This window comes from Metopolophium dirhodum, chromosome 1 (assembly GCF_019925205.1).
Source record: "Metopolophium dirhodum isolate CAU chromosome 1, ASM1992520v1, whole genome shotgun sequence".
In the NCBI taxonomy this organism is placed as follows: domain Eukaryota; kingdom Metazoa; phylum Arthropoda; class Insecta; order Hemiptera; family Aphididae; genus Metopolophium; species Metopolophium dirhodum.
In genome coordinates, this window is record NC_083560.1 from 108566993 (window position 1) to 108711171 (window position 144179).

The 144179-nt window shown below is 28.2% G+C and overlaps 6 protein-coding genes, 2 long non-coding RNA genes, 1 other non-coding gene and 1 pseudogene across 11 annotated transcripts; 3 read left to right on the forward strand and 7 right to left on the reverse strand.

Moving 5' to 3' along the window:
• The first annotated feature begins 12678 nt into the window (after window positions 1–12678).
• LOC132935369 (uncharacterized) lies at window positions 12679–18494 on the forward strand (annotated as a pseudogene).
• A 5241-nt stretch (window positions 18495–23735) lies between these two features.
• On the reverse strand, window positions 23736–26558 carry LOC132935806 (uncharacterized). The gene is made up of 3 exons (XR_009663345.1): window positions 26377–26558; window positions 26188–26294; window positions 23736–25391 (listed from the first exon to the last, which is right to left on the reverse strand). It is a non-coding gene; the product is annotated as an uncharacterized LOC132935806 (long non-coding RNA).
• A 5796-nt stretch (window positions 26559–32354) lies between these two features.
• Window positions 32355–39639, forward strand: LOC132934651 (uncharacterized). 2 transcript variants are annotated; one of them, XR_009663053.1, is made up of 12 exons: window positions 32455–32494; window positions 32565–32797; window positions 32852–32935; window positions 33014–33179; window positions 33252–34904; window positions 34990–35090; window positions 35164–35876; window positions 36466–36649; window positions 37373–37441; window positions 37703–37859; window positions 38809–38964; window positions 39059–39639. It is a non-coding gene; the product is annotated as an uncharacterized LOC132934651 (long non-coding RNA). The 2 variants fall into 2 exon arrangements; XR_009663052.1 differs by having other exon boundaries at window positions 32355–32476; window positions 33252–35090.
• A 159-nt stretch (window positions 39640–39798) lies between these two features.
• On the reverse strand, window positions 39799–40533 carry LOC132949521 (U6 snRNA-associated Sm-like protein LSm3). The gene is made up of 3 exons (XM_061020463.1): window positions 40410–40533; window positions 40216–40326; window positions 39799–39975 (listed from the first exon to the last, which is right to left on the reverse strand). Exons 1-3 carry the CDS (start codon window positions 40428–40430, stop codon window positions 39799–39801), a joined length of 309 nt encoding a protein of 102 aa, XP_060876446.1. The 5' UTR covers window positions 40431–40533.
• Window positions 40534–59360: 18827 nt separating this feature from the next.
• LOC132936135 (uncharacterized) lies at window positions 59361–62395 on the reverse strand. The gene is made up of 3 exons (XM_061002820.1): window positions 62329–62395; window positions 62054–62257; window positions 59361–59731 (listed from the first exon to the last, which is right to left on the reverse strand). The coding sequence occupies exons 1-3, from the start codon at window positions 62393–62395 to the stop codon at window positions 59361–59363; spliced, it is 642 nt and encodes a 213-aa protein (XP_060858803.1).
• A 4985-nt stretch (window positions 62396–67380) lies between these two features.
• On the reverse strand, window positions 67381–83362 carry LOC132936134 (cytokine receptor-like). The gene is made up of 13 exons (XM_061002819.1): window positions 83322–83362; window positions 74649–74865; window positions 73558–74022; window positions 72895–73033; window positions 72655–72827; window positions 72409–72566; window positions 72115–72343; window positions 71735–71912; window positions 71520–71668; window positions 71291–71457; window positions 69375–69579; window positions 69131–69286; window positions 67381–67965 (listed from the first exon to the last, which is right to left on the reverse strand). The coding sequence occupies exons 2-13, from the start codon at window positions 74806–74808 to the stop codon at window positions 67721–67723; spliced, it is 2424 nt and encodes an 807-aa protein (XP_060858802.1). The 5' UTR covers window positions 74809–74865; window positions 83322–83362; the 3' UTR covers window positions 67381–67720.
• Window positions 83363–92616: 9254 nt separating this feature from the next.
• On the reverse strand, window positions 92617–112016 carry LOC132936978 (cytokine receptor-like). Of its 2 annotated transcripts, XM_061003801.1 has the most exons (13): window positions 111654–112016; window positions 102263–102437; window positions 101305–101748; window positions 100000–100138; window positions 99731–99903; window positions 99482–99639; window positions 99179–99386; window positions 98772–98949; window positions 98101–98249; window positions 97811–97977; window positions 96811–96979; window positions 96523–96681; window positions 92617–93561 (listed from the first exon to the last, which is right to left on the reverse strand). In XM_061003801.1, exons 2-13 carry the CDS (start codon window positions 102411–102413, stop codon window positions 93380–93382), a joined length of 2277 nt encoding a protein of 758 aa, XP_060859784.1. In that variant the 5' UTR covers window positions 102414–102437; window positions 111654–112016; the 3' UTR covers window positions 92617–93379. The 2 variants fall into 2 exon arrangements, with proteins under 2 accessions (XP_060859784.1, XP_060859785.1); XM_061003802.1 differs by lacking the exon at window positions 96523–96681 and having other exon boundaries at window positions 93421–93561.
• On the reverse strand, window positions 104575–104695 carry LOC132937681 (5S ribosomal RNA). Its single transcript, XR_009663781.1, has one exon. It is a non-coding gene; the product is annotated as a 5S ribosomal RNA (ribosomal RNA).
• Window positions 112017–126168: 14152 nt separating the features above from the next.
• LOC132935298 (uncharacterized) lies at window positions 126169–140216 on the reverse strand. The gene is made up of 4 exons (XM_061001792.1): window positions 140056–140216; window positions 133554–133704; window positions 131076–131255; window positions 126169–127424 (listed from the first exon to the last, which is right to left on the reverse strand). The coding sequence occupies exons 2-4, from the start codon at window positions 133702–133704 to the stop codon at window positions 127042–127044; spliced, it is 714 nt and encodes a 237-aa protein (XP_060857775.1). The 5' UTR covers window positions 140056–140216; the 3' UTR covers window positions 126169–127041.
• LOC132935299 (cation channel sperm-associated protein 2-like) lies at window positions 131299–132948 on the forward strand. The gene has a single exon (XM_061001793.1). It carries the CDS (start codon window positions 132230–132232, stop codon window positions 132875–132877), a length of 648 nt encoding a protein of 215 aa, XP_060857776.1. The 5' UTR covers window positions 131299–132229; the 3' UTR covers window positions 132878–132948.
• Window positions 140217–144179: the final 3963 nt, after the last annotated feature.

The following is a 144179-nucleotide window of genomic DNA, read 5'->3' on the forward strand; positions in this document are numbered from 1 at the left end:
TATACATAAAGTATTTTGTGAATAGATGTTAAAGCTATTCGTTCGATATGAGAATTCGGCATCTGAAAATAAATGAATGAATTTAAGTATCTTGCACTTAAATAAATCTATTAATTTTCGGATGTCAATAAGAATTTTGTTTATTTTTGGTTTAAAACGTGTTCGAAGGACCTTCATAATGATGTGGTTTTTATTCATTAATTTATTTATGGTCAAAACTTTCAAATGAAAGGAAATCCGTAAAAAGTTTTCAGTCTGCCGTTTCTCAATCGATTGGAAATACAACATTAGAAACTCCCCACGGGGAGCCAACAGTGAACACAAGACCAAAGTTTACTATACAACTTTACAAAACGTCAAAATATAGTATTACATGCTAAGACTTACAAACAATATGGACCCTGCATAAAAATGTGTTACTTGTTGTTTTTAAGGAAATGTCGAGAAAAAACAAAAACGAAATTCGTTAAATTGCATAATAGTATTAGTAAACAAGTTGTAACAGAAAGACTTGACGAAAAAAAATGATGCTACTTAAACGTATGACAAAAATTGTTAAAATTATATGAATGGTAAATAATTTAAGAAATACTCATGTCATGTTAGATACAATTTTTCGGTATTTTCGAAAACTTATAACGTGAAAATATTCCAGTATTTTCATAATTTATTAATGATTTTACAATGATATGGGTTTATTGTTGGGTCTGTCTTCAACTTTTAGTACAGTAAAATGCTTCAATTTGCTTTGACAGCATCTTTTCTGGTAAGAAAGCGAATCTAGATGGTAATTTGGGAGGGAGGGGGGGGGGGTCAAAAGTTCCCAATAGTTTTCAAATACGTCAAGAAAAACAAACATCTCGGTCAAAAAACTTGAAAATTTATTACAAAGTTCCTCGTAGGTTATCTACCAGATAACCATTCTATAAAAACCGAAGATGCCAACTTAAATTTCTTACCAAATATTTTTATTATCATTTTCTATACATTATGATAATTGAAAAATATTTTCGGGTTATTTTTAGATTATTTTCAATTTTTTTAGTTTTTTTCTTTTCAATAAATGTCAATACAATTTTATTCGAACGTTTAATACGAGGTTCCTCATAAGAAATATTAATAACTTTATAGGCACGATCTTTGTTTATACAGGATGTATCTTATGTCATTGTGCGCGGGGTTTTTTAACGATTATGGATCGATGACATAGAATTTTGCTAGAAGTAGCGCTTTAGTAGAAGGGGAGGAATTTGACTGGGTCGTAGACGGCGGGGGACCGCCGGCCTGGCGCCAGGGCGCCCTGACGTAACCCGTCGGAGGGACGCGACCGCGTCATTAAGGCGTGAAGTAGCCGCCCTCGAGAAAAATGGCTAAAGGTGTAACAACCCCCGGGGGAATGGTCTTATACTCCCCGTCACACAGTGGTTTACAATAGAATTTTGCTAAGGCCCCTGCAAATGTGTCATTATTAAGGAGTTGTGTTTAGGCAATTATTTCGTTCCTGCGATTCCTGATCGTCTTTGTGTGTGTAGTAAATTACTATTAGCGTGTGTATTCTCCCCTACCATCACCTGCGACCCGCATCAATTTACAATACATTGTTATTTCTTATCTGGTTTGTGGTTACACGCACGCACATGCACAATTCATTTAAAGTCATTAGAAAACCAATTTATGGACGTGAAATAGCCGTCGCACTGACAAAAATTAAAGTACTTCTTTTTGTTGACCAATTAAAACATCTTTAAATTTTTTAAATCGAACCACTAGAAGTAGGTACTTTAATTTTTTCAGTCGCTAAGGTCGTTTTGATGAAAAATTTATAGGGTTTGCAGGGGCCATAAAACGAAAAAGACGTGTTTCTTTATTTTTAACAGGCAATTTTTTTATAATAAATTAAACATTTTAAACACGCACGTGTATCAATAGCTAAACCAACTTTATTTGTTTAAATGGTAACTACTATATTTTTAATGGATTCCGGTAAAGATTTTTTTCTCAAAATGTTGATAGTCAAATCATCAATTTTGGTTCGCTAGTTTATTAACTATGGTCCTCTAAAGTTTAGTAAAATATGCATTAATACTTTTAATTCAAATAATTGGTACCTATAGGTTTAATTCACAAGAGCTAAATAATTTTTTCTATCTAAATATTTTCCTTGTTCATCAAAAACACGAACATTTGCATATAATTTTATAAGTAGGTAGTAAAAAGTTAAATTTGTATAACTTTGGATTGAAAATTTAAAGTAAAGTTTTGCATCATTTGTTCATCATGTAGGTAACCAAAATATTTCCACGGAAGTAATGCGAAAACTGTTCTCCCACGGCGTCGTTGGTTAAAATAGAAAAAAAATCTAACCAAAATATCTAAAAAAATACTTATATCTATACTTACAATTTTTTTATAGAAATTTTAAGTTTAAATTCGGATTAAATTAGATATTTAAACGAATTTTAGTGATTTTATTGTAACTTAAAAATATTTTTCGTGAATAGGTAAAAATATCAATTATTTGAATACCTAATGTTATTGTTACTATGGCCATTAGCGGTTTGTGAGGGTGTGTGTGTGTGGGGGGGGGGGGGGGGGTAAGTTTAGATTGGAACACGTGTATGCGTGGCAAGGATTTTTCACTAAAAACTCGAGTGGTCACCAATCTGGGAACTAGTGACACCGGCTGGTACTTGCACTCGGAACACGTTTCATGACTGAATGCAACCACTACCTCACACCAAGCCACGGGACGTTATTGTAATACCACTTTATGCCTCTGTCTTATCTGAGACTAAAATGTACAAGCATATAATATAAATATGGTGAAAATCCTGATAATATAAATACAAATAATACATTTTCCCTATAATAAATTTTACTCGCTACATAGTCGCGACACTTTTTCTATTTAAACATTTTACAGTTGGATGCGTAGGTTTAGTTTTAAACCTTCCTAATAGTGGCGGACGAAGGAAATATAGGTCAAACCCGGTCAATCGCACACACATACACACATACAGTAAGGACCAGAAAAATAGTATATAAATAGTATGTTTATTATTTCCTATTACATTTATGTACTATTATATTTAGGGTTGAATGTGATAATAATAGGTATATGATTAAAATCATTTATTTTACTATTAAGCATTAGTACAATAGGTATAGGAGGTTAAATTTATTTTAGCCTAAAAATGCATTTTCAAATGTCACTGTGTGTATAAAATATAATAAGAATCTCTAAAAGTTTCAATTAACCAAGAATAATAATATTATAATAATAAAATATTATTTTTAAATTACAACAAAATAACTAAAATTGTTATTCTTGGATTTAATATGTAATTTTGTCCAAATTTAAACTTAAAATGTCTGTAAAAATAAACTGTGTTTACCTATATATTTTTTAGATTTTTTTTGGTTACAGTATAAACTAGGTACTTGTGCGAATAGGCACTTGTTTCAAAATTTCAATCTTTAGCTATAAAAGTTGAACATTTTATTATTTTTAATTACAAAAATGTTTGAAAATGTTGTCAAAACTTTAAATATTTATATACGTTTATATACAGGGTGTGTCTTCAGGTCGGGAACACTTTTATTTAAATGTAAAACAAACATAAATAAAACACTAATTCGAAACTCTTAGCCCGTATACTTCGATCGTCGTTTCACACGAACAATCGTCGTACCTTCGTTCTCACCGAATCACTCAGTGACAACGGGTCCGCCACTCCGCCCGTGTTTGCGTTACGGAATTATAAAGCAAAATATTATTGTCACCTCAGCACATCTTTCTTCGGTAGCCTGAGCAATATCATGATATTTATTTATATTTTATTGCAATAATTAACATCTTACAATATGTCCACCTATATTACATATTATGTCATAACTCATAATATATATTAAATAATTTTATATTTACGACTGTCTACAATATACGACAATCCTATAGTTGTATAAAAAAAAATGGCCTTAAAAAATGATTTTAAGACTTTTTTTAAAATAGAATTTCAAATTGTTTCATTAAATACTAACTTATTTTATCACTCAGTGCTGTAACCAGGAGATACATTGGGGCACGCCCCCCCCCCCTTCCAGAAATTTTTTTAAAAATTTTTTTTTTGCTTTCTTATATTATATTATAATTTTATGTTTGATAAGAATTAAAAGTTAAGGCAATTGAAAGCAAACCATTTTGAGTAGTGTAGTGACTGATCATTATTCTGCGTGATTTCCATAAACACTTTATGTAATTAAACTATTAAAGATAAACTACGGCTAAGATTCTTAGAAATCCAAAATGTACATCAAACATTCTCAACTTATTTGTACCACGAAAAAAAATTCCTCCAGTACCAAAAGTCCAATTTAAATTTTGAAAACATATTTGAATTCTTTAATCTCTTTTGTAGGTTATGTAAAGTATCAAATTAATTTAAATTTTTTTCAAAATCCACTTTTACTTTAGTATTAAAAAAAAAAATATCACTTTTTATAAAACACAGACAAAAAGCGAAGATATTCTAATAGCTTTTCAAAATTAAAATTTGAGTTCTGGAAGAAATTTTTTTCCGCTTTAGTCTAAATATACAAAAAAACGACCAGCTTTCAACAACATATTATAGTCTTGTATTGTTGTTAATAAATGGTAATACCTGATATTCGAACGACAAATAAAATATTTTATTTACAACACATGATATAATGATATATTAATACATAAAAAATGTTAATATATTGTTCTATTAAACGTAGGCAAAGGTGAGCAAGTCAATGGAAATTATTAACTGTGGAAAGTTAAGTTAATTCAATTAAATTGTCTTCAATTAAGTTAAAAGTTACAAAAAAAAGTAACTAGATAAGGTTAAAGTTAAGATAGAAAATAAAATTACCATAACTTAGTTGAAAAAAAGTAGGTAAGTGGATGTCGCTCTGCTGAACAGTAGGTTACTGTAATGGATGGTGTTAAATTTGAATTCAATGATATAATATCATTGTATAAGAAAAACGATTCTGAGCGAAAACGGTCAGTCAACCTATATGGTATTACTAATATATTTGATGATATTATTGTGAATAAAGTAATTAATACATAACCTATTTACGTGGAACCTTGTTTTAAATGTTTAATCCTTAGATATAAAATTTGAACATTTTATAAATTTTTAACTACAAAAAAATTATTAAATTTTAAATTTAATACATCTTGTCAAAATTTGAACTTTAAATCCTTATAAAAAAAAAATTGTGCTTTTGTATTTTTAATATTTTTTAACTGCTATTGTAAAAATTTATCAGGAGCCTTGCATTATATTTTCACGCTTTTTTACCTACCAAATAAAATGTTATTGATATTTATAGGAAAAAAACAAAAAAAATTAAAAACTGACAATGTCCATTAAAAGCTCAAAAAAGTCAAAAAATTTTAAAAATTTTTATGGTGTATAGCAAATGAAAATATAAACATTCAGTAAAATTTTCATGTATCTACAGTTATTCGTTTTTGAATAACAATAAAATAAAAAAACCGCTACATTAGAAATCGAGTTAATCTCCATTGTGAAAATATGAACTTCAAACGCTCGTAAAAATTTAATTTGACTTTCTTATAGACATTTTTTTTTTTTGATAAAGGTAGATAATCTTATAAGGAATCTTGTATTACATTTTAAATACTTAGATTTAAAAAGAAATTTTTTTATGAATTCTTAACTTAAAATAATTTGGTAATTTTCGTGATTTGTCCATATTTTGTCAATTTTTGAACTTTAAATGTTTAGAAAAAAAAACTGTGACTAAGGATTTTTAATATTTTTCAAATGTCATTGTCACAATATAATAGGAGCCTTGTATTAAATTTTCAAACTTTTTTTACCCAACAAATAAAGTTTTATCGGCATCCATAGAAAGAAAGACTAATAAAATTGAAAACTGAAAATGTTCCTAATTAGTTCAAAACAAATCAAAATATTTTGAAAATGCTAATATAAATGACCAGTGAAAATTTCATGTGTATACGTGTTAGAGTTACACCAATAACCAAAATCGATTTTGTGGAAAACCGATTTTACGTAAAAATTTCCGTTTTTCTTTAATTTTTATGTGGTTTTGCCCGGCGCTTTTGAAAACTATTGGAAATTTTAAATATTGACCTCCCCAATGCACCAACGATATTCACTTTCCCATCGAACAAGATACTGAAGTTGAAAATCCAATAATTATTTCGACTACTTATCGTGTATACAGACACAAAAAAAATAAAAAAAAAAAATAAATATAAAATAAAAAAAAAAAAACACACATTGTAAAATCAATATATTGAGTATACATTCATTGTTTCACTCAGAATCTAAAAGTTTTTTTTCAATTTACGATATTTTTAAGTCATAAACTGCCCTACTATTTTTGTCATACATAAACATTTACCAAGACGTTAACACTGTGTAAAAAATTACATTATTATAATACATTATTCAAAAATAAATTACTAATCGAAAAAGTGTCAACGAATCAATATTGTCTAGTTGATTACGCATTTACGCATGACACGATAAGAAAATCAACTTAACTGCACGACAATAATAATTAACTATAAAAAATTAAGTTACAATAATAACAATAATTTTAACTGAATAAGTTAATAAGTTAATAACAAAAATAATTAACTAGTTAAATTTAAAGTTAAAAAAATTTAACTTTTTAACAAGTTAATTCCCCCACCTTTGAACATAAGTAGGTAGGTACCATAGTTGTTAACATACATATATAAGAAGTCATACAAAGAAATATATAATAAATACACTTTATGAACAAGGGATCATAATATTAAATAATCTAAAATTTCCAAAACTAGAAGAAAAAATAAAGCCCCCCCCCCAAAAAAAAAAAAAAAAAATGTTCTGGCTACGGCCACTAGACTCATAACTAGACACTAGGTTACTGTCTCAGTTTATTCGCTTCGTAGACTATAAAATTATGATTAAAGACAACTACCTAATTTCAATCCTACTACTTTAATAATTAATTATTTAATGCGTGCCTATATAATTTAAATATGAATATAAAGTTATAAAAATCTATTGATTGGTCCTTGTTTGTAGTAAAATTAGTCTTCTTAGAGATTGTTTTCAGTTTGAAGTATACCTATAATATTTTTATTTCAACAAATAGCAGTAAAAGTTCGTTGTTCTTCCCCTGTGGACAATTTGTGGTACTTATTATTTAGTTTTGTAGTAGTTTATTCTTCTTCTCATTTGTTTTATTTCATAAGGTTATTATTGACAAAATGATAGGGCACATACTACGTCATGATTGCAATTTTATAGAAGGTGACATAGAAGGTTATATTGGAAGAGGAAGGCCGAGGATGGAATATATGAAACAAATCATAGTTGACATGGGAAAGGATAGCTACTAGGAACTAAAGGAACTAAGTTACATAATAGGGAAGCATAGAGAACTGCAGCAAACCAGTCAAACGAATGAAGACGCAAAGAAGAAGGTTAGTATTGGTATCTTGCTTGGTTTAGTTTTCTTGAATTTTATTTTGTATTTTTGATTCTTATGTCTATAATATGTTTGCTTTTCAAATTAATGCTTGGTGTGTTTTTCGTGTCTTTGTATGAATTTTTTGTTGTTTGTTTTTATAATGATTAGGTAGTTAATGCTTGTTGTCTACTTTGAAAATATTAAATTCGCCTCTCGTCTCTGAAGATTGTCGTGACTTGGTGAATCGTAAATTTTGTTGAATATGCTAAAAATACAGTATGCTGTTCTTTTTAATTTCTGTAATATTGTTTTTAATATTTAATTATGTATTTTTGATATAATGGAGTTAATTAACATACATGTGACATATATAATATTATATTTTATTATTTTTACTTAAATTAAATTGTTATATTATACTATTTCAGTGGTCTTGTTAGTATATGTTTATTGTTCCTAATACAATTTTTGCTTGTGTCTTTATTAGTGGTCTTGCTGATCTGATGCTAAATTATATAATTATTTTTAAAAAAAATTTTATTAGATACATATAAAATCTGGGAGAAAAATTGAAATTAAACAGTTACAATAAATGTATTTATTGATGTAGAGAATGGTTATATATTGTGTGATGAAATTGTAATTGTGAACAGATTTTTTTTAAGGATATCTTAAAAAGATCATTAATGTGTATTGTAAATTATGTGTATTTAACTACTCGTATTTCTAGATACCCATATAATATAGTGTCATAGACCTTAATTTTTTTTCGATATTAATATTATGGGTTAATTTTATACAGTATAAAGTATTTACGGTGGTTGAAATATTGATTTGTCTGTTTTTAATTTAATTTCACACGGTTCTGCGTTTGCGCACCCTAACTTTAACGGGTGGGACGTAAATAAATGCTTAATTTTTTTTTTAATTTTGACGTCTTTATATACCTACGTTTTAATTATTTTATTTTGTTCATTGGAAATCTTTATTTTTGTACCTTGGTTTTCGATTATTTCGTACCTACTCATTAGTGATAGATTCATTATTTAAGTTAATATTGTTTTTAAATTCTTGTCTATTCTTATACTGTGTGTTTAATATTTTGTTAATACCTACCTAGTTCCTATTGTCATTCCTATTGGTTCGTCGGTATTGTCTTCTGTCAGAGTTTTTTTGTGTCAAATGTTTATCACTGCGTAAGCTTTTGATTGGATTTATTTTATACTATTTTTGTATATCATATTTTGTTATATACCTATATTTTAGATTTTATATAAGTGGACAACGACTGTGTAATCGCCCCGTGATGTGTAATACGTTAAAATCAGTGTCTTGTGAGTGGAACATTGCCATTTAAATATTGTGTAATTACCGTGGAGAAAAAAACTAACTTTTAGGTAAAATATTTATTATTGTTATTGTACATTTTTCATATTAATAAATAATAACAATATTTATGATATGATAGTATTAAACTGTTAATTGTTATACCTGCATAAAAGTTTGATTAATATAATACCTTTATAAAATACAGAGTTTACGGTTATTATGGATTCAAGAGTGACCTAATAAATTATTCAAAATTGTCGTTATTATGATTTTTAAATAATATGACTTATAGGTACATTCGTGCATTTTTGTGGCGTAATAATAATATACTTATCATTAAAAAACAAAATTTCCATTAACTTTCAAAATAAAACTTGTGTAGTTGGATGAGTCCCAATGAGGGGCGGATTAGGAAGAGATTTCGGCCCGGAAAATACAAAAGTATACCGTCCAACTTACTAATTTACTAAATATTGAATTTCAGCCAACATGATATTATAATTTTAACTTAACTGCAATTTTTTTATCATTTGATGAAATATGCAGTTTATAATACTTTATCAAACTTTATTAGTAATACCTATATACATCGGTATAATATTTATTTTTATTTTAACAGGTTATGTTTACACATTTATAATAGTCTAAGTACCTATATATAACACAATAAAAGTGAATAATTTAAATTACCTACTATAATGTTACGGTTATTGTATTAATCAGAAAGCTTATACCTATGCAATAATATTTAATAATGTGCTTTTAGACTTAAGTATTTTAAGAATTCAATCATTATCTATTTCATATATGTAGAACATATTTTTCAATCGTGACACCTTCTAATTTATTTTCACATCATTCATTTTTTTAAGAAATTAGTTTTGTCCATAATGTGGAAACACACCGAAAGAGTTATATTTTAATATACTAAGCTAAATTCAACACAATATAGTGACAGTATGGCTTACAATATTGCCACAAAGACAAAGTTAACTGAAGTCTGAAATCTATAATTATATAAAATTGCCGATGCCCGAACGATTGTTGTTTTTAAAATTTGTATTCATTTTTGATTTTAGAAATAAAATTATATGGATTATGATAATATTAATTATTAATATTGTTGTACATATATTTCTTTGCCCCCATAAAACACACACAACACTTTCATGCACGTCCCCGCATGCGTCTAAATATAAATATATTCCATTATTCCAACTATTAATTATTAATCATCAAAAATAACTAATTCATCATTGTGACAATAATTTCTTATTTTTTCAAAATCTTATAAAAGTGGGTACCTATGTATTTGAGCTAGTAAAAAATAATGATGGTTAAACGGAAATCTACAAATTTGCTATGCTTTCTCAAGAAATTTTTTTGGTGAATCGTGTTGCTTATTGTACTTTTGTACTATTATACTCGTTAAGTTGTTGAGTGTTGTATTGCCTATGTGTGCATTTAAAGGCACTCTTTTATTTTTATAGTTAGCGTGACACTGCCGAGTTGTTGGATAAACATAATTTAATTTAGATGTAAAAATTATCACTTATTTTGTCTGTTTATTGCAGGATTTCAAAGACTTGATACTTATATACTTTATATAATGAGTATGAACAAATATTTTTCTACATTGTTTAATGTTAAGAATCTTTTCAAATCTCCTTCTTCCAATGTTTTTTAATAAATAAACAATAATAGTATTTGCATTTCAATTGGTAATTCAATTTTAATAGGTTATACCAATTTAAAAATCAATCAATGATATATATTATTAATGTTACCAATATTTTGGTTGTTAATTAATTGTTAATATGTTATTCCTAAAATAGTACCTAAACATCACAATTCCTAATTTCTTAATAATTATTGTGTGTACCTATTAAAAATAGGTTATCTTGAAAACTTTCAGAGCCCAAGAAAGAAAAGATCGTTAGACAGGACAATAAGGACACCAATGGGTCAATTTTTGTAGATAATCAATTGAAATATTATGTGAAACGCAGTGGTTTTACATTCTGAATAATATTTAGTGTCATTGACCTTTGATATATTTGCTACTGTCGGAGAAGATTCAAAAACCATAAAATCTTCTTTATCTTTAAGAGTATCTAAAGGAGTAGCACAACATTCTTTAAATGTCTCAATACTATTATAGGAATTATTTGAAGTCAAGTCTGATGAACTTAATGCAGTTACTGTCGCTGACCATTCTGCACCAAACGTTTTTTCTTCAGCTTCTCGTAAGACTTGGTGGTCTAAAAACAACAAAAAATTATAATTAAAAATATATTCAACTATTAGGTAACTGTATTAGATGTTTTTATAATTTAATACACCTTTTTAAAATGTATATTAAAAAATATGATCATACATACTTAACATATTAAAAACACATACAAGTCAAGTTATAAAAAACTTGTTATTGCTTCAAAATCTAAGCCTTAAAAATTGGTTTGGTAGATATATTATTAGTAGATAAATTCTCAGTTTTAAAAAATTACTTACCAATATCTTAATTAGAACTATCCATTATTTATTCAATGTAACAGCTTAACCTAAAAATGATATGGATTATTATAAAATATATATTATATTATTTTTAGTTAAGAAAGGGGGGAAAGTGGGTAACGCCAGTGGGTTAAATTTGTCTGCATTCTCCTTTTGCATCATCCTTGATGTACCTGTTATATGCATAGACCTATAACCTAAGTTAGTTTATAGGTGTATGGTTTAAAGTATAGGTGAATTTAAATTTGAAAGCAATGATGAATTAATAATTGTTAAAATGTAATTTAAGTCTCTAGGTAGCACAATTATTTTTGGAGTTGCAACTAAATAGTAAATAATTAAAATCAATTTCAAACAAGTTAAACATAATATTTACTATTTTTTGGCAGTTTATCCCAAATTTTGGAAAAACTATTGAGAATTTCGGAAAATGACCTCTAAAGAACCTAGCAAACCTCAAATAAGCTCAAATTATTCAATCGAAGATTCAGTATTTATAAATGCACTGTCTTAGTAGGTATTTTGAAACTCGAAAGTTGAAATTACTTTTCAAATTGTTATATAGTGACGTGTATTTTATTTACCTTGTACTGTTACCTCCCTATGAACAATAATATGTTTTTTAAATGTTTTTTTTTAATTACAATGTTGTGAATGTAATGATTTTAACAAAAACATTTTGAATATATTTTTAAAACATTTTTTTTTTACATTAAAAAAAAAATATGAAAAAAACCTTTTTAATTTTTTTTAAAAACATTTTTCATATGTATTTTTTATGTGCTTATAATTATATATATATTAATGTACATGATTGTAATTATCTTTAAAAAAACATATTAAAGATGTTTTTAAAACATTTTTTTAAATTAAAAAAAATATGAAAATTATATTTTTTTATTTTTTTAAAAACATTTTTTATATGTATTTTCCGTGTGTTATTTATAATTACATATATATAAATAATGTATATAATAATAATAATAATTATGTATATAATGTATATTATGTATATAATAATTATAATGATGTAATATTATGATCTACACTATTGATAAAATTACACCTAATAAAATATTATGGGTTTTCTTAACGGTGTCGTGATATTAATATCCGCAGACCTAGTACTGATGATAAGCGCCTAAAGCGCGGACCAAGCGCTGTGATTGGCCCTAGCGCGTAACAGAGTAACAGACATTGTCATCTATCGATAGACGCTGTCGATCGACGCCACAGCGTTGTTTATAATTTATATGATGTAACTGATGTAAGTTTTATAATTAATGTGCGTCGTTGTTGTTTTTGTTCCACCGCCATTTGCGACATACGGATATCCTTATTTCTTTTATACGGTGTGTATAATCGGTTGGTGCGTTCGCCGTTTCGGTATACTTATTGTAACTCGTAAGTTTTGGTTTTACAAACAATCGGTCCGTGGTCGTGTGTATTGTGCTGAAACGCGTGTGCCAACGTCTTACCTCATCAGAACAGCGACATTCCGTTGTGCGTGCAGTGGTGTCGATACTCAATTATTGAACAAGTACCTAGTCGGAACTTGGACAGCGAATGCGAGGGCTTCGACTGCTTCGAGACAGGTCAGTCATAATTAAAGTCATTTAACAAGTGTTTGTTAACACATGCCTCGTGCAGTCGTGCCTACCCCGTGTCTTTGTACAGTCCTGTCAAACTTAAGGCTTAACTTTAGTATTCATCTGCCGTAAAAATGTGCCTACAACTATGTATAATATAGCATAATATATACTTAAGTACCTACATACATACTAACAATTATAACTTACGTGTCTTTTCATATTATATGTATGCAAGCTGGGCAAGTTACTAATTTCTTTCAAATAACTAGTTAAAGTTTAACAAAAAAGAAATAAATTTAGAATTTAAGTTAGTTTTTGAAATTTTCCAAACTTCTATCTATTATAGTTAGTTTAGTTAAAACAGTAGACAACTTAAATTAGAGTAGGTAGATGTACCTAAAGAGTTAGTTTTTTTATTTATAGTTTAAAAATCCGTTGGTTCAAATGTAATGTAAACCTATAACATTAAATTAAAAATTTGGTGATTTAATATATTGTAGTTTAGGTAATTGATAATTTTATCAAATAGTTTGAGTAGGTACTTAATAAATAATGACTTTAATTTTTTAAAAACAAATTAGGTAGTATAATATAATTTATTTTTAGCAAAACAAACAATTTAGGTTCTGATTTAGGTTATTAGAATACATATAACATAAAAGAAATGCCAAGGAAACGGGAACATTTTAAGAACCTCTCCAAAAGAAGTCAACGTAGGCGCATAAATGAGGATTGTCATAAATTCAATGAGGCACCAGAAAGTCATGATGAGTCTGAAGAACCAATGACAAATCTTTTAAATAATGCAAAATGTTCTAATCGAGGTTCTAATTCATTTAATGTTTCCTCAATTGATTTTGAAGCCTTACCTTCTGAGGAATGCAAAAAATCTTCTGATGAAATTTTAAGTGATGAGGTTGAGTTCATTTTGAGTAATATAACTTCTGATTCAGAGTGTTCTTCGGCTGAAAGCACATTTTCTGATGTTCCATTAATAATAGATGCAAATTCTGAACAACCACAAGAATCTCCTTACGTCTTACAAAAGTTTCTTCAAAGATGGTCTATTCAACATAATGTAACTCATAATTGTCTATCTGATTTACTACGGAGATTGAAAGATACAGTTCCTGGTTTAACCTCTGCTTTACCAAGTGATGCTAGGACATTATTGAAAACTTCCAAGACTAAATTTTGTTCAAAAATTGTTTCTCCTGGAAAATATATTCACATAGGACTTGAGAAACAACTTCAAAGAATTATTTCTGGTCCTTTTCAAGATTCAATTCATAGTTTCAAACTAATAATTAATATAGATGGTATTCCAATTTTTAAAAGTTCAAACATACAAGTCATACCAATTTTATTTGGGATATTATCAGATATAAATGAACTACAAAATAAAGTGTTTCCAATTGGTTTATACTGTGGTAAAGGTAAACCTCATGATATGGATTCTTACCTAGAAGAATTTGTTAATGAAGTGAATAATTTATCAGAGAAAGGTATTTTACATCAAAGTGGAAAAACAATACCAGTGAAAGTTGTTGCTTTCTGTTGTGATGCTCCTGCAAAGGCAGACATTCTTGGTATAAAGTCTTTTAGTGGGTACAACTCGTGTACAAGATGTGTTGTTAAAGGTGAAACGAGTAACAACCGTAGAATATTTACAGATCTTGATTGTGTACTAAGAACAAATGAAGATTTTCATAATTGGTCAGATACAGAATTTCGTAAAACTAAAACGTTACTTACAAAAATCCGAGGACTGCATTTTAACAACTCATTTGTTTTAGATATAATGCACCTTGTTTATTTAGGAGTAACTCGAACTATGATTTTAACATGGAGTACAGGAAATATTCCTCACAAATTGTCTAGTAAACTATGTCTTAGATTATCATCATTATTAGTTGAATATCGTTCATGTGTACCTATTGAGATTAATAGGAAACCAAGAGAGCTGAAACTTATACTTCGTTGGAAAGCTACTGAATTTAGAACATTTTTGCTATATTTAGGACCGGTTGTCTTAAAATCTGTTCTAACTAGTAAAAAATATGAGAACTTTCTAACTCTTCATTTTGCAGTGACTATTTTATTGTCACCTAAAATGTGTAAAGATAGTGAGATGCGCAATTATGCAAGATCGTTACTACAGCGTTTTGTTGAAGACTTTATTCTTCTGTATAGTAAAGACTTTATCACTCATAATTTTCACGGTTTAATTCATTTAGTTGATGACTCTGATTATTATTCAGGAATAACATCAAATTTTACTTTAGAAACAATATCTGCATTTCAGTTTGAAAATTATTTGCAAAAAATTAAATCAATGGTGCGAGGATATAATAAACCAGCTGAACAAATCTGTAATCGATTAGGTGAATGTTTTTTATTAGAAAGCTATTTTGAAACTCCTCGACAATCATCATTGCCAAAAATATCACGTATTCACTGTGATGGTCCTCTTCTATCAGATTGTTGTGGACCACAATACAAGATTCATATGTTTCACCATTTTCAATTAAGAATAACAAAACCTGATAATTGCTGTGGGCCAAAGAATGGTGATATTATAATGGTGCACAACTTTGCTTATTCAAAATCACTAAAAACTGAAGTTGTCATTGGTAAAAAATTTGTATCACAAGAAGATTACTATTCAGTGCCGTGTAATAGCTCATCACTTGGAATTTATGTCGTTCAACATTTTTCCACCTTAAAAATGTGGCCAGTTTCAGAAATTTGCTTAAAATATATATATTTTCCATACAAAAATCAGTCATATATTGTCTTACCTTTAATTCATCTATGTTAAATACCTATTGTAAATGTAAAGATTATTTATTAGGATAAGTTATTTTTTGTACTTTTAATATTAGGTTATAATATAAGAGTTAGATTTATGAACAATAAGATGAAGAATATTATTCCTAAAACATGTAAAATATTTGTTCATTTAATTTAAAACTTTAATGCTGAATGATGTAAATTTAATGATTATGTATTTAGTTACCTAAGTATTTTGAATTTTAAGTATAAGGTTGTTTATGTTTATTTATGAATTATTTAAGGGAGAGAATAAAATAGAAAATATATATGTCTATAGGTATGGTATATGTGTAGGTACAAAACAATATATTTTTTTAAACTTATTTTTTCCAACTTAGTTTCAGATAATACGTAACAATGTGGTCATTAATCAAAATTATTGATACGGATGAGGTAACATACTATGATGTAGTACCAAATAAGTGGATAGTGAATGATAAACACTGCTTATACCCCGTTGCTCGAGTAAGCACTATAAAAAAGTTGGCAAAAGAAAACACAGATTGCAAAGATGATTGGGAAGTTTTCAATATGGTCATTATTGAACAAGATATTAGTAAGTTTAATTTTAATAATTAATTTAGTAAGAAATTTGTTTTGTTATTAATCAATTTACTTTGTTCTCATAACTACAATATTCAATTAATTACAAAATAAGCATTGAAGCTGGCTACTTTTTATAGTGAGATTTTTAAAATACTTATGTCAAAATTGATTTATTTTTATAGGTGATTATGAGAGAGGATATAAAATGATGATAAAAGCAAATAAAAAACAAAGTGAGTCTAATTTAGATTCTGAGTTTGAAATTAGAGGTAAAGGTTGCCGAAAAAAAACAACTTCTTCAAAGCAACTTTTTGGAATAAGTAGTAGCGATGAGGATATTGCTGTAGATAATAATGATCCACATCCTTCGACCAGTTCTATTGAAAACTTAGGACTACAAGCCAGATTACCAGTAAACATTGAACGTCAGTTTCCTACTCCTCCACCTGTATTGTTGAAATCTGCTACAAAGAGAACATTTAATTCAATATCAACTTTGTCACCTTCTACATCAAGCTCTAGAGCTGTTATGAGTACTCTAGTTGAAGGTGATAAGTCTTCTAAACCTGTATGTCCTTTAATTGGTACACGTTACAGTAAAAACGAACACCGATGCTCTTCATCAGACCTGTGTTTCATTTCTGGTGAGTTAAAAATCTTAAATTATTTTTTTTAAAGTTCTTAATTTTAATTGCACCATTATTGCAGCCGATTTAATGAAACTAAGGAATACTGTTTCTTATATTAAACATCATCTCATTGATAATAAGGATACAACTGATGATAAAAAAACTGTAGTAGTATCTAATTATGAAATGGACAATATATTTCCAATAAAAAGTGAAGATGGTCTTAAGATGTTAGAAAACAAACTTGAAGATATTGAATATTTTCATAAACTGGTAATTATGAAGTGTTAAAGTAGATAGCTAGTTTACTACTTTATATTATTTTCTATTCATAATATGTATTAGTTAAATTATATAATACATTTTGTTTTAATATTTTAGTGCATATATTCTTTTAAATTAATAAGCCAAGGTTAGTGTAATATTATTAGAAACCAATTTCTAAGTTGAAACAATATATATATTGTATAAGTATAAATAAAATAATACCTAAATAAAAATTTTCTCTTAAATAATATAATTTCATTATACCTATATTAAAGGGCATCACCACACTAAATATATATTTTAATATATATTAAATTTTAAATCAATAGCTCGTCTTAAGCACATAGATATACTTTGGCTTATGAAAAACAAAATTCTGAAATACTGTGTTGTAAGTTATTAAAACCATTGTGTAAATCAAAATACATAAACATGTAACACATTGGCGGCTACTCACCCGTCGGTTCTATATATAGCGCCACGCGGCATTTATCGACTCATTATCTTGATAAATAATCATTTTTTTCAACTTTGGATTTTTACTAAAACGTTTTCAATAATTTTGGCTACAATAATACACCAACAGACTCAAAATTAAAAAAAGTTAGTGGTGTGATATTCTTTAATAAAAATATATTTTTTGTATTTTAAAATATGTTAGACCATGCATTAATAATGTACAATTAACTTAATAGGTGTCCACAATTGCATTTACAATTGGTGGGATAAAGAGTTTATCCAAAATGACAACATCAACAATGAGGATAATGTTTTCAGATGAATTTATTGCAGATTATAGTTGGAAGGGGCAAAAAAAAAAAAAAGTCTTGAAGCAAGTCCAATTCACAAAGTCATAATAAGTAGGCAATATTCATATCAATTATTTTTTATTATTTACAATTTTAATATTTATGAACAAGTTTCGCATCCTTGAATTACAAACAATATTGTTAATTCTCTAAGGTTAGTTCTTATAAGAATACAATATCCAGTTAAAGTTGGCAGACTCTTATAACCGCCAGAATTCTGCCTGTAATAAAATCTATTATCAGTCAGTTAGTATTAACTGAAACTTTACTGGACATTGCGTAGGAACGACTCTAACAGTAATAAACAGTAATTTTGAATAGAGTTATTAATGTTATCATATAACTTGTAGTATTTCTAACACTTTTATATTATAATATTCAAAATTGTAGAGAAGCTTGTTTCCAAATTAAATGTTTATTGCTCGTATTTTGTAGGTATTAGGTACATAATTTTATAGTATATATAATATTGTTTTATATTTTATTATTAGGTGCAATACAACACAAATTTCCTACCACTACAAAAGCTAGTATTATAGAATTTATAAGCCCATGGATGGCTCAGAGCGTAACCAGAATTAAAAGGCATACCTACATTTTCAGTTATTTTACATTATTATAAGATTTATTTTTTAATATGATTGTATTTATTAATTATAGAAATGCCATTAAAGTATCTTCTTTGACTACTTCAGCAATAATAGATGATGATGATCCTGCCACATGTTCTGACCAGCCTATCTGACTTATAACCAGTTATTTGTTACATCTAAGTGTGGTTATTGTTTTTATTTTATTATACTTATAAGTTGTTATTTTCTTTTATAAATAAGTATTAATTCCAAGTGTGGTTATTGTTTTTATTTTATTATACTTATAAGTTATTATTTTCTTTTATAAATAAGTATTAATTTCAAGTGTGGTTATTGTTTTTATTTTATTATACTTATAAGTGTTATTTTCTTTTAAAAATAAGTATTCAAGTATAGCTATAATTATATACATTAATATATACACACTAAATATACATATTTTATTAGGTGTATATATTATTATTTTATTTTGTATTCATTTTATAAATATTATTACCTATGCCTAACTATCAAGGTTCTTTATTATTTTATTTAAAATTAATTTTTTTTTTTATGATATTGAATTATAAATTAATACATGTTTTTTTTTTAATAAACAAATTCTTGCAATTCTATAACGGCCTATGTGTGTATATGAAAAATTAACATAATGTACCTATAACAATTATTTTAAATGTTCTTTTTAGCTGAAAACACTGCATTTTTAACATTTATGCATATGTTTAAAAAAACATTTAGGAAGCTTTTACAAAATATATAAAAAATCTTTTTTGTTTATTTAAAAACAGCAAAAAAATAATTTAAATAGATTTTAAAGACTATCAAAAAATATTTTTAATAAATTTTAAAAATGTTAATTTAATATATTTTTTTTAATGAAAAAGTGGCCATCAAAACATTGCTGCATGTGTTTTAAAAACTTTTTTTTATTCTTTTTTTTATATTTTTAAAAACATTTTTTAAATATTTTATTGCTCATAGGGCTAGGTGGTAACTTAAAACATTTACTACATTTGTCGTAATCTTAGTACTATACTTGATAAAATACAATTGAGAATAATTTATATTTCACTGGTTCAATGAATTATTACTTATGGTATTGAGAGTTGCTTATGATTTTCACTTAACATAACTAAAAGTAACTATAAATTAATTAATTTAATTTCTATTAAAGTTACTAAACTGTGCAAGTATTCTGATATTATGTGTATAATTTTGAAAAGCTATTTAAAAAATTATTACTTGTATCTAAACATAGAAATATTGTAACAATATGTAACCATAATGTCAATACTAGATTTAGAAAAATGTAAATATAAATATCATTTAAAATATGCCTAGATGTTGTAAATCTTTTGGTCTCGAAAACTCGTTAAATAGGATATACTGCTATTATTAAAGAAAGGACTTATACTGAATAATAAGAAATTGAAAAACATATTAAAAAATTTAAATCTTTCAATAAAAGTCCTATAAAAGTCTATAAAAGTCTTTTTTTTAAACAAATTAATATACTTAGGGTATGGATTTGTAAAAAGCAAAACAACAAAATATGATGGTAATTATTATTTGTATTTGAATAAATATTCAATTATATATTTTTTTTCAAGGATTTTTACTTAATCTAAACCTCTACTTTACAATACTTTTGGTTTTTAAAGTAGGTTTGTAATTATCAATTAACATATTATAGTTTAGTAGGTTTTTTTAATGAATTAATTCATTTGATTCATTCTTAAAGTCCATCTACAATATAAATATTTAATTATGTACAATAACATATCATCAAATGACTAATTGATATTTCTCTTAAACTCACTTAAGTAATTCACACATAAAAAGTAAACAAGTAAACTCTATAAGAATGAGGAAATAGCAAAAAATTGTACTAAATATTGTTTTTTATATTTATATAGCACATCAGAAAATGAGAAGTCTTTGAACCAACAACGTTATAAACTGTTTACAAAATGTGCTACAAAAAACAAAATTAATCTTGCGTCACTTCCTCTAACAGAAGAAGCTGTCAGACAACATTCTTATAGAGTTTACTTGCAAGTGCAGCTGTGGCTAGGTCATATAAAAAACCCGGAGGATTGTGAAAACGGAAAATTCTAACGTTTTCACGTCGTTTGCTGATTACAGTTAACGATTACAAACCACATAATACTATAATCAACTGACAATGATGATAATATGAGAAAAAGCGTCTTTTTCCGACGGTAGGTACTAAATACTTTAGGTAGGTACTTGTAGGGGAAGGAACTGTATGTGTAACACGTGTGTGTAGTTTTTGACCCTTTGTCGAGAACTCGCATTTTTTTAACACTCGGCATTTGTCGAGTACTCGAATTTTTTTAATACTCAAATTTTTTTTATACTCGATTTTTTTTAAATACTCGAAATTTGTCGAGTACTCGAATTTTGAACTCGACTCGACTCCAAATAATTAAAACTCGACTCGACTCGACTCGAAATTAAAAAAAAATACTCGTCCAACACTACAGTAATCAGCCTGTAAAAATAAAAAAAAAACACACATCATTGTAAAATCAATACATTCATCACTTCGTTCAGTTAAAATATATATCCTGTAAGTAACTTTAAAAAAAAATATTATAAAATATGAATTCAAAATTCAGTCTTCTACCTATAAAAAAATATACATATATTAATAGTGCAAAATGCATTAGTATGGAATAATAAAACTTTAAAAATAAATAATTGTTATTCATATCAACAAATAATTTAAATTAAAATGTTGTACTACTGTCAAGTCTGTGAAAATAAAAAAAAAAAAAAAATTTATAATCGTTAAAATATTTATCCTGTGAGTACCTTAAAAAAAAATATTATAAAATACGAATTAAAAATTTAAGTCTTCTACCTATAAAAAAATATACATATATTAAAAATGTAAAATGTATATTGAATATTAAAACTTTGAAAAGGTCCATGACTTTTAGCATTTGTTTGGTTTAAGTTTATGACATCAGTATTTTTGGAGTCAGGTCATAACACCACTTGAACCTCGTAATTATAAGCTGTAACAGTAAAAGCAACAAAAAGTAACATAATATAATATTTTAATATTATTATATTATAACATAAAGACTACAGTTTCCCTGATGGATGTACACCATTAAATGAGTCCCCAGCTGAGTTCTTGCTGAAATGTACATTATAATTTATAAATGAACACTACATACATATAAATTATGTTTTGGTCACCTTCCCAGTTGACAATTAAAGACTATCTAAATTCAAAGTATGTCAAATTAATGAACATATCTGCATAAACACATATAATATAAATATATATTATATTTATATAAACATGTAATAACACAACAAATCACCAACTCCAATAAAATTCCTAAAACACGAATAAAAACATTCAATATACCAGCCAAATATATACATCTATATATATATATTGCTTATACTACCTTTATAAATGGATCTTTTTTTTTAACAGGTTAAAATCAATCAGGTTTTTTAAAATTACTATGTTGACATACAATTTTTTTACTAAATAAAAATATTAATTTATTTTAATAGGTACTTATTATAATATATTTTTTTTTTATTTATTGATCGTGAAGCCCGGCAACTATGGCCATTAGCTGTTTGTTTTTGTTTGTAGGGGAGGGAACTGTAAGTGTAACACGTGTGTGTAGTTTTTGGCAGATTTTTTAGTGGGCACCTAAAAAATCCCTGCTATACCCCTGCTGTGGGTATCTGCCATGCCCGGGTGGGGGATGGTGGCACTTATCTCCGGACACCGTGACTTGCCCGAAGAAAAGTGCCGCCCATGAACCGAGGTTTGAACCAGCGTCGGTGTGCGTCACAACCGACGCCTTAGTCCGCTCGGCCACTCCATCCCCCTATTATAATATTTGTTATTTATAATAACTGTAAAAGACCTTACGAGCAAACAATTCGTTGGCCATTCGGAATACTGGAGCAATAGTTCCAATGACTAAAATTCAACTCCCCAAATTCAGAAACCCAATTATTGATATCTTCCATACATGATAAGTTTGATCTTATGTTAACGGTATGGCCCAATTTCTACAACCATTTAATTTGTATATTTTTTTGGAAATATCATTTTGTCAAATTTTTTCAAATCAAGTTTAAAGTTTAAAAGTTAAAAGTATTAAAAGTTCAAAACATCTTTAAAATATTCAAAGTTCAGAACAGAATTTGATAACTGATAACAGATAATTGATAGCGAAATCGTTATCTAATTGGGATTAGAGCCAATCGTAAGACAGTGTTTACTTTGGGTTCTCTAACAATGTACACTATGCTTATATGCTGTCCGGTAAAGTGTCGGTTTACAATAATAATTTAATTTGACTTGAATTTGAGTTGGCGCTCACTGATGACGTATTAAACATATAAATTGTATGGGGCTAGGACAGTTTTCCCGATTTTGATAACAGCGAGATATCATCAAAATCAAATTTCGGGAGATCGGTTATGCCAACCTTAGAAACATAAATTTCCCGTATAAAAATATTTTTAGTTTTACCTAACCAGCGTTTCCAACATAAAAATACAAAAATCTTAATTTAAAATAGCTAAAAACCTAACTACCACTTATCAATTATAACTACAGGTTATCAATATCCAAATTTAAAAAAAACAAATATTGGAGCTACCCATTACCCACCAAAGTTACACATTTAAACCTTGAATGCTCAAAAAATTAAAATAGTTTGTTTATGACACATCTAGTGAATCTTTGTAACACAGAATTCATAATAATTTTGATTATTCTTGATTAACTTTTGATAAAATAATACATGATTGAGTTACTTACATTTCCAATAACAATACGATGCGACATATGTTGAAGAATATTGGTGTATTGCTATTAATTGTATGTTCCACAACAGTTATTTGTTTTAAATGCAGTTTCAAAAACTTACATATGTCCATACATACATAAGCTCCTCAAACATTTCCTAAATTTAGTTTTAAGCTTATTCAATATTATCAAAGTAAGGCGTCAGCCACCCCAAATGCTATTTGCGCCCATGCATACATATTAGTATCAATTGTAAATTCATCATAATATATACACAGTATAAGACTTAAAAATTGCATTTACTCGTCTAAATTCTATATATATTTTATGTATAAGGTACATAGTTACATAAGATACAAACATAAGTAATGTGTAAATTATAAAACTAAGATTTTATATATGTACTAAAAAAAATTATATAGCTGAAATTTAAAATATAAATATAATATTCGTCTAAGTTTATCAATAAATAGAAACAAAAAAAAAAATACATTCAAATATACATTAAATAGACAAATATAACTTAAGAAGTATGAAGTGAAGAATACACTGTTGAGTACTGTAGAGATGTGACAAGTTGTCTTTAATTAACTGATTCGTTTTTTTCAAATAAATGAACTGGTTCAGACAGTACAGTGAATCATTTTATCATAAGAATCATAATTTATTTGTTCGTGACCACCACTGACGAGTTTATTTAATTGAATCATTAGTCTAATGCGAGTTGTTTCTTATCATAATTATACAAAATTAATTAAATGAATACAAAATAATTTATTATAAGAATCTAAATAATAAATAGTATACAAGAAGTCACTATTTCTATTTTTTGGTTTTTATACATCATATTTGACTTAAATAATATAAAATTAGTTTGTTGACACATTAAAAACACAGTAAATAAAAATCATCTACATCTTATATGGAGTTAAGTAAAAAGAAATAATAATTAATATTAGTCCCAATTATCTACACACCAAGTATCTATTTAGTTTAATTTTTTATTTATTTTAAACTAACAAACCATGTTTAGTAATCAAAGGTCAGGTATTTATCAATAGAGTAATATGGTTTGAAACTTGCTGGACAGTGATGTACTGATGTGATATGATATTTAATCTTTTAGTCGGGTAAATATTTAAACATAAATTCAATCAACCAACCAGGCAAATTTTATTTTAGCACATTGAAAATGAAAATTTGTTTCTTAAATTACATTTTAACCGTTTCTTATTCTATTTTATTGTATCTTTTAATAAGAAAAATTTCAATCCCCTAAAGAAGAATTCAATTACAGTAAAAATATTAACTTCAAAAAATACAAAATTGTTTGTTTGTTTTTTCAATATTTTATTTGTAATATCTATTTATTAGATTTTGTAATTTGTAATTTAGTTTTATAATATAGGAATTTTTTGTATATCAAGTGTCAGAAACAGCGTGGATTTTTGTGAACGAGACATCTAGAACCTACATATATTCTATTATAATTATAATCTATTTTTCATTTTTTATATATATAATATATAATATTAGGGCCTTGTCCTTGAGTATAGGTAGGTGCAACGTTTTAATGTCATTAATTATTATTAAGGTGTTAATATTAATAAGGCAGAATTTAAATCCCTACTCATGGCACCCAATTTATTTAGTTGTGCCTTAACCACAGTGGCACAGTATGGCACTTGTCACGGATTACAGAATAACATAATATTATTATATATAAATAAATACACCGGCATATATCCGGAAACGGTATTTACAACTCTATGTGGTATAGCTTAATGACGTTCTTTCAAGGGTGAACACAGAAGTTGAAGCTAGATGCCTATTTTGGTCATTACTCGTAAACCGCCATCTGGAACTGTTAGTGGAAACAGTTTTTTCAGAAGAAGTTTTTCCAAACAGAATAATCTCCTACATGGCTTGGGTACATGCATACACCAGTTACTGTATCTTGCTTACTAAAATTAGAAAAAAAAACAACTATATTAATTAAATTATTTTGAAAATAGTATTCATTTAATGGCTCAATATCATATAAAAAATCAATGAAGGTAAAATAGTAACCAATCAACATTATTCATAGTCCCAACACATAGTGTATCCCAATATATAATATAGCAAACATCCTTGTGTTATAGTTGTGAACCTATAGTGTATACTTGTATTGTGTTATAGTTGTGAACCTATAGTGTATACTTGTATTATTTATTATTATCTATGCCTTATGGAGAAAAATAAAAAATAACAATATAGGTAAACATGTAAACTTTTTAATATTATGAATAATTAGTAACTCCATCATCATTAACCATTACTATAAAATTTAACACTAAGGACCATAGTCAATGCTTAAGAATAAGTATTGCTTAAGTAAATGTTGGTAATTTAAAAACTAAAAAAGTTGTGATATAAAAAAACAGGTTAGGTTAGTAGCTATAGTAACTAAAAGCTATGCTTGATGCAGGTCTCGACGATCCTTAGTTTAAGTAACACTATTTCTTTTCTTAGGCTAAAGTCTCGTGTATGTATCTCGTTTGAGTCATAAGTAGGTACAGCTTAAGCAATACTTATTTATAAGCATCAGCTATGATAATGGCCCTAAACATTTACAAAATATCAGATATTAAATCCACATCTGACTGCAACTTTGTAAGATAAATAATTATCATTTTAATGTATCTGTTAAGTTGTTTCAGATGTATCACCACCAATAAGTAATACATTATAGGAATTTTAATACTATACAGAACATACATGATTTGAGTTATGAAGGTTTGAATGTGATTGTTGTAACTTGTAAATGGCATATTAAGTTTAACTTGGATTTGCGATGATTTTAATTCTTTGTAGATACATTTGACCTAGAAATAATACACTGTCGTATAACATAAAATTTAAAGAATAGGCAAGCAGATTAGTAGCCAAAATGTATGTACGACTTACGAAAATTTAAGGTGAACTGTTTAAATTTGTAATTTGTAACTGCACAGTGCACACGATAGTGAATAATAAACATATTGTATATAAGGTAAAAAAATGTAAAAAAAATGTAAAAAAATTAAATAATTAATAAATTAAATAAAAATTAACAAAATATTAACGAATAATTATTATTTACATTTGAATTGAACATAACATCAATTATTGTTTGCTGACATTTGAAGTGGCAACCATCTACAACCTGAACAATGGTTACACATGTTAATAATTCATTATCATAATTTAAAATCTATGATTATTTGATAAAGCAAATTTAGTATGGTTTTTTGGTTTTTTTTATAGTTTTTGTAAGCTCTCTATTTAACAACTGGAAAATTCGTTACACCAACCATTTAAATGGAATCTCCATAATATTCTCCATCGACAAACTTTAGATTTCACCATTTCTCGTTCTCCTATGTGGGATTAATCTCATCCACAAACAGACGACCACAATAGTTCTGAATAGAGTACATTAGTACATACCTAATGGCTAATATTATATTATATATCTGTCATTTACTAATTCACAATACGTTTATACCTATTGTCCAGCGTTAGTAAATTTCAGGACATGTCATATTAAAGTATTATAATTTATGACAAAATACATTTAGTTATAATCATTTTCGAGACGTATAATACGTCATAAACTTTGATGATTGAGTTCATCAATTATATAAACAATTGTTCATGTTTAACACTAAATGACTAAATAGATTTATTATCGATGTGATTATATGAATAGGTAACTACTTCTAGGAAAACTACTGACATAGAAAGTTGTATGTTACTGGCGTAATTACCAAATGCGAACTAACGTATAAATATGTTATAGTTTTTAAAGTTCAATAAATCTATAAGTTGTAGCTGATGACGTTTTCATAAGCTAATATTATACTTTTAAGTTCCCAAACGTTTCGGTTTAGGCCCTTCTAAAACGTAATCCCGGAGTCCCCCCGCCTAGTTGTATTTTGGAAAAGATTTAGTTTTTGTACGACGTTTCTGAAACTCGAGATTTGTATAGTTTGGAGGTCGGTGATCAAATTCGGTTTCAGGTGTCGAGACCATAGGAGCCGTTTTTCTCCGTCTTTTGGGGCTTCGGAAATTTAAAATTTGCGTTTTTCGGGGTTTCCGGTACGGACACTTAGATTTTGAGAGCGGTGAGCCTTTTTTTGTAGTCGGACGTTATGGAAGACTTTGCGCCGTATCGATGGATACCAAGATCGAGGTTATCCCATTTTTGGTTCGGGAGTTATGATTTTTCAAGTGTTTTTTGTACTTAAAAAATTACGTAGTTACGTGTATTTTGGATTTTAGGTTTTCGTTTGATCAGTAAGAAACTCGAGATTCCTGTCTTTTGGTGTACGAGGATTTAAAAAGGCTCTATGGTTGAAATACGTGCGACCATTATTTCGCCCGTAATCGGAGAAGCAAAAAGTTGAAAAACGCAATATGTGATTACTCGTATAATCAGACGTTTCCTTATGGTATACGTATGTATGACGTTTTAAGTAATAATTGTTTTGAACTTTTTTTTCACATTTATTCTAGTAGGCAATTATTTATTAATGTAAATCGATAGGCATATAAGAATAAAATATTAAAACCTATAAAATAATAGGTCAATTAACTCTAATATAATATTTGAGGTAACAAGTAACAACACAAAATTGGATGTACATTTTCAAAAATTAGCTCCTTTAATATGGGTCGTATCGTTTTGAAATCTTTAAGGTGCAATGCAGTGACATCTCTAGATCAAATTTCTGTTCTCGAAAAAGCCAAGTCTCGTATTTAAGTTTGAGAAATTGGTAAAACTAAATTTCCCGCTAATTTTTTTTTTAAAAAATTCAAATTTTGATCACAACATTTACCCCCTTAATAGTAGAGTTAATAAACTTTTAAAAACTGGTAACTGGTCTAGAGACGTTTCTGCTTCGATCCTCGAAAGTTTCAAAAAGATCGTACTTTTTTTGAAGGATTTGGTTTTTTCAAAATCGTAATATATTGAGAAAACCTAAAACCTACAATATTGATCGTATCGTCTTGAAATCTTCGAGGTTCAATGCAGTGACCCCTCTATATCCAATATCTGTTCTTAAAAAAATCACGTATCGACCCTAAGGCTGGATAATTGACAAAAGAAAATTTCCCGCCAATTTTTTTTTTGAACAATTCAAAATTTTGAACCTTAATTTACCCCCTTAATATTTGAGTTAAAAAAACTTTTACCAGATGACAAATGAACTACGCATGCTTCTGCTTCGATCCTCGTAGGTTTAATTAAGATAGGACTTTTATTGAAGGATTTAGGTTTTTAAATAGGTTTTTCAAATTCGTATTTTATTGAAAACCTAAATCATTCAATATAAGTGCTATCGTTATGAAACCTTCAAGGATCGAAGCAGTCAACCCTCGAGATCAAATTTCTATTCTCAAAAAAGTCGCGTACCGACCTTAAGTTTGAAAAATTAACAAAAGAAAATTTCCCGCCAATTTCATTTTTGAATAATTCAAATTTTGAACATGTAATTTACCCCCTTAATAATTGAGTTAATAACCTTTTAAAAACTGGAAACTGGTCTAATGTCGTTTCTGCTTCGAACCTTGAAGGTTTCATAAAGATAGGAATTTTATTGAAGGATTTGGTTTTTTCAAAATCGTAATATATCAAGAAAACCTAAAAACTTCAATATTGATCGTATCGTCTTGAAATCTCCGAGGTTCAATGCAGTGATACCTCTAGATCAAATTTCTGTTCTAAAAATAGCTGCGTCTCGTATTTAAGTTTGAGAAATTGGCAAAACAAAATTTCTCGCCATTTTTTTTTCTTGAAAATTCAAATTTCGATCACAACATTTACCCCATTAACAATTGAGTTAATACACTTTTAAAAACTGGAAACTAGTCTAGGGACGCTTCTGCTTCGAACCTTGAAGGTTTCATAAAGATAGGACTTTTATTGAAGAATTTAAATTTTTTAATATGTTTTTCAAATTCTTATTATATATATATTCAATATAAGTCCTTTCTTTAATAATAGCAGTATTTCCTATTTAACAAGTTTTTGAGACCAAAAGATTTACAACATCTAGGCATATTTTAAATGATACTTATATTTACATTTTTCTAAATCTTGTATTAACAATATTTTTATGTTTAGATACAAGTAATAATAAACATTATTTAAATAGCTTTTCAAAATTATACACATAATATCAGAATACTTGCACAGTTTAGTAACTTTAATAGAAATTAAATTAATTAATTTATAGTTACTTTTAGTTATGTAAGTGAACATCATAAGCAAACCCCCAACTCTCAAAACCATAAGTAATAATTCATTGAACCAGTGAAATATAAATTATTCTCAATTGTATTTTATCAAGTATAGTACTAAGATTACGAAAAATGTAGTAAATGTTTTTAGTTACCACCTAGGTAACAGTAAAAGTGTTTTTTTAAAATATTTTTAAACAAAATATGATGTAATATAAAATAATAAAAAAAACATAATAGGTACTTCATTTTTAAAACCACCCTAGGTAACAGTACAAGGAAAATAAAATACACGTCACTAGATAACAATTAGAAAAGTAATTTCAATTTTCAAGTTTCAAAGTACCTACTAAGGCACAGTGCATTTATAAAAACTGAATCTTCGATTGAATAATTTGAGCTTATTTGAAGTTGGTTAGGTTCTCTAGAGGTCATTTTCCGAAATTCTCAATAGTTTTTCCAAAACTTGTTTGAAATTGATTTTAATTATTTACTATTTAGTTGCAACTCCAAAAATAATTGTGCTACCTAGAGACTTAACTTACATTTTAACAATTATTAATTCATCATTGCTTTCAAATTTAAATTCATCTATACTTTAAACCATACGCCTATAAACTAACTATGCATAGAACAGGTACATCAAGGATGATGCAAAAGGAGAATGCAGACATGCATTTAGCTACAGGTATAACATTGAAGGGTAACAAAAGTCAATAATATTTTTTAATATAAAAAGTAATATAATATTAAGTTTGATAAATAATAAATATGTCATAGTATTATTGTAATTTGTCAAAATATCATAATTATATAAATATATATTTATTCATCATGGTGTTGAAATGAAGTTAACAATAAAAAATGAATTAACAGGGGTCAGCCATTGTCCATATTTCTTACAAACACAAATATTACTGAAAAAGTGACAGTAAATTTATGTTTGCTCACATAATATAGGTACTTATATACATTGTCCCTTAATATGGACTATATTGTATATGTGTTATACAGCATTATCTTTATAAGGAGAAAAGAATACCCATTTTGTTATGTACTAGAAAATCCCTATGTAGTACCTTCTATTAATTGTGTATTTATTTGAGTGAATAAAGTAGTCTGTTTGGTCTATTGATAGTCACCAAACGTGGAAGTGTGTTTAAATAGTATAGTCTGGAGTACATGTTTAACATCCAATAAAGGTATCGAAATTATGGGGTTAAATATTTTATACACTTATCATTCTTTATGTTATAACACCTAATTATTGCAAATTGCATTAAACTTAAATTTATTTTTTCTAAATATACCAATAAATTATAAATACTTAATAGATTGATACAGTTAATACATTTTAAAAACAAGAAATTGTCACACAACAAAATTAAACCTTAAACAACTAAAAACTATGAATAATTTGAAAGGTTAGGAATTAAAATAAATTTAAAGTACTTATTTTATTTTTTTAGTAAAAAAAAAAAACCAAAATTAAAAACATTCATTGCCATTTAAATCATTTTAATAATGTAAAGAAAAATATCTTGTTGAAATAATACTGTCGATTTTGTACTACAATCCAGGCTGAAACAGAAATAAAATTGAATGATTCAGTGGCCTAATATGTTTAATCATATATTTAATACAGTAAGAATATGTACATAAATATAATTAGAATGAAGATTTAATAAAACTGTGAAGAAACTGCCTATTGCATGTAGCGATCTGCCATTTAGTTACATAATACCTATAACAAGTTTAGTTTATCTTCAATAAAAACAGAAGTGTTAGTAATAATCATTGAATATACCTATTACTTACTGAAATACTTGTCCCAAAAAATAATTATGTTTACAAAGTATTTAAAAAACTATAAACATATAGATATAAGTAATAACTAATAAGTAACAACAAATATGAATTCTTATTTTTGTTTCTAAATATTATATAAATAAATAGATTAGTTTCTTGCGCCAATATGAATTGTGGAATTGTAAAGTTAAAAATAATCAAATTAAATTTATTTTATGAATATCTACTAAAAATTTACTACAATAATATCCAAAGTAGTATTTAAATCTGAGAATAATTATAGGCATCATACATTCATACCTTTTCATTAAATATAGTTAGGTTTGTTTGGCCCATTTAACATATTATTATATATTAAATTTATTTCTTATAGCACAGTAAGTATACTTTCACTAATATTAAAGCTGCATTTAACTCCAAAAATTTAAATAATAATACTAGTAATCGTGAGTATGTACCTACTGTGAAAGTGTGAAGTATAAAGCATAGAATAGAGGTTAAAGTATTGGTATAAAGTATAAAGTTAAAAGTATTAAAATTTAAATTTAAAATATGAATATTATATATTATGATTAATGATCATTGATCAATAAATGATAAAAACCGAACTTCACCGATTAAAAGCTAACTAAACAGGGTTTTATTTTATAGAAGGCAAAATTTCTCGCTATACATTTTTTCAATCATATGAAAAAGATTTTTATATTTTTGATTTATTCGCTGGTCAACGCCGCGGGAATTGGGATTTTTTCTAACTTTTGTAGGTTGGCATAAGCATTATTTTTTTTTTCTCATCAAGTTCGCTGTTATCAATTGTTATCAAAATCGGGAAAACTGTACCCGTCCCTAAATTGTATTATACTTTGTGACCGTGATCATGATTGGTTATATGATAATGGTACTGAGATAAGGGGAACTCCTATACTTATTTTAATAAATTAAATTGAACTTCTTCACAATGCATATTAAATGGGTACGCACTATGGGTTAGGTACTATTTATTCTGTATAAGGAGATTAATATGTATAAATCAAAAATAATAACTTAATTTTGAATATTAGGGTTCAATTCATTGAAGAATTTATTTCAAAAATTAATCATTAAAAATGGTAAAACTACTCAACAGCAATGTCAAGCCACGTCTGTGGCTACTCAAGAAACACCTGATAGTGGTCCAGTATTTGATCCAAGTAATGTTTATAAAATACTACCGGCTTTTGAAGAAGGACGCCAAGAAGATGCTGAAGAGTTTATGTGTTATCTTCTTAATAGAATTAACAATGAAATGATTGATGTAAGTCAGAAATTCTTGCTACCATGTATCTGTTAATAAACATACTATTTCCAGCTAATTGAAATGAGCAAATCTAACATAAACAATGATGAAACGCAAGCTGAAGTAGATGTTATCAATAATAATAACAAAAGGAAGGTTAGTACTTTTCATTTTTTTTTAAAATTATGTTAGTGTAAGTTTGCAAATTTGTATTTAACTATTATTATATTTTAGGAAGTTAACGGTAAACATAAAATGGTGACCAGAAGAACAGTTACGGAAAAAGACTCCATTGTCTGAGATATTCCGTGGCCAGCTACGTACTCACACAGTGATAAATGGTGAAAATAAACCGACTAAAAATATTGAACCTTTCTTCACACTTAAGCTAGATATTGTGGTATTGTGAAATTGTGAAACAAATGAATGATTATATCAATCATTTTTTATACATAACGTATATTAATTTTAGAAAGCAAAATCTATTCTGGAAGTGCTAGGACATGCTAGTCAATAAAGACACACTCAAAGGATTAACTTGTCCGAAAACCGACCGTGAACTATATGCGTACCAACGAGTTACTATTGATGAGTTACCTAAGGTCTTATTATTGCATCTTAAATGTTTTGAATACAAGTAACAAAAACTGACTAAAATTGTAAAAAGCGTGGAGTTCTTTGTTGATCTCAAAATTGAACCTAGTAAGTGCTCATCATATTACTTAAGACACAAATTCTATATTTCTATTTTCTTCAAATCTATTTGTACATTATAAGATTTGTTTTTGAAATTTGGGTACATGAATTTGACTCTTGAGACTAGCATTTGAGGAAATGTATATTCAAAAGCTTAGTGTAGTGTCATACAAATAACGTTAGTTTCATAATTATTATTACATTAAGTATGAAGTGCCCTGCCCCTGTCCACTTTTAGTTTTATATTGATACTTAACTAGTGCACTAAAATGGAAATAATAATTTTAACACCGACTTCCTTAATTTATGCGCACATTTTACATAATTATCTTAAAAAATAAAAATACGACATTTTTAACTAACTATTATTATAGATGTAAATAGCATTTTTAAGAATTTTGGCCATTAAAATTGTATATTCCGACAATGTTAAACACATGGATTCATAAAACTGGAGGGCTAAATAATTTTTTTTTATAATAATACAATCTGTAAAAAATACATTCAGTACCTATTTGATTAGATAGGTAGTATCGAATAGGTAATTAATTTACTTTCTGTATTATCTAGAGTAGCCTGATTTATCTGATATATTATCATAGGACGCAAACCCTTTATAAATTAAATGTACCTACGTATTAAACTAAATAGTTTGTTGATTTAAATCAACTTTGAACTTATTATAGGAGTATTATTGAAGTTATTTTATTGATGGATTTTAAAACTTATAGCAAATTAAAATGAATCAAATGTATATAATATACATATTATATTCCGTCATTGTTTTAAACATTTAATTTTGTAGTTCTTATAACTTCTGTTCAAGTTGAACATTTTTAATCAAGGTTTGGAGGGAAGGAAGACATCGTTTTTAAAATGTGGGATATATTTTTACACATAAACATAATAGTAGTCAAAAGTTACATGAAATATGATTAGAAAATAGATTGTAAATTATTATACAGTACAAAATACAACATTATTGAATTAAAATTAGCTGTTAAAATAATAAATATTATATTTATACCTTTGCTTTATTATATTTTTATTAGCTACAACTATATGTGGTTATTTGATTTTAAGTAATATTTTAGTTACATTTTATAGGTATTTTTAAAGCGGAAATGTTTTGTCTTACGTTTTATTTTAAGATTTGTATATAATTTACTAGAAGAAAATCCTTATCTTTCTAATCCTAGGCTTTCAATACAAATCAATTATGTAAAATTTGTTGTACAACCAGTTAGGTTAGGTTTAATTAAGATGTAACCACATGGAAACAATATTTATATCTGTAGTTGATAAGTATGGTCGTGATTTTTATCCAGACAACTTACGAAAACTTATCTAATCCGAAACTTTTATAATTGATATCCTATAAGACTTATTTTACCATTCAAACCGTGCAGTCTGCAATGCCGCATTAGAGGTAATATAAGTTATTGAAATAATAATTACATAGACTTTAGAATATTCAGCAACCTATTAGTAATTATAATTTGACGTTTGATTAGATTTATGTAAGACGTAATTGCATATATGGTTTTACATGTTTGCAACATTTGGAATTGTCTGAAGAAATACCATTTCTTTTGCCTTCTTCTCATCCAAACCAGTAAGCTTATAATAGTATTTTACTAAAACTATTCTAATAAATATAATTTTATATCTATTCTTATTGTGTATAGTCAACAAAATAAGATCAACTCTAGAGCTGATGGTTCTGAAATATTGAATTGCTAACCAAAACTCCATTGCCGTATGTCCCAACTTATCAAAGAACAGGTTGTATGGCAGCATTTGAATCATTTACTCTTATCTATACTTCTCCTGTATATGTTTCACCGAGAATTTAAAAATGCCCTCAAAAGTGAAAGTGAATGTAGACTAAGCTCATCCTTTAATGTAAGCTTGTCTCTTAGAGACCAATGTTCCCCAGACTAAGAGAACGTTGAGGTAATTTAGTATAGTGTCATACAAATAATGTTAGTTTAATAATTATTATTACATTAAGTATGAAGTACCCTGCCCCTGTCCACTTTTAGTCTACTTATAATTTTTTATTCATACTCAACTAGTGTACTTAAGTGGAAAATCAAAACTATTATCTGACAGTTTGCATATACTAAACAACAATATTATATGGTCAGAATAACGAAAATTACATCTTTCAGTATGTGTGTTTATATTGTATTTAAATAATAATAAACATTAACATTTACACAGTAAAAAATTTAAATAATGAAACTTAATAGATATAATCTTTATTTCAAGTATAATATATTATAGCAACATTAACTAATTTAATTAAACATTTGATTAAAAATGTTTTTTAATGCAGGGCTCATATCAAAAAATTCCAAGATTGACATGAAGACTAGACAGTATAAACTCTTTGCAGGTAAACACATCTTTAACGTAATTATACATGTCCAATTGAAACCCCATTTCATTTAAGCCGGCTCATATAATTACATATTGTTGTACCGGTGTGCTAAGGACAGGTATATTATCTTCGGTTTGTGTGTATAGAATATTTCTATCTATGAATTTTTCTAAAGAAATAGCTGAAATAGTAACTAAAGCTAGTTTTTATATTTCATTCCCAGCCAAATTATATTTTTACCCGGTTTCATTTAAGCCCATATGACTATTTTGTTGTATCAATGTGCCTAAGATAATCTTTGGTTTTATGTATAGAATTTTTCTATAAAACTAACAAATCGTAACTAGTATTTTTAACTATTGACATGATTCCCGACTACTATTTTTCCCATTTTATTTAAGTGTTTGTAAAATTGTATTCTTTGAATGAGTGTATTAAGATTAGCTGATATAATATTTCAAGTTTGTGTGTTTTAGAATTAAATTTATTCATACATCATAATTCTAAATAAGTATGGTTGATGCTTAAATATTTTATAAAAACAAACAAGTACGATTTTACATATCCAATATTAACTAACAATATTTTTTGTTTGTATTTCAAGTTGTTTATCATGATGGTTACGGTTTGATGACGCGTCAGTATGTTTTGTCACCAACAAAGAAGTATGTCAGCCAAAACCCCCGTGTATGCCGTATTTGCTGTACTACAGAAGAAATGACACAATTGCTGCACTCTCTGCGTTAGATAATAAAGGCAGATAGTTTGTTATTTTTACAGACATTTTGGTACGTATTTTGCTACGCCTGGGCCACATGTATGAATTTTCATGAATATTTTTTTAAATTCATAATTTTTTTTTATTTCTATTATTTAATATTTATTATTTTTTAGATGTATAATTATTAAAATGAAAACCCCTTAGTGAGATATAGATATTTATAGTTTATACTTAGTTGGCCTTTATAGACACTGGGGGTTTTTTTCTTTTTTCTCTACGTTGAAGCATATTAACACAGGGTTACTTTAAACAAAATAATCTTCTTATTATTATTTATTAAAATAAAAATAATAATAGTTGTTGTATTGTCTGCCATCAATTTTGTTAGTTTTTTTTAAAAAAAATATTTTTGTAAAGTATTAAATTACCTATGTTTGTACATAAAAATTAATTGTTATGTAAAGTATCTTAGACATTATTGAGTCTTGGTTGATTTTTTTAATAATTAAAGAGAAATTAATTTGTATAATGATAATAACTAAGTGAACACTGAAACCCAATGGAAATGATGAATATATTTTTCAAAAATCATTGGCCTATTTTATACACAACTAAATTCACTCTTGCAAAAAATGGTACTTAAATGTGTAATCGTAGATACAATAACAAATAACAATCATCAATATTTTTGATAAGTATCTAGTGTTTACTTAATAACAATAATTACTAGTTAATACTATCAGATTTTTTTTTTAAAATTGTAACAACTCATGTTTTTTTAATTTTGTAGCTATTATGTCCAATAAGAACTTGGCAATCAATAAAAAACCCATACCTTACCAATATAAAAAGAAAGCGGGTAAGTGGATGTCGCTCTGCTGTACAGTAGGTTACAAGTGGGACAATGTAAAATTAATTTTACTAAACAAATTAAAAGATATAAAATATCATTGTTTAAGAAAAAACGATTCTTAGTGGAAACGGTTTCTTAATTTGGATATTTTAAATTGTTATTATTTATTATAGCCTGTAAGTTGAATTTGACCCACTGGCCACTTGCAACCTACTGTAGTACAGCACAGTGACATCCACTTACCCAACTTTTTTTTATTCATTTCAGATTGAACTATAATACCTATCTAATGCATGACACTATTATTGCTATTTAAGACACTGGAAGATGAAACTGGTAAGATACATGGAGAATTTTGTCAACAATCTATACAACCTCTACAGAAAGTATCAATCTGGAGAATCTCTTTCTTGATTTTGAAGAAGTAAATCTTACAAGTTAAATCTATATTTTAACCATCAAATTATTTTTATAATATCAATGGTGACAATGCTACAGGGCATAAGCGACATTTTCGAAATTATTCAGGAAAGCCAAAAAGCTATTTTTTAACAATAATTACATTTTTAGATTATATTTTAATTTAGAAAAATATGATAATTATAAAAAAAGATAACTTGTACTTTATTTAAGACAATTTTTGTTCCATTTTGTTATTAAAACATTTATATCAGTTAGAATTGGGTGTTATTATATAATTTGGTTCTTATGTTTCATTTATTTCCTTACCTATAATTTTAGTACTGGTATTTTGGTGCTTATGTCCTATTAATTTTATTCTTATTGTGTGAATATTCGTGCCAAAATGTATAATGTTTTTAAAAAACAAATAGTTTATCATAGTTAATTTTCATTGATAATAGTATTATATAAATTAATGACAATATGACATGTTATTTTTAATAGAAACGTAGATAAATATTCTCTTTGGAATAAAATGATAGTAACTTCATACAATATTGCATTTTGAAGATTACAACATATTATTTTTATTATTTTTTTATTATTATTATTTTTATTGTGAACTGAACCGATAACAGATAATAGTGTTTTAATTTAAATTCTGTTATTAACTATGATAATGATGTTGTCGCTTAGGCCCCATAAAGTAAAGTCTTATGGCGCTTATGCTAACATTTAAATCTCAATGTCACTTATTCCCTATTTATACACATACCTGTTAATTATTTTTACACTTTTTGGCGCTTATGTCTAAATCTAAATTTTCGTTCTATATTGTATTATAATAAAAATAAATGTAAGTTTATCTAAATAATTTTAAACACAAAAATACAATTAATACTTCTAATATTAGTCCTATTAGAAATATTGTTTATGGTGTTTGATAATATATTATATTTTGTTTTTTACAGTCTTATCTGTGGGATAACAACCAAGCTGTAGTACAATGGTTGACGAGTCAATTAGATGAATTCGATGACATAGTTGTAGCTGATTTGTTGATTGGTGACAACATTTAGAGTGTTAGGAAAGATGCAGTTATAAATCAAGTCAAATCTACAATAAATGTAAGTATGGTTCAAATAAACTTAAACAACTATTTAATTTAAAAACTAAGTATATTTTGTTCTAATTATAACATGTGTAATTTCTTGTTGACAGGACATACCTGGAGTTACATCAGACATAAACATGGGTATGTTCCAAAGCCTTTCGGAAATGCAACGTTTCTACTTGATTTATAACTAACCCAGGCAACAAGCATTGGAAATGTGAAATTAAAGATTTGATTACCTTTTACTATAAGCATTTATTGTTGTTTATTATTAAACAAAAATATAAATAATTGTACTCTGGGACATTTACGTACAAATTATGTTTACAATACTACATTGTACTATACATAATGAATATGACGTCTGTGTGTTTGTGTTACTTTAAAATAAATATTTTAGTTATTTCTGTATTGTACAATTGATGAAAAACAAAATTAATATTGTTAACTTTCAGATTTCATACATTGCTCATAATTTTAATTTTATTATAAACAAATAATTACTGTCAACAGTTATATTATATAGTTTGCAAACAAATAATAACCATATTAATACGACACTTGTTGAGGTGTAGTTTGGAACTAATTGCACCATTATCGTTCTTATTATTATTTAGTTAAAAATACTCAATTTTAATGTTGACTTACATGACAAATTCATGAATGGGGACATTGTAATTTAAATTTAAAAAATAAACATACATTAATTGATATTAATATTTATATATTTTCAATATTATTAGAACTTAATCAATTTAATATTAAATATTTGTTATAACCACAATTTGATAAAATTGTTATATAAACAAGTTGGTTTATGTAATATTAAATGATAAATGAAAATACATTATGATGTAGTAGAAGAAAGAGACAAAACCATAACACCAAATCCTTTAATAATCAGCCTAGGTATAGGACGTATAGTAGTCTTATATACTTCTTCAAATGTTTCTTCATCAACTTCAACTTTCGTAATAGTCTCTTCAGCTTCTCCTAACACCATGCTTAAAAACGGATCAAAAGCCTAAAAAATTAACATATTTTTTTATTTTGTTTAAAAGTACACATTTTCAATTAATTAGTTGATAGTTTAGTAAGATAAATTAAAGATAAACACAAAGCCAAAAATTGTATAGTAGTATTGGTACAATTGAATCATTATTCTAGATTTTCTAGAACTATATGTTGATTACTGAATTATTTAAAGTAATATCTTTGGATAATTATTTTACCGAATACAGTCTAAAAAAATATTAATACTTACATAAAGCCGACCACGTATTTCTCGGCCATTGTGCATCTTAACATAGATTCTTTGACCTACAGAATGACGAATGAAATCAAGTTGCTCTTGGAATGTCGCAAGAAATTCTTGCTAAAATAAGTAAAAACATTACATTAAGTGCTTATAAAAAAAAATTTAAAATACAAATACTAATTCAGTTAACATAACAATACCTCTGTTTCTCCTTCTGGCATTTTAGTTAATATAATTATAACTTTCTTAAAATTACCGTAATAGATGTAAGCTCGGCCTTAGATTAAAGGGAAGTAACAAATAAATTAATGATGGACAAATAATTTTTACTTTTACAGGTGAATAGTGATGATTGACGATTGTTGTTAAAAATTGAATATAAATGATAAATTTATAGAAAACAACATAACCTCAATGATTAAATATATTTTGTTGTAGTTTAATAAATAAGTACTAGAGTGCGCTGCAGATAAGAAAACCCGGGCAACATACGGCATAGAACAAAGAGTGAATAATATATCTATATGTCTATCTATCTAATACTATAAATTCACAAGAAAAACAGCTGTTCTATAAGGAATTCATAGTGGAAAAAATTAAACACCGCTCCGTTTCCCCAGTCCGCCGGATAAATCCCGTCGATTCCCTATAGCGCGACCAATCGCGTACGTTCGCGGCGGCGGTGGTCGGTTTTAAAACATTTTCAAAAAATGTTACGCTTTTCACGCTGTTTTTCGCCTTTTAGACATTTTCTCATTTTACATATAGTTCGTTTGTTTTAAAAGCCGAGTGGTTTGTACGCGATATCGGTCCATAGCCATCACAATCGACGCCAGCGTAGGTCGTTATTATTGCTTTTTTCGTGTTTCTCCTCGATTCGTTTCGTCTTTTCAACCGCCGTTTGTGCTCGATTTGTTAAGTTTATTTCTTTTAAACCCCTCGTGGACCTGCGGTTTGTACGCAAATTCGGTTTGTACACTTAAAAATTCGCGTTCACGAAATGTCAGTCGGTCTTCGTTCAACGCACAAGTGCTTAATATTAATATATTATACTGTTTGTTTTGTTTTGTTTTTGATTCAATAAATATTGCATTATGTGATTGTAGACATATTGTTTGGTCCTTAATAACGTAGCTGGTATATTGCTTAACGTAAACACAATTAAATGTATTATTCAAGCATACATAATAATGTAATAATAATAATAACGGTCAGATAAGTGAATAAAATACAATTAAAGTTTAAACAGTGTGTAGAATTATGATACATAGAACTATATACGATTACATCGATGTATATCGAATATATTGGTTTACGTTGCTACGTAGACACACAGTTTAACTGCTGAAGTTTTGACCGTAATTTGCATCACAATCTGTGGCTCGATAGGTTAGGTGTAGGTACCCCAAACGTAGGAAGTTACGTAGGTCCGAGTTCGAATCCGTTGTAGCGCTCTTCGGGCGGATACCGACTATGCAGCCGTATTTTTTTAACAAGACCAATTTTTTTTCGCTTTATATTTCATAAATAATACAATATACATGTTAATATTACATTATATGACTGTATATTATTTATTATTATTATTATTTTTTTTTTTTATTTCATTTAATATCGGTAAAGATTACTAGGCCTCACTGAGTAAAACTCGTGTGGAGGCCTAAAATTATGTACCTATATGTTATTTTAATTATTAGGAATTTAACACATATTATTTTATTTAAATTTTCATTGTTATTATATTATATTGTTTTATTTTTCGTAAATCATTTCGAATGTTGTGTGATTGGGGTTTTGGAAAATACTATTTTATCTCTTCACTTATAGCAGCTAGACATACTAGACTGATTTGCTGTTGCACATTGTCCGCTATCTGACGAAGTCGGATTGCCTACCTATAGATGGCTAATTGGATGTTAATCGATTTTTACATGAGATGACTGACTTGCTAGACACTCCAACACGGTTTTTGACTTTACACTTTTTACATAAGAAAGAACACCGGACATGCAACGGCACATACCACTCTATCCGCTACAGGTGGATTGCTTATTTTTGTTTTGTCTTAGACGGGTAATGACTGATTTACTGGACACTCTAACATGCAGGTTTTCGAATTAACATTGTCTTACACATACAAAAAAGCACCGGACATACGCTGGGGGATAGTATCATCATTGAATTGCCGGTTTTCATTGGCTATGGGAGTTTTCTAGACACTGAAACTCGACTTTCAAACGTTCCTGTCTTCGAAACGAGACCACCAAAGAGCCAGGCCATATCAGAAATTTTTATCACAAAATCACCTTCTATATAAGTGCGACATTTATAATTCGAAGGTGTCTCCAAAATCGGTACTCACAATTAACACGGTCAAGGAGTCCAACTATTTTTTACTCTCACCGTTCGTGATTTTAAATTATAATAATATTTTATTTTTTTTTTGTCATATTTGTTTTTTATTTGTACAATCTGTATAAAAATATAATTACAATAAGCACAATGGAGGGGTAATACAATTATAGGGCATTGGTCATGGTTGGCTTGAAGAAGAAGCTATTCATTAATAGCTCTTCATAACAGGATGGTATAGTAATATTTAAATTTTAAATTTTGAGCGGAGTGATTATATTTGTATTGATTTTACAATGATGTGTGTGTGTTTTTTTTAAATTAAATTTATTTTAATTTGTTGTGTCTGTGTACTAAAGTAATCGATATAATGAAGTATACCTCCAGTATATCATTTCCGGTAGGAAAGTGAATCTATAGTTGGTGCATTGGGGAAGTCAACATTTATAATTCCCAGTAGGTAGTTTTCAAAAGCGCATGAAAAGCAAATAAATAATATAGGAACAAAGGGAATTTTTAAGCAAAATGATTTTGGTTTGTGGTGTAATTGTGTATAACTCTTTAAAAAAATAGGTACATCAAATGTTCACTGTTCTAACATGTTTCACAATTCTTTTCGAGCTATTTATAAGCATAATAAAATTTCGTGTTTTATTAATTTTGAACGGAATGATGAATGTATTGATTTAAATTTTATGTGTGTCTGCCATCACCTTTTGGGACAGTTTGTCAATAAACATGCTTCAATTTTCTTCAACAGCATATTTTCTGGAAGGAAAGTGAATCTAGTTGGTACTTTGTGGTTCAAAAGTAAAAAATTCCCAATAGCTTTCAAAAGCGTCAGGAAAAACAAATAAAAAAATAAGAAAAACCGAGATTTTTACGCAAAACTAAATTTTGAAAAAATTGATATTGTTCTTTTTAGGTAACTCTAAATAAATTACTCAATATGGATAACATTTTCACCTAATGTTTATAAAGTAAATTTCTATACACCATAACATTTTCAAAATATTGTGAGTCTTTTTAAGCTTTTTATATGCATAAGAAAATTTTGATTTTTATTAGTTTTTTTTTTAACTATTGTCATATTTTGTCGATACATAATTTTTCGGTCGGTCAAAAAACTTGAAAATGTAATACAACGTTCCTTTTTTTTATTTATATCTAAGCTTTGAAAATTTAATATAAAATTCCCCTTAAGTTTTACTACATTCAACAAAAAAAAAAAAATTGGGCAAGTGGATGTCGGTCTGCTGTACAGTAGGTTACAAGTGGGTCACTGTATAATAGATGGTATTAAATTTGAATTCAATGATATAATATCATTGTATAAGAAAAACGATTCTGAGCGGAGACGGTTTGTCAGTCTAGGTTTAAGACATATTATATACTTATCTATGGTATTAAAAAAATAATTGACCTTTAATAGGTACCTATAATAAATTCCAAATTAATCATATCACAATATCCATTAGGTACTTATAACGCGTTATACATCAACAACAAACCGTGATACTATTATAGATATATAATAGTATACTGAAGAAGTTTCAAGTACCCACGAATAATATTATACAACCACAACAAAATAGATAAAAAAAATATTCTAGGTTTTTTAATAGGTAATTTCGTCCAAATTTGAACAAATTTGGACTATAAAAATAAACTGTGTTCATGTATTTTTTAGATTTTTGGTAACATAATTAACTACTTACGTGGAATCTTGTTTTAAATTCTCAATCTTTAGATATAAAAATTGAACATTTTATACATTTTTAACTACAAAATAATTATTCAATTTTAAATTTGATAAATTTTGTCAAAATTCGATCTTTCAATGCTTATAAAAAAAAATGTTCCTATGTATTTTTAATATTTTTCAACTGCTATTGTAACAACATATCAGCATTGTATTACATTTTTACACTTTTTAGCCCAACAGATAAAACTTTATTAAAAAATTGTCCGCAAACAGGTCAAAACAAGTCAAAATATTTTTAAAATGTTATTAAGTATGAGAATTGATAAAATAAACATACAGTAAAATGTTCATGTATCTACAGTTATTCGTTTTTAAATTATAACAAAATAAGAAAATCGCTACATGAGAAATCAAGTAAATATCCAATGCTGTAAAAATTTGAATTTCAAACGCTCATAAAGATTTAATTTGGCTTTCTTAAAGACATTTTTTTTTTTTGATAAAGGTAGATAATCTTATAAGAAATCTTGTATTACATTTTCAAATCTTAGATTTAAAATGAAATTTTTTTATGAATTTCTAACTAAAAATAATTTGCAAAATTTCGTGTTTTTTCCGTATTTTGTCAATATTTGAACTTTAAATGCTTATAAATAAAAAATATGACTAAGGATTTTTAATATTTTTCAAACGTAATTGTAACAACATAGTAGGAGCTTTGTATTAAATTTTTAAGCTTTTTTACCTAACAAATAATCAGTGTTGAGCCCAGATAACAAAAATAATATCTAGATAAGATAAAGATAATTTCGTTAACAATTATCTAGATTTAGATTCAGATGATCATTTTTACTTTTATCTAGATAAAGATAAAGATACATATTTTTTTTATCTAGATATCATAATATATATTTTTATTTTTTATTTAAAATACGCAAAAAATAAATATATTGCTTAATTATTTTATACAAATCCTTTTAGTATTTTACTATTTTATGACCATTAATTTTAATAAACAAATTTTTCTATGAAATTCCTTATTTTAATTGTTAAACAATGATTTATTTCTGTGTACCTACTTTTTTACTTCAACTCAAACTGAATATGGAAATACTGTAAGACTTATTAATTTTTTTCAATCAACACTAATTGGTAACTTATATTATATTTTTTAAGAAGTCAAAACTCCAAACGCTATACCTACAATTATTATCCTAATTTAATAAATAATAATTGCATGCAAGTATCATTAGGATGACATCCACTTCAAAATAGAATTACATGTAATAAATTGTAAAAAAACAATTGGTAAAAACATTCCTAAATTGTTTACAGCTAATATGGAAGTATATATAAATACGTTCAAGGTTAAAGGTTCAACGTTGAGCGACGACTGCGAGTGAACGTTAGCAATTGAATAAGAATATAATATTATTGTTTTCGAGATATACCAAATATTATTATGTTGTGAGCTATTTTGTTCGATTTACTCTCCAGACACCGCCTCACTATCCAAAAATCAAGATAATATTATTATTATAACGTGAAGTTGTGAACGTCTAGCGGGACAGTGCCGAATTCCGAAGACTATTCTATACTATAATTATATAGAGTATAGAATATTTCTATTACGAGTTCACGAAATAATGTGCGCTGCTGGACGAGGGTTTTACACTTTTACGTAATAACAATATTATTTAGCTTTATATAAATAGAGAAGAACGATATTATTTCATTGAAAGCTAGTGCTGAGCATTATTTTGACCAATCCGGATTACGGATTACAATTATTTAATCCGGATTCACGGATCCAATCCGGATCAATCCGTTTTATCTGGATTCACGGATCCAATACGTTGATTCGGATTTCGGATCTAATCCGTTTATTCGGATTTCGGATCCAATCCGGCATCATTTTTTTTGAGATATTCAGCTATTTTTTCATTATTATCAACCTAATTAATACGAATTACGATCTCAGATCTATGGAAAATCGACTCAATGTTTTAAGACTCCTAATAGCAAATACACCCGGGTTTTCAAGTTTTTCACAATTTATTATTACTACTACCTATGCAGTAGGAGCTAGGATTTAGAAAGTAGCAAGTTGGTATTTAGTATTTACTATTTTTATTAATAAAAAAGGAATTTTTATGTGCGTATATGTATGCGATTCATAGCCAAGTCTAACGCTATGTAGTTTTGAAATAAAAAGTCAAAGGTGTTTAAGTTTATTTTATTGATTTTTCTAATCAATTAATATTTTTTTTCATTTTTCAATAGTTATTTTTAAAAAGTATATGTACGTCTCATCTTGTAATATAGATAATATGTAACATGGGTTTTTAATCAATATTATTAGGGGTCCCAAACCCAACTTCCAAGTTGTATCCTACAACATGTAACAAAATTAAAAAAAAAAAAATTGTAATGAAATAAAAAAAAGCAAATTAATATGTAGTATGTTGTATGTACACCAAGACTAAATTGTGATACCAAATTTAGGTTTAAAACTTTTAAACTATAAACATCAAATATGTATAAAAGTATGAAGTTGAAAACTTGTTCGTTGTCACGTTTGATAGAAGGTTGTTTATTAAATCTTAGTATATTTAAAGAACTGAAGAAATTCAGGCTAATGAGCACATAAGATTAAATACTTGCAATTTTCACCAAATGTTTATATTAGTGTTATTTATATTCAGTTAAATTTTAAATTTAATTTTTATATAATAAACCGGATTTATATCATAATCTGGATTGAGTATTTTAATCTGGATTAAACGGATTGTTGCTTTTGTTTCAATCCGGATCAATCCGGATCGGTAATCCGGATATGGATTTATCCGGATTTAGCTCAGCACTAATTGAAACCATTTCTATAAAATACTAATAAACATTACACGAGAAACGTAATAATAAATAACAAAACACATTCGTATGAATATTATATTATTATAAATTATAATATTGTGATTTTATAGTATTAGATTGTTATTATTAATACAATTACTGCTATGAAAAAAATAAATATATTCACGTTTAATTCAGAAATAGTGTAATAATATTTTGTTTGATCAATGATAAGATAAAATTAAAAATTAAAAGTACCAAACTACCAACAAATCAATCGAAACTAAAAATTATTTATTTATCTAGATATATTTATCTAGATAGGTATACAGTTTATCTTAGATGACAATCAGATACCTAATATTTTATTTATCTAGATGAGATAAAGATGCTGTAGTTTTATCTAGATACATTATCTAGATTCTAGATACATTTATCTAGATACTGCTCAACACTGCAAATAATGTGTCAAACACCGTTCGGGAAAGCTATAAATGAAAATATATAATATAATTTACACTTAAAAAGACATTGCTTCCACAGCGTGCTACCCCCAAAAGGAGTTGTAGAATCACATAAACCTAGCAATAGCAACACATTTTCGTGTCAGCTAGTTATAAAAATATTTAATAATATATACAAATTACCATTAAATAATGTAACAAATAATGAATGTGTCTGTGGATTGCATACCTGGTGATATACACTTCGTATATAGTCCGAGATCCGACGCAGTCGGATCGCCTTTCTATGTGATTTTTATATATATATATATAGCTAGACAATCAAATAAACCTATCGATTCTACACTTTTTAACAATTTTAACAACCTAAAGCAGCGGACAAACAAAAACATTCTAGCAACTTTCATCGAATATACATAAAATGTATTAAAGCATGAATATTGTTAAAAAAAATTGTCAAAATATAATATTGCTGTGTGGGTTACAACGTTCGTAACGAATTGCTAGACTCTCAAACTTTTAAACATTCCCGCCAAAGCGCCAAGCCTTATCTCCAATCCATATCACTAATCCTTATCACAAATCCTAAACTTTCGTCTTACAGCCTTTGCGACTTTTATAATTCCAACGACATTGTCTCTAAAATCGGGACCCACTCTCAGCGAGTCCAACCCTCCCCGAGTTTCACTTAGAGCTAGTAAAATTATAAAACCTAATAATTATTATAATACCTACATAATAAACACTAATCACCAGCAGTGTTCGGATTAGATAAGTATTTTTTTATCTAGATAAAAATAAAGATAATGGAACTCAAATATATCTAGATAGATATAAAAGATAACTTAACCTATATTTATCTAGATAAAGATAAAGATGAATACTTATTTATTTAGATAAAAAACAGATACAATTTTTTTTTAAATGGGTTTTAAATTTGGGTATATTTTAGTTGGGCACTAGGAACATAATAATAATAATGATGTAAATAAAAATAATTACATTATTTATAAACTTGGTTTGAAATTTTTATAAATATTTAAAATGCGTTTGTACAATTTCGCGATTTTTATCAATAAAAAATGTATCTAGATGAATTTATTTAGATTAGTAAAAAAATTATCTAAGATGAACGTTTAGATACCTTATAACTAGGGCTCGGATTTATATGTATTTATACAACAAAAATATGTACATAAATATTGCTAAAGAATTCAAAATATGTATTATCAAAAAAAAGAAAATAATAATAAAAATTAATAATATGTCTAATAAAATGTAATAAAAATTTATATTTATCTAATTGTATTGATTACAATTAATAATATTCATTTTTAAATTTTTGAATCCAAAAGATCGCCGTTATTGTCGTGAAATTTTTATAATAATTAATAATAAAATAAAATGTCATAATAAAAAATTTTTTATTTATTTAGTTATCTAATTATCTTGATTACAGTTATAATAAAAACATGCACTTTAAAATTTTCGAATTCAAAAGATCGTCGATATAATATAAAGTCATGATAACCTTTCAATAATTCTGAACCCTGAAGAAAAGACATTAAAACAGTATAATTGTCTAAATATGTGAGAAAAAATTAAATAGTTGTGAAATATGTAATAACATGTATTTATGACAAAATATGTAAAAATATGTAAAATCAAATATAGCTCATTTTATCAAAAATCTTGTGAAACAAATTTTTTCACTTGCTGAAATTAGTTTATCATGTCGCAGATAAAATATATATTTACATATAAATTCGAGCCCTACTTATAACTATTTATCTAGATAAGATGAAAGATGAACAAATAATTATCTAGATAAATTTATCTAGATAAGTCCGAACACTGGTCACCAGAGTGCGAGACTTTGGTTCGTACTGTTCGTAGGGTAAACTCCACTACTCCCCGAAAGTATAAACTACCATAAATAGTAAATGGTCGTACACTCATACGCAGTGGCGGATCCAGGACTTAATTTTGAGAGGGGCAAAAGTACAAAAAGTTCTAAAATTGGCTAAACACAGTGTAAAACAAAGGATACCTACGGCCCTTATACCTTATACCTTATACCTTATACCTTTGCCCTCCCCCTGGATCCGCCACTGAACATACGATCGCCTCAAAAATATTTATAATTATCATTATTATTATTATTATTATTGTTATTATAATTAATACTATTTATAAATAAATAATAATTTTTTCAATTTTTTTTTTAAACAAATATGTTTATACTGATATTTTTATTTTTTAACCGATTTTACTTAACGCTTTGTTTATTACCATATAATATAGAAACGAATAAAATGTGAAAATTACCCAATTCCCACTAGCTATGTATACAATTAATGGTTACTTACAGTGTTGGGGAGTAACTTAACTTAAGTTACAAGTTACTGTAACGAAATTACTTTTTAAGTAATTTGATGGTAATTTAATTACATTTTATTGTAAGTAATTTATATGTAATTTAAGTTACTTTTTTGTAGTAATTTTTACTAAATTACTCGTTACTTTTTTTTTGGATTAATACATTTTTAGAACGTAGCCCGTAGGTATTGATAAAGAGTGTAAATATTAAAATATAACATATACCTAATTATTATAATTTATAAGTAGAATTTTCTAAACTTGTGATACTAAAATACTTTTGTTATTATAGCTATTTACTATTTGACAATAAACTGTTATTTTTAGAATGGAAAGTTATCTTTACTCTGTGTTGTGTCACCGCGCCGCAGCAGGCTCACGACGTCGACGTCTGCTTGTACAACAGTGTTGTTGGAACTCAATAATAATAATAAATAATTTAATAATACTAAAAATAATAATAATTATTATTATTATTATTATTTATTGCTTATTGTAATTACCCACAAATTCGTTTCTTGTAATCGGTGACTATTGTCTGTCGTCGTCCGTCGACGATCTAATCTTATGAATTTCTGATACGTCTATTACTTATTAGTTATGGCTCGTTAGTTCATTACGATTTAAGTTTTAGATTATTCGACAATTCGACATTCGTGAATCACTGGATTTTATAATTTTGAAGTGCATTTTTGTGTATAAAATGGAATTAGACTGTGAAAGTGAAATACGTGATTTAAGTTCAAAGGTATGTCAGTATTGGAAAAAGAAGAAGCCACTGACATCCTTCAAAGTGAAATAGAATATTTCAAACCTGTTAATGATAATAGTTTAGAGCAAAATCAACTTGAGGAAGTCAATGATAACATTATTTTTGATGAAGATATAGAGCATTCTAATGCTTAACTTGAACGTTTTTTATTTACTCCTTTTAATGGTGATTTAACTATTTTAAAAAACATGCCAATAATGAGATTAATTTTTTTGAAATATAATACTGCTTTACCCTCAAGTGCTTCTGTTGAACGTTTGTTTAGCATAGCATGAGATATATGCACTAAAAAGCGATCCAAAATTAGTGACGATAATTTTGAAAACGCATTGTTGTTTAAAATAAATTTGAAAAATAAAGATTGATATTTAATGGGTATATTAGTATTAATTGTTAATAATTTCATATTGTTGATAGTCATTATTTAGTTTGTGTATTGTCATATAGGAAAAATAGTTATTAAGCTCCAGTGATATTAAAAAAAAAAAAAGTAACTTCTATTGTAATTGAGTTACTTTTAAAACTCAAAAGTAATGTAACTTGACAAAATGAAAAAAAAGTAACTTAAAAATAATTTAGTTACAATTTTGATTAGTAATTAGTAATGTAATTTAATTACCCAAAATAAGTAACTTCCCCAACACTGGTTACTTATTAGTTATTAATACATATACTTATGAATCATAAATTCATAGATTTCTTTGAAGTGGAAAAAATTAAGTAGCATGCTACGTTTATGTTAAACGATCACCACATCTTATTTTATTATTGAAAAATTAAAACATATTTTTATAAAGACGCGTTTATTGAAAAGGTTAAAAGATATAAATCACAATTTGACAATTCTCGTCATATAATTAAGCCGTAAACATCAGTAAATTTAAAAATAAGGTACCTATTACAAATTACAAGGTTTTTTGTAAATAAATATTAGGTAGGTATATTATGCATTTTATATAGAATAATATAGGTAGTGTATTGGTTAAATGTATAAATGTACCTCTTATACTCAAGCCCGGATTAAGACATTTTGAAACACAGGGGCCAAAGTTTTAAATGAGGCCCCTGTACGAAAAAAAAATGTATATTATACATAGGCTACCATAGATCGGGGGGGGGGGGCTTACAAGGGCTTAGCACCCCCAAAAGTCTATCAAGTCCCCTCCACTCACATTATGTTAATAATGTTAGCTTCCCTCTGGAATCACAATTGGTTTTCCACCCATAATAGCTATACCTATAGGTACCATCAAAGGACATCAATATTGATAAAAAAAAAATGCATGAGCATACACTCATTTCGTACAACATTGAAAACGTTGATGTGGGGACTTGACTTGGTGGGTGATGGTGGTTAGATAAAATACATTTTTGTAGAATGGTTTGGTTATTGCATAGATCCCTACAATACCTTTGCCGTGATCGATGAACGCAGAGGCGTGACAAAAAATAGTATGTGTGGCTAGTGCGGGAAGACAATTTCAGTCTTGGGCAAAATGCAGCCATCGCCTGTGACTGAAATAGCTCACTTCCCGCCCTTGCCAGTTGCCATACAATATACTATAAAGAATAACATTTTAGTTATTTTAGAGGTTAGACCTCAGCGTAATTTACATATTATAGGAACTAGGAACTGTACTATTTTTAGCAGGCCTGTATCCAAAGAGATGAAGCAAGCAAGGGACACAGTAATAAAAATGTAAATATTATATGTTTTATTTGTATGAACTAGCTAAGTACTAGGTAGTGTTGTAATAATGATAAATGATTACCTATAAACTGTTATAGTGTATATTATTTAGGATAAATGTAATCCGTTTTGTATTGCAGAAAACCGAAAGGGCGAGAAATTAAAATAATAATATATACTTGTTGATTTATAAAGCTATTTGGAAATAACTGTAGGAACGTACTATACGTATAACGTATTTACATACCCATATATTATCTACATGTACAGTAAAAATTTTAAATTACTTCTTTTTAGTATCAACTAGAAGAAAATTCCAATTTAATTTATTATCTACCTTTGATGTATTATAGGTACATAAAATATTTTGAGTGCCTACACTGATTAATAATGATCATTATAGCGACGAGTGAATAGTGATTAACAACTGCATGCACATACATCATAAATATGACAGTCAACCTTAAAACACTTGGCTTTATAAAAAGGGTCTCCTTGGAATTTAATTTGATAACAACACTTAAAGCGTTATTCTGTGCACTTGTCAGGTCTAGAGTATGGCGTTGTTATTTGGGACCCGTCTACTGCGAGCGGTATGAACCAGTTAGAAAGGGTACAACGTAAATGTTTAATTATATAGTACTTCACAACGACCACTTACCACATGAGTATAATCCAGTACTTAAGTGGTTAGGATTAAAAATCCCTGCTGATAGACGTGCATCTGCAAACCAAGTGTTCCTATACGTAACCTCATAAATGGCTCTATAGACTGTCCTGTATTATTAAGTCAGCTTAATTTTAAAATCCCTAGCTTCCACTACCGAGTGACTTACCCATTTTTCATTTCTCTTTGCACCACAAATTACTCTCGTAATAAACCGATGTTCAGAATGATGTGTATTGCTAATGCGGTACCTAAAACCCGTCGTTTTATTTTTCGTAATCATAACAATGTCCTTATGTTAATGTAATTCATATGTATTTTCCTGTTATTATTATTATGTACTTATTTTTCTGTACTTTAGGCCACGGTCCGTTTTGTAATAAAAATAAATATATATTATATATGTTATATGTATAATATGTAAAACTTTAATGCATTCCTTCGTGTAGAATTTAAAAATACATTACCGACTGACTGAGAGTGCAAAGATAATCAAATTGACGTTTTTCTGTTTTCAGAGTTCAACCGATAACCAGTGTAAGTTGTACACATGTACGTCTCTGAATCGACTTATTGAATTACATGATTGTATCTGTATGATTGTATTGTTTTGTTCTTATATAAAAACATTATATTATACAATACACAAGTCCTCATCCCTATATTTTTAGGCCGAAAATTAACTCAAAGTTACGCCACTGAATATAGTCATGCATAAGTCATCTAGACTTTTTAGATCTTAAGATTATTGAAAATACGGATTAAGGAATATATTATAAAGGTCTTGTGGGAAAGGAGTACTTTCTGAACTCATCGGAGTTAACCTGTATACCAGAGCCGGACGTGGGTTGTACAAAATAATTATTAAATTATAAATTTCAGTCACAATTTTTTTTTATAAGCAGTTCAAATATTGACAAAATACGTAAAAATGACGAAAATTTGCAAATTATTTCGAGTTAGAAATTCATAAAAATTTTTCTTTTTAAATCTTTAAATGCAAGGCTCCTGATATTTTGTTACAATAGCAGTTAAAAAATATTAAAAATACAGTTTTTTTTTATAAGCATCTAAAGTTCAAATTTTGACAAAATTTATCAAATTTATAATTTAATAATTATTTTGTAGTTAAATATTTATAAAATATTCAACTTTTATAGCTAAGGATTGAAAATTGAAAACAAGGCTTCACGTAAATAGGTTATATATAAATTACTTTATTCACAATAATATCATCAAATATACTTGGTAATATCATAGGCTGACTGGCCGTTTTCGCTAAGAATCGTTCTTCTTATACAATGATATTATATCATTGAATTCAAATTTAACACCATCCATTAAATTGACCTACTTGTAACCTACTGTACAACAGAGCGACATCCACTTCCCCCTTTTATTATTATTATTATAATTATGATTATTGACTGCTTGCGCATTACTTCGACAGCGTTTATTATGCACTAAAAAATAATAAATAATTACAAACATGAATACATTATTATCAGATACTATAGTCTTTGTTGAGCCGCCGAGCCGGTTTCTCGGGCCAACCGGAGTCCGCCGCCCTTGACATCGCGTTCCAGTTTGCCCCGCTGTCAGCGGTCCTCCTTCATAGCCTGTCCGCTAGGCTTCATCCGCCTGTCTGGCCCTCTCTTCCTCTTATTTGAGAGTCAGGATCTCTTCAACCAACTTGTAAAAGATCCTGAACGTCTCCTCCGCGTTGTAAAGAACATCGGCCCTCACTGAGTGATCCAGCGGCAAGTCCTCGAAGGCAGGGCCGCAGAGAATGGCCGACATGTCCTCGACAGCTGGGGGTTGGCCTAGGCGCCCGTCAAGATCCTCCCTTAGACCGCTCCAATACTGACACTCAAAAAGGGTGTGGTTAACGGTGTCTCCGTCACTGTTGCAGTGATGACAGCACGCGCTGTCAGCCCTACCCATCCAGTGTAGGTAATACTGGAAGCAACCGTGGCCCGTCAGTGCCTGGGTCATGTGATACGACAGAGGCACCCCGGGACCGTTCTCCCCAGCCACCTACCGATGTCCGGGATCGCTAGCCGTGTCCACAATGCCTTAGTCGAGGAAGACCATCTAACTTGCAACTGAGCGACCGTTATCCTCCTTTCTTCCCTCTTGATAGCATCCTTGGAAAGGTGGGGTGGATCCCCGGGAAGTACTAGAGCGTGCGTTCGGACCCTAATTCTTAGTCATTATTATTTTACCTATACGTGACCACGTCTATACTTGATGAGGTTTTGATACCGGAACCACGACTTGCTATATGTCGTTTTTATTTTAAGACCTATTGTAAATAAAATATTAATTGAAAATTAAATAATTTAGTATTTAAGATGCCGCGCTGTGTCAATAATATAATTAACATGGTGGCCAGTGCAAAATTGTTTGTTACTTGTTTCCGTCTAATAATTAATAGGTACGTAGGTAGGTTTATGGTATATTTATGTAAAAGTATGATTGTCACCGACTCAACGTCGTCCGTCACAACTCACAATCATAAATTATTATTCTATACCCATTTCTCATTTTCTGACTGTAAATCTAGCCAGTACAAAAAAAAATTTAGACTTGAATTCCGCTTTTAACAATTACAAAATGTATTGAATCTATTTATCTATTAGTAAAAACGGAACATTTCATGACTTACGGGGTGGGGGGATTGCCCCATCGCCCCCCCATCTCTGAGGGACGCGCCTGCCTACTGTAAAGTTACTGTTCATCATTAATGCTTTATAATACTTCAACTTACTATACTTCATAGTTATTACATAAATAACTTAATTATTAAGACCTTTTAAGGTACATAATGTCATTCACCGATGTGCATTAGAAAAAAATGTCTCAATTAATGTTTAGTGAATAATGATCGTTAAAATCAATCAACACAAATGAGTAATCTCTGTATACAGCACAAAATAATATTGGTTGATAAGTAATTTAAAACATGTTTTTACATGTTAGGATTAGATAAAACTTGTTTTTGTGATTTAAAGCCTTAAACTATTTTATTATGTAAAAAAAAACACAAATGCTTATAACGCTGGTCATGATAAATAACTATAAATTAAGTAATTTTAATCAAAACAAAATTAAAATAGGTATGTTACTCGTTTTTCCAAACAATTTATTGTTATTCTGTTATTTTATAATTTGTATTTTTGATTACTTTTTTACTGTATATGTATGTAATAATTACCTCTATTCATAATCACTAATCAGCATATACTTGTAAATGATCAGTATAATATGATCAATATATCGATATAGGAGCTGACAAATATTTTAAGTAGGAACTCCTGTACGGCTGTACATACACCTAAAAATGTGTTATAAAAAAATACTTACTTTCATGACGTTTGTTTAGACTCACTCACCTTGGCGCAATCCAGTATGCTGTACTTATTATTATACATTTTAGATATACATCTTCTACGAAGAAGTACGATGGCGGTCATATCGGTGACTCTCCTGCGTGGTTTCGTTTGTTTGCATACAGAATTCGCGCAGGGGTTTAGACCTATTATAATATTATGCCACGGGTCGTTTGCCAAGCGTCCCACTGCTAGCCACTTTCCCACGTGTCACCGGGAACGAGTGGTGCAGTGGTGTAATTACGGGGGGGGGGGGGGAAATTGGGTGCGTATCCTCCCCCCATGACTTTTTTTTAACTGGTGAACCATATATATTTACGTACCTACTTATTTATAGGTACTATTATACCTACTGATGTAGTATAGGTATTTATAGAAACAAGTAACAACAAATCAAAACCCAAATTCCCTATGGTAGCTGTAGCCTGTAATTAAGATATTACTTGGTAATAAACACTAACCACTATTGCAATATTGAACAAATGTATTGATATAATGCAGTTTAACTTGATTTTTAGGAATTTTATTTCGGGAACCTATATAGGTATATTTCAACAAGCTAAGCAAAATGGTGCAATCAGAATTTGTCAGCCGGCCTTAGTTCCAAGGTTATTGCATTTTGAATTTCGGGATTTTGTGTATATTATTTCACGAATCTGACGTAGAAAATGCAGTTTACCTTTAATGCGATTTTTAGAAATTTTTTTGAATATCTATATATTTAAACGAGTTAAGTACAATGCCACAACGGTGTAATCAGAATTTATCGGTCGGACTTAATTCCAGAGTTATAACCTTTTGAATTTTCCAAATTTTGAGTACTTAAAGTCTACGCAGATGATTCCATATTTTTATGAATCTACTCGAAAAAGTACATAAAACTTTATTAAATAGTATGTAACTAATTATTTGGTATGTATGCATGCATTTATACATGTACCTACTTATATTATACAGATTACAGATCAGAGAGGTTTATACTGTGAGGTTTATATTATGATATAAACTGAAATATTTTTATTTTTTTGGCGGCGGCGGGGGGAGGGGTAAAAGTTTCAATTCCCCCCTACAATAATGATCAAATTACGTCACTGGAGCGGTGAGTGTACTCTGTGTTTCTGCGGTGGTTCTTGTGTCGGTAGTGGCCGGTAATCCTAGTAACCGGTAGCCGTGACCGGGCGGTTCGTTATGTCCAACCATTGTCAGTTTACGAATGGTAGCATGGGTTCAGATGTTAGCCTAGAGGTGCCTCGCCAACGTAAGCTGACCGCTTGGGTTGGTTTCTTGTAGGTTGTCGTTTTTTTATCAGTGAGCTGGTGACACCGTAAGCAACGGGTCACGTGATAGTATGGTATGTACGCGGGAAACGGCCACCGGCCACCGCTGTGTTCACCGTCCGTCCGACGCCCATCGGTCGTCCGTCAGAAGTGCAAATGGCTATATCAACGATAGTTTAAAGCGAACGAGCGAGAGCCAACACTGTGCAGCAGATATAGTAATAATATTAAAGCAGCACAATGCAAATGGTATCCCGCTGTGCTTAATGGCAGACGGGAGTACCAATAACTGTTTCAATCATATGGGTACAACTGTCCAAGGAACAACTTACCGTTGGTGGAGTATTCTAAACGATTGTTGAGCACTTGATCGGACATGATGGTCCGAGCATAGTGGTAGACGAGGAGTAATCGATGTCACGTATACCTAAGGACCACGACATAGACTTAAATCGACAGCGCATAGAGAGAGAAATCACCAGACGGGATTGTTAAGAGAGAAAAGAGAGGTTTTGGGCCGTTACATTGTGCAAAAACATGTTTTATCTCTCTCATATGTTCTCATATGAAATGTTTTCTTTCTCAGTTATGTCGTCTGGATTAACCAAGGGCAGGGCTGTGTGGGAAGCGTTGGCCATTTGTTTATAGGTCTATGAACCATGGTTGTAGATATACTGGTTACACAACTCCTAGATTAAATTGCTTATAAGTTATAACACATGTACCATTTAACATGTCGTGCGATAGGGCACAGAACAATGTAATAAGGCTCCCCGTAGAACTAGATTGTAGTAAACCCTAGATGCAAACTGTTGTACAGACTATTATGGTTAATAATTCAGGCCTTGCATTTGAAAAAAAATTCCATTTTATGTTATTTACAATTATAACATTACACAATTTTTAGGAAACTAAATCATCCTGGGAACCACTCAAACACAATGTTAGTTACACTTTTTATAACTCAAAAACGGCTGAACCGATTTGGCTAATTCTTTTTTTGTTGTGTTTGTTATTGTCAGGAGAAGAATAATATGAAAGAAAAAATTGAGAAATTTACGGGGTTAGAGGAAAATTACAATGATAATATTGGTTACTATTTGTTAATCGGGCATATTTGTTGATTTGTATTATTATTTTTTGTCAATATATATATATGAATGTTTGTGTGTAGATTAGACCTCTGGGAAGAAGATAGGCTAATTTAAAAAGGGTTAAATTTCGTTTTTTTTATTCATTGGATTAAAGTACGGTTATGTTAGGATTTTGTATAAATTGATTATATTAATCCACCGTAGGTGGAATTAAGTAAAAACGACAAACTTGGTATAACTTTGATACTTTAGAGTTAAACCATACACTTACGTACAAACCATATATACCTAACATAATATTATATAAATGTTATACATTAATATGTACGATATAATATAGGGTAATATTTCTTAGTACCTGATCATTATTATAAAAAACTTGAGTTTTAAAAATTGTTGCTTTAAATTCTAAAAAATATTTGGTAAAAAAATTATGAAAAAATGTATTTATGTTGATATTTAAAATCCTCTAAATTTTATTAAACGCCCATTCGATTAAACAATGCTCATATGATGCTAAAAGCAGCAGCATAGCATATGATGCCTTCTGGTGGAAACAATTGTTGTTCATAAAACTTTTTGTCTAGTAGCAATGGATTATTCGTAGTCGGCAATTTATGAGCATATGTTTTTTTCCTTACAACTGGCTCGGGTTCGTCTTTCAACAGGTCGGCATATACAGTTGGTGGTAAGATCATTTGTAAAGGTTTTACAATATCCGGGGGCATAGACGTGAACGGTTCCACCAATCCCAACGATCCACTCAGTGAAGCCACTAGGTACTTAGCGTATATCACACGTTCTAACATTCCTTCCTTGTCATTCATCGTGTCAAGTTTTCTTATCCATGATGAGACTTTCTCCCGATCTCTACTGTCTGAAAGAGATACAATACTATAATGCTATGTACGAAAATAAGCTACCTAGTACCTACCTATCGAAAACACACAATATCTACTATAGCCAAAAAGGCACAGCCATGATAATAATCCCAAATTTTCGCGATGCAATATTATTAGTTACCTATTACACAATGCAATTTAATTATAAGGAAATAAATTCAATGAGATCCATAAAAAATCCAAGGAGGTATCCCTCAAAATCTGACCTGGCTACGCCCGCCACTATTCTATGATTCATACAATTTAAAGATGATTCTTATATTTTAAAAACTGAAATCCAACTTATTGAAAGACATGTCGATACTCATAAAAGGACTTAATATTCTGAATCTATAAATAATTAAATGGATGGTTACTACTTACTGAAATTGTATCTATGAAATATATACATAAGTAGAAGTTTTTTTTATGTCTTAAAATAATGTAGGTACCATATAGTCCATATATCAATGTTGTGGACTTGTGGAGCACTATTCAATAGGTCAAGGTTGATTCCTTATTATTTTTATTTGTGGCATAATAGTACAAGACTTATTTAATCAAGTTGCCTATAAAAAAGTACCGGATCAAAGAGTTTAAACTAGGTACTTTAAAGTATGATAGCTTGCATCACATGGGTATTGTAAAATACCTCCACAAATTTTTTATTTTCAAATAAATGTCAAAAAATAAGTATATAATAATCTGTGAGAAACATTTTTAATATAAATTCAAACTACACATACAACTGTAATGTACCTAACCCACAATTGTATAATATTAAAACTCCCTCTTTCATGATCTGCAATGAAATCCTGAGCACGCTTATGGTAATTATTATTATTAATGGTCCCGGATCCAGTTTTTCAAATTTTCCACAATTATATAAAAATTGAAAATTTAATTTTATATTTTAGTTGCCCCTTCAATTGTAAGACTTTTCCACTTATCTACTACCCGATACCTATTTAGGGGGTTATTTTATCGAAAAAAATGACTTTACGGGAATAACTCTCAAGCTTTGTAGAATTGTCGGATTATGATGACTATTTTTTATCTGAAAGAAGAAGACTTCCTACAGCCCGCATTGATCTCTGATTTTGTATTTTATTTCAAATAATTGTATTCAAAAATTTGTAAAAATAATCTTTTTATCTTGTATTTTTTTAGACATATCTTAAAGTTTGAGGATAAAATATTAAACAACAGATCGATGTGGACTGTGGAATATTTCCCTCTAGCAATAAAAAAAAAAATTATGAAATTTGGTTGATTCTACAAGGCGGTATTGTTATTCCCGCAGAGTATATTTTTGAGGACAAAATGGCATTAGCACCAGGCGCTTTAATGAAAAAAAGGTGGGCAAGTGGGTTACGCTATGCTGCACAGTAGGTTAAAAATGGATCACTGCAATGAATGGTGTTGAATTTGAATTCAATGATATAATATCATTGTATACGAAAAACGATTTTAAGCAAAGACGGTCAGTCAGCCATGATACTTAAAAATACTATATATATTTGGTGATACATAATATTGTGAATAAAGTAATTTATATATAACTTGTTTACGTGGAACCTTGTTTTACATTTTCAATCCTTAGCTATAAAAGTTAAACATTTTTTAAATTTTTAACTATAAAATAATTTTTAAATTTTAAATTTGATACATTTTGTCATATTTGAACTTTAAATGCTTATAAAAAAAAATGGTAACTATGTATTTTTAAATTTTTTTATTTATCATTATTACAATATATTAACACTTTTGTATTAAATTTTCAAGCTTTTAGACCCATCGAATAAAATTTTATTGACATTTATAAAAAAAAAAACTAAAAAAAATGTAAACTGGAAATGTCCATAAACTGCTCAAGACATTAAATTTATTTATATAATTAATATTTTGACCGTTCTATGGTGTATAGAAAATTATAATATAAATATTCAGTGAAAATCTAATCAAAATAGATAACCTAACCTATTCAAAATAGATTTTGTCAAAAACCGATTTAGCATAAAAATTCCAGTTTTCCTTAATTTTTTGTTTGTATTTCCCGACACTTTTAAAAACTACTGGGAATTTTAAATTTTTATCTCCCCAATGCACTAACCAAATTCACTTTCCCATCGAATAAGATATATTGTTGAAGAAAATCGAAGCAGTTTTACTGTCCCAAACGGTAATGACAGACACAAAAATAAAAAAATTAATAAATAAATTAAAAAAACCCACATCATTGTAAAATCAATACATTTATCGCTCCACTCAGAATCTAAAACGATCTTTGTACGAATGTCGGAATGTTAATTATTTACCTATTAAATACATCAACGTTTTCGCTGTTTCTCGGTCATAACAATATAGTTGATTGTTATTTTTCAACCGCGGACATGCTGGTGAATCTTCTTCATCGATTTGTTTGGGCGATTCTACAGTATCTAAATCGTTTACTGCAGTTTTGGACGAACTAGCTGGTACACCAGATTTGGCACTGGAAGTTCCAGTTTCGTTTTCTTTGGCTTTTATTGTTTAAAAAATGAGTAAAAACAATTTTTATTTTCTGTATTAATGGTTATTGTGTTTAACTCACCTTTACTAAAGTCCTCGTTCTTTTCAGGATCAGCAGTTTTTACATCACCGTCGTTTTTAGCATCCATATTCAGTTAGTGTTTTTAAAATAATTATTTTTAAGATTTGTTATAATTTAGTCACTTTCGAATGTATAGCTGTTTACATTGTAAACAATGAAACAGCTTGTTGTAGCGTACAACATCATTCTGGCTGAAATCGAAATAGTTCACATATGATTAAACACTAAACAGTAGATACATACGTACTTATTTTATTGCAGATATACATTAAAATTAATTCCTTTTCTCTGAAACGCCGTGGAATAATATGACCGAGTTAATTATAATATCTTATCATTCTAATCTATATTATATTATTATATTATGTGAGATAATATATAATTGCGACACAAAATATTTCCATAATAGGTACCTATATCTAATTGAATAAAAATCCTAGGGTAGTTAATTACGACAAGCTTTACGGAATGTGAGTTGCAATATACATTACACATATACATGTTACGGTGAAAAACGAAAATTGGCAAATGTCGTCATTCCCCGGTCAATGACGTCATTAACCAAAATGATTCAATTATGTAGGTAAATGTTGTAAAAACATATTTTAAACTAAAATGTACATCTTTCACCGGTTATTGACGTTATTTACCAAAACTGGTAGTAAATGATGATAAATCTCAAATAATACACTGATTGTTTTAATATAGGTAGGTATTATTTAATAATGATTTATTGTTGGTGGGTGATTCATTTTAAGTTAAGTTAACAAATTTAGTTAAGTGATCTTGATAGTTCATTATATAGCATAGTTTTGCGATTGCATGTCAATTTGAGTCCTTGGATTAAATGCGGAATGTTGAATTGGTTTTGTCACAAGTCCTCTCTTTGGATTTGATTGTTTTACTTGACAATTACTGCATAAGTTTAAATATTCCATAACTGCCTCCGTTGTCACATTACAATATTTTGTTTTTAACACAGCCATCATCCTATTTCTACCACCATGACCTACTACTAAATGTGCCGAATGAATTACTTCAAACAACTCGTGTACTGTGACATAATATAAAACGTCAGTCATTTTCAACTATTGGTTTAATTAATTTTTCTTTTCCACAAATTGTCATAACATCATAGGTATTAAATAATTATGCAAAAGTCTATTATTAGTTACCGGTTTTTTTTGTGTTCCAATTTTTAGTGGATTAAATAACTTAAATATATTGTCACCTCTCTTTTTGCTGTTGATAATATTTTCGATTGCTGATTAAATGTATTCTCCATACTGTAATATTACTATTAAATAAGACTACAACGCAATATTTGAATTTATATTTTATTATATTTAGTTCACAAGTAACACAAATTATTACAAATAATTTTAAAGCACGCACTTGTCGCATATACAACTCGCTAGAACATTCGCGTAAATAGGTACTAACTAATAAACTAATAGACCATTTCATAATATTACATGGCTTATCGGCGTTATGGCTAGTTGGATTTTCGCTTGTTTATGTTCTTTCGTCGTGATATTTTTAACTATTGAAACTTTGTCGCGTACCTAATACCTATACACTAATTATTATCACTGATCGTTCACACTGACATAAATGTATTGAACATCATTCTCCAACTAAACTGGGGATTAACGCCAATAACCGGGGAATGTCTACATTTAAACATTTACCACGTTTACATAATTCACCGTAACATACATACACATTAGGTACATACATATAACATATCAGCATATTCCTAAAACACACACTCACAACACATGTAGCACATACAGAATATTCTCCACGTATCCCACACTCTTTCGATGTTCAATCGGACGTTCTGCATAATGACACAAATGCTCTACTTGCGGCGATTGTGTTACATCGTAGTATCGTACCTACACTATAAAATCATAAGCGCTTCTTGATACCCCAACACTATACGTTTAGCCTATACACGCCAATAAGTATTAACATAAGGGATTACACCTAAGTCATTCTATATAAGGATTAAGGATCATACAAAATCTACTCAGCAACAGTGTTTTTCAGACATTTACAAATTATTGTTATTAATTTTTAATAACCTACTTCCTACTTGTTGGCTATTGTTACACGTTATTATTTGGTGGCATTTGCTGGAACATTCAAAATTTTTTTAGAACACAATCACAGACCAGTTTTAAATTGCTAAAAATTAACAAAATTTAGTAATTATAAGATGACTTTTTATTCATTTTTTATACTCGCACCGTCATATTCAATTAGTATAATTACCTATATTTATTTATAATTTGAGTTGTAAAACAATTTTACCAAAGGACACGTAGTTAAAAATATTTCATATAGGTACCTAAGTATTTTACATATTAATAAGGCATTTTGTTAAACATCTAGGCATTTAACTAAATATCTAGATGGATAGTTAAATGCCTGACTTGACTATATGACTACGACAGTACTACATATATATAACTTCCTAATAGATACCTATACAGGTATTCAATATCCAGTCTCGTTTTGTTTTTTATAGTTAAAAATATTTTACCTCATAAGTCATAATAATATATAAGATTTTTACGTTTATAAAAGGTAATACAAGGAAGTTTTTTATAATTTTTATATACTAGCTGATCCCGTGTACTTCGTTGCCCATTAAAAATGCAAACTCTATATGAATAATATGTTTTATAATATTATTTTCTATTATTATAATAGCTTTAAAACCCATAGCAACCATCTATAAACAAACATTTTCATCGGAAATCTCAAAATTCCTGTTGAGCACCTCCTGGGTTTGTCCCCTTCCTTTTAAAATTAGCCTATCTTCTGCCCAAAGTTCTAATCGATCTCTTTTTCATAAATTAGTCGGAAAATAATATTAATAATTACAAAAAATATTAAAGGTCAACTATGAAGTCAGAAAGGTGTTTTGCGTTGGCATTATTGACAGTTGAATAAAAATATCAAGTAGGTAAAACAGATTTTGAAAAAATTATCACTTTGTTTTCGAATCTCCATTCTAGGAGAAAGTTATTGGATTATTATTATTAATAAAATTATAACTAGAAAAAATGCAATTAAAATAAATAATAAATTGTTTTCAGTTAATATTTCAATTTTATAATATAGATTGATTTATATAATACGTAAAATAATTTATTTTACGATAAGAAAAAAAAGTAAACACTTTTTGCCTATAACGAAATCATTGTATACATTTTTGATTTACTTGTACTTTTTTTTATAAAAACTATAATATGTTTATTTTACATTAGTTTTCCTAGAGATTTAAGAGATAACTAATAGATGAAAATATTAAATATTGGAACAAATGTAGTATAGCTCTAAAGCGATTTTTGCGATTTTTTCTTCAAAATGTGTGTTTTTAATGCTTAATATTATGGTAGGTATATTTAAAAAAAAAATCAATCAAATTTTCTTTGGAAGTTATGATTAAAAAAACTACAAAACTTTAAAATCTTATTATCAAGTTTAAAATATCAAAAATAACATTTTTGATTTTTTTTTTAAATGTAAATTTTTTTTGTATTTTTCATCCAATTACCTATTTACTTACTTTATTTTTTATTGTTAATAAAGTAATTTTATAAAAATCCCAACGTGTGGAAATACACAAACTTGCAAAACTTCAAAAGTGCGGTATATACTTTGAAACTAAGTCCGACCGACAAATTCTGATTGCATCACCGATTGTTCTAACTCATTAAAATACAAAAGATTCCGAAAAAAAGTTTTCAAAACCTAACCACATTTATGCTATAAATAGAAGTTATGCCTTACATTTTAAGAAATAACTTTTTTTGGGGAGCGGCAAACTATGTTGCCCCTGGGTGTAAAATGTTCAAATACGGCCCTATACTCTGTTCAAAATAAGACCGGACCTCGGCGGCCGAGTTGTGCGCATGGGCGTGGCTTATTTCTGCGGCTCGGCCTGACACGTGATCTATGGTGGGGGAGGTGCCTGACCGTCGCGAACGAAAACTGGTCGCCGCCGAGGTCCGGTTTTATTTTGAACAGAGTATAGCTGGCCCGAGACAAATTTTTAAAAGGCACCCCTAAAAATGTTCTTTGTATATCTACTAAATACCTGGTAAATACATAGTATGTATTTTAAAGTGAATTAGCTTCAGAAATAATTGAATGATCAGCAGTATTTACAATCTGGCGTATTACAACTCAGTTCAGACTGGATTCCAACAATATAACGCCGTATTTTGTATTAATTGATCATTTTTTCCCTTGAAAAGTTAGGTTATAAAGGTACAGCTATTTAAAAACATCAGATGGCACATTGTGGCTAATCCACCGAAGGTTGGATTAAGGATATATGACAAACTTGGTTTAACTTTGAAACTTTAGAGCAAGGAATTACAGTTGCGTAAGTAGGTGCGCACCTCGCGGGATCCTTAATCCACCTTAAGGTGTAGTGATTTATTTAATTTATATGATTATGTTACTTTCAAGAAATATTTAACTTTGAAGAAAAATATAAAATAACAATTTGAAAATTTGAAATTCCAATCAGTCATGCTCTTATTTAAGTAAATACTAATTTGTGATAAGTTATTTATATATATAACTTATAATATATATATTATATGAATATGTATATTATATTATTATATAAACTATATTCGGTAGGTAAACTATATTATATTTAAGTACCTACCTATAAAATATTTTTGTATTAAACAAACATTTTAATCTCGGCCATTATCTATTGAAGTTGGCTTTCACAAATTTGAGTTAAAATGTATTTATCTATACATTACACTCGGATATTTACAAAAAAAAAGAATTTACAATCCATATGAAAGTATTAATAACACTTTTGACTTTTGACTAATGATAGTTTATTATATATTTACTACTTACTGTTAGTACATTTGTGAATGCAATAGGTATTACAAGATTAATAATAGCATAATAATAATTGTAACATTGATAAAATTGTTAGTAATTTTTTTTTTTAATTTATAAATTGATCTAATTTTGACAATAATATTGTGCTCACTGACAAAAAAAAAATAAAATATAAAGCTTGTATTCATAAGTAAGTGATTTAACTTTTATGATTCTAAATTTCTAAATAATAAAGAAAGCGTCTTAATGAGTAGGTACACATTACATATAACTACACTACATATACCACGTCTTCAATATTTGTTAGCAGAATAATGAATGGATCAAGAACTAATACAATATATACCTCACTAGATATGTTACGACTAAGGGAAGTCATTTTATTTTAAATTTAATATTCTTAGTAAGTAGAATGAAACTGTCTTGATGTATAATAGTATTACAATTAAATATATTATGAAATAAGGATAATTTTTATATTATGAATGATTACTAGTACCTATTAAGGATAAAAATTATGTTTCATTATTTGTTGTACATATGTGGGATATTCTTGTTTTAAATACCACCCTCCTCCTAAGCCTAAAGTGGTAATTAGTAATGGATCACTATGTATTCCTTTGTCATAATTTGTACTTATTGCTATGGAAACAATGTACGTAGTATTAGGCTCAAGGTTTGTTAATAATGTAAAACCTCCGTCTTTTTGTGCCGCTTCTCTGCTCACTATTTTGGATAACATGGATCCTACAATATAAAATAAATTTATAATATTTATAAATATTAATAAGTAGGTACAAAATATCCATACATTTATAAATATTAAATAAAAGAACTAAGTAAGCACCTAGGTTGTAGGCATCGAAACACCTAATATACAAACAAAAATCACATATTACTAACTCACTACAGCAACTATTACATAAATTTAAAATGATAGAAAGGGGACTGGTGTGGCTCGGTGGTTGACCTAAGTCATTAACGTGTTCTGAGGTCAAGAATCGGCCGGCGTAGCTAGGTTCCCGGACAGGTGATCACCCGGGTTTTTAGTGACGAATCCTCGACCCACATACACGTGTTCCTCAACCAACCGTAACTCCCTACAAAATGCTAATAGCCATAGTTGCGGAGCTTGGTAAATTGGGTCCACGATAATTTGGGTACATTTTGGCCGTAAGTTGACTCCCAGGTAAAAAAAGTAGTAGGGAAGTTGGGTTTTGGATATAAACACAATTACCTACCTGCTCGGGCCGAGAGCATAATTATTATTATAATAGTGGTACACAAAGCACAAAACAAAAAAAGAAAAGAACGCTTGATAAAGAACAACATTTATGAGAACAAAGACAATATTAATACGATGACCCAATTTGAGTATGTTAAATCCCTATCATTTAACTTTTCATCGAGAACATGGTATTATAATAAACACATAATTAACTATACCGTTTATACGATTTTTACCATAATTATTATAAAATTCGACTTCTAATAAAGATGATTAGATATTAAAAAATGGGATGAACACACTAACATTTTTATTCCGGAACCCAATTTACCGAGGGAAGGTCATTTGAGACCCAATTTACCAATCCCAATAGACAAGTAATAGTTGCCAATGCTTAAGATAAATTAAAAAAAAAAAATTATAGAAAATAACATGTATAATGAACAATTTACTTTACCATTTCCACAGACCACAGTTGACCTGGGCAGTACTGTATAAGGTACCTAATCTATTCGTATATGCGCAATCATTAGATATTGTATATTAACTAAGAAAATACGCACAATAAGTAATAATTACTATTCTTACCCTATATTTTCAGTGATTGAAAATTAAATAATCTTAATCTAATTATACTGTTATTATGCTTACCTACATTAAATAATTAATACGAAATATTTTTACCTTTGCAAATGTAATTGTTTGCGGAAACAACAGCACAGTAAAATATTTGATATTCGCCAACTAAACCGATTCTGTCAGTACAGTCAATATTCCATCTCAAGCCAAGAAACGTCGAGCTTATCACACTAACCCAAACGTTCTCAACTTTTCTTGCAGCTACAAAATCGTAGATAGATAAATACAAAATTAGCATCGACAAATTTTAAAATTCATTATAAACTGCAAAAATAACAGATCTTCATACTTATATTATTTTGTATTGTACACGATTCCCACACCATTCCGCTACTCTTACAATTGCTTTGATGATAACTATTGGTTCCATTACTGAGTAAACGTCGACTATTAGCACTTATTGCAAATTGATAATGGTTTTTAACATTATAATTTAATATAGTGACATTGCAGCGAAATTCTGTACTAGGTACATGCGTCCAGTTTATATAACCCTACAAAACACATACATAACACTCAGTTAAATATCAAAAACATTGGTTCATTCCGGTGAATTTCAGATGCATATTCAGGGTGATTAATTTAGATAGTGGGGGAAGAGGCAGGGTATAACCCAGGAATATTTTGGTTTACCATACATTCGTGGTTCTCAACTGCGGTATTAATATTCTATTCACTGATTTAGGCACATCCTAGGTGCTATGTTCTAAAACCTCCACTTTGATTTTTCCTTGACTACAGAAGTTTAGAATGTCTCTAAAAGCCCTATCTAAAAAAATAACGTATCACCTACTTTTGAAGAGATTTTATGATAATTTATAAAATATATATAACAAATTAAATATTCCTTCTAGCAGAATATTCAACATGGATGAAACTGTTATTTTAACCATTCCAAATAAAATCCAAAAGTTATTAGAGGTAAAAATATTAATGGAAAATCAGTTGCTACTGAAAGTGTTGAATAAGTAACAGCTGTGTGTTGCATTAGTTGTAATAGGATATATGTGCCGCCTTTATTAATTATTCCAAAAAAAAGATAAATCAATTTTTAAATGGAGCCCCTCCAGAAACGCTAGGAAAGATATCTGATTTTCGATACAGATAAATTAAATTAAAATAAATATTTAATAAAATAAAATAAAAAATAAATTCAGGTGTTTTTATGAGTGGCTTGATAATTTCAAACACCATATTACAATACTTTCTTTAGACTCTCCAGATATTTTGATTTTGAAAAACCATTGTTTTTATGTTAATTTAAAGACTGTTACTTTAAACAGGAATAATTGTATCCATTCACTTAATATTCCACCACATACAAGCCATTGTTATATCGTAATATTGATAATTTTTTTATGGTTGGACCTACTACTGTAGTATTTATAGTTTATACTAGTTAAATTTGTTACAGGCCTATTTTTATATTTTTAATTTGTTATATTATGATTGAACAACGTTCAAATGTTCAATAGTTTTTATTTGTTTTTATGTGTTTTTATATGTCTTAACATGTTTCAATTTGTAAAATATATTACAATATATATAATATATACAAATTGTATAATGCGTAATAAATATAACTAGATAATATTATGTCTTCACTTATGATTAATTTTATAATAAGTAGATATAATTGAAATAGATATTTATTATAAATTATAATGATTAGGTACAATTTGTATCGAATGTGAGTTAATATATTTAAAAATGTATTTTCTGTAAAAAAAAATAAATAAAAATAAATACTCTTTCTTGCGCTATTTTACCCCACCATGTGTGCAATCTTATCCCACTCTCGGGGTAAGTTGATGTATATGACTTACGTTAAGTTTCATATCTTAAACTTAACTATTTCAAATATTAAAGCTTTGATTAAAAAATTAATTTAATATTTGCTACATAAAAATATCTTTTTTATACTAACAATGAAATATTATATGATTTTATCAGATTTTATAAAAAAAGTGCACCCCTTTCTACGCTACATATTCTATCAATTATATCGAAATTGTCATAAGCTTTTTACAGAATCATAGCTAGTCATTTGAGAGATAAAATCTTAAAAAAAACTGAGATAAAATGTACCAATATTTTTAAGCAGCACCATTATTCAATGAAAATATATTTTTCAAAACCAAATTTCCATAACAACGTATATACTAATATTCTGTTCGAAAAATTAGTCTATATTAATATACGTACATTACATTGATACGGATCACGATTAACATTTTCACACCAGAATAATGTATAGTAATTCAGTTCATCGGCAGAGGACAATTCCGTAGTACCGGAATTTTTCCAGGATAGTTCAAAAACACCTTGTTGATCAAATACCATTTTTGTTAGTAATATTGGTTTTTCAATTCCTAGTAACAATTAAATATTTAAAATATTCGTATAAGCATCGGTAAAATTATCAAATTCTTACTCTGCGATTCACTAGGTACGTATATTGTTGAAAATTCCGTTGACGAACCTTCTTTGTTCGATGAATACACTGTAAAGTTGTAACCAACTGAAGTACTGAGTTCTTGAAACTTGGCATAACTTTCATATATTTCATTGCTATAGTGAATTCTAAATTTTTAAACAATATTTTCAATCAGAAAAAAATCAAAAAATCATTGCATGTATTGCTCTTACGTGGACTTGTTTTGTTCTGTGGTTGAAGTATAGTAAGCACGGTACTCAAACGAGTCACCACATTTCTCACTATCATCAATTTGTTGCCAATAAATGAACACGTTTCTTTTGGATTTGTCGATTCGTGACGTAAGACTCTCAAAGCTCCCAATATCAGTTTTTGGCGGCCTTCTTGGTACTATGGATCATATGACGAATTATAATGATTGCATACGAAATAATAAGTAGGTAGTATTTTTATACTATATTGGTGTTGTATTGAATCGTTTTAAGGTTAGGTAATAGGTGGGTACATCTTACAAATTCAATTGAACAACCCAATATCAGTTTGTAGTCTATAATATAAACAAATTATTATACGCCATTAAGTATTAACTCACTCGAAGGTTTGGTTTTCAGAGTTATATAACCAGGAAGTGACCACTTATCCTCCCCGCGGGCAAGGGAAGAACGTACGTACATGCGAAAATCGTAATGTGTGGACGGATATTTTAGATCAGTGACATTAAAATAATAATAATCATCATTACGTTCTTGGCAATTCATAGTATACAGAAATGAATTTGTTTGATTGGACATACTACATTCCACGTCACTTGTAATTACAGACTGTAAAAAAAAATTGTAACCATCATATCATTTTTATTTTCATTCATGGATTTTTTAACGCTCACATGCCAATGTTCGGGATTGGAATCCCATTGTGACTTATATTCGATCTTATAAATTAGTTCCCGTGGGAAGTTTGTCATAGTGCCCACAGACCACCTCAACATAGCACTTGATTCTGTATTATCCACCACAGTGATATTTATAGGGCTCGCGGGAATAACTATAAATATTAAACAATTATTAAATAACGTTAGGTACATAATACTTTGATCATAATAATTTAATATAATTTTAATGTTTAAATATACTATTAGCATAATGATGAAAATTGAAAAACGTAGATGAATTTCCTAAAACATTTTGGCCATTTAATCTGAAATCGTAAAACTCATAAGGTTGTCTATACATAGGCGTAGTATTGAAATCCCAATAGCAACTATTCTCTCTAATATCTGAATCCGTCGGACAATTTATGAATATTCTATTTATAAAAACAAAAAGTTACATATAATAAAAATAAAATATTATAAACAGCTGTAATACATTACCTGCCTCCAGCACGACCGGGTAATCTGAATAATAACGTATAAGTAGTTTTAATTGGGTTCTCTGATATTTTCCACTTGCACCTCAAATTGGCCCAATTTTCAGAGATACATGTAAAATTTCTTACAATGGCTGGTTTATCTAAACAAATTTTAATTTTAAATGGTTTTTTAAATTCTTATATATATATATAAGTTATAACTATAGAAGTCTTGAATAGAAAATGATTTTTGTACCTATATTGAGGTTCAAGTCAATTTTATCCCCAAAACTCATTCGTTCATTAGAATTTAAAATTAATTAATTTGAGCAAAATTATGAAAAATTGTTATAATTAAATAATTGATGCTTTATTCTAAAGTTGTTTGAATAATCTACATGTATGTATTTATAATTACTTGCTACCGTGCTATAACTAGAAAGCGGCACAGTGATTTTTAAAATATTGTTTCTAACCCTTATAAAAATAATTTGCTTAATGAGAACACCATAAAAATAAGGTAGGAATGAGGAATAGAACAATATTTTTAAGTCATCGTTCATAAACGATCCAAGATTCGTAAAGTTATGGTTATATAAGTTATGATGTTCTTGTTATGATTTAATTATTATTAATTATTATACGTAATTAAACTAAAATAGAATGAATTGTGTGGTTAACTTACATCCAACATAGACTCTATTCAAACACACCCCAACTTGTGATCCCAGTAGATGAGATCCATTCGTGTTCGAGCCAGTAACTTCATCTTCTACAGTGGGTAACGTGGACGAAACATTAGATGTCATAATATACGGAAGATCGCTGCTAGAAATACCATAACTTTCATTTTTACGGCCTTCGTAATCAAGTAATAGTGTGCAATAATAGGTGTCTTGGCCAGCTGGGGGGTTTGGAATGCGGAGTTGAGCCGCTGTTGCGTTGACGATTGTCACATATTGTCTTGGTACGATTTCGGCGTTTTTATAAAATATTATCCTGTGGCTGGGAAATTTGGTTTTATTACTACTGTCTGTTCGATCACGAAACAAGTTTTGCACTATTATGGTATCAGATTGCAAGATGCACGTGATTTCCAAAGGAACTCCACTGCCATACTCTAGGATGATATCACCACTTGGGACCGTTCCTGTAATTGTCACAACAATATACACAGAATTATTATTTATGACTTATCCCAAAACTTCTACTAGTTATGAATATAAAATATATAATATACAAATGCATACATTTGTTAATAATCTGGTAAACTTTTAAGTTGACAAAAAAAAAATGTTTCAATTGAAAATCATACAAAAAAAAGTTAAATATTTTTAGATGTATTTCATTAACATCTAAAAATATTCTAAAACTAATAGCTGGTATTGTATTTAACGGACAGAACATGTGGGTAAGTAGTCTGAATACAATAATAGTATCAAGACATAAACAAATTTATGATTAGATACCTAGTTTATAATCAATGGTAATAATATATTGTTACTTATCTGAGACACAATTTTATTTTTTTCAAAGATGCCTAAGCATTAAAAGTTAAATCAATCAACTGTACTAAAATTGAACAATAATAAATTGCTTTTACAGGCACTAATCATGCATAGAAACTATTATTTTATCCAACCATATAATTTATTTGAAATACCTACCAAAGTAATTAAAAACTCCACTAAAAACTTTGATAACATTTTACCAAGTGAATTTCTATTTTAACTTAAATATATGAATACCAAATTAATAAACATTTAAGTTTCTTACCTCCAACTGATTTTATACCGGGGCCACATGATACTGAAGAATTGGCTAAATCAACTAGTAATGTTAACGTGGTGCATAGCATTGCAAGTGACGACAAACTGCGCCGGTTTAATGTTGTAGAAAGTTGTTGTCGAACCATGTTTATATCAGTAACCACCATTAACGGTCGAGTACTATAAGTAATTATCGATAGGTAAGTAGGTAACAATCAATATGCCTGTAACAAGTGTACAACTATTATAGAAACTATAGAAATTCATAAAAAATGTAATGTGTGTGATTCCTATAATATGATCTTAATTTTGGACACTGCAACCATGCAGGTACCTACTACTTCACTTGTTTTTAAATTTAACTAATGTTCTAATGTTCTATGTTCTAACTAAACGAATAATTTAAATTATATTTTAGTATATATACAAGTTAATAATAAAAAATTGTAAAAAATGTCAACGAACGTTCTATATTCGTTAAAAAAACTTTTGAAGGAGTATGCTATTGGCTGAATTTGTACGCAAATTTCCGTGTTTGTATGATAGAAAAATGCATACTACAACGATCAACAAATAGGACAATAAGGTGTGTTCCCTGGCATCCGTACTTTTAAAAACATACCTTACACAACTTTGCAAGTTACAGTATAAATATTAAATTGTGTACAATTTTGTACAACTAAAATTTAATTCTGTATAACCCTTGAAAATTCTCAAAATTAAATTTCCTCTTACGGCGGTAACGTTACTCCTGCACCAGGATCGATTACCTTTAACAAATTTAGATGTAATCCGTGTAGAGTACGTAGATGAACTTGACCCACCCACTTGACAGTGACGTATCTAAGGAGGGGGGAAGACGGCATACGCCTCCCCTTCCATGGGTTGTATGAATGTAATTATATGAATGCAGTGGTATTGTTTTTACAGTTATTTTGAAATTTTTTTTGTGAAGTACTTACCAAGAAGTATTAAGTACCAATGTTGTACATAGTAGTTAATACTATGATAACGTCATGTCGTCATGGTCAAACCCATTGAAATTATAGATATTAAAATATTTTTTTTTTTATCAACGATCGAACTTGGTCAAAATCCCTGATATTATCATTTCGTTTTGGCGGTTCAACCGTTGTCTCTTATCATTGATTCCTAGTTACATAATATAAATGCACCTACTTACAGAGAATAGAGTAATTTGTACTTAGTACCTACAACCTCAAGTGTAAATACAACTGTTGTAGATGTAACATTACTTTTTATAGAATTTATATTTGAAGAGTAGGTGAAAATAAATCCCCCCTTCGTAAAAAAGGCCTAGGTACACCCATAGGTGCAACTAGGGTTAAAATTCTGGGGGGGCTAACAAAACTATTTATTTAAAATGGGGGCTTATATCTAAATCAATAAGGAATATTTGTGGGGGTGCTAAATCTTAGTCAATTGAGCCAATGGGTACGCCACTGCCACTTTATGAAAGACTCCAAATCATTATCAAAAGTTAACAAATTTGTTGCAGAAGTCAACAAATAATTTTTGTGGGTATTATGAATTCTTTTATAAATGGTGTTCGGCAGTTTAGGTAACCCACTCACTTTGTCCAATCGATACCAAACAAACGCCAGTTGTTAGTAAATAAATAGCAAATAATAGCAAATCTATGTTTTAAGTTAGCAAATGAAAATGGTATATTTGGAGAACTTTTTAATGTTTCTCCAGTGATTCTTTTTGAGCAATTTATAAATAAAAATGGATTTTTTTATTTTTAATTATTGTTTTTTTATGAATGTCGATAACATATTTTCGCAAGGTCAATACGCTTGAATATGACGTAATACAACATCTCAAATACAAACCAAAGTAAAATATTTTTATAAGCATATTTTAAGGTAAAATTTAGACAAAATTCCTCAAAATCTAGAAAAATTGCAAATTTTTGTGCATTTAACAATTTATAAAATGTTAAATTTGTATAGCCAAGACTTTAAAGACATTTAATACAAATTTCTTTATAAGGAGTCAAATTGAAATCAAAAATCTAAAAAATATATACATATAATATTTTTCATAAACATTTAAAGTTAATATTTGGTTATAATTTGATATTTAAACATAATATAGTATATCCGATTTGAGCTATTTTGTTAAAATTTAAAAATATTATTCATGGATACCTACTTGAAACTTTTAACGTATATTACTATTATATTTTATATTGTTTAGTTCCCCAAACATCATCATACAGTCATAACAACAAGGGCAAAAACTATGATATATTGAATATGATTTTGTCCACAAACAACAAACTTTCCAAAATAATATAAAATATAAAAAACTGAATAAGCCAAATAAAGTACCTCTTTTGATCAAGTAATAAAAAATTTGTTTGATGAAATAATAAAAAATTAATATAACCACGAGAAAACTCCTTTATCATTTTTTGAGTCGAAAAAAACAGTTTATTTAAACTAACCTATTGTAGAGTGTCGAATAGTTGCAGGGTTTCTCCAAATAATACAATTTTAAACATCAATTAATTTAGTAATAGTAATGGTAAAGGTTACTCTGGCCAGTTTTTTAGATCTAATATGGATAATACTATGTTATCAATAATAATCTACTAGTGCATGGGACCTTTTACGTGGACTTACGTGGGCCATATTTTTTATCAGCTTTTCAATGAGGGCGGAAGGCCACATACAAAATTTAAAAAAAAGACACGACCTATCAAAAATACAATTTTAACATATAGTTACCTAATACTGATAAATTTAGGAACATCAACAGTCATATTATGCGTTTCATTACTTTGTTGTCCTTATTAACTAATTTTAATTATACATATTTGAAAAACCATGAATATACTTGGAATGCCTTAGAAAAAAGTTTCGGTCAAAAGTCCCCTCAAAAAAACCACTGAGCATAATATTATAAATTATAATACCATAATATGCTTACGGCTCACTATGGCCTATGTTTTTTTATCTTTCTTCAATAATATAAATAAATTACGATTTTTGTAATAACTAATACTTAATATAATATATTGATATAGTACTATACCGAATTTATCATAAATCATAATGTACCTACATTTACAATTATATTGACTACTGACAAAATTATTATTATTATTGATCCGTTAGAACCGGGTAATCAAGATATCAGTGATTGTGAACAAACCATCATCAATCATCATCACGATTTAAGAAAATAAATCTTAAATCGGTGTTACTGTGTTATTCATGGTAGTCCAAAAAGTTACCAATAAATATTAGTTACGTCATCACTTAGCTTAAATAAGTCACATTAAGAAAGTTAGGTACCTACTTTTTTCAATGAGAAATACTAAAATGGTTTTCACAGATTTTTATTAACTTTAAAAATGATAGAATATTATTGTGATTGACATTTCTCAACCAAAAAGTATCAGTGTCCACTAAAATGAACTGTTCTAATTAACAATATGTACTTTATGTCTTAAAAAATAAATAAATTAAGGTTTCCGCATAAACTTTTTAATATCAGACAAAATTATTGTTGGAATAAGTAATTCAATAAAGAAACACAAAATATGATTTGGTGTTGGAAATGTATTAGTTATAAGCTTATAACTTTTCTGCAGTGGCGTCATTGGAGGGGGGCAACTGGGGCATTTTCCCCAGTCTAGTATTTACATCAACTTTAAGTCGGCACATTTACCACTCCTCCCCCTCGACATAACCACTATGGCACTATGCTATGAGAATCTGAGTGAAAAAAATGTTGAGTCGGAAAAGCAGTGAGAAGTTGCCCCAATAAAAACTGAAATGACGCCAATACTTTTCTGCAATATCGTCTCAGTTGTATCCTCGGAATTTTTTCTAAGCTCTTATATGTTGAAAACCAGTAGTGGATTTAATTCTTCTTATGGAGAGGGGGTGAGGGGGTCCTATATCCTTTTGGTTCAAAAATTCTACTTTTAACTATTTCCCCACTTAAATCTATACAAATGGAATAATATGTATCCAATAGTCAATAGAAAATAGTACAATTTGTAGGCCATGACTATAATTTATAAACATTCTGAAGTTCTATACAGATTTCTTTATAAGTAGTTGGTGATGTCTAGGGTGTCATGGTCCCTAACCCCCACACCCCTAAACGCCACGCATGTTGAAAACTGAAAATATAAATTAACCTTCAAACACTCACAGCTAATGCCTACAATAAATCAAAAGACATGAAAAACAAATTCATATATTTGGTAAACTAAATGTAGAATCTAAGGAAAGAAATTTATATTTTGTAATGTCGTTAATGCATTTAAATTGTTTATGGTAAGTAACAATGAGATATTCTTCTTTTCAAATTATGCAGTTCTGGCAGTAGATACCAGGTTAGATACAAAATTCTTCAGATAGTCAGCTAACTATAGGTTTATTTAGTTGAACAATAAATTTCCAATAATATAAATATTGATAAAGTAATCCGTCGATCGTGAATGGAGCTGTAATAGATATATAAATATACATATTTTTGTAAATACCTATATATTACTATATACCATTTTAAAAATATCATTGATTACCTTTAGATACATACAAGTACATATTTATAACCGGTAACATAATATAATATTAACTTTTAACTCATTTTTTTTTTTAATTCAATTGAATCGAATTAATATAATTCATCAAGTTACTCTGCAGCCTTGGGAAATTTTATTCGGTGGGGCCACAATATATAAACGGATTGTGATTCAATTAATTATTTTATATTATGTTATATCCTTCCTTCTCTCGCTACAATCATCTTTATTATTGAATTATGCCGTATTATGAGGGCAATAAAACTGAATACAATAATAATTGCAAGTCTATGCATTGTATACATTTTATAAGCTACGGGCACGCTCAGAATTATTTTTAATTCTTCGAATTGGTCAAATTAAAGTCAAATTAAAGCCCGCCAGTGGGGACGCACCTTTTAATATAAATTAACTTGAAACATAATTTGAAATATAATCGACCTATTGGAATCGACATGAAATATCATCAATAAGATAACATATTATAATTTTCTAATAATATTATTAGTTATTAGCTATTGTAACTAAAAGGATTAGTACCGTTAAAACGGTTAGAATAAAATGCAATGTCGTATCAACATAATTATCCATCGGAAAAAAGACTGTTATTTCTGAATCCATCTATAATATATGTTTTGATTTTAGAGAAAAAACTAAGAGTTTTTAAAGTACCTATTGAATTATACGCAGTATAAAGCATTGTTGGTTCGCGAATAGCTTAGTTTTACTGGTATCCGGTAAATACTCAATGGAAAAAAAAACTCGCAGACCGGGATATATTCTTTATTACCGTAAAAAATATATTGTTGATAATATAAAATATATAGGTACCTAAATATTTTTTACTATTTATTACGATATTTATAATTATTAATAGCAGGCGTAATAATTTATATTAAATGACAAAATATTAGTTTTTAATTTATGAAAATTCCATCAATAAGGAATTTAAAGGTATTCGATAACTCCTATACTATCGTTAAAAATATATTTTTAATGTCATTATATTTTATTATGGATTTTTTATGTAGGTACAGTTATAGTATAATTACCTATGTTTTTATTAGATTTAACTATGGGTACGCTAAATAAATAATTATATCTTATATTATATATTATATAATTAGGTAATACTCAATTTATCAAGCATGAATACTATTTACATTTTTTTCTTAATTTACCTACTACCTAATATGTGTTTAGTTACAATTATTATTATTTTATTTTATCTAGTATTTTTCATTTTGTTATATTTCCCAGGTGTAATTTTCCTATTGAGTATGTAACTCCATGTAACTCAATGTAACTCCAGTCTTCTATACAACTTGAGTAAAAGTATTTAAATACATTTAAGTACTCAAATAGGTACGTATTTTAAATACTTTTAAAAAGAAGTACCTACCTACTTGTACTAGGTATGTATTTTAAATACTCAAATTACATATTTGTATTTAAAATTAAATAGGTACTGATTTCTTTTTAGTTACCTATATATTTTCTATTTTAATTTTGATTTTTATCACGTAAAATAAAATGATAAAAATTGAGAATTTATGATACCTAATATATTTCATTACTGGGAATTAGGGCTTGAAACCGGTAACCGGTTCCCCGTAAAAATCCAGTAATTTCTTGGATATTTGGAAACCTAAAATCGGTTACCGTTATTTTAAACCAAATTGTATTTCCAGTTATCGTTTACCGAATACCGTGATGATTTTTCAGTTAACATAAAACGCTATAATAACATAATAATAATAAATGTAATAAATATGTATTAACCGGGTACCGACTACCGTCACTTATGAACTATTATAATATGTTTCATTTATTTTAGCTACATAAATAATGATAAATTCGTTGCTCCTTTAATAGTTTGAAAATTAATAGCTTCTTAAATCTTACTAGGTGTAATACAATTGTTTTTATAAAACCAATATTTAATCGGTAACCTGTAATATTGAATATAGTACCGGTAACGACAACCCATATCAATTTTTTTTTTGTTACCGCTAAAGCGGTAAAGCGGTAGCCGATAATTTCGATAACGGTTTCAAGCCCTGCTGTGAACTATACTCAATCGAAAATTTAAATATTTCGACAAAAAACAGGGATAAGTATTTTATTGTTGAACCAAATGTTATGGAGTAAAATTATGTATAAAGTTAATGTAAAACTTGAAAATCAGTTCAGTTGATTTACAAAGTAAAAAAAAATGTTTTTAAAAATGTTTAAAATATTTGAAAGTATCTATAAATAATACTTTTTTATTTGTACTCAAATGATTTTTTACTGAGTATTCGAATACGTGTTAAAAAATATCTTTTATAAGTCTCCAAATAGGTTAAGAACGCCAGCAGGTAACATATAATTATTTATAGTAAATGGAACATTTTTAACAGATTCCTTGTATTGTACATTGTTCTCATGTATATAAACTGAATATCTTTTATTTATGTGGAACCAGAAATGTATGTTTACTACTTAGATTAATACTTTGTATTTAACAGAACGGAATGTTTAATATGAATATATTTATATAAGTGTACTAATAGAATATAATATCTGTAAATATGATTGAATATTAATATTAATATTAAGTCTTCTATTTTATGAATTTCACTAGCAGAAGTAATCAAATAAAATATATTTTATCAAGACTCTGAAATAATGGTTAAATTAATAATCAGGGTTGAACTTAAAAAAACTAAAAATAAAAGTAATTTTATTAACTTTTGCTATATAATATTACTTAGTATTGAAATGTACGCTACATTTTTTCCTAAAAATATAGAATACCTACTGGTAATAAAGAAGTATTTTTTCTTTATTACTTATTAGGCTAACCTAACCTACCTAATACTTATATTTAATTGTGGATTTAAATTGTTATAAAACGTAAATTAATTAATTAATGATCTTGAACTTAAATAATTTTCAAATCATTACTATTCAATTTTATCTGCATTGTATTCTAATACAATTAAAATAAAAAAATATTTGTTATCTGTTCACTTTTGATTTTCTTATTAAATTACGATTTATGAAACATTATATAACTTTATAATTTCAAACACAAATTAAAAAAAGTACAACAAATCTAACACGTTTCAATGTTACAATTGAATATTGATTGGAATAAAAATTCATTAATTCGTCTGACAATTCTGTTACGCCCTGAGTATAGCTTAGGTAATTACCTACTCTGCTATTTTTATCTGTATAATTCCACGGTAGTTATAAAATGCTAAAGAATCTGATCCCTACCAATAATAAATATATAATACTGCTGAAAAAAATAACGTTCGTCCTAAATCAAAAGATTTTTATTACTAGTCAGTGGAGTATTATCTATATTGTATTAGGTAATTATTACTATTAAAACTATACTCAAGAATATTAAAAAACATTTGACGTATTTCACAAAATGGTTAATTCTATATTATACTAGAAATAACATAGGCACTTATTATACTACTTCATAATAATCATATAATACTATAAATCAGATAGGTGATACATGAATAAATTTAGTACACACACAAAACCCTGCTTAACTTCTGCGGAAAATAATAAATTATACATTTATAACGATCATTAGTTAAGGCAGTCATTAGTTATGACAAAATGTATAACGAAACGATATATAATTTTGAAGTATTAAACAAAAAAGGATTCGTTAATTTTTCATACTCTATTTCTTTATCATTGCCTACATAAACAATTTATGGTTATTGTACTAATAGAAAAAGTATAATTTATTAAGGTTCATATGAATATTTTATAAGTACAGGAAGGATAGGTACAAGATACCTACTCATCTTCGATCATGTTAACTGCTTCGTTGATATTATAAATTATTTCTTGATTTATTTTTTGTCAACGTATGACTAACAAGTGTTAGGTACTCGATAAATCAGATAGAAGCGGATTTCAAGAATAAATCAACAAAGTCTCCAATGGCTATATAGTTTAAATTCAAAGCCCTGCCGGACGTTATCATACGGATACGCTGAAGTGCTGAGTACATGTACAATATACGTAATGAAAAATGATTGATATTACTATTAAAATAATAGATACACATAATATTATGTGTATGATATTTACCTGATAGTTTTGCGCTAATCCACGAGTGAAGGAAGGAGTCGTTCCTAATGGCTAGAACATACTAAACTATGAATTATGAGCGTTTAAATGAACGATATAGAGACCTACAGTATTTAATATGAAAATTGATTCTGGTGGTGGTACAATATAAACCGATCTTCATTAAATTAAACATAATGTCTGTCCCGTCACCCTACTTGGCTATTAATATATTTTGATTCCGACAATACATTTTAATACGACGTATATGAATGAAAATTGCACACGTCAGCAATAAAACGAGTGTTGTAACTCACTTGTAAACGATATAATATAGACATTATATAGTTATAGGCAAGCGCGCTCGCAGGATAAAATCCTACCCAGGGCAAGATATAAGAATAAATTACTTATAATTTAATAATAGTTATAGTGATATTGATATTTAAGTACATTTAGTTAAAATTCTCAAGGGAGGGGGGAGGGAAATGTAAAGTATGAATAAATATTATGTAGAATGTGCTTATACGGGAGCCACCATATCCGCATATGCATGCCGATTATTGATTTTTAACATAAATAGTATGATGATGATAATAATATTTTCACAGATAACATAACATTGCATTATGTTTTCCCATGATTTATAATGCTATGATGACTTCCTATCAGGATCATATTTTTATTAATAAATTCCATGTATAGTTCAGTGGGGGAGGGGGAGCAATGTCCTTTTAGTTCTCCCTGCGGGCGCCCTTGGTTGTAAGTTAGTACTTATTACTTATTAGTATCCTTAATATTGTCAGTGGTGGAATTCGTGTATGTCCATTTTTCTTTTCTATTGCTATAACATATTAGTGGGAAATATTATGTCCACTGTCTGGTCAACGTATACCTATCGTCACATTTAGATGGAAAAATTATTGCTTACTATAATATCAATATATTATCATTGTCAATATCAATCAGCCTCTATCAGCTACAGTATTACCCAACAAATACTATAGTAAAATATAAGTTAATGCTTTTATACTTATAATTATTATGAGTATACCTATCTAACACAGTAACACAGATAAAACCTATGTGTCAGTCCGATCATATCACTCCAAATTGATAATAGTGCGTGCAGCGTGCAAGACTGATCGACAGTCAAAACGTTTAAAGTAACACTGAAAACTGAACAAACGATATTGTTGTTTAGTTATAACACCTATAATCAACAGATTAACAAGATGGATGGATGGATGGAAAATGCTACTGATATCGCGTAGAAGATGCCTTTACTATCCAATCACATGCCAAAACATTACATGTTTTTTTTCATAAATTGTAAGTGAACGTTTCAAAGACCTGATGCTTGTGTAGTAGTATCTGTCTGCGAAGGTGCTTTTACAATTCCGCAACGTAAATACGAAAATAAAGTGTTATACTATATTAATACAAATCATTCATTTTTAATAAACATTTTAGTTTGTACCATTTTTCATTGATAAAATTGGTAGTAAAATATTTCAAATTGCAGTTATCACTTATTACTTATTAGTAGGGCTCGGATTTATATGTATTTATATAACCAAAGTATGTATTTATACAACAAAAATATGTACATAAATATGTGCTAAAGAATTCAAAATATGTATTATCAAAAAAAAAAATAAAAATAATAATTATAATTCGTAATAGGTATAATAAATTATAATAAAATATTTATATTTATCTAATTATATTGATTACAATTAATAACATTCATTTTTAAATTTTCGAATCCAAAAGATCGCCGATTTTGTTGTAAAATTTTTATAATAATAAATAATAAAATAAAATGTAATAAAAGTATTATTTAGTTATCTAATTATCTTGATTACAGCTATAATAATAACATGCACTTTAAAATGTTCGAATTTAAAAGATCATCGATATAATATATAGTCATGATAACCTTTCAATAATTCTGAACTCTGAAGAAAAGACATTAAAACAGAATAATTGTCTAAATATGTGAGAAAAAATTGAATAGTTGAGAAATATGTAAAAACATGTATTTATGACAAAATATGTAAAAATATGTAAAATCAAATATAGCTCGTTTTATCAAAAATCTTGTGAAACAAATTTATCACTTGCCGAAATTAGTTTGTCATGTCGCAGAGAAAATATGTATTTACATATAAATCCGAGCCCTACTTATTAGTTACAAGTTATTAAGTAAAGTTATAATTGGATAAAAAATGATGCTCGACAATTGATTGAGGAGCGGAGGGTTCGTTATTGCGAGGGTCTCTTATTGTGATGGTGACCGCGACCGGCTGCGTGCATATTATATAAAACAGGTTTATACATGAGGTCCGTTTTACGGTGGCGCTGGATTGTGCTACGATTTTTGTCGCACATTTTTATCGGCATAAAGCAACATATGACATGTCGGCCGTAATGAATTGAGGTTGCATAAAAATTGGGTCACGAATTTTTTTTTTTTGTGTATTTAAAAGTTGCATCCCATTTCTACACAGATTTAGGACTGTCATGCGTTTTGTAATTTTGTAATAATTGTTATAAATAAAAAATAATAGGGTATCTTTTGGTAAAAATTTAAGATAGAACTGTTTTATATATTTGAATGTCCTAATTTATTTTCACTGCAAATCAAAAATTGTTCTTCATTCATTTAATTTGTTGTATAGTTGTTTAAATAAGTGCTTCGTTGTTTAATATAATTAATAGGTTTGTAACCAGGTGGTCGGGACGAAATTCGGACGTGCTCAAGAGACATTAGGGACGCAATTAATACTATCTAGGCTAGGTAAATTGGGACCGCAATAAATTATAATTTTTGTAAATTTTTAAAGCAGTAAATTGAGTCCCGGGGAAAAAGGTTTTATTTAAGAAAGTTGATTCCCGGCTACGGACCCGCAGTTACCTACCTGGCCAATAATAGTATAATACAATTTTAATCAAAATACTATACTTCACAATATAAATAAAGTCAAATATTTTAGGTGACTCCATGTAAAAATTATAAAAGCGGTAATACATAATATTAAATTACTAACTACCTATAACAGATAAGTTACGATGCCATTATTTTTGTATTATGAACATTTTCATTGGTTTTATAATATATATAAACCTAAACCAGAACTAAAACATAATTTTTACGTATAACCACCCAAAATATTTAATTTAATTTCCGCAATTCATAGTAAATTATTAATATTTAACATTTTTAAATTTTTTTTTAATTATTTTTATATTAATTTATTAGGAGTATAATTAAATATAAACACAGCAAAAACAAAAGTAATGGTATATTAGTAATGGCTCTTTCAGAATATATAAAGACGAATTTGAATAGGTAGTAGGGGTATTGATACTTAATTGATATTAGACTACGTCCGGCAGAAGGTACTAATATCGGACAATAATGTGTTTTTCACTAAAATAGGTATTTTAATATCAATAAGTATATCACATCCTGGCGACACGAGTCGTGTGAATTTGGAAATTAACATATGGAATAATCCTAATGGCATTTTATATACAAAAAGTATATCGGTTATTCACTAATACCTACTTAATGTCTCCTGTGATGACTATTCAGATATTTGTTATTTTAATAAGGAAATATATAATTCTAATGGCAATATATTGTTGTATTTATTTGATTGACGTGTCAATACCTGCGACAATTATTAGACTTAATATCGGTTATTCACTAATGTATTCTTCTTTAATGACGGATATCATCTAATGGGTATATTAAGAGTATACGATTATTAATATACTTGTTAGTGAACGGATGTATATTGTATAGACATCATATGGTGGCTATATAGTTGACACTAATGTCTACCGCTTAGTGGTGACAATGGTGAGAGGCGGCTATTAAGAACGGAGCCAGTGAATAATATATATTAATATCTTAACATTCATTAAATAAAACCTTTAGTGTAATAAATGTTTATTTTAATATCAATAAGTATATCACATCCTGGCGACACGAGTCGTGCGAATTTCGAAATTAACATATCGAATAATCCTAATGGCATTTTATCTAATGGCAATATATTGTTGTATTTATTTGATTGACGTGTCAATACCTGCGACAATTATTAGACTTAATAACGGTTATTCACTAATGCCTACTTAATGTCTCCTATATGGTGTATTCATCGATATTATTTGTGTACGCAGCTGCAAGTTATAAGTATCCTAATGATATTATAATATGACTAGTATACTGAGGTTTAAATATTTTTAAATTTATTTATAAAGTTAAATAGGTGAAAATAACAATAATAAAGTTCCGTAGAGTCGTACGTAAAGTAGTACGTAAAGTCGCGTACGTACACGACGGCGTAAGAGGGGGGAATGTGATGGGGGGAAAATTCATGTCGCACACGTGAGCGAGGTGCCGCCGGTGATCAGAAGGATCATAAGGATCATAAGGATCATAAGGATCATAAGGATCATAAGGATCATAAGGATGAGGCATCAGTACTCTCTATTCTATACTACTAGTGCCGTATTTAATCAAAGAAAAATGTAATTTATTTTTAATGTAAAAGTACATTATTTATACCATAATTTTAAAATTTGGCTTCTAATAAAGTCAATTAGATATTTAAAAAATGGGATAAACAGACAATATTTTTTTCCCGGGATTCAACTTACATACTACCTTTTTTCAGGACCCAATTAACCGATTATTTGGGAAACAATTTACCAGTAACACAAATTAGGTCGGGAGACGTTGAAAAAAAGGCACAACGATACGATTACGTGACGACAATAAATTGATGAATTATCTAATCTAATGAATTATCCTAGATGAATAATTGTGTTATCTAACCTAATTCCAGTGTTTGGAAGGAACGAGTTACTAAAGGGAACCGATTCCTGGAACGAAATCCTTTTTATAAAAAAAGAACGAGGAAATGAACTAGTTCTTTTTTTCAAGGAAAAATAACAAAATTGTTCGTTCCTTTCTGGTTCCAATAATTTACACAGATAATTATGTAAATAATTTAAATTAAGATTTTTTTTAATGTGTATAATGTATATTGCTAATTAGTGATCGTTATCGAGTATCGACCGTCAAGACAATCGACACACGTTTACAAACAATTTAATTTTGAAGAAAATCTCAAAATAGAATTATAAAATATGTCCCTATACTTGTAGTTATATATTATAATTAAAAATTAAAGAAGTATGCATATGAAAAAAAAAACATAAGTGATTAAATAAGAATTTTTATTTAATTGGAACTAAAAAAGAACTTGTTCATTTTCCAAAGGAATGACAAAGGGACGAATTCTTTTTTATTTAAGGAACAAGGAACGGAACGAATTCCTTTTTTAAAAAAAAAAACGAGGAACGGAACGAATTCCTTTTTATAAGGAACTTGCCAAACACTGCCTAATTCATCTAGATAAATAAATTTCTAAAAATAGAACATGATAGTTGAAAACCTATAAGGCTCGCCAGTCGGCAGTCATCACTCTTTGAGCTACACTCACAGAACAAATTAAATACATAAGGTTATAATAATTTTCCGTGTCACTTACGTACCTAATTTCTTTACGACCCGATACGGGTTTAATGGGAACATTTAGTCGCAAAAGATTATAACCTTGTGTAGGACTATAGTCCTTAATATGAAAATACTATTTACTATTAAGGACTATAATGTCATAAAGAAATGTAACGATTTCTAAAAACAGTATAGGCGTATAACTCAGTATAGGTAAGCATAATATAAACGTTACTAGGTAGCAGGCGCGTCGGTGAGTCGGACTGATCTCCCCTCCGTAAGTCGTGAGATGTTCTAGTTGAAACGAGTATTTTTATGAGAAGAAAAGATTTTGTTTGAATCCTGATCATATTACTGAGTATTACGAAATATTAATAGGTAATACGAATATTATTTTATTTATATTGTATAATATTATTACTATACTTATTGATTCAAAATTAAAATACAAATATCACAATATTGTTATTTTGTTCACCACTATTTAGCTATGCACGTCTATATTGTTGTTATTTGAAGTATTTGTGTATATTATTATTTATTAATGTTATTACAATTGTTTCGTAATCGACAAATCCGCGTCCGTCCCGCAGTCATATAGTCATTATAGCGCTTATTTGAATCTTAACAGTAAACTTTTTTTAAATAACAATATTTTCAACAGTCCAATAAACTTTTTTAGTATCCATTTTAATTAATATTTTGTTCAAATATCATAACTCATAAGCATTAATCACATAACAAGAGATTTATTATATTGCAATTTAGTGTGATGTTATTGTAAATTGCAATTAAATATTAATGTAATAGAATAATGATCTTAATCATATTATGTTGTATGCAAAAGTAGGTAGAACATATTTAAGTTAACAATACGAAATTAGTTCTGCTGAACGTAAATTTGCTATATTGTATGTACCCACACTATAATTATACAAATCAGACACATTTTAGGGCCTTAGATTCAGGCCTTAATAGTCAATAGATAATGAAAATCAGGTCTACAGTTATTAAGTACAGGAACATTACATCTTGATACCGATAAATTAAAAAAACCTTTTTTGGAACCGAAACCAAAACCAAAAAAATTGAAAAACCAATCTTAAACCTACACCAAAACCAGGAAATGTAGAAAACCATTCTCAAAAACCGAAACCATAACCGTTAAAATTTGAAACGATTTCGATCCCTGATAGTAAGTGACTATAATATATTATGCTTACTAGTTTATATTACATGTCCTGTACTTACTCTTATTAGCTGAATTGCAATTGTTGATGTAGACAAAATTTCTGATAAGTCTTATATAATAAATTCTTTTATTTATTTTAATAAATAAGGTAGATATCGGTATGTAGTTTATGAATCTTTTAAGGGGCCTGCTCGGGTGTCTTTAATAAGGCCAATAAGGGGCAATATTTTAGACAACATTCAATTTCGTAGCCCATGGCATTTGTATTAGTCGTCACTCGCCAATGATGATTAAGTGTGAGTATGCACGCACGCCATGTCAACGTACCACCAACCAAAAATAAAAAGCTTGATTTTTGCTTAAAACATGCTTTAAAGCAAAAAAAACTCAAACTCTCACGAGCGCTCTGATTTGTTTAATTTTTTTTTTTGTTAGAAAGGTGATAATTCTCTACAGGGCGCATTGGACTTCGATTTTTAATTGCGTTGCTTAAGACAAACATGATACAAATAACCAAACCTAGTGAAAATTTGTCATATTCGTGTTATATGGTTTAGAAATTGAATTTTGAAAATACAAATCCAATACGCCTTGTAAGAAGTGTTTAAAAAAAAAATAAAAAAATATTGAAATTAGATGTCCCCACGATGCGTGAGAGTTTTTCTTGGGTAAAAACATGATGGTAAGAACATTATCTGAGTTCGTATGTTGGTTTTTTACGATATAACTTTAGTAAAATAAAAAATATTTACGATATAATTGTGAGATGTTTTTGGTTCAATAATTGGAAAATATAATACAAATTACAGTTGTAGCTCCAGCGCATATTCGAGACGTAAAATATGATGGGTAATCTTTTGATATAAAAAAAATTAAAGAACAATAATTAATTTTAAGATATTATACTAATATTAGTTTAAGAAAATTATTAGATAACCATAAGTTATAACTTTACAACTATAACGCATAACGTACGAGGTATACGGACAAACGCGTTTGTCAAATAATAATAAATACCACTAACCAGATATATATCTAAGGTGAGACGTGAATACATGATGTGTATCAATATCATAATAATTATAGTTTACTGGATTACCGGGCTATAATAAATTCAGTCGCCGACGGCCGGTGATTTATTGATACACGACTATAATACGGGCGCATGTAGACTCCGCCACAAGTACCTTTTTTTTACTGTAAACTCCGCCAGTAAAAAAAACAGGTAAAATTGGGATTATGTAAACTCCGCCACTGAAAAATATCAGGTAAAATTGAGGTCATGTAAACTCCGCCAGTGAAGAAAATCAATTAATAGTATAAAATTAATATAATTATTATTATAAAATAAAAAAAATAATAATAATAATAATTAGTAGTCGTCCACATTTAAATATAATAGTTATAGAAGCTAAATATGAATAAAATTAAAAATTATCTAACGGATACAATTGATATAATATAATATTCATAATAAAATTAGTGGAGTTTACTACACCCATTTTAGGTAAGAAAATAAAACTGGTGGAGTTTACAATCGCCCCTATAATACTGCACACAATCACAATAATATTTTTTTAAAAAACTATTCCAAACTGCTCTTAAACATTTTTTCTGAACGGTTCAATTTCTGTCAGTGCGTTTGCACATTCTCAGCACCATTCAGTGTCAGATATACCGACCGTGAACCATACAATTATTTTTACAAATATTCGGTTTTAATATGTTATGATTAAATCATATACCGTAATTGTTGTTCAGCACGGTTCCTAAACTGAGTATGCATTGTTTAATATTTACAGTTCTCGGGAACCCACATTGAACATTGAAATTGCTACTTGGGAATAGCAGTAAAAATATGTTTCATACATTTTAGACCAATAGTAGGTGGTAGATCATACTTCGAAATGTTCGATCTTAATTTTTAATGTAAGTACCTGTGTGTGAATTCTTTGACAAAATATCTAAGTCGATTTAAAATTTAAAATTATAAAGAACCTAAAAATATTAAGATAATATTATTTTTAAATTCCGTTATATCTGTATTTATTTTGAGAACGTTAGATTTTAAATTGAAAAAGTGATTCCTAAATGGTCTAGTCTAGAAGCGTACGATAATTCCACAATATTTTCGAAATTAAAATCAAACTTCATGAGGTTTATTTAATTTTCTATTTTTTTTTAGTAGTTTCTATGGTTATGCAACCAACAATATATTTCATTTTTCCGCAATTATTTGATATGTGCGTGCGCGTGCTTCTCACACATTGATACAGTCCAAGTGAAGATGTCATATGAATATTGCCTAAATATTACTCCTGAAAACATGCCCCCTTATTACTAAAACTATTAACTAGATTAAGAAAACATTTACATAATATATATGCAACAAAATATAATATTAAGTCTTAGCCTGTAAGTTTTGGTAGGTAGACTATAATAGTAACGAGATATAGTAACATAGACACTAGGTTAAGCTGTATAAGAGGTATAGGAGTATAGGAGTGGACAAAAATTGGTTTTTCAGCAGTGATCGCTTGATACGGTCACTGTAAAACAAAACAGTAAAAAGTGTTATAATATTTTAATTGTGTTTATTTATTAGTATACGTCAGGAACGAACGACGTATACGACAATACAAAAGCCTTAGTAAAAAATAAATAGTTAATAATATGAAAATGCAACGTTTAATGAACGTTATAATATTAATATAATTAGAATAATGTAATATAATAATATACATTAAGTTATCAATATTGAAATAATGATATGTATGAAATTTAAATAGTTAATCATAACTAGGTCCCGGATGTTGATGCCCTAAAAACCTATAAAAATGCTCTACAGTTTTGTATAATATGTTAATGATCTAAATACTTTAAAAGCGCTCATCAAACTATTGAAGTTAATACAGTTATTTATTTATTTTATATTAAAAATTACAACTTATAAACATATCTACGTGATTTAGAGATCTTTAAATAACAAATTTGTGGAAAATAATATAATAAGGACAAAAAAAATAAAAAATGCCCTAAAACTTCAAAAAATTACCTTGAAAGTCACACACATGTTTTAAGAATGAATAAAACGCAAAAACTGCAAAATAAAATTTCGTTGTATAGATTTGTATGTTATTGAAACTAATTATAATGTTACAGAAGATGCGAAAGTCATTAACATCCGGGCCCTAATTGTAACATTTCCCCAAATGAAGCCTAATATTTGTTTTAAGTACTTACATATAATACTAATAATAATAATAAAAATAATAGGATTCTGACAAACAGAAGGTTAAAACAGTAGTTGAAAAAAAATAATATTATGTGCACTTTATTACATTTTGATTGTCATTTTAATATTGGTCCACTTAATGTTTTGATGTTTGTATCAAAATTTATAGTTTCACCGCTGCTCGTAACAATTGCAATGGCTATTAAGTATAAGGTGTGGGGCCTTAAACCTGAAACTAATATAGAACCTTTGCAATCGTTTTGATGGACTTCACTTACTGTCTTGGCTGTCATAGGTTCTGAAATTAATTAAACAAATTTTAATTATGTTAATAGTTACAAGGTATAACATAAACATATTAAACAAACAAATGTCGCTCTTGATAGGAATTTAAGGGGAACATACATTTAGCACAGCCACAAACCCGTATTACGAGCCTAAACATGTTTGTTGTTCATATGGTTAATATATTGCCTTAAACTCAAAAATTTTCTAAAAATATATCATTGATGTGAAACATTTAATGCAACTGTAGTAGCATTAAAAATTCAACTTTGAGTGATAGAAGTATACTATATTTCAATATTTGTGCCTTCAAGGCATGTTTTCAGAAATGCTCCACTCAACAATATTGTTATTTTACAGTATTCACAGTCTTTGACAAGAAATCAGTCGATCACATAAATATTTACCGTCTAAAAATTATCATACGTTTATATTTATGTGTACCTACATGGCTACATTAGTCCATCAGACAATAAATATTTAACATAATATGTAAACTTAATTGTTCAAACTTTTTCGTATAAATAGAAATAATTTATCCAAGGCATTTTTATTTTTTTTAATATATACTATTTATATGACGGACAATTAATATACGTGCATGTATACAGTATACCTACACAGTAAAAAAATTTTGCGTAAATGACTAATTTTCCGTCAAACAGGGTGTGATTTCTGTGGTAAAAATGAAAACATGCTGTAAAGGAACAAAATATAGATATATAAAAATATATACCTACTATTGAAGTTACTCTCTGGCATGCATTTATTATTTATTTATATTTATTCCGTAGTTTGACTCTGTTTATACCCGTTACGGGTACAATAAAAATTATATAATAATTTTCTTATTTGAAAATCATTATTATTATTATTTTCATCTGTACCTACTTAGTACCTACAAGTCATCTTGTTTTCCGAAATGTTATCGGAAGACGAATACACTTTTTAGGGATTAGCAACTTAAAGATAAAAGCATTAATGACTTATTAGTTATTAACTATTATATTTTAAGTAGGTTCATGCTGATTACGTTAAAATGTGCGTTAAACGTTCTTTCTAAATTTAAAATGTACTTATAAATATATAATACCCAAAAATTGACGTGCATTCAAATTTTAGAAGATTAAAAATAATTTTTTACCAGTGCAAACATTTCAATGGTAAAATAAATAATTAAAACACAAATAAATGTACACATATCTTAATTGTTTTTTTTGTTATTAGTTGTTATACTGTTTTTTGACAACTCCAATTATTGAAGCAATTATTAATTCATCTCATCAATTTAAGGTACCTATCATGTGGTTTTTAAGATGAAATAAAATTTAGCTGCTGTTTTTTGTATAAGAATAATAAATATTATAAGTATTTTTAATACAATTAGTGCAGAACCCTACTAATAACTAATAGGGGCATTTACCTGTTAATATTAAAAAAGGTTTAACTTCTGTTTCCACCAATTTAGGTATGTACCTGTCATATGATCAAAATATTGTAAAAGAGCTTAAAATTAAAGGCTATTTATTTTCCCTTTTATTTAAATTTATCATAGGTTGTATACTTTTCTCTATAGTTCATATAATATATTATATACCTAACTTACATTTTTATATGGCTTATATTGTTATAGATACTATGTTGAACATACCTACGGATGAAATATTATGTACCTATTTGGCTGAGTACTACCTATAGTGCCTTTTTTTATTTCAGTTATTAGTTATTATTATATTTTTCAATATTAAACATTGTCAGTTATAGTTAATTTAATACAAAATTCAACATGATACCTATTATATAAATTCCAATACCGATTATTTATTACAATTACACACATATGTAATTACATTATGTAAATGCCAAATTTCTCCAAAAAATATTGAATATAAGTATGGTAATTTTACCAAAGCATATACCTATATTGGTGGAAACTAGAATCAAAACTTTTTGTTAATTGGCGGAAACGGTTCACGCTCTTATAACATTGTTATTTCCCTGTTATATTTATGCTTATTTTAAATTATATTTACATACATGATACATCACTTGTTTATATAATATATATTATATTTGGTAGGTACATCATATTATATTAATGTACATCTATCTTATAATCCCGATTTTTAAATACAAATAAATAAATAAATGAACAAAGCTATAATATGAAATACTAAGTATATAATATTACATTAGGTATCTATATAGTTTATGAAATAAAACGTTACAATTATCATAGCCTATAGGACAAAGATAAATACATGATATATAATATATAATATAATAATCTTTAGGGGTAACGAAAACTAAAATTTTGAGTTGAACAGACAAAATATTGGCATTTGACTTATGAATTTAAAAATTCAAACAATTATACACCGTGAAAACACATTTAAAAAATAAATGTAACTGATTTGTCAAATACCATTCATATATTTTAATAGTAGCCAATATTTAAGTCTTTCAGACTGCATACATTTTAAATATATAATATTATGTATAAGTATAATATTACATTTAATCTGATTAAAATGTAATAAATGTTTATTATTGTTATTATATTACTTATATAATTATTCCAAATTGTAATAACCACTCTGTTTAATGAAGATATGTATAACATAATATTTGACTTTCGGTTTATTATAAGTACCCTACACCATATTATATGAAGCATAAATATTTTCCCCAAGACATATTTATTAGCTTGCGTGTGATTGTGATAAAACTGATAAATGCTCAAGAAACTTAAATAAATTGCATGATCAGAGAAGAAAAATGTATTGTAATAAAAAAAGTTAGATAAGGTTAGGTTAGAGATTATTTTATTTAATTCTGAAGAATCAAATAGGTATGGCCTTGCTTCATAATTTTGTGCACAATATTAATATTTGAAGTGAATAAAATTAATTGCCATAACCGAGTGCTTAAACTTAATATATTAAGTTTTCATCAAAAACTAAAAATGTCTTACCTCTGCAAAGGGGAATACTTATGTCAATTATTATGGGACAGTAAAATATGTGATATCCAACAACTAAACCAGTCTTGTCGTCACAGTAGACTTTCCAGCTCAAACCCACAAACGTCGAACCAATCACACTAACCCAAACGTTCTTTACATTGTCATTGACTAATCAATTATTAATCGATTTGTACAAAATGTATATCAATAAAATAAAATTAGTATTCAATAAAATTATTTGGTTACTACAGAAAATAGCTTTTATTAAAACATATTATGCAATTAAAGAGTACGTACATGATTCCCAGACCATTCCGCTACTGCTAGCTTTAAGGTTATCGAAACCATTTCTCATCGGTTTTGCGCTGTTAACGCTTATTGCAAAAATATATTTTTCCATCTTATCGAACACGGTAGTATTGTAACGAGATACTGAAATTGGTACATGCACCCAGTTCATATAACCCTGTAAAGAAAAAAAAATTGAAAACCAGACATTATATCAAGAACGATGGGTAATAATAATAATTAATGTTAGTTAATATTTACTATATTTTTATTTAATAATTAATATTAACATTTCACATTTGGTTTTGGTCAATCGGTCAAATCATTAACTACACTCAAACACGAAAGAACTGTGAGTTGTCTTTGCCTATCAAAATAATACCCTCTAAATACTGTAATCCCTAATAAAATATTATATCTGTAAATTCTTTGGAATATAAAATAAATACTATTGAGTGTAAAGAATATATTGTATGAAACACATAAATTGCATAAAATGTTATACAAAACTGTTTAAACAAAAAATTAATAATACCAGAAAATCTTAGCATTTCCACGCTTCATTACAGTTGTATTTAGTATAAAACTAGACAATGCAAAGGAAACCATCTAATATAAATTAATTATTTTTGTTTTTTTATGTTAATAATTATTAAATATTTTTATCATAATAATTATGAAAATATTATTGGTTATTACTATTATGATACTGTAGGTACTTTTATAAATAAACCCTAATGAGTATAGAATTAATTTATTATTATTTATTACCCACGCTTAGGAAATTGTATAATAAAATAAACTGCAATTTTTTATTTTTATTTAATTTTTCTAATTTACTTTATGTTAATATCAATATTTCTATAGCCTAAGTATAGAAAATAGAACCTTCGGTATTTCGATACGATATCATCGAAATAAAAACGATATCGGTACTAAAATAAATACCATTATGTAATATTGAATTATTACGATTAATGTATTTCATATAATACGTTAATGCACATACATTACACTGCAGAGGATTGATCAGGTCTTTTTCGCACCAAAATAAAGTATAATAATCTAGTTTATTTTCAGTAGACAATTTCTGAGAATCGGCGCTTTTCCAGGATAGTTCAAAAATACCTTGTTTGTCAAATACATTTTTCTTGAAAGATTCTGGTTTATGGAGTGCTATAAACAATAATAAATTAGACAAAATAAATGGGTATAAAACATGCACTATACATGCAATTAATTGATTTGAAATAAATCGTAAACATAGGTATTACTGATATCTTTCATATTATGACTCACTGTCTGATTCGCTAGGTACGTAAACCCTTGAACATTCCATAGATGAACCTTCTTTATTGTATGAGATGACTATAAATTCGTATCCGATGCTGGTACTGAGACTATTAAACTTGGCGTAATTCTTTTCTGTTTTATCGCTACGGTAAGTGCTGGATGGATAAATAAATAGGTATCAGTAATTTAGAACGATTTAAAATCAGTGATTAATTCAAATTATATTATATTATACTATTATATTAGTTAATAGTTAAAATAAAATATATCAGGGAAAGCTGAAAAGCATATTTTATTAGAGTTTTTACTAAGAAGTAACCTAACCGTAGATAAAAAACGGTAAAAGTTGATGGATCTATAACAAAAGCAAATGTGATTTTTAACTAAATATAATTAACAATTAAAATCTAGTACCTTAGTTATATATAAAATTATACTTATTTTGCTTTATATATATTTTTTTCGTTTAAACATTTTCTACACATTAAAAAACAAATTATTGATATTTATATTAATAATTTAGCTCTAAATAGAAACAGCGATAACTATTTTTATGGTTTTAATGAATTTTCCATGTTTAAATATCTATATTATTATCTAATGTTTTACTGTAGATAAAATAGACTATACATAACCCCTTAAAATCATCGAAATAAATCATCCGGAGTGATACTTACGTGATTTGTTTATCTGCTGTGGTATGAATATAGTAAGCAATATATTCAAACGATTCACCACATTTTTCGTAGTCTTCAATAGTTTGCCAATAAATCACAATGTCCCTTTTGGATTTGTCTGATGGCGAAATGACATATTCAAAGCTTCCAATGTCAGTTCGTGGTGGTCTTTTAGGAACTATAAATATATCAGTTGTTTAAAAATGTAATCATACAATAAAAAATACTACTTAATCATACTATTATATACAAAAAGGATTACTCGGTGTTTGATGATAGATATTAAATAGTCAATATTACAGACTATAGGTATTCATCGCTGTCGTAAATCAAATGAAATATATCAAAATGCGACTTACTTCCGAGTAGATGTATCTACTTATCGTAGAAATAAATTATAAACCTACTTGTGGGCTTGGTTTCGGCATGGATGCAACAAGGAGCAGACCACTTATCGTCCCCAACAGAAAGCGCCGTCCGAACGTATATGCAAAAAACGTAAACCGTAAACGGATATTCCAAACCAGTGACGTTGAAGGTTAGGTTGTCGACTTGGACTGAAGTGGTTTGGTTAGTTGTCGATTGCGGTTTAGAGTTGTGACTTACAAATATAGACTACGAGAAAAAATAGGCATAGGTAGGTAGGTACGTCTAATGTTCCTCATAATGTTACTGTTTTAACTTTTATCAGTGTATTATTGAAAACTTACATTCAAGTGTTCGGGATTGGAATTCCATTGAGATTCGTATTGAATCTTATAAATTAATCCGTGTGAGTAAAAAGACATTGTTCCTAAAGACCACGACAACTCGACACTCGATTCTGTTTGATCAACCATTGAAATTATTTTAGGTGCCGCCGGAATTACTAAAACATTGAAAAAAAAAATTGCGTCAGTGTGTATAGTATACATTTTTTTTAATTCGATCAAATTAAAAATATTATATTTAATATATACTATTGGCGTAATGGTGAAAACGAATTGACGTTGACGATTTTCCCAGTGCATTGTGGCCGGCTATTGTGAAATAGTAATACTCGTATGATTGTCTGTATAGCGGTGTAGTAGATAAATCCCAATAACATGTATTATTTTTGATATCCGAGTCTGTAGGACAATTAAAGATACTTCTGGAAGTAAAAATAAATGGTTTATATTTTAAATAAAAAAATGTTTTTATTTAACATTGTATTGATAACGCTTTTAATACGCTTATAAAATATTACCTGCTAAATGAACGACCAGGCAATCTAAAGTATATTTTATAGTTAGTTTTTATCGGGTTCTCCGGTTTAGTCCAATTACACGTTAAACTTTCCCAGTTGTTAGAGATACAAGAGAAATTTGTAATGTTGAACGGTTTATCTATAAATAAAGACCAATTATTTATAAATACTCATACAACTAAATACTTTATACACAATATAATATTCAAGGCTGGGCAAGTTAAGTATTAACCTATGCATCAGGTTATTGATAACAAAAAGCTAAAAATTAAAAATTAATACACACTTTTTCTAACTTTTTATTGCCTAATTAAAAAATTAATTAATTTTAATGCTAGTGTACTTTATTTCTTACCAACCTAAAACTAAATTATAGACTAGTGTTACTTTATATAGTATTTCCATATAGTATGTATTTCATTAAAGTTTTGTGTTTTTAAAAAAAGAACAATAGTTAGACCTATGTAATAGGTTAAATTGGAAAATATAAAGTTTTTAACTTTAAACAATTCACAGTAAATATTTTTTGACATGAAAACGAAATAGACTGAAACAGTGAAATGTAATAAAATTAAGAACAAAATAAATTAACTTAACTGAGTTCTTAAAATGAAAAACTAATTCGTTAATTTCGAGCTAATTAAAAAAGAAATTTAGTAAGTTAATAAAAATCCAAAAGTAACTAGTTAAGTTAAAAACCTAAATAAAATAGTTTATACTGTAACCAAATTTTTTATGGACAAGTTCAAATTCGAACAACATTAGACACCTATTTAGACTAAGAACAACGATTTTAGTAATGTTGTAGTTTAAAAATATCATTAATGGGTGCTTGAAACTTTTAAAGTTTATTTTTATATTTTATAAACATAATGCCATTTTAAAATACAGCAAAAATTAACTCAACCAACTTTAATAGCAAAATAAATTATTTTAATACCAATAGTATCAGTAAATATACTTATGTTATATCATATATAGGCTAACAAATCGTCTTTTCTCAAAATGTTTTTTGTTTACAATGATTTATCATTAAACTCAAATTGAACTCATCCATTACAGTGACACACTCAACACACTTTCCCACCTTTTTTTTTGATTCCTTACTTTTTTATTTTATTTTTAAGATATTTCAAAATTTGAAAAATAAACGAATTTTATAAAGATCCTAAGCGAATAATATAATTGCAAATAAGCCCTGTCCAAGATGTACACCGCTTAAAAATGTTTGAAAAAAGAGGTTAAGCAAAAAAAATATATAATATTATGTAAAGGTTATAACTTATAAGATTGCAGTTAACTTACATCCAACAAAAACATTGTTAAGACACACACCAATGCAGTCGTCGTGTGAATCATGTGAATCACTTGGATGCGATTCAACAGTGTTTACAATGTTTTTTTGTAGAGTGTTATTGATTGAAGTACCAAACGATTTGGATGGTTCAACAAAGTGGTTGTTTTTATCCAAACATACCACACATTTATAAACATCGGAACTAGCTGGCGGATTAAGTACGCGTAATTGGGCTGTCGTTGAGTTGATGATTGACACATATTGTTCGGGCATACGTTCATCGTTCCTATAGAACCTGATTCTGTGGCTTAGAAGTTCTGATTTGTTACCATCGGCAGCATAATCACTCGACACTTTCTGTAATTGATCGTGGTTAGGATTTAAAATGCATAAAATTTCCAATGGAGTACTGCTGTTGTATTCGATAAAAATTTCACCAATCGGAGAAGTTCCTAAAATTGGAAAAAAAAATTATGTTTGATTTGTATTACATTTTGTTTTAATAATGTGAAATAGATAGTTGAATGTAAAAACAATTATTTAATTTTTAGAAACTAATGTACAAATAACACTTGTTTCTGAACTAGATAAAAAAAGTTCTTGTTAGACGTTTTTCTTGTATAATATGAGGAACTGTTGAACATAATTATTTATCATATCAAAAGTAATTGGTTGGATGCCATACTTTAGCTTAAACAATTTTCAAAAGTTTGATCTATCAACAACTAATTTATTAGCTTTTTATATACAATTGTTTGGTTCAATATACGATTGATATGTTTTATAATATATTGCAGGTCAATGAATTTATGAATGAATAATGCATATTATAATATTATAATTAATATTTAAATGATCATTTTGTTTTTTGTACATAATATATATAATTGGTTAATTATCGAAGGTTATTCAATTTACTATACGATTCAGTATAACTTAAAAGTTAAAACCGATTCATGTCCTTACTTCCAGATGAATATATGCCGGGACCACAACTATTTGATGAATTTGAAAACTCAACTAATATTAGTATTATTAATAATCCATCAATCCATTTTTGTCCCATTGTAAACAGTTTGTGTTTGAAAGTTCCAACTTTATACTGTCGATGTACCATGATTACACCTCTACTGCAGATCACCTGTAACAAAAAAAAAAAACTATTGACCTTCTGAAACAAATTATGCAAAATGTTTTCTTGCTTTGATAATAGTAGAAACTATTAATTATTGTTTTCTATTAAATATAGGTTTTAAATAAATATACTAATTATATGCTTTTTGCATTTTGTTGTATAAAATGGTAGGTACCCGGCCAAACTAACAAAAGAACAATAGCGAAAGAATAAAATATGTATCAAATATTTGGGCATTGGGGAACAACTATAAAATATTAGTTTACAAAAAGTATATTTTTGTACAATCGGATATCAGTCAGTAGAAATGGTCGGTAAGAGAAGATTAATAAATTAGAAATTAGAATATTATCCATGCAAAAAATTCCAAAGTACCTATTTAATTTACATTATTATAATATATAATATTAAATATAGTAATTTAATTTATATCGTATTTTAATTATTATATAGATATAGGAACTCACACAACTGAAACAGTAGATTAGATTTAATATTTAAGATTATTCTACAACTACACTACCTATACCTACACTAAAATTGGTATGGGTTTTGACACAGTCGTATTCTGAATGCATATTTTGTGACATAATTTTAAACACCACGTGTAAATAGTAAATAGGTAAGTCTTTTGAATAGATAAGAATAATATTATTTAGATTTTATAACTTTTAAAATGTAGTTTTATATATGAAGTGGGATATTTTTTTATAAATCATAGCGCCCTCCAAACCTTAGTAACACCTTCTATAGCAGCGGTTTTCGACCTTTTTATATCCACTTTTTTTCAACAGTTGAAAATGTTTATGTACCATTGAAAAAATGAATAACCTTTTGCTTATCATAAATGTATACTTACGTTATTTTACATCTATTTTATTCAGAACTACAAAATTATGACAATATAAGCATTTTAAATATATATATATATATGTATACAAGCACAAAATAAGAAAATTAAATATGTACAATTATTGTTTATATTATTATTAATATCCAAATACAGTAAGTTTTTTTTTTTATAAATGGAGATTTTTTTGCGTGTCACAGGTTGAGAAACCCTGGTCTAGAGTCTAGACTCATTATAGTTATACACTATACAGTGTACGTCTGATAACAGATCGAGTGTATACTGTATACTATTTTTAATAGAATATTCTTTTTTTATTATTATTAGTTAACCCACGGCAACTTAGGCCATTGGATGGTTTTTAAACTGTGGGGGAGGGAACAGTAGTTGTAAACACATGTGTGCAGTTTTTGGCAGATTTACAAGTGGGCACCCGTAGGTATCTGCCATGCCCCGGTGGAAGACACAGTGACTTGCCCGACGAAAAATGCCGCCCGTGGACCGAAGTTTGAACCAGCGCCGGTGTACGTCACAACCGATGACTTAGTCCGCTCGGCCACTCCATCCCCCAAAATATACTATTATTGTGCTGCATTGTTATATTTTTTTTTTAAATTTTATTTACTTGTTAGAAAATTTAAAAAAGCGGGTAAGTGGGTGTCATTCTGCTGTACAGTAGGCTACAAGTGGGTCACTGTAATGAGTGTAATGGATGGTATTATATTTGAAAACAATGATATAATATCATTGTACACGTAAAACGATTCTGAGCGGAGATGGTTTGTCAGCCCAGGATATTTTATATAATATTATGTAGTAATTATTAATACGGTAAACGGTAAGTTGAATTAATATTATTAGCATATTATCTTATTTCTTTACTTAATGAAATATAATTATGGCGAACAAGTATTTTATAATAATAAAAATATTATCCAATATTGTCCACTATAAACAAATTTGCTGTTCTTAGTTCTTATAGAAAAATTTCCTAAGTAACAATTTAATCTACCTTAGTTTATCGTTAACAGAAAAAATAAAAAATGGGATTGGTGCCTATTCATTTTTTTGTTTCTTTTGCCTTTAATGTTAACGGCCAATAACAGCGGAAAAAAAATATAATAACTATAGTTAAAGGAGTACAAGATCTAAATTGAAGCTTATTGTTTAATGTTTATTGTTAATGTAAATTAAAAACAAAAAAAGTTATGCCAACGGGCCACGGCACGTAGTCAAGTTGTATGATAAAAATGAAAAAAATAGTAATGTGAGAGTAAAAAAATAAAAAAGGTACGCCAACGGCACGTAGTGTTCCCAAGCGGTCACCCATCCAAGTACTCTAACTACGCCCGACGTTGCTTAACTTCAGTGATCGGACGAGAACTGGTGTATTCAACGTGGTATGGTCGTTAGCAAAGAATTTTTGTTATTAGATTGGATATTATTATAATATTATCCACGTGTCTGATTCCGGCAAAGACGTAAATTAAAGAATGAATGTTAATGACTGTATAACGATATTTACGATCAAATTAGAAAGTATCCTACGATATTGTCTATTGACTAGGAATTAACGCTAATGTCCATTATTTTCAGGCAATAATGCATTTAGAAATATTTCATAGCTAATGACGATAACTCCAGGATTTTTCAGACATTATTGATAAAATATATATTAAATCAATTCTAATCAAATATCAAAAATCTATTGCAAACTGGTTGTTAGATGAACTTTAATTTTAGGTACTTATTATAAGTTGTTAACAGTTGTTGTGTATGTAAAAGTTTAAAAAATGTATTTGTACATTTTAATTAGAAACGGTCTTGCGTTGTAAAGTCGATTGATCGATTTATCAATAATCGATGGGTACTAATAGGGATTAAAATTTCCGAAAAAAACTAGCGTTTTTTACCGTTTTTTTCGGAAAAATTGGGAAAATTTGGTTTCATTTAAAATTTTCGGAAAAATGGTTTTGACGAAAAACTGGTTTTTTTCCTGAAAAATTGAAAAATAAACTTGTATAAAGTAATTTGAGGAAAAAAATATTTTAATATTATAATATTATAATTTATAATATATTATATTAACAGTCTTGTTAAGAATACTTTTTAAATGTGGATTATTTGAAGGGGAAAAATGATACTTTTGCCCCCACAAACATTTCTGGGGAGGGGCAAATCCCCCCCGCAATTACGCCACTGTCGATGGTCGTACATTAGGTAGGTACCTACATTTTAAGTAAAAGATAGCCGTATATCGGATACATAACATGTCATCTATATAATAGGTATACTTTATTTGTTATAATAATTAATTAACAACTATATTAATTAAATTAAAATATTTGTACACACGCATGCTTACTAGCACATTAGATAACATGAATTTAGTATCTACCTATTATACTATAAGCTATTGTAACCTATAGTATCTACCTTCAAAGTGTCACAATACATCAAATTGTGAAATTAAATTATTCAATTTATTTATTTTATTTATGTAATATTAAGTATAATTTATCTTATATGTATTATTACATTTCTGACCTAATTTAAATATTTTGCTAAACAAAATTATCATCATTGTCTATCAGTATTAGACATTAAGGTAATTTCCTAGTCATAGTTTTAATGTGTTAACAAAATATTTGAATTTTACAACCTTGCCTATGTTGTCAGTTAATGCTTATTAGATATCGGCTATCTAATATTATTAGGAATTTATGATATTGGCTAGGCATTTTCGTTATTACCTAATTTACATAATAATTGACGGTAATATAATATCCAATATCCATAGATACCTAATACAACACGGGTTCCCGTCAATGGGTGACTTCCACTTCACGACAATAAACCCCCACCCAATTTACTCTTTGTGTAACATATAAATACAAGTTGTAAATATAACATTTTGTTCAATAAAAAAAAAAAATATTGGTAATACATATTAATTATTATCTATTTATGTATCTGGTAATCACTTTACACTATACTATACAGTAAAGTTAAACTCATAGATATTATATTATCGGTATGGTTTCAAATATACTAAAGTACCTATAGTATAGACGTATATAATATAGTATAGTCATAGTCATAAATATATACAACAACTAGATATACGTCTCCTTCTTATCATCTAAGTCGGCCGCCATTTACAAAGCAGGCAATGTTTACAAAATAATATTATCACAGTATATATTATTATGCATATGAATAAATGTAAATTAAATGTAAACATTGCCTGATTTATAAATGGCGGCCGACTTCAACATTATTCACAACTGCTGTATAAGTCTTTATAGTCTTTATAGACGGCTATCTAGTTGTTGTATATATTTATGACCGTACGTATATTCTATAGTATATTTGAAACCATGCTGATGATATAAATATCATCCAAGCAAGGAGATCAAAATCCGTTTATTAAAAATAATTTATTGATATATCATAGATTATAATATTGTTTAATAAAAGTAACCTAGTACCTAGGCACCTATGTAATAACTAAAATTAATAATGTAATAATGTAATAATTAAAATTTACAACACGTTTTTGATATTTCGTTGTTACAGAAATACCTATTAAGTTTGATTACTAAAATTTGTCATTAGATAATTATTATTATTTATTATAGCTGTGCAGTTTGCGCAGTGTTGTAGTGTATTAGCACCATGTTTGTACTTTGTAGTTTTGTACATGAAAGTGTTTAAACATCGAATACTTTTTTAAATTACCTACCTACTTAGTTATCAAACACCGGTATAATATATTTATTTAATATTAAATTAATTTTAATTTTCTGATGGCGATTGGTTTATTATATAAATGTCATGATATCGTCAATCTCCAATAAAATAATCGTGATTCATGTTAGATATTGTTTAAAAAAAAAATTAAACCTTATTGTGATAATTAAGTTATAATTAGTTATAATTTATAAGTACGATTGAATATTTCGAATACATAAAATATAGATAAGTAACCTATAACTTATTTTTTAAAAATAATATAATATAAGATAAAGGTAGGTACTGAATTGCATTTATATTTGATTAAAATTTAATAGTTGTATATTTAAAAAGGATTTGAGTAGGTAGTGCTTAAATATAATAAGTATTAATATTTATAAATATAAAATGCTCATACCTCGCTTAAAAGGGACTTGCAATATTTTTCACTAGGTACGTAACTTTACCTATATAATATTATTATTTTTTATACACGATTACATTTTAGATTCTAAGCGGAGCGAGGGAGCTATAGTGGTTTTACAATGGTATTTATTTTTTTTTTTTATCCTGTTCACAAAATGTATACCAGAAGGAGTGCTTCGTTTTAAACATATAGTATCTTATCTTTTAGCAAATTGAATCAAGATGGTACTTCAAAGAGGTCATTTTTTGATTTTCTCAATAATTATTTAATACCACTGGAATAATCACCGACACATTACAAAAAACCGCTAAAAAGGGGATTTTAATTTCTAACGCTCTGTTTATCACCATAAAAACGAATAAAAATAAAATAACGATTTTAGTTATTTTGTTGTAATTTATAATACTAATTCAACTCACAGGCTACAATAATTAATAAATAATAACAATGTACAATAATAAATATCTAGACTGACAAACCATTTCCTCTAAAAATCGTTTTTCGTATACAATATTATATTAATATTATATCATTGAGCTCAAATTTAATACAATCCATTATATAGTGACCCACTTGTAGCCTACCGTACAGCAAAGCGACATCCACTTAGCTGCTTTTTTAAAAAATATTTAAACTAATTTTACATTATTCTTCCCAGGAACCTATTCACACCGTTGAACCGTTCTATTAATGTATACGTACGGTTCCTAGGTATATTATACTATAATAACAATAATATAGATATAGCTATATAGATAATATAATAATAATAATATTATAAAACGTACGACGTATACCTAAACATTATATGCGATCATTTTGGCTGAAATTAGTTCAACATACCTAATATAAAAATCAATAACTGTTAATAATATAAAAAAAGAATAAGTTATAAAATATTCTTAGAAATAAAGGCTGACACAAAATCTCCGTAATGAATCGTTTTTCGTATGCAATGATTTCTCATTGAATTCAAATTTAACGCAGTATCTATTACAGTGACTTGGGTACTCAATGACAACGTTGGTATAGGTATAGACTATCTTAACAGTAGGAATCTATTTAACAGCAAAATGACTTATTATAATATTATACCATTATAGGTACCTACTTACATAATAATTTTCGAATACATATGATAATTAATTTATCAATATACTTTAATCAGACAAAATGTATGTTAATTCAATCATTTCATTGTTATGTATTTAAAAAAATAAATAACCTTAAGTGGCTCAAAAAAACCATTATTAAATACTATTACGATATTAACATTTTTTCACAGCATCAAACTACACTATATGTATGTTTAATTCACAGCCACTTTACTCTTATACAGAATGGCACGGTTATAAAATATAAATATATAATACATATTATGTGCTGTATGGAAACGAAAGTCTCAGCAAACGAGGTAAATATTGTTAACGGACTCTTGACATTTGAATAAATATAATAAAATTTTAAAATATATATATTTAATTTGTTTGGTGATAACTTTAGATTATGATAGAGCATTTGTAATTAAATAAAAAAATATGTTTTCATAAACCATATTAAAGTTTCTAGTTTCCTAGAAGGATTTGTCAAACGAAACAAAAACATACATATTTTTGCTACATTATTTTATTGTTGGTTATATTAATTGAAACGATATTAGAACATTTCGTTATAGTTTTTTAAACTTATAGTGCGTACCTACTATGTAGATATATTGTATAATTTACAGTACCTATATAAATCTAACAGGATACAGTGACCGTTTGTATGAACTCTCGTCTCGTTTCACTAACTTTATTACGGAATACTGGTGTATAATTATTATTTAAACTAAGTTAATATAATAATATCGAATTTTCACAATTATAAACCATGTCATTTCATAAAAATGATTCTGCGTTGATCTTGCAGGTAAGAGTTTAAGAATAGTTGAAACGTTTAATTTAACGTTTTAAATTTATTTAGCCGTAAAAAGAATAATATATCTGTAATTAGGTAGCGATTAAAGATGTTGAACATTTATTGAGTTTAGTAATTAATATGTCAATGTACGGTATGCCGGTATCTATTGGTTTAATCTTTAGTGATGGTTACTCAAGAAAAGTTCTATAAAATATGAATACTATTGAATAATATTGAATTATAACAAAATGAGTTTTTCACATAAATATTCCCCTTTTCCGTTCTTTACATATTTATTTTTTTCTCCGATTATTTTGAAAAGAACTCTGCACGTTTTACTTTTTACACCCAAATAACTATATACAACTATAATATATATATATATATGTATATACTATATATTACATATATATAGTATATTATATACATGTATATACTATATATTACAACTATATAAAATTTTCTACCTCATAACACAATAAAAATTTATGATTAATGCATTTTTACTAATCCAAAAGGGGATGACGGGCTCACAAAATACACAGACCTTTATAAAATCAATACAATCATCGTTTCGTTCTGAACTAAAAATAATCCTGTTAAAATTCTCTAAAACGTAAAAACTATTATATTATAGTGAAATACGTTATCGGAGGCTGGAACCACTAAAAAGGTACAGGTACGAGGTACTTGTGCTTTGTGAGTACGTGAACGTTACGCGCATATAAGTAGTCGTAGCCCGTGGATATAACAATAGAGAATTCTCCTCAAATAAGGAACAAATACATCTGTAGAACCCCACAGAGACACGGATACAAAACTGGGTGGTTTGTAAATCGAGTCAGACGTAAACATTAACACATAATATAAACATTACACAGACATCGGTAACGTATAAAAGAATTCGGAAATGAGTCGCATATATAGGTTTTATTTCTTCGAAATTCTTTTGTTGTGAAAAAAGGTTCTTCTGGTGTAGTAAAAATGTACCGTATGTACCAATATGAGTAGGTTTACCGTAAAAAGTATATTGTACTCGCCGACTGTATTTTTTATACACGTGTTAAAAAGTAAATCGTACTTATGTACGAATAATAAAAAAATTATAAATTTATATAAATAAAACACTATACATCTTAGACTCCTGTAAGTTAGTATATCCATAAATCTCAGCCATGACATCTTCTGGGGCAGTATAAAATATTCTTTATGAAACGCCTAAACAAAATACCATTTTGCCAAAAACAAATATCGTATACATATAAATGGTAACGTAAACCTTTTTTTAATAAAATAAACGAAATTCACCAATTATACAGAATAAACCAATGTTATTAAACACCTCAGTCCCACAAGTATTTAAAAAATGAAAGTTTATTTTACAATGCATGAACACAACGGTCAAATTAATTATAGTATTGTCATTGTTTTAGCATTATTTATTTTCCGGAAGCAAGAAGTGCTAGAAATTTATAAAATAAATTCTTGTTTGTTTTATAATTATTTAATAATTTACCACTAATTAGTTGTTGATTATTAATTGGTGTTTTTAAAATATACAGTCATCTGTGTTTTTAGCAAAAGTGTTACATGGTTTTCCACCAGAAATATTAGTTTTTATAATCAAACATTTAAAAAAAAAATTTACTTGGATTTAAATATTAATATATACAATATACATACATTATATTATACTACGTCATAATCATTTGGTTAGGCTAATAGCTGTAAAATAACATAAGCGTACCTACATTTTACATAGTTAAATTAGTGTACAAGTGGTAAAGATCCAAAATATTTATTAAATTTTATCATGTCTACAAAATGCTAAAAAGAACATTTGTTGAAAATGTGCAGTATCTATAATTGTTTATGTTTAAATGGCAAAAAATAAATAAATAGATTCTGACCAAAACCGGTATTATGTAAGAATTCTGTTTTTGTATTTTTTTTTTTGTTTTTACCGATTATTTTGAAAAGTACTTGGATTTTTTTACATTTGAGTTATTTCTCCTCAAAGTACCAATTATATCAAATGTACTACCAAAAACCACCCTCAAAGTTGAAGATTTTTACTGCTCCAAAAATTAATGAAATAAAATAAATAAAATAAAAATAAAATATAAAATAAAAACACACACACAAATCAGAAACTAACATCAAAATGACACGAACAATTTGTTTTCCAGTAACCAAAAATAAAATTGAGAGATAAATGGTAGATACCTATACACGACCAAAACTTATAGTAATACTTATAATAAATTATAACATAAAATATAATACCTACTGTTCTACTTATACGTACCTCGATATAGTTATATTTTGTTACAGGCCGGCTCGTATAGTGGTTGCCGACTGATCTTAATTTTTTCGTTTTCTTTTTGCAATACAATTTTTTACAGCAAATTCGTTACATTAATACCCCGCGACCACCGCGCCCGAGTGGTTAAGACCGCGATCTAAAATCACCAATATTGATCAACGTCCAATAACAATCACAGACGAAATAAAATTATTTTTTGTTGTAATAATATACTTAAACTAACTAAGAGTTAAATTACAAAAAAAAATGTAGGTATAACATATATAGTGTAAGCTCGAGACATGATAAAATCATTGCACTATACGAAAACCATACGACAGTTTGGAAACACTGAGCGAACGCGACTGTCCCGAATCCCGACGCCGATGGTAGACTGTAGGTAGCCGATGGGCGCACAAAAAAAATAACACACAGAGCTAAGGGAAGTGGAAGGGGATCATTGTTATGGTCGATCCTTTAAAATGTGTGTAGAAATAATATCGTAAACACACGATTTCGGGATGTCTTTTTGATTTGATATGGGTATAGTGTTACGTGGTGTGTCCTTGAATAAAACTTTTGTATCTTAAAATCTTGAATCGTAATTCTTTTAGAGGGAAAAAACACGCATTTTCACAGAACTGTTTGTTATAGCCTACCTATACAGATTACAGACCACAGAGATAAATAATTGTCAACAAATGTTGGATATTTTCTCGTAACTTCAATAATATACTGTATTACTCGATCCATAGTATATTTTTCTCTCCTAATGATTTTCTCCTATTAGTACAATCATTATTAATTTACAATTGTTCAGTCAGGGCTGGCCCTAGGCAGTAGGCATTCGTTGTTAAATAGCTCGTTGTATAGCAATGTACAACTTATATACAAGTATTAGCAATAAAGTCATTTTGGGAAAAATGCAGAGTTTTTCAATACTCAATTTTTGCCTGCATAAACAAATACAATAATACAACTTTTTTTGATTACGTATAAATATAAACAATTTTAACTATAAATTAGTCTTTTATTAGTTTACAAGTTTCATTAAAAATAAACCACATAGGTACCTAATAAAAATCTAGTTTTTACATTTTGAAACATTATTTTTCTACTTATACAAAACTATACTATTGCAGAATTGATAAATGATTACAATTTTATAATTTTATGATACTATTACTCAGATATTATCATTTTAAACATTTTAAATTTCAAATACAAAGTGATGTGTATTTTGTAAAACTAGAAACAAATTACTTCCATAATTGTCTAGCCAAGCATGCTTTCAGTACTTACTTAGGTAATTGTTATACGCGTAATATAATTAATATATATTATAATATCGTACCTATAAGATGTAGTACACTAGTACCTATATTATGTTAAACCGTATTTGTTTACTCCGTCTTACAAACTCATAATTTAATATAAAGACTGAGTATTTTTTTTAAATAAAATCCTTTAAAATTATTTATATATTTTTATAAAAACGTAAAAAATAAAAATCACAAAAAATGTATACAAATTATAAAAAATATTATTGTTTGATGAAAATGTTAGATTTGTAATTGCATTGGATTATTAGAATACTAGATGTTTAAATATTAGATTTAACTACCATGTACATTTTCAAACAATAAAATCTTATGTTAACGACTAAGGTTGACTTATTTTTAGGCCAAAAAATGATCTTCCCACACTGACAGAATAGGAGCTTACTTTAAATGTATCAAATAATTACAGATAATAAAAGATTTTGCCAATAAGGAGATTGCAAATTATTTTACAGTTACCATTTTTGATACATATTTTTTGATTATTTAAACCTTGATTTTTTGCTATGTTTTCTAGTTTTATTTTTACACTGCAGGCTTTCTTTTGAACGCTTTAACTAATGGAGCATTTTGTTTTTGTAACTCTTCAATAGTTGATACATCAAAATTGGAATTGATGTAAACCATGTTACTTTATAATGTTGACTATGATATAGTAATAATATGTTCTGTATCAATTTACACTAATATTATGTAATTTTTAAGGTAGGTATAGGTAAATGCGATCCGGTTATCATCGGTTATGGTTATTCTAAGGTTTATTCTAGACAACGTCGTCCAAACAGTAAAAACAGTTAATAATTAAATTTAAATTATACGTTCACTAAGTACTATACACATTTGTTGAACATAATAACTATAAAATATAAAGAGACTCAATCGATTTATTAAAAAAACAGCGTTTGAATTATATTATATAAAAACCAAAGTTTAATATTCCGGCTGAATTTCCGCATAATATACTTAATTTTACTTTTTGAATACTTACAGGTAAATTGTTGTCTAGTAAGTTAAAAATATGAACTATTGTTTCAAAATGTTCTCAATAATATAAGAAAATGACAAACCGTGTTCCCAACGTAGGCTTACTGTGGGCTCTGGTTGAAATTTATTCAAGGGGCTTCTTTTTTTAATAAATAAACTTGAGATAATGCTCTCCGAAAGATTGTTCTCGCTTGATTGCTTGATATTAATAGTTTTCTACAGTAGTACCTAAATTGACAACTCCCAGAACTGCACATTATACAAGGACCATTTTTATATAAAATTTTTTTTTAAATATTTGACTTTTACTATATTAACGTATACAAAGTGCCAATACCTGCGACTTCTGTTAAAACTGTTAAAACTTCTGTTAAAAGTTAATGGTTGATCATAACATAACAATTGTTTACATTCAGGTGATCACATTTAGTTTTGTTAGGTACCTGGTTTAAAATATTCGAGTACGTATTAAAAGTACGTATATTTAACGAATAACTGTAATAAAACTACCTAGTAACTAGTACCTTGGTATCTAATATATATTTCCTCTCGTCGTTTTATCAATAAAGAACAGACTATTTGATCACAAGTAATGTTTTACCTTTTATTTGGGTACCCAAAAGGTGAATTTACTGGTATATTCTAATTTTTAACTAATAAAATGAAATGGGTTCCACAGCAGAGTGTTGAACACAAATGTAGTTAAACAAAACAAAATATTTTGAAAATTGTATGATGGTGTAAAGAAAATGCTAATACAAACATTCAGTGAAAATTTCATGTATCTATATTATGGTCATTTTTTTAGAGTCACAATAAAAACCAATATCGATTTTGCGTAAAAATTCCCGTTTTTCCTTAATTTTAAATTCTGAGCGAATAATGTGTGTTATTTTTAATTTTAATTTTTTTTATATTTGTGTTTGTCATCACTTTTTAGGACAGTAAAAATTCTTAGATTTTCTTCAACGGCATATTTTCTGATAGTGATTAAAGTTGGTACTAAAAGGTCAAAAGTAAAAATCACAGTAATTTTCAAAATTTTTATAAGCATTTAAAGTTCGGTTTTTGACTTAATTGAACATTAAAAAATGATTTTGTAGTTAAAAATGTATAAAATGTTCAACTTTTATAGCTGAGGATTGGAAATTTAAAACAAGGTTCCGCGTAAGTAGGTTATTAACCTAACCTAACCTAACCAAAAAATCTAAAAATATAAAGACATGATTATTTTTTTATAGTTATTTTATGTTCAAATTTAAATAAAATTACATATTAAATAACCAAGAATAACAATTTTAGTTATTTGTTTTGTTATTTTATAATATTGATTAAACTTATCGGCTACTGTATAAATAATAAGTAATAACAATATAAATATAATATAAAATATCTAGACTGACAAACCGTCTCCGATCAGAATCGTTTTTCGTATTGCATATTGCCTAAATATTGCCCCTTATTAAAGACAAACGACCAGACCCCTCAAAAGATTCATAAACTACATACCGATACCTACCTAATTTATTTAAATCATATTAACGAAATTACATATTAAGTAACCAAAAATAACGATTTTAGCTATTTTGTTGTAATTCAAAAATATTATTCATGGGTACTTGAAATTTCTCATGTATAGTTACCTATTATTAAATACAAATTACAAATATTGAAATAAGATAATATGCTAATAATATTAATTCAATATACCGTTTACCGTATTAATAATAACTACATAAATATTATATAAAATATCCTGTGCTGACAAACCAACTCCGTGGCGTTCAGTATCGTTTTTCGTATACAATGATATTTTATCATTGAATTCAAATTTAACACCATCCATTACAATATGACATACTTGTAACCTACTCTAAAGCTTTTTTTTTTGTTTCTACCGGCGCTTTTGAAAACTACTGGGAAATGTTTACTTTTTACCCGCCGAAGTACCAACTTGATTCACTTTCTTATTAGAAAAGAACTGTTGAAGAAAATCTAAGCATTTTTACTGTCTTAAAAGGTGATAATAGACACAAATAAAAAAAAATTTAAAAAAAAAACGCATATCATTGTAAAACCAATACATTCATCGCTCCGCTCAGAATCTAAAAGGATATCACTATCATATTTTTGATTTTAACATTTAAAAAATATTCATATTTTATTTTTCTTATCGTAAGTAGACCTATGCCGGTAAAACCATGAGTAAAGCAAAAGAGTGACACCGTTTTCTTGACATTCAAATGCCAGTGTAACAATATAAGTAATTTAAGTTTATTTATCTGTCATACTATTAAGTTTATTCAACAATAGTATTAAACAATTTTTATCGTTAGGGGTCAAGACCGACAATAGTATATTGTGTACTAATGTGTAATTAATGTTATAACTCACTAACTATATAAAAGCAGCAAGACGCCAAGACAGCTATTCTATTATAGTGATTTAAAACAAAATTCCTGCCGCTAATTTTTGTCCAATAAAGATAATATTGGGTTCTAGTTATTACAAAAATACCTAAATACCGTTTAATAATTAAATAATGTATAAATAGTTGTTTAAGAAACGCATTCCAACGGTTTAAAAAAGTACACGTCCAAGATATTTTAACCACTAATGAATAATAATTTACTAATCTGTATAAGTATAGAAAAATGTTTATTTCATATAATATAAACTGAACAGATATTGAAAACCATCAAATACCTAATGAAGAACTTCTGTTTTTTTTTTAAAATATTATGTACAGTATAGCGTATATATATTTTTAAATAAAACCGCTTAAAAACCAGGAAAGTCCTAATATGTATAGGTATAGTAGTAGTAAACCAAAAACCATGTGAATATACAAAATACCTATTTACACACAAATAACGTTAAATATATTATAAACTATAAATATTTAAAATTTACTCTTTCAATCTCTTTTTCAAAAACATGTGTGTGTGTGTGTGTGTGTGTGTGTGTGTATTAAGTACCTAAATACATAAAAAAAATTTAAGTTCAGTAAAAACATTTCGATCTTATCGTTATGAAACTAACTAACTAACTAACCTAACTTATGTTTGACAAATAAATAAAACCAATCGAGGACAAAAATAAAAACCTTTATACATCATATTATTATAGTGTATTAAAATTTAAAACGATAAACTTTTAACATTAACACGCAGAACAAAGACAGTCGTTCCATGGCCGGATGATGTCACCCATGGCTATAACTATTGTAAGTAAAATAATGTCCTCATATAATATCTCGAACATGATATACTACGGTTGTAATGCATTTTACATCACATTTTAACTAAATAATGTTTTAACAATCTGTTGCGTGCTTACTGCTTAGTAAACATTAAGAATACGGTTTAATATTTGTTGTACTATATGCGTGTAAAGAATAAACCAATCAAGTTTTTACAAAACTGCATGCAAAATTATGAATTATAAATGTGATTACTGAATACTTATATTAAATAGCTCCACTTCTCGTTATGCCAATAAGACCAAAATCCCCAGGCGTCGTTATTATTTGTATTAGTACTTATTAGTAATCATGAGCAGTATTCTGGACTACTTTTCTATACATGTTATATGCACACCATAGGCCGAATTTGGGGGGTGCTTGGGGGTGCTAAGCACCCCCAAAATTTATATTAGCACCCCCAAATTTTTGATAGCATCATCGAATTTCTATTGACTATAGTATTTATACCATAGATTTGGAATTTTGGATACAATTATTTCTAAGATCTTATCATTTTCATAATATTAATTATATCATAACAATAACATAAGATCATAATGTATTATGATTTATGTTATAGATAATTGTTTATATTAAGATTAATGCGAAGGTGTATAAAATTAAGGTATATGTATGGAGGGAGGGGGAGCAAAGCCCTCCACTGATCACATTAGTCGACATAAATCTAGCACCCCCATAAATTTAACCTAAATTGCGCCTATGATGCACACTAATGTGTAAACTACTAAAATGTCTATTTATATTCATCTATCTAAATAATTTATATCGTTAGTTGTATTTAAGTTATAACAATAATATGATGTCCTTATCGTTAAGTTTAAGTAAATCAAAATCCCAGAAAAACTTCAAATTAAAAAAAAAAATTGCACATTTGAAAATATTACCTATTGAATATCTATTTAGTCTTTCATTTTAAAACAATAAGAATTAAAATAAAATGATTTTAAAACGCCAATATTTTTTTCTATGACTAGTCATTCGATGAGGTAATATTTTAATATCTAGTGACAGCACGTAATTTCATCAGGTTAATTTCCAAAACTATCATAATAAAATACCTGTTAAATTTTACTTATAAATGTATAAGCTATAAATAATTGAAAAAAACTTAATGTTTGTGAATTTAATACATATAATTATTATTTATTATCATAATAACACACAACTTATTCAACATCATAAATGCTCATAAAACCAATTGTTGACTATTCTTTTTAAGATTGTTCAGACTTAGTTAGATTAATTTGTGATTAATCTTGTAACAACATAACATATTCTTGGTTATAACTTATAAAAATTTCAAATTCTTTTGCAACTGCGAAACTGAAAGATATGTTCAAATAGTTTAATATACCATAATATACCTAATTTTGAATTATAACAATTTATAATAATTATAATAATTTTAATTTAACTAAGAGCTAATTGGTGCTCAATATTTTTGGTTAACTTGTCTTTTACTAAAATAAATAGATTTGATGACTCCCCACACGTGAGCATGCAACGTATAGAATATAGTTGCACGTGGGATAAACATGGATTTTCCAAGTCCAAGCCGCAGATGGATTATAGCCAGACATCCCTTCCTCGTCCCTTTTTGGTAAAAATCCATACTTGACGCTGTTCAACACACGATAAAATGGGGGCATAGCCAAAACCGCGAACGTCTAACTCCAAAAGCGCTGGAGATAAGAAATAAAACTATATACTTACTTAAGTTTAATGGTTCAAGCCGTTCAGGGTCTTCAATTCACTTAACTTAACTTAACCTGCACTTACTTTTCACTGAATACCAGAATACATCGTACCGAACTTCGCCTTTTATACCTTTGAAGATTTAAATTTCTAGAACGAAGCATTTTATACGACGTCACTCACTATTCTCGAACATTGTGGATCTTTCTGGAAAATTCTATAACTAACTTTTTTTTACAATTATTGCAATAAAACAATATTAGGGCCTTAATCGAGATGAATACTATCCTATAGGTATATTTTTATGTTTAAGATTAGGGATTAAAATACCGGAAAAAACCCGTTTTTTCCAAGAGCCTCGGAAAATTGGAGAATATTGAAATAATACATTTCCAAAAAAAACCGAAGTTTCAGAAAATTAAAAAAAATTGTAATTACGCTTAAAAATTAAAATAATCTATGTAAAAAAAACCATTTTAAAAAATAGATAAGGAAACCTGTCATTGTCATTTTACATTTGACAATTGACAAATGAGTAATGACAATATTAATTAATAATTATTAGGAAAATACGTAACAACAAAACATCATTGGTGGAAATGCGGGATAGGATAATATATTTTTTTATTATTATAATTAATTATTTATTATTATTTTTCAATTTTTCAGGAAAAAACCCAGTTTTTTCAACAAACCATTTTTTCCGGAAATTTTAAATGAAACCAAATTTTCCCAATTTTTCCGAAAAAAAAACCCAAGTTGGATGGAAGCCAAATCATATTATATTTTAATTTTTAGCCATCCCGCGCGGCGTTGTCCGCGAGACTCCTGACTAGCTTATGGTTTTGTGAACAGTTAACAGTATATTATCAGGTAAACAATCTAAATGCGGTAGATTGCGAACACAGCGAGGTGGGTAAAATAACTATAATATTAGTATATGTTTGTAATTAAAAAAAATATGTTTATACAGTGTAGGTACCTAAAATAGTATTGAAGTCATAGTTTATCGCCCCAAATTTTTAAGAGCATTTAATATTTATATATATATTTTGGGGGTTATTTTATTTTATTTTATTTTTACGGACAAATCGGCGTAAACATAATCGTATATATAACCTGCAAACAAAAGCAACCATTAATAAAGAAAAAAAATTTTCAATTTTCACCGTGAATCTTAAGATCCCTGTTTAACTACCTCTTCAAAATATGAATATCAGAAAATCCTTTATTATTGCACATCTAGATCAATAAACTATTCCAAATATCAAGTAAGTACGTACGTTTTATATTTTAAAACCAATATTGTATATTAAACTAAATAATGCTTGATAGATGGTGCCACTGTTGTATTCTTATTTCTTTCAACCCTTCCCCCTTTACCCCCTTAAAGGTCAAATTTTGAAAAATCCTTTCTTAGTACGCCCTTATATTGTTTTAGGAACCTCTGTAGACAATTTCAAGTCTCTAGACCCAGCGGTTTGGTCTGGGCGTTGATGAGTCAATCGGGGCGGTCTCCTATATGTATATAGATTATTATAAATTTAGTATTGTACAAAATATTTAGTAAATGATACACTTATCTGGTTGATCGTTCGATCTTCGATTATCTACTATCCTGTTACAACCAAAAATGTAATCACATTTTGAGTAAAATTTAAATTATTTTCATTAATCTTCATACAACTTTTGTGCAATTATTATCTAGAAATATGTAACTTATATTAAATTTTACTCCAACGTGCAAAAAAAAAAAAATAAATAAATAAACTCTAATCCATGCATTACGAAACGTTGATATATATTATTTTTAATCAAAATTATTCCAAGTTAAGTGTACTGTGCAGATGTGCAAGAATAAAATTAATTTACATAAATATTGGACATAATGTAAGTAGTATTATGGCCGTACAGATATTTTATTTTAGAGTAGGTAGTCAATGACTTATAAATAAAAACCAGGCACTTGTATGTTATCGACGATGGCTACGCATATACAGAAGCGGCGAAGCGGGTATATAGTGACTCACCTTTTATATTGCATAACATTTATGTTCACTAATACGACTAAAATTGTAGGTAGGTACATATGCAGCAACAACAAAGATAATATTATGTTGTACAAGGAATCATCTATACTCAACTCAGTCAATTCCTTAATAAGTTTCGGTAGAGTGGCTCAATCAGAACGCATTTTTATACACAAATATAATCATATAACATATAAAGTATAAAGTTTATACGTCTTTATATCTACCTACGTCATTCACTGAAATATTTTATCATGTCTAGACGTATCATTAGCTGTAATTGATATGGCTAGTGACACAATGTAAAACAATGTACATGTATATGTATACCTATGTTTTTATTTAATTTATAAATTATTATGGGCTTATCTGTAAATATTATATATTTATGGTTTGAGGATTGCAGGACACTTATGTTTCGGGACAAATTAGGATAAAGAAAGATTTACGGCAGTCTGCCCCCCACCCATCTATATAGAATTCACATCAAGTTACACCCCAGATTACAAGTGTACATTCGTAATAACAAAAAGTCAATAATATTTAAAAATAAGTAGAACATATGTATTAGGTAAGTTAAATGTATGGTTTTAAGTGCAGGTTACAAAAGTACAATGTCTAGTATATGCTCACCAACTAAACACCCCATTCCTTTTCCTCTTATTTGCGGAATATTAACAAAAATAATTTGTTTATAAAAAATAAATAATTTCTTCAACATGTTAATAATTATATTTAATAGTTATTTCAACGCAAATTCTTATGCACCTATACTTTTTATCTCATCAAATATTTTTTAACCCCATAAAATTAAAGTTTGTATACCTTAAATAGGTACTGTAAGTGTTCGTAGAGTGCAGTATTTATTAGTGAACATTTTCAAGAAGAAATACCTAGGTATTGGTAATTAATAATTGTAAATCGACTTAACTATAATCTCTATACACTAAAAAAAAATATCATACTAGGTAAAACTAACAATAATCAATTTTGTTATGAAATAACGAATATCTATTTTGTTAATACAGTGTACCCTCGATAACTCGAACCTTGATAACTCGAAATTCTCGATATCTCGAACAAAGAAAATTCCCCTTCAAATAGCAATAACACATTAAGATTTTGATAACTCGAAATTTTTAGTAAGTCAAATTTCTTTTTCCCCCGTGAGCTTCGAATTACCGAGAGTACACTGTACTATAAGAACGGTATTGAAATAAAAATTTAGTAGTGTGTACAATTCACGAACTCAGTGTAAACCTACTCCATCACTAATGTATTAAATTAACAATCTAATTGTTTGTCATTTGTACAATGAATTGTGATCATAATAATTTATTATAATTTATTAATCAATTACGAAAAATATTGTTCTCAAATAATTGTTCTCCATGATTGAAAAAATTAAATCATTTTATTAAAATAATGAAACAGTATTGTTATTTCAATATATTTATTTGTTAAATCATGAACTATACTTTCGTAAATGAGAAAAGATAATCTTAAAATAAAATAACCAATTGTTGTAATACAATAACAAACTAACCCTAAAAAAAACGGAGGGGCCGGCCAGGCCGACACTGTCCATATATAAGTATGTAACTCACACTTAAAGTATTTCAGAACTTTATAGATACTTACTTGGTTAATTATAGGTTAATGATCACTGCTTGTGTAATAAAATATTTTGATTTTATATTTTTAATAAAAATTTCAGATTACTTATTTCAAAATATGAAATCTTTTTCTATAGTTAATTTAATTTAATTTGTTGACTATTTTTTCACAGGTTTAGATATCCCAATACAATTAATTGTAGTAATAAATTGGTCAATTACTGAAATCAAAAAATATTATTGTATAGGTAGTTTGATGATAATTTAAGTACGAAGTCTTAACTATCCAGAGAGCAGTGTGTAACAACACAGAACGAGCAACCAATCAAATGGCGCACTCTGTTGGCCCGTTACTGCGTGACCTATTCCGAACGCGATCTCGCGCCTACGTCAAGCGTTACTATGTCAAAAACTCAAATATAGTTCGCACAACCAATACAGATCGTATTATACGCAACTGCTGTATACAACCTATTGAGACTGTCTGCCCTGCCAATATTTAAATAAAAAAAGGTCGATTTTGATAAAAATGTAAGTTACATGGTTATGCCATGACAGTCGCTTATAGTAAATTGTATTTTTCTTAGTAATTCTAAAAATAATATATTGCTTATGAAGGGACTAGATATTAATAGACCGTGTAATATTTTTATCAATATTAATCGATGTTTTGTAATATAATCATAATATGGTGAAATAATATACACAATTGTATCAGATTTTATTCGATATTTGTATAAACATTCATCAGGAATTATTGTGACTTGTATGGTATATTCTTTTTAATAGTCATATTCAGAGGTTCAGTGAATATAATATGGATACACAATTGTTTTCTTGCAATTACATTATTATTTAAATTATCTGTGTGGTGAGCCATATGAAAGGACAAAAGCCAGCAATTCCTCCTGATATTGTCGAAACAGTGCTTCATTTTAAAAACAGAGTCATCTTTAAAGATAATGGTGAAAAAAGTAAGTGAAAAATATCATTTTAAATAATTTAATTTACTATACTTATTTATGTAGGTACCGCACAAGTGATTAATTTTCTTTTCCTATTTGCTGTGTTTTTAGTTTTTTTTAAACTAAAATCAAAATTAGCGGCGTATGTATAGGATTTTAGTATTTTGGGTCAGCCTAGCTCACGTGAGGCCCTTCCGTGATGCACCAACTAACTATTAATTACAAAGCCGATCGTTTCGTTTTTGATTTATACTTTCTTAATTCTCTCTTTAATATTTAGACATTATATTAGGGTTCTATATATAACCTAGTATATAACCCAGTAAAAAACTCAGAAAAAAAATTTAACGAATAAAAAATTAACAAACTTTAAACTGCATATTTATTTTTATTACTTTTTAGTAATAATAAAAACAAAAATATGTAAGCAAAAACTTTAAATATTATAATTTTACATTTCATAATTATAATTAATTTTAAAGTTTTTAACTCATAAGTCATAACATTAAACAATACAAATTAAGGAATAATAATAAATCAACAAAATTTAATTTTAAATAAGCAATAGGTATATATGATTTAAGTTTTAATGTTTAAGGAACTGCCATAGTTAAAAAGTGCCAGGAATCGGCATTCATGTGAAAATTATTAAAACCTATTAAAACCGAATTAAACCCAACCGGGTCAGGGTTTTTTTAAAAAAACTCGTGGGTTTTTGAACCCTGTATTATACATTACTCATGTTCTGAAACTCCAAAAGTGCATTAATTATTAATTGTTATTTATATTATTTACAATTTATTCAATCAATATATTCAGTTTTCGACAAAACCAATTTTGTTTTTTGGTTGTAACTAAAAAATGAATATTCGTAAATACTTGAAATTTTCACAATTATGAACAATAGCAATATCGATAAATGATAAAAAGAATTGAGCTTTTTATAAACGGTTATACAAAGTTAATGTTGTTTTTGCTATATTACTATTATTATTATTTTTTTTACTTGTTATTATTTGGGATAAATAAAAACAATATGTACTTACCAATTTTATTCAGTACTAAGTACTAATTAGAATGTAACTATAGGTACTTTACAAATATTAAATATCTTTTCGTCAATCAATAAATCATAATATGAGAAATCTATTCTTCATATAGATCAGATCCTAACCTAACCTTGGGTGTAATTAAATTAGTAAATACAATATATTTTGTATGACGTATGCTATTATTGTGATTTTCTAAAATATTTTACTACGCCACTAAATACATTGTGATTCATTATCACATACAATGGACAATGATGCAATGTTATAAGATAATATTGTTATTATTTTAGGATGTATCTTCACGAATTTTTTGTTTGTAGTTGTAATAATAAAATTATATTATAAAGTGGTTCCAGTTGGTCAAAATAATATACATTAAAGACATAAGTAGACTAAGCGTCTGAAAAAATTGTGAGGCTCATTGTAAATGGACACATTCTAATTAATTTATCCTTATGTAAAAGGAAAAAATCACAACACGTTTTTAGTTAACAACCGACAAACCGAAGCCTTTCTCTAAATATTAATTTATTTTGGTGATAAAGAGGCCATGTGTGTAATAAGGGGCAATATTTAGGCAATATGCAATTACGTTTCCATCGCCCATGGCATTTGTGTTAACCGTAAATGATGGTTCGTGTGAGTTTGGTTGTATTCGGGTAACTTGCATTTTACTCACTCGCTGCATGCGTGCACAATATTATGTCAACGGCATCATCGACCAAAAATTTAAAACGTGATTCTTAGCTCAAGAAACGCTTTACAAGAAAATCTTTCACGCTTTGTATAGTGGTCTGATTTCATTAATTTTTCGATAGAAAGTGGATGATTTTTGCTATATTTTGATTTTTAATTTTGTTTCTTACCTATTACAATGAATACTAATAAAAACAAAAGCTTGTAAAAATTGGTTATATTATATGATTTTAATAAAATTTAAAAATATATGTCCCGTAAGAATTGTTTCCCATAAAAAAAAAATTCTCGAAATTATTCTACAAGGCGTGAGAGTTTTTCATGTAGCTACGTTTTAAGCCCCTTATTATAATCATTAAACTTTTTCAAAAAATTTAACTCGTAGCAGTAACCTATGTAAGAAATTTCGTTTGTTCTCTCAAGGAGATGTATTCTCTTCTTCATTTTTAAAAAAATTAAAAGTGGCCCAGTCAGAATCTCAAAATTATATCACAGCTAATGTATTTTTGAAGACGAGAAAAAACGGATATAATATAATACAACAATGGGTCACGTGCCTCAAATACAAAAATAATATGCTGTCTGTTGTCGCGCTCGTAGGTGCCACACATAGCTTACATAATATGCGTTTCACACACAAACACGTCATGACAATATAATGAGTTGCCTATACATTACTCCTTGCGAGAATGACCGACAGGAAATACCTCGATAATGATAAATGTAGTATAATACGATACGTCGGTACAGACGTATACAGTATGATAATAATAATAATACTATTATTATAGATACAGTATTAGTTTCCTTGAACTGGTCGGTGTGGACATGACATGATGATGAGGATAACGGGAGGAAAGAAATTAATACAAAAATGTGTATCATCCGAACGTTTATTTATACGAAAACAGTAGTTAGATATAAAAACGAATGATACGTTGCCACAACAACAGACTGTGGTCGCACCTAAATTTAGTGAACCGAATTACATCAGTTATAAAATATAAGATAAAAAAAAATAATAAACTTAAAATATACATGCATATTGCATGTATAATATAATATAAATATAGTATTATTAAAATACAGGTTATGATGACGATGAACAACGATTATGGAATGAAGGACAGGGAAAGAGTGAGAGATAAGACGCACGTCGTCTACGATTGTAAGTACAGTAACCAATAAGTTCTAAAACATTTTAATCCTCTGCGTCGATGGAGACTTGTAAGTACTAAGTTATATGGTTCAAATAATTTTGTGTCGGATGTATTATATTGATATCTGTTCATACTAATAACAATTTAAAAGGAACCACGACGTGAAATGCATAATACAGTTGTATTATGTGATTTAGGAGTATAAGAAAAAGAAAAAAAAACAATTTTTTTGTTCAGTTACGACTATAGACTTTAGAATAATTACTCATAGACGAGCCCTGCTTATTTTTCTAACATCACGTCAATGATGGATGTCACTAATAAGTTACTAAGTGCATTAAATATTATAAACTACCTAGGTATATTATAGTTATAGTTTAAATTGTCTTCAGCGCCCTATATCACGGATCTGATTTTAATTCTGAGGGCCCGGTCAATGAGTATAATGTACAACCGTAGGATGTATATTAAGATTTTATATATTTTAAAGGATGGCTTCTGTCGCTTATCCCGGTGGTGGAGGGGAGGTTGTTAGGGGATGATCGCATGGGAGGGTGGTGATATCGGCAAAGGTGGTGAAGGTGGCGTTTAGAGCTGAAGTCCGGGGTTGGTGGCGGCCACGTAGCTGAGGAGCTCGTCGCTGTCCTCACACACAAATGGCTTCTCGTGATAGCAACCGATGTCGTGCCACGCTATGCCGTCGCCGTATACGTTGTTGAGTACGCTCAGACACGACTCCACTGTGCCATTGATGTCGAACTCGGCGTTGTCCGGCTGCGGTGTCTTCTTGTGGCCACTCTTGCTCCATGGAAGGTACGTCCATCCAGCTGATGTCTGGTTGGTGGCCGATATCTTGCCCCGGGTGGCTGACCAGAACCATCCGTTCACGGCCTTCGGCTCAAGGTCCGATCGGTTTTCGCAGCCCTTGAAGTCGCATAACCGTCCGCTGGTCCATATGTACGGAGCGTCGTCTGCGAAGCACCAAATAATAATAAAATAGTATTATATTATTAGTGCTGGATGCCGGGGTCACATAAATAATCACTATATATCTACATTTAACGAATCAAGATTATATGAGCTAATGGCCCCATAAACATGATTTAGTGACCAGTTCACTTCATTACATTTTAGTAAGTCGTTAAATAACTTAAAAGAATCATTTTTTTTTTTACGTAGCTTGGCATTTTATGCATAGTATTATAACGCGTATACCGCAGTATCATATATTATGTAAACTATAAACACCGATATCGTGTTATAACTATTATTATTATTAGTAGTATTATTATCATAGCCGGATTGCAGGCAATACAAACTGGTCTGTAGTCGCCAAAAATTAACTATAGTGCATTTACAGCCAACGAGTTGTTAAATATTTTGAAGAAAATTGTTAGTAATAATTGATTAGTGATTATTGATAACCTATGGGTATAAGGCCCGAAAGTAACGCTTAACACGCCACTGAGTCCCGATATTGGTAGTTCATCAACAAGCCAGTGGTTATAAGTTAGGTGTGATTATTTTTCTTGTATCGGACGTGTACATATAATGCATTATAAACATGTATCAAATTTACTAACAGGTGGTGCTCTGTGCTCGTAAAAATCAATATATCATACAACTTGTTGTTATGAAATCAAGCACTTTAAAAAACTGTCTAAACTTTATACACCCTGTACAGTGTATACATCGTGTTTATTATATGCACAATACCATGTTATCTTCTGCCTTATGGTAAAAGTCTATGATATAACATGGCCAATGTGATATTTGAGTGTGACGTATGATTTCTCTCCGTCAGATTTATTCCACATAATAATATATATATTTTGACCTCTAATCGTCACACTGCATTTCCACAAACAAACCAAAGACAGATTTTAATTATACATTGTATCAACTTTAAAATGGCCCTCCTATATTTTTCTCACTCATTTTATTATTAGTAAGTAAACGGTTTAGGCCATTGCTAAATATTTGTAAATAATTACATAAATCACATTATTAAAATGAAAATGAATTGCAATATTAAATCCAAATTTGTTACACGTCAATCTACAGTTTCGAAAAGTAATTATAAGGAATATTGTAATACCTATATAATATATTTAAAATATTTTATATGTTATCAAAATACTGTTTCATTGGAATGAAATAAAAGCATGTATAGTGACAGTTTTCATTTAAATTAGTTTAGTATAAATAGTATAATGATATAGCAGTCGTATAGTATATTAATACAACACATTACAACAACAACGGGCATTATGTGTCCAGAAACTAAATGGACTTTATTATTATTATTTACATAATTTATTAAAGATAGTGGAGGTTATCCAGTGATAGGACCCTAATTTTATTACCATGAGCGTCAGACTTAAAAATTAAACGTTATTCAATTTCCTATACTATTCTTATTTTTACTTATTCGGAATCAACCCCCCTAAAAATAAAAACAAATTAATCCTTTATACGATGGTAATTTTTAACAATAACCCAATATTCACTAAACAAAATACAGAGTTCTTCAAATGTATAGTAGGTATCACGATTTTATATAATCATCAGTCCTCTTCAAGTTTTATAATAATGTGACTTTTAAGATATGACATGCACGTGTAATTTTATATATTTATAAATTAAATTAATATTTTTATAATTTATGGATGAAAAGAAATGTGATTATACTGTCCAAATTATTATTACATATTATTATATTACTTAGTTAAAATGGATAACATATATATTATTTAGGTGTTATAATATATCAATCAATAATTTGTACATTATTCATTGATGTAAATTCATATTTTTAGTTTTTTTAAATAAAAAATTATTACACCGAGAAGAAATAACAAGAACACGCGTTGTGAAAAACACAATTATTTTAATTGTCATGACACCAATCTAACCAACAGTTAAGTAACATTATTTATTATTATCTATTTTGTATAGTTTTTCTTGGAGAGGTTTTAAATTTTTCATTGATTGAACATTTTTCCAGTTTATACCCTTTGAAGGATTTCAAAAATATTTGAAGAAGATTGAAGAACATTTTGTTATGTTATTACTTTTTAGGCTTGAAAAATCACGTCATTGGTTAGGTGACAACAAAATTAAATTTTAGATTGAGTAACGTTTTCTTGTTTACTTACCTATCTATTGAATAAAAGGACAAGGAGAAACCGACTAAATGTAGTGAGCTAAACTGTTTCTAAAACTATTTTGGCGTGTCATAAAAAACGTAATTAGAACTGTAAGTTAAACGTAAGAAAAATTTCACATTATAATGTGTTCATAAAGGAAGCACGTGCCATGAAATATGATATTATGTGTCAGTGAAATTATTTAGACAATAATAGCTAATAGGTATACGTTTGATAATAACACATCTTTATAATAGCAAAATTAAATAATAATTTTGCGATGGTTTTATTTCCAACAGCACGGGGGACTAATGGTTCTACATGTAAACAACAAACCTAATTACATAAACAAACTAAATTACGTTTAATTTATTTACACATTAAGTCATTACTGTAAAAGATCGGAACCTCGCTCTTCTTTTTTCCGCCAGTCACAAATCATAAATATATATTTATATATAATAAGCATAAGCGTATCTAACTATAAAATCACTATTAGTTATTACGTAATATTAGTACCTATTATTACTCTTTTATTAAGTCTTTTATTCAATTTATTTACTTTCAGTCACCTATTGTGAAGGTCGTCGGAAAACTTTGAGAAATATAACAGTATTTAATACGTATTACACACCTACTGAACAAAACACTGAAAATACAATTTTTTCTTTTATTAAAACTGGCTGGTGAATTATATTACACAGGTTAGTGGTAACGTGCCGAACGTTCTCATGAAATTTCAGCAGGTTGTTAATAATTACAGTATATTAATTATACTTTTATTAATTATTATTTTTAAATCATTTTGAGCCAGATTAGACTGGATTTCCTTAAAAAAAATCCGATTTAGTCGGAATATGGCTGAGCAGCCTTGAAAAATAAAACAATGATCAAAATATAGGTTAGGTTTTTGCAATAGAAAGACATAGAAAAAGACATGGTATATAACAATAATTTCAGATTACAGTTAGAGTCGACCAGTGAGAATATGTTATGAAAGTAACGCCCTTGTCTTAAATTTTGATATTCATTAATCAGCTCTCGTAAAAAAAAACGTTTCACAGCTACCTATATTATGTATTTTTATTTTTTATTCAACATTTTGATAGACCTTAGGTACTTACTAAAGTACCAACTATACCAAGTATTTATTATATAAAAAAAATAGTTACTCAACATGCTGATAAAGTATAAAAATGAATCCATAGGTACTAGAGTTGAAAAAAAAATACCTTATGCACTAAATAAGTAAGACCTAATGGCTAATAGTATAATCTTATATAATTGTCTAGTATAATTTTATCAAATTTATCTATAATCCATGCTAAGTATAAAGTTATAATTATGAATTATAAAGTTGTAATGTCTTTTCACGAACCGCACCGGTAAATGATAATAACAATAATAATGAATTAATGAACAATCATCGTTTTACTTGTACTGCTGATAATAATATTAGAAATAGGCACTCACTTTGTTGGATAAGTCGGAAAATGAGATTGTTTTCTTCTTGAGTTTCAATCGATACAAGGTCCATGCAGTATTCTCGGCAGATATTTCTTGCTTCCAACCAATCAACTTTGGATGTTTTGTACTGTTGCGTGTGGCCACTATAGAAGTAATTGCGTCCTTTGTAAGTGAATTCTTTCGGTCCTGGAAACAAATAAAGAATAATGTCACGAAACTGCCAAAAAAATAATTAAATAACTTGTTTTTTATTATATATAAACTAAATTGTGTTTGGAAGACGGTTCTTATTATTTCTTAGCGCGGCTGAGTTTGATGCAAGTGTGCTAATATTTCAAATCATTCAGTCTTATCTAAATCAATTTAGATTAGGTTTACTTAAAATGTTCTTAAAAGTTATAATATCTATAAATGTATGATAAAACATAGTAGGTACTATTTAGTACATTACACTATTTAGTATCTATAAGTCATAATAATTCATGTCTCACAAATCATAACGTTCATAGGTACTAAATAGCCTTAGAAGTTGTTTTTGGTTGTTAACTAGTGTAACAAGGCACTAAAAAAAAGAATATCAAACATTTTGATTACAAAACACAATATTATGTAATGTGCTGATATCATTCTAGATTAACTTAAAAAAAACTTTTGAAAACGATGGTAATAATTACCATTTGTTTATTTGACATGACCTAACCCAACATAGTAACATGTAAATACAATGAAATTCTGAAAAAATAAACAAAGAAAAATTCAATTCAATAAAAAAAATTATTCTAAATGATTACACGTCATTGAAATTGTACACAGTATGTATATGCAATCTTATTTATTATTAAATATTCAAAAGGTGACTTAATCACATAGGTTGACGACGAACGGTCTTTATGCGGTTATAATAAGGCAATTTCGAGACCAAAATTTTTCAAACGTCAGAAAATCTTCAAATATATGGAGTTCTATATTTTTTTTTAATAAAAATTTCGATGAAAACGGCCACATGCCCTCACACGAATGTTTACATATTTTGTCTTTATTCATTAGAACATAAAAATCCTTGCTCAACAGTTATTATTACGAATATACACGGTCGCCGTTGGTAACGAAGAAAATATTTCGACGAAACTTGTTATATTGCTTGCTGGGCCGTTCACGAGATGGGCAACATTGAGGTAAGGCCGACATCACCGTCATTGTCGGACAACGACAGCAACGCAGACAACGATGCGACCGCGTCGTCCTCTGAAGTCGTACCGTCGTCTGCGCGCGTGAACAACGACTGTGACGACGACGGCGGTGATGGCGACGACGACGATGACGACGACGACGACGACGACGAAGACGACGTCGTTCAATCGGAAATCGAAAATCGGACGAATGTTCCAAACCGGACAAATCGTCAGCAGCGGAGGACTTCGGGTCGGCGAAAGGACGTCGTGAGGCGGAACAGACAGACTGTGGCCGCGAACGAAGACGGACGGGGCGACACCGAACAGCCGCTGTGGTCGGTCGTGGTGGACGACCACGCGGGAGGGTCATCGCAGGCGGCCGCCGGACGTCGGGCACGGACAAGCCGACCACTGCAGGTCCGAGAACGGTCGCGGTCACCGTGTACGCGGTTGTCGTGTTCGCGGACACACCACCGCAACCCAAGCAGAGTCAGCCGTCGCAGTCGCCGTTGGTCGCCAGATCCAGCCGAGCCCGTCGTCATGATTGCGGCCGAAGAACAGGTCGTGGTAGCCAAACCTCAGCCCCGCCCTCGCAGGTCCAAAAGAACAACGGCCGGACAGTTGAGGAGGAGTTGATATAACGGAGACCGTTATGAATGATTTTTTAAACGACTTAAAAAAAGCTATTCTTACCGATTGTGCACTCGCGATGGGTCTATAATATATACGGCTGATGGGTAGAACCAGTCTGAACAACACCGAATTTAAGTAAAATATTTGAATATTTTTTATAGTCATGGACTAAATATTAAATATATACGAGTATATAAATTATAATACGTTTTACATTGGTTTCGTTCTTAGCTTCCCTTATCTTTCGATAAACGAAATAAAATATTTTTTTCGAACACCATACCATATCAAAACATATTAGATACGAGATATGATAATTGTGTAACATTTCATAAATAAATAAAATATTTTAAAATAAATAAATTAATTAAATTAAACAGCTTATAACATTTATATATTTGTTAACATTACATTCTTGATTCAGGATTCTTATGATTTTTAAATAACACAGGTCATATTCTACTGTTGTATGATAAAACAACGTGTCTCGCGAAAGCTCTCTATCATTACTAATCAATTTGAGGCAATACGTGGTTTTCCATACAATATGCGACCAGGTCAGACGTCAGTTGCTAACTAATTTATATCATTGCGTGTTTATACGTAGTCCAGCGCGAATGTTACACTCCCTAGTGTTATTAATATTGTGTAATATTACTATTTCGCGTGGCCGACTTACTTTGACTACATTTCTGAGCGACAGGCAGGCTGAGGAAACGACCAGGCTTCTGTGTGACGGGGTTGTTGGTTTTCACCTCGCTGATGGCCGCCAAGCAGCTTGTCACCGTCAGCGCCAAGGCGAAAAATCCAAAAGGCACGGTTCCAGTCATCTGTGACAAAATAAAAAAAGACGGTTAAGTTCGGTAATTAACTAAAAAGTGCATGCAAATGCTACCTCCCGACAAAAGATGACAACATTATTATTTTTTATTTTTTAGATTTACGTAGATGTACTAATCGAATAATACAAAATATACTTCTAACTAGAATACTAGATATTAGTACTAAACTTGGTATCTTGTGTTCCTCTTGTAATATTATCAAACATAATTAATCTACGTTTCGAATATTCAACCGTGATTTGTTAACTAATATACCTACAAGGTGTTGACCAGAAAAATCAAATAACTTTTGTTTTAATCAATATTTAAACATTTTTTTTATAATATATATTTTATAGACACTTGTTCTACAAGTACAGTATAAAATATTTTATTTGTATTTTTTAATACCTACTAAACATTTTAAATTTGATTGTTTTTTTTTTTTGAAAAATTTAAAAAAGCCAATTTTTAAATCTAATTTTTAGAAAATTATTAATGTTAAAAACGTTAATTTAAGAGGTTTAATTTTTTTAAATTGTTTAAAATATCAAAAGTTTTTTGGATTAAATTAATTCAAAACGTAAACACTTTATTCGAAATATTCTTTTTGAGAATTTTCAGACATAAGTGAATCGTAAATTATTAATCATGATCCATATCATGTTTTTTATACGTTTAACTAGTGTAAATTGTTCATAAATATAAAAAGTGTAATGTTACAGATATTTCAATCATACGTACCATTTAAAAAAAAAAAAAATTGTTGAGTTAAAATTGTTATACAATTAAGTAGTTTCAACAATAATCCAATTTTATGATAAAATCACTTTAAATTAATATGGTTGTTGGACAAACAAAAATTCGGTAAATTAGACAGTAACTTATCGCTAGTTATGTAATGGGTACCTGGTACCTAATCAGTTAAAACCTTCTTCTTAATATATAATTTATTAATTTTGGGAAATGTTAACATTATGCTGGGAATCTCAACAGTAATAAATTGTTAAATTTCATTTTTTCATGTTTGTACATGTACATGTATATTGTAAGTGCATCTTGAATAATAAAATAAAATATTATTTATTTTAAGATCAACAGCTGCAAATTAATGTAAAATATTTGAAACAACTAACAGGTTTTAACAAATATACATCTCGAAGTATGGAAATATCGATTTAATTCAAAATTCGTTATTCAACACTTATTATACGAGTTTCATGTACTTATATTATAAATTAAACACGATGAAATTCAGGTTATTTGTAACTGAAATTCGCATAAAGTTAATTAAAATTATATAAATAATAATTCATAAGCATTAATTATAATACGATATAACAATAATTTAAGTAAATTTAAGTAATAATATAATAATTAGGTCATGATAATATCCAAAAACAATTCCAAAATCATAGAATTTTAAAATGCATATTTAAAGTAAGCATATTAATGTTGTTTCTATGTATAAAATCATATGAAATATTATGTGTTTAAATATTTATTTTAAAAACTTTTTGATTTATACAAATGCATGTTTTATTTTCAAACAATTATTCGGTAAGATAAGCTGAGATTTAGCGATACAACTTGCCATTATGATTTAATTTATTAATAATAGTTAATACTACGAAAGTCAAATTATACAGTTAAATATTGTAATCATCGGAGTCTGAAATTATGTGTAATAAGTAATAACAATAATCAATGTATAGGTACATTGTACAATGTTTAAACTAAAACGCAATTTAAAAATATTTTTAAAAAGCAATTTGAAAATTAAATATCCATCTATTTTTAAAATATAATTCTTGTCATAATATTTTATTGGGATATTATGTTTAAATTACATTATTGTCATGAGAATGGAACATAAAATTATAAATATGAACTGAAGAAGCAACAAAAATATTTATATAGCTCCTAGCTATGTGTAATCGTATCACTGAAATCCTAGAGAAGTGAATATAAAAATGTTTAACGCACTACACAGTTGCAGTAGCCAGTAGGTATAAGTTTAATTATTGACTTTAAAATAGATGGATTATAATATATAAACAGGCTGATTCTTTTATAATGGACCACTCATTATTTAAAAAGTATTAACGATTTCGAAAATATTTTTTACATGGTTTTAAGTTGTTACATAAGAACGGTTTTTGAAAAAAAAAAAAAATTTTTTGTTTATTATTATACATTTAGTTTTTTGAGTTTTACATTTTTGAATGACGACATACAGTTTAATTATTATTTGAAGGTGGAATATTTCTCTGAGTATTTTGATTCATAAAAATCAAATTTAGGAATAGTTTATGAGTTATACCTTATAAGTATTTAAAGTATATATATTATATTTTATATATATCAAATAAATCAAATATATATATATATATATATATCAAATAAAGTAGATGAGTATGGTTCCCTCGCAAAATTTTGGTCCACTATCCAGCTGATCTAAACTTTAAATACTATTATAACTCATAATCTACTGTTCCTAAATTTGATTTTTTAAACATTATCGTAAAGCCTCTTAGGCTACGCTTATGAGTTATGACGTGTACCTACTATTTGCAGTGGAAACCACCGACCGACATAATATAATAGAAATTAGAGACGTAGGCAGTGACAATATGACTTTATACCGACTCGAACAAATGGATTTTACTGCAAATGCGAAATGGATTTCGAAACGATTCGGCTCGCTGTAATCATCGAGATTTTATTGCGCGCGTATTATATCGTTGACACCAGCTATACATTACAATTTTATTTTTATTTTATGCAGCCGGTCGGTAGAGTCTGGTCGCGTAGCACACGTAGGTGCCTAGGTATATACCTAGGTCGTCCAGATAGACAGCTGTATAATAATGATTTTATAATAATCGGACACAGTGCAAACACGCATCGCCGCGCCGCGGTCGGCTCCATCGTCGTCGGCCGGATTTGCCGAGTTGAAAGGCTGTTTTCGCAGCCCGACCGCAATGTTATGCCTATATTATTATAATGATACCATGTACCTACCTACCTACCTCTACCTATAACCTCTAACACACGGTGTACACGACGGGCAACGAAAGCGTATCTCATTAGCCGTGCACTCTACGCCTGCAGTTGCGCAACGCGGCGCACATTATTATAATATTATAATATTATGTATACGGGCAAGGTATAACATGATACTCGGTTCCCGGTTTGTGTAAACGTGTTCAGTTGTAAACGATTGTAAACGTGTGTAACCATTGTTGCCGGCGGAATATACCTGTATACCTATATACCTAAATACCTAATACCTATTAGTCGTCGCCCGAGACGATGAGAAATCTGTTCAATCGGGATTGGTCATCGCCGATAAAACTGTTGGATTTTTTAATGGAACCACAGTTACACAATACTAAAGTATAATAATTAAAAGTATACGTTATGGAACATAATATTATGTACGGAGTGATTCTTTTACTACAAAACAGTCATTTTCTCGGTAAATTTATGTTTTTGAAAACATTCAATTTTTATACATAATATTTTGAAGACATTCCAAATTTCTAACAGAACAATAAATTATGAAAAACAAAATGATGTTTGTGTATAAAAATCCATAAAAATCTAGTAAATTAATTAGTTATAAATTATAAGCGTTTATACTTTTAAAGTGTCGATAATATAGGATTAGTATGCCATAGTGGCGTAGTGCACCAACATTTTGCAAGTTTACCCCTTGTGCCATGTTTTTACTCTATCCTCGTATAAAACTGAAATGCTTATAGTTACGACTTATGCGACACAGATGTATTACTTATTCGTTACTGGTTAGGTATTCGATTTGTATTATTTATACAGAAAGAATATCAGAAAAATGCAATCGAAATAAACAATGTATGTGGTGATTTAAAAGTTAAAAACTTTGTAAAAAATATAGGTAACGATCAAACAATAAAAAATAAAATGTACAATTGATTTCCAGTGGATTATTAACTTTGGCTACGACATGAAACTATTTTATTTTCTCGTGTTTCATAAAATACATAATTTTTGGTTAGTCGCATAGCTCTTTTCGCCATCATAAACAGATTTAGGAGCAATCAAAATTATTCCTTACGTTGTATTGTTATTTGTAGTAATACCATGCCAAACGAAACGTCACGCGACAAATTTTTTAAAAAATAATTAACTTATTGTTAGCATTTTTAATTACATTCCGAAAACCAAGCAGAAATAATCAATATAGGTACTTAAAGGCAGTTGTTTCGACATAGTACATAATACACTATATGAGTACATACTTTCAGTTTTAAATGAACTTGAAATAATCTAAATGAAATCTATCTATACTCTTATAGCGTCTGCAGAGGATAATATAAAAATTGAGATATTTAATGTAATTATCTAACAATTGGTTTTCATAGCTGGTTATATTCAAATATATTTTTCTTATTATAGTACCTAGGCATAAATGTATAATACAATATGAAAGGCGTGATATTTAATTTATCTACGCGTTATAAAGTACGACGGCTGTCGGACTAATACGGACGTTGTATGCAATTTGATTAATATTAAATTTGTGGTAACTGGTAACTAACAACTGCGAAATGAAAATTATTAAAAGATTCTATAAACGGAAAGTCTTTCGCCATTATGCATTATATTGTATACATAACACGCATGGTACTATTATAATTTGTAATATACTTATTATATTGTCAGTTATATGTACCTAGGTATCTATTCTTGTTTTGTTACGAATATAATTAATCATAATGTCCTATTATATGTGGGACTTGTGTAACAATCATTTTACATTGGTAGTGTATAATTCATAAATGTTTTCCATCTGTAAATAGTTTATTTTGTACTTTGAGTTTCTATATTCAAATAAGAAGCTTACAAACTAATCATAATATTAAAGACAAATTGTTCGTATCTAACTTTTATACTTTATGTTCCATATCATAAATTTCAATTTTTTTCCCATAACTAAATGTAACAAATAACTGGCTTAAAACTGGATTAAAACTTTACGCAGGCAAATCTTATTTTGCACCTAATAATAAATTAATACTTATTCACATAGACAATAATTTAATAATATGCAAAATATTAAAAACAAAATGTTGAGTGACGGACTATATTTTCACTTGTATCTGCAAATACTAATTTTTTTTTAAACTCAAATTTAAATTGTTATTTGTATTAAGACGAGAAAATAAGTGTTTTAAACATGTAAAAACACAAAATTAAATTCAAAGTAAACGATACGTATTATACCCAGGTTTTAGTAAATAATCATTACATAGGTATAGTATATTATAACAACGCTCGTAACTTAGAATAAATTCGCATGATGGGAAGAAATTAAAAATTAAAAATAAATTTAGAATATATAATTTAAAAATCTTTACATAATTATTGTCTAATGGGTAATACCTAATTCCAGCACATAATTAAATCAAAACCTATCAGATCGAAACTATATTTTATTATTAATTACACTTTAAATAAATAACACTATTTACAATTTTAGCATAAATATTATGTTTACTCACCTAACGATATAATTTTTTTATATTTACCTATATCAACATAATTTCCTTTATACACCTAAACACCTTTATGACTTATATAATATTATATTTAAATCCTTATCTTATAGGTCCATTTTTTTATTATACGTTTAATATTATAATTTATCTGACAGAAGAAAATATTATAATTTATAAAACTCATTAAAAGTAGTAAATATTTTTATCTATAGGTATATTATGTTATATAATTGTATACTTATTATTCCAAATCGTTATTAAATCGAGTTAATTTAATAATTCAGTTTTGAATCTAAAAAAAGAACGATATTTATATTTTATATTTAACACCTTCAAAAAACAATATAGTACCAATTTACCTACTGATATTGATTAACAAAGACAATAACAACAATGTTTATTCAGCTAAAGTTGTAACATCATTATATAGTACAATAGTAAATAGTAATTATATTATAAATTGAATATATTTTTAATATTCATTTATAATTTAAAAAAAAACATACCAGGCATTTATAAGCTAAAAGCTTATCTAGATGTTTATTATAGAGACTTATATAATTGTTTTGTTTCAGTAAAATAAAGCGTACAATTGTAATAAAAAACGTAGGTATACATTTGTTTTGTTAAAATAATTAATTTCTATGTATATATTATAATATACAAAATAAAATTATAGATAAAATAATAAAAATCTATTGCTCCGAAATAAGGCCGAGGTAACCGAGCCCTATTTTAAACGTTTTAACTTTTATTTAGGTTTAAAAAAAATTACAAAATCATTATTATGAACGATGGTAAGTATGCATATATTTACCTTGATAAGTGGATGATTCGGTAGGCGATACTACTTGCACAGGCAAGAACGTTATGGAGACGAAACAGGACCAGGGAATGTCCAAACGATAGTCAACGTCTCCGCAGTGTTGCGAGTACTATTTATAGAAGTGGCTGCGCCAGTGACCATTTACTTTGCGAGTCCTTCGGGCAGTGGGAGTCGGGTAAGTTCACGCATTGTCTGACCTTAAAGCAGATCAAAGTGGTGTATTCTTCGCGACGACCTTGATAACAACACAACACCGTGTCCGAAACTCAATCCTAATCACTTTCACTGTGCACATCATCTAATCGAAAAAAAAATAAAGCGGGTGGATCATCGTTGTCCGAAATGTATTTGCTGCGTGTCCTGCAGCCGTATCATCGTAGTTCGTAATATTATATTATGCATTATTACAGAACAATTTATTATGATCGTCCACAAAGGTAACAACAAATATTTCATACCTACATTAATCCATTAAAATGTGAAGAATAAATAAACTGTCAGACTAAAGCCATATATAATATTACGATGCACATTATTCGGCGTAAACAAATATTTGTGAACACTTAGTAAGTTCGAGAGCGTTCATGGGATCAGGAACAGGTTTTATACGACGCATCAACTAAGCATTTCAATGTGAAAAATGACAAGTTTTTTTTAACTTTTCAAAGAAATTTGTATTTATGACGACGTAAAAAGTCCGGTTTCCAAATCCACCACGATTTTTATTTTATATTTTGATCAAAGATGGCTGATACACCAACTTTATTTAAATGGAAAATCATTAATCACTTAATCACTTAATGATTTACCTAGTATCCTAGCAGTATCGTTAAAAGTATTTTATGCTGTATACCGTATACGTCTTACACATTCCATAATGATTAATTATAATACTATTCAATAATAATTTTATGCAAACGTAGTGTTTTTGAATTTATCCAATGCTTCATTGGTTTGGCTATCATCACCAGGGAAATGTTGAAAGTACTAGCATTTAGCTTTCAGTTTCTTAATAATATTGTCGAATTAATTTTTATGTCATTGTTTCCTATTGTGGACGGTATAATATAATAATACTATATTATATTAGTTTCTCTTTTTTGTTGTTCGTTCGTCAGTGGATCAGCCTATAAACATTTAACACTGCTCAATAAAAAGACCATGCACGTGGACTACCGTCTACAAAAAAATGTGCACACGGAAGAGAAATCACGTATTCGATCGTTTATTCTGGCAGATAACTACCTAATGAATATAATAATATTTTAGATGGCCATATAAGTATCTACTTACCTACTATATTATTGTTTGATTCCGAACAATTATCAAACAGACCACAAAAGTCAAAAACCAAATCAAAATTAAAATCCAATGTTATAAGTAATAATGCACAAATGTATTTATTTTATATATTAACAATTTGGTAAGTAATAAATTAATGACGATATTTCGTATGTAATAGGTGCAATAAAATAATATCATTCTTGACTCTTGTTTAAACTTCTATTTAAACTTTCTATCTAAAATTATAAGTAATACTCCTTAATTAGTAAGTATACCTACCTATTATTATATAGGTATACTTGTCATTGTAATCCTTAATTTCGAATCATATTCTTATAATATGCATAATTATGCGGTTATATATATTAAATGTTGATAAAAAGTCGTTATTAATAAAAAATCTCTGTATGCAGTCTGTTTCCAGAATTCGATGGAAAGAAAAAAGCTCAATATTTAAACTATAAATTTCAAAATAGTTAGAAAACGTTTTTTATCACAAGCAGTCTTTGTTAAAAAAGTATAGTGGGTTATAAATTTATAAATATTGAATTATATAAAAAGGAAACCTAATAAGTTTTTATCTTTATTAAACGAATATAAAAAAAAGGAAAACGTTTGCACAACATTCTACAGTAACCAGTATGCATAAAAATCGATTGCATTGATCATATTTTTAATGTTAAAATGCATTATATAACATGCAAACAGCATTACTTACAATAATATACTATATTATGTATTTATAATGAAGCGCTAAGGGTTCGATAGAATGGGTTGAGAAACATTTTTAGGTAGGTATTTAACGTTAAACAAAATAACATGTTCCGTTGAGAACTATATATTGTGAATACCGATAAAGTATGTTTAAAAACAAAATAAAAATAAAATTATTATCGTTCTCGAGGTCATTTACTTCAATAGTCTTGACTTATGGGCCGTATTGCTTAACGAAAACTAACCGTAAGTCCCGGTTCATCTGCTCGATGGATCGACAATCTCCATTCGACTATACGTATGATATGGCTGAAGGTTATGACGAAAAAAATAGAAGTCATGAACGTTGGGAAGTCAGACTATTAAATCCTATGCAAAAAAAAATTGTATTCTTCTTCTCGAAACTACCAGTTATAATATATATTTATTATAGACTATAAGTCTTATGCGATCTAGAATTGTGTGTGGTAACGCTCGACAAATGCATTATGCGTTTCACCCTTCCTCATTATTTAAAATAGTATTAACTTTTAAACGGAGTTCAGTTATTAAATAGAATATTTTTCTGAACATGATAATGTTATTATTTATATTTAACTGAGTTTACTGGATGAATAGATTAAAAAATGTATAGGTATTCATATCTTATCATATTAAAAATTTAAATTTTGACCTTAACAATTATTTTAATCAACAAATAGTTAGTATAGAATATTAGATACCTACCTCGATCTAACTCAGTTTATTCAAAAAAAAAAAAAAATTGATTTTAATTCATAATTTACTACGCTCTTTATACATATTTTTTTATATAATAACAGTGTAATCCTTATATATATAAAAAGAATAAACCTGTTTTATGTAACAATTTTCTGACGACCCTATTGAATTTTTTTCAAATTGTTTTCAACAGAGTTGTTCCAAATACTTTTTCGAGTGTCACCACGATGCCCAATTTTTCATTTTTTTGGTTGATGGGGTGGAGAGGGGGTGTATTGTATTTATGTGTTACGGTTTTTTAGCATGTCTTTAAGTAATTTAACATTTATTTTTCGCAAAGTTGTTCCAAATACTCCTCCGAGTGATCAATAAATTATACCCAGTTGTATTGTTACTTAAGAAAATGCAAATCCTGTGGTTTGAGAAGCCACGATTTTATTCGTGATTAAGTAATTGAACTGTAATCCGTTTTTAGTTTTGAAATAGGGATACCTTTTATGTCTGTTGTTTGCGAGAAATGTACATACACTGATTATATAATCGTTTACGTACTCTGTCGAAAATAAAGACTGGCCGAAATTATAAAACTACAGATTAATATACATTTTGTTACATACATAGTTTCAATCCATACAACTCACATGTATTACAATACATGAGAGTTGTATGGAAAACACTGATCACTTTATTTTTATACCACAACTAGCTGAATTATATAAATTGCGTTATCGAAAAAATGTAGCTTAAACTTTTACATAGTAATGTAAGTATAGCGATTAGTTATATTATAATGTATTGTATTTATGAGACTATCGAGATACGCCGATAAACGTAGCACCGCATTTTAGGTTTGTTCATTTTTTCCCGAACGATGTAGGGTGATACAGCTAGTATATATTATAATTTTAAAGCTGAAAATTAACACTATAAAATAGATACGCTAAAGGGAAATAAAGTTAGTTTTTTTTAAAAACTTATTTAGGGTTCTTCACAGTTTACTATGACCTAACTGTTTATTTAACCTGTGTAATTGTATATATTAAATTTAATCTATACGCAAAATAAAGGAATAAAAAAACCATTTAAAATAGACCATATCCTACATATTATTATATTTGCATAGATAAAATGTATCTATCTACTTACGATTTTCGATTAATTCATACCATTGTGTATGAAAACAATAAAATATTATAAGTCAATAATAATTAATAATAATACAGGTTTAAAATTGCCCTAAAAACTTATAATATGTAACTAACCAAGTTGTAGTTCACTGCAGCTCACTCAAAGTACCTAGTGTAATATGACGACTATTGACGTCATTGGTAAATCGCAATATTTTTCATATTCATGTTGTGTTTTGCTAAACTTGATAGTGCAGTAAGAAATATATG

Bases quoted from the DNA above. Each gene is read 5' to 3' on its own strand.
- LOC132949521 (XM_061020463.1), bottom strand. From the start codon at position 40,430: ATGCCAGAAGGAGAAACAGAG. The intron at 40,327-40,409 runs GTATTGTTATGT...TACTTATTTTAG, and splicing joins TGCCAGAAGGAGAAACAGAG to CAAGAATTTCTTGCGACATT. The intron at 39,976-40,215 runs GTAAGTATTAAT...TTAATTTTTTAG, and splicing joins AAATACGTGGTCGGCTTTAT to GCTTTTGATCCGTTTTTAAG.
- LOC132935298 (XM_061001792.1), bottom strand. From the start codon at position 133,704: ATGACTGGAACCGTGCCTTTTGGATTTTTCGCCTTGGCGCTGACGGTG. The intron at 131,256-133,553 runs GTAAGTCGGCCA...ATTTGTTTCCAG, and splicing joins CGCTCAGAAATGTAGTCAAA to GACCGAAAGAATTCACTTAC. The intron at 127,425-131,075 runs GTGAGTGCCTAT...GGTGCTTCGCAG, and splicing joins TTTCCGACTTATCCAACAAA to ACGACGCTCCGTACATATGG.
- LOC132936135 (XM_061002820.1), bottom strand. From the start codon at position 62,395: ATGGATGCTAAAAACGACGGTGATGTAAAAACTGCTGATCCTGAAAAG. The intron at 62,258-62,328 runs GTGAGTTAAACA...AAACAATAAAAG, and splicing joins GAACGAGGACTTTAGTAAAG to CCAAAGAAAACGAAACTGGA. The intron at 59,732-62,053 runs GTAAATAATTAA...TATCTCTTTCAG, and splicing joins AACGTTGATGTATTTAATAG to ACAGTAGAGATCGGGAGAAA.
- LOC132935299 (XM_061001793.1), top strand. From the start codon at position 132,230: ATGGGCAACATTGAGGTAAGGCCGACATCACCGTCATTGTCGGACAAC.
- LOC132936978 (XM_061003801.1), bottom strand. From the start codon at position 102,413: ATGGTACATCGACAGTATAAAGTTGGAACTTTCAAACACAAACTGTTT. The intron at 99,387-99,481 runs GTAAGTTTTCAA...TTTTTCTCGTAG, and splicing joins CCAATCCCGAACACTTGAAT to TCTATATTTGTAAGTCACAA. The intron at 93,562-96,522 runs GTAAGACATTTT...AATTAATTTCAG, and splicing joins AAGTATTCCCCTTTGCAGAG to AACCTATGACAGCCAAGACA.
- LOC132936134 (XM_061002819.1), bottom strand. From the start codon at position 74,808: ATGGTGGTTACTGATATAAACATGGTTCGACAACAACTTTCTACAACA. The intron at 71,913-72,114 runs GTGAGTTAATAC...TATGATCCATAG, and splicing joins TCTGAAAACCAAACCTTCGA to TACCAAGAAGGCCGCCAAAA. The intron at 69,580-71,290 runs GTACGTATATTA...TGTGTTTTGTAG, and splicing joins GTGATCCGTATCAATGTAAT to GGTTATATAAACTGGACGCA.